This window comes from Ornithorhynchus anatinus, chromosome 9 (assembly GCF_004115215.2).
Source record: "Ornithorhynchus anatinus isolate Pmale09 chromosome 9, mOrnAna1.pri.v4, whole genome shotgun sequence".
NCBI classification, from domain to species: Eukaryota; Metazoa; Chordata; class Mammalia; order Monotremata; family Ornithorhynchidae; genus Ornithorhynchus; species Ornithorhynchus anatinus.
The window spans coordinates 32,089,188-32,233,366 of NC_041736.1; the positions used below are offsets into that span (position 1 = coordinate 32,089,188).

A 144,179-nucleotide genomic window follows, 5' to 3' on the forward strand; every position below is an offset into this window, starting at 1 on the left:
CAGTTGCATTGCAGAAGATAATTTTTCAAAAGTTCAAAGCCCTCCTGATAATCTCACCTCCTCCGGCAATCCTTCCCCAGTTAGTTTCCGGCCTTCAAGTTGAGTAAACCCAAACAGCCACCCCTAGCATTTATAAGCTTAAATATAAATTTATCCTTTATAAACAAATTTATAAACTTAAATTTCTTCTAAATAAGAAACAAACTTATTACTTCGCGTACTTAGCACATCTGCATATAGGTTTATTCAACTGACATTCAACATGAAGAGATTTTCATGTCTGTCACCCCTTTCAGAGTGTAAGCTTTGTTTAGATGCGAAATGTGTCACGTCTTGGTTTTGTACTTCCCAAGCACTTAGTAGAGTATATTGCATCAAGTGGATTCTCAATAAATTCTTCTAGAAACAGCAATTGCTTCTTCCACTCTTACTGTTCTACTAGGATTACTACGAACGTTGATTCATCGGGCCTAAATATACGAATTGCACCTGAGATCAACCCTATTTTTCTATACGATAGGCAGTCATGCGTTGTGTTAGAAATAGATTGCTATTAAATGAAAAATGAGTTTCAACAGGAAGCCATGACAGTGAAACTAATAATTAAATCATCATAGAACTTTAGGTTGCATTGTAAGTGTTTAGCTGAAAAATATGTCTTCAACTCATGGCCTGCAGCAATCACATCTGTTATATTTTAAGAACAAAAAGTTAATGAGGGGGAATCTGGAGTACTGAGCTTAATTGGCCTTATTTTGATTAAGTATATGTGCTGGGAATATTTTAATCACTTGTATAAAGTAGGAAACAGCTAACATAAGTTACCAAATTAAAAAAAACACGCTTTAGTAAGTCGGTTTAGGAAAATGGAACTGCGTTGAATAAATAGGAAAATTCAAAGCAAAAATATCATGATATGATTAAATAAAATGAACATATTTTCATTTGCCTAATTGATGATTTCCCGGCTATAAATACTAACCCAGTCAGAGATACAGATTGCTTAAATGAAAGCACAAATCAGCATAAGAGGTGGACTGTGTTTCTTTCTCCTTGCTGATTCTCTAATTCCAGAATTCTTCAATGTTTCATATAGTGGGGAACAGAAGCAGTCTTACATGGCAAGTCCATCTGTGAATATTCTGGAATTTTCCTGCTGCTTGCTGTTTTGCTATTCCATGCTGAAATTCGGAATTTGGCTTAGAGACAATTCTAGCAGAGAACCTCCATAAGCTTTTCTGACTCTTTGAATCCAGCCGAGGGTCACCAATTTACACGGTCTATGCCTGCCTTTTCCCACGTCCATCCATATCTCCCTTGGTGTTTTTCTAGCGAAACCCCACCCGCCTGCCACTGAACCCTATCCTTTGTTAAAAATCACCTCACCCAATAAGTAACATCAGCTGCCACCTATCTTCTAGACCTCAAGATGCTGTTGTTCTCCATTCTATCACTCCATAGAAATTGCAAGATCAGAGGTCCCAGGAGCTTTATGAGAGAGAGTCATTGATTTCCATAGGTCAGAGCGAAAGATCTCTGATTAATTTTATGGTAGAGGAATAGCAAATTCATGCTCTAGTAATGGAGTAGCCAGCATGTTATTGCTAATGACCCTGCCTCTAAGTTCTCTTCCTACCGTTTATTTCTTGCCATCTGTGAGACTGAGATGGGAACACATGTGGACTTTTACTTTAGAGGAGATGTGAGACATAATATTTAGTTGGTGGGAGACCTCTCGGGAGATGGCAAGTAGAAAGTGAGGAGTCCCATTAGGAGAATCCTTGAGAATTACTGAAAGAAAATTTCCTTTTCTTTGGCACTCTACTTGACTTTCAGCTTTTGCTGCTGATGTATGTCCTGCCACAAACCAGAATGATGGTTTAAGAGGATCTCAAATTCTTAGGTGATGAGGAACAAGGACCCATCAGCTGCCCCATTAGTGATTGTTAGTGGGAGTGATGCCCACCCCTTGAACATGGCTCTTGGAGCACTCAGACCTCCAGGAGCTTCTCTATGTGCCTTCTAGAGACCTGTGTCAGGGTCGCTGGCTTGTTTTCAGGATTCTTCATTAACTTTATCACCACAGGTAGGACCAATTAACAGAGGGGTTCCTGGGGTTGAAACTCATGGGCACTCTATTAAAGAACCCGTGAACACAACATGTGGTAACCCCACATCCTATTTCTCTCACCAGTGTATCCCCTCACTCAAAAGCTGCCACTAGGTATGGATGGATGGTCTACACATTTCTCCCATAAATCCCTCTCCGGCAGCAGAAATCCCTTCTTTCCTTGTAGCTCTGGACTGTTTCTGGGGACAGAAAGGAGGGGGTGTGTAATAATAATAATAATTATGGTATTTGTAAAGCCTTTAGTGTGCCAAGCACTCTTCTAAGTGCTGGGGCATAATAATGATGTTCGTTAAGCGCTTACTATGTGCCGAGCACTATTCTAAGCTCTGGGGTAGAAACAAGGTAATCAGGTTGTCCCAGGTGGGGCTCACTGTCTTAATCCCCCTTTTACAGATGAGGTAACTGAGGCACAGAGAGGTTAAGTGATTTGTCCAAAGTCACACAGCTGACACGTAGCAGAGCTGGGATTAGAACTCGTGACCACCGATTCCCAAGCCCTTGCCCTTTCGCCAAACTGCTTCTCTAGGAACTGCAGTCCTGGCCAACTCACCTCAGAAGACCTGGCTCAATTACAGTAATTTGCAAAGGGGAGAGAGTCCCTGAAACTTCTAGGAGAGAAATGGAGTCGTCCCCTCAGCACCTGTTTTCTCCTCCCCTGCCCCCAAAACGTTTGGCTGGGAGGATGCGGACATAAGCATTCATTAAATACTACTGATTGATTAATTAGGTGGAGCTGCACCAACTAAAAAACCAGAAAAGCCCCAGCTGCTGTAGCAGAATATTCTAGCTCACCCATTAGTGAATGTCAGCGGGAATGATGCCCATTGTTTGAACGTGGCTCTCAGACCACTCGTTCCTCACCGCCCCGGACACGGGGAACCAGAAGGGAGATTGGGAAATTCCTTGCCAATATGATTTCGCAGTTTGTCAGAGGTACTTCTCCTTTCTTGCCTATTTTTGCATGATAATGATAGTAATAATAATAATAACTATATTTTTGCCATTTGTTGCTTCCAGTTAATTGTATTTATTGAACACTTACTGTGTGCAGAGCCCTATACTAAGCACATGGGAGAGGAAAATATAACAGGCACATTCTCTGACCACAATAAAGCTTACAGTTGCTAATAGCTGTGCTAAGGGAGGGGTTAGATAAAAGATAATCAGGTCCATGTCCCACATGGAACTCGCAGACATTTTATCCCATTTTTTGGATGGGGAAAAATGAGGCACAAAGAAGCGACTTGTCAATGATCACACGTGGTGGAGTCGAAAGATAAATTCCCAAACCCATATCCTTTTCCTTAGGCCATGTTGCTTCCCCATAAAAATCATGCTATAAAAGTGCCTTGGAAATGACCTTTGCAGATGAATCTTTCTGGCCTGCTTGGCTGGACTTTTTGTGTGTTTACTAGGATGAGACACCACCCTACACTTGGCTAGTTTACAAATTATAACACAATCTTGAAATGTCGTTGGGAGTCACTTAATGAACATTTTGACTAAGGACAAATGTAAATGGATAGGGCTGATGCAAAGAGAAAACGTCTCATATTGCCATGCAGGAATCATTAGAGAAATGAGAACAGATACCACAGTACTTCTATTAAAACACTGAGGTCACCATTAAGAGTAACTAGAACAAATTATCTTAATAAAGGCCATAACCAGAGAGTAGACAAAAACTCTGTTGAAAGCATATAACGTCTGGTTCCCAAAGACCAAAGCAAATATTGTGGGAATTTAAGTCACTGAAGTGATCGAAAAGCCTGGGTAAGCTTTCACCCCATTCCCACTCTAAAGTTTCCAACGTGGGAAAGGAAAGAGGAGATAGAAAAATGGGAAAATGAATTAAAATGAGAAAATGGAGGAAGAATGGAAACTCCTCGCTATCAGAATTATACTCTAATAGATTAGTAAACAGCATGGCCCAGTGAAAAGATCAAATAAATGGGAGTCAGAAGACCTGAGTCTAAACCTAGATCCACAATTTGCCTGCTGTGTGATCTTGGACAAGTCACCTAACTTCCTGTGACTCATTTTCCTCATAGGAATAATGGGGATTCCACTTCTCTGGACTTTGAGCCCCATGTTGTTTAGGGACTGTAATGGAGGAGCCTGTGCTTGGAGTCAGGAGTTGTGAGTTCTAAACCCAACTCTGCCCCTTATCAGCTGTGTGACTTTGGGCAGGTCACTTCACTTCTCTGTGCCTCAGTTCCCTCATCTGTAAAATAGGGATTAAGACTGTGAACCCCATGTGGGACAACGTGATATCCCTTTATCTATCCCAGTGCTTAGAACATAGTAAGTTCTAACAATTACCATCATCATCATCATCATCTAATCTGCCTATGTGTGTGTATATGTATGTAATATGTATGTAATCTGTATCTAATATCATATTAGATATAATCCAATACTTATAATACTTGGCATATAGAAAAGACTTAGTAAATACCACAATTACTATTAATAGGACCCAAGCCCCTACTGCATGAAATGAAATTATATAGGAGCGTGTTTCTATATGTAGGGAGAACTCTTTTCAAGTATTACCTTGGCGTCTTTATTATATTTTCTAGACTGCAGAAACACCAGGAAACAATTTAGGATAGATATTAAAGAAAAATGCCTTACTCAATGCAATGCAAATTGCAGAGGTAATTTAGGGTGGCAGAATGTAATTACCCAAACTGAAACACATTGCTCAAGGGAACAAGAAACTACCCAGGGATTGGATGCTGATCCACCCCTCGGATGAGAATAGCAGTTTTGGAAAATGAGAAGAAAATGAAATTGAATGAAACAGAGGAAGCCGGAGCTGGGCCTTCTTGAGGATTTTAGGCCAGAAGAGAGGAAATGTCCACCCCGAGGTGGGGGGTTGATACTTGTTGCTTTCTTTTAGAACATTCCACCATCCACGTGGATATGCAGCCAGGCATCTAATAGGAATAGTAATATGGCATTTGCTAAGTGCTTACTATGCACTCCACTAAGCACTGGGGTAGATATAAAATATTCGGTGAGATATGGGGCTCACATCATAAGTAGGAGGGAAGACTGGGTATTGAATCTCCATTATGCACATGTAGAAACTGAGGCCCAGAGAAGTTAGGAGACTCACCCAAGGTCACACAGCATTCAAGTGGCAGAGGCAAAGTTAGAACCCACGTCCTCTGCTTTCCAGCCCCCAGCTCTTTCCACTAGGCCAAGCTCCTTCACTACCTTTTCTGCACAATCTATCCTGCCCATAATTTATAATTTATCACACCATTATCCCCAGAGAATCATTTTTAACATATTTTTATTGCCATTTATCTCATACACACACTTAATCAAAAATTACGGCATTCACCTTTAAAGAATTGTATGTCAAGTCCTTGAAACTCAGACAAGAGTGCAGAGGGAACACAACTGCTCTTTTTCCTATTATGATACTATTAGTGCCCAGAAGAGTGCATTGTGGCAATTTAATCATGGATACTCTGGCCTTTAAGATGGAATCAGGAGCCCGCCCATCCCACCAAAGGGGTCCGGTGATGAGCATTGCTTTGATATTCATAAAATATCCTGAACCTCAAAAATTATTTACTGGTGATATGTGGAAATGTGTGAACTTCGGCAGCTGGTGAATGGGTTCTGTTCAACATTCAGAGCTATAGAGATGGTGGGTCTCTACCAATTCTATTTTGTCTGAATCTCGATGCGTTTCTGTACAGTAGCCTATGACTCCCATAAAGCGGACAATCCTTCTTGCTCGGATTTTAGCCCTCGCTATCTGTCTTTTTAAAAATCTTGATTATCCTAGTAAACCATTCAGTGACACCGTCAACTCTATTTACCTGTGTTAAAGTGTTTGGGCTTTCTAAGCGTGGACAGGCATATGATATCGGACTTCTTCTGGCGAACTGTCTGTCGATCCAGAATACTTTGGCGATTCTGAAAAGTGGTTCAAAATTACACTGATTCTTAGCAACAGTTATGACTCTAGACTGTAACCTCCTTGTGGACAGGGAGTGTGTCTACCAACTCTGTTGTACTGTATTTTCCCAAGCACTTAGTACACTGTTCTGCCCACAGTAAGTGCTCAATAAATACCACTGATTGATACATGATGATTTTTTGTGGTATTTGTTAAGCACTATGTGCTTGATGCTGTACTAAGCACTGTGGTAAATACACTAATCAGGTTGGATGCAGTTCATGTACCACATGGGGCTCACAAGTCTTATCCCCATTTCATAGGTGAGGTAACTGAGGCACAGAGAAGTAAAGTGGCTTGCCTAAGGTCACACAGCAGACAAGCAATGGAGCTGGAATTAGAATTCATGTCCTTCTGACTCCCATTCCTTTGCTTTATCTTCTAGGCCATGATGTTTTATGTTTTATGCCATTTAACAGAAGTCCTTGAGAGCAGAGACCATGTCTTTGTCCTTTCTATATACTTCCAGCTCCTGATTCAGTTCTCTGCACCTATTGCATGCTTAGTAATTACTATATTCTCACAAAGACATGTTGAATGAAGGGTGAGTTGAAGAGATGCTTGGAAAGATTGAAGTCAAGTTGGACTAGAAGAGAGGCTTGTGCTGGATTTAGGTCTTGACCCATCATTTATTCACTAGTATTTATTGCTCATTTATGGGTCCGCATTACTATATAATTGCTTGGGAGAGTACGCTGTAAGTAAAAGATACATTCAGAGAACTAACACTGTAATGAGGGAGACAAGCAGGAGCAGATTTCACAGATCGAGGAAAAGTACAGTGCTCTGCACACAGTAAGAGTTTAATAAATATGATTGATTAAGATTGAATGAATGAATGCTGGGCAGGGCAGCACTCCCTGCTCCCGGAGGATGTTTTTTATATATTTCATTTAAATAGAAAGATAAACACGAGGGTACCCATTCCATCCTTTGCTGGGGCACAGTGGGAGCCCACTCAAAATGATCCACGGGTCTGGGGTACGGCAAGGAGGGGAGGGAAAATGAGGGCTTTCTCTCTCTGGCCACTGCTCTGGAGCCTGGGATGATCAGGGGGGAGCTGGACTTGCAGGAGCAGCCCCTCTGTCTACTGCAGAGGAGGCAGAATCTCTCTCGAGGATCTGTAACAGGTAGATCTGCTTTGATTTGCCCCTCTCCTCAGTCGAGTAGAGGAAAATACATCCATTCGTGCCTCCCTGGTGGACAGTCTGTGTTTGGCTTGGGTCTCTTCTTCCAAGCTTCTTGGAAATTCCCGCCTCCATCTTTCCTGGCGCCGCCCTGGCCAGAAGATCAGGCGACATAGTAATTTAAACTATAGACACATGATCAGGAATCACGATAAACTGCTCGCTCATTGGATCCTCTGGAAGGATTCTGACTTATTAGCCAGTCATAGGCAACATGTGCCAGTCCATCGACAAACCGTTCCAGAGAAGGATCATGGCTTTGCGGAAAGAGCACGGGCTTGGGAGTCAGAGGTCGGGGGTTCTAATTCCGGCTCCACCACTTGTCAGCTGTGGGACTTTGGGTAAATCACTTAGCTTCTCTGTACCTCAGTTACCTAATCTGTAAAATGGGGTTGAGTCTGTGAGCCCCTTGTATCTACCCCAGTACTTAGAACAGTGCTTGGCACACAGTGAGTGCTTAACAAATACCATAATTATTATTATCATTATAGGTAGTGAGAATAGCAAGCTCATCATAGAGGAGGAGAACAGATTGGCAAGGAGGTTGAATGGTTACAACCTTCGTGGTTATATTTTTTACGTCCTCCCATTACCCTTCAGTATCCCAAGCATTTAAAACATGAAAGATTTGCCCTTTTCAACCCAAAAGTAAATATAACTCCAGCGAACATTGCATGATGAAAGAATAACATGAGTAGCCCTGTACTGTCTTGGTACAGCTCAGTGTTACAACTTTATTTCAAATATTCTACTGCCTTAAATCCTAACGATATAAATATGCTCTTACCTGCATTTCATGTTTGTAGCATTTTGTGTGACTACAAAAGGTGGAATTAAGCCCATAGAAGCTGCTAATAAAACACAGATCATTTAAAGCAGATCTGACTGTTAGAAGTCACTTCTCGACCCGTTTTCAGTCATTTCAGGAAAGAAGACTGTAGTTCATTATTGTTCTTGAGAGTAAGGAAGAACCGAACACTCGAAGTGGTGGAAAGGTCCAGAGGCTAATCAAGGATATACTTTCAGAATATCTTCCTGTCAGAATTTGAGCATCCATTTCTAGAATGATTTTCCCAGGATTAGCTTTGTTCTTGCTTTTTTTTCCCACAGTTTTAAACTGAACTCGAAATATTGGTTTGTCATTTTTTTTACTTTCTCGCTGAACTTTAGTGATTGAAGGTGAGTCCTTAGGGTTATCATTCTTCAAATGATCATGTGATAAGCAACATATAAAATAGAGGTGGGGGAAAGACTTTTTTCCGGTTTTCAGTGGCCTCCCCGTTATTGCAGACACTTCCAGCCAAAGGAAATCCTCCTGTTGGATTGTAAACTTCTTATGGTTAGGGAACATATGATTCTTTATATGGTTCTTCCCAAAGTATGGAATAAAACTGGGAGAGGTACAGCATAGGCTAGGAGAAAGAGCATATTGTTGCCTGCTGTATGATCTTGGGCAAGTCACTTAACTTATCTAGCTTCACTTGTCTCATCTATTAAAAAAGAGGAATCAAATCCTACTTCTTCCTACTTAAACTCTGAGGCCCATATGGGAGATGGACTCTGCCTGACCTGACTACCTTTTATCTACCCTAGTGCTTAGTACAGCGTTTGGCACATAGTAGGTGCCTAACAAATGCTATAAATATAACAATGACTTAGCTGCTCTGGCCTCAGTTTTCTCATCTGTAAAATATGGATTAATCAATCAACTAATCGTATTCATTGAGTGCTTACTATGTGCAGAATATTGAACTAGGACCTTGGGAGAGTACATCGTTACAGAGTTGGTACACAGGTTTCCTGCCCGCAGTGAGCTTACGTTCCAGAAGGGCTCCAGACATATAAATGACTAAACGATGGTTATGTCCATGAGTGCTGGGAGACTGAGGGTGGGGTGACTAAAGGGTGTGAGTCCAAGTTCAAGGGTGACACAGAAGGGAGTTGGAGAAAAGAAAATGAAAGTTTAGTCAGGAAGGTCACTTGGAGCAAATTGCTTTTAATAGAGTTCTGAAAATGAGGAGAGTGATCGCTTCTAGTATATGAAGAGCAAAGATGTTCCAGGCCAGAGGCAGGATGTAAGCAAGAGGTTAGCAGTGAGATAGTTGAGATGGAGATACAGTGAGTAGGTTCATTAGAGGAGCAAAGTGTGTGGGTTGAACTGTAACAGAAGAGAAGTGAGGTGGGAGGGGGCAAGGTGATTGAGTGAGCCTATGGTAAGAAATATTTTTTTTGATGCAAAGGTGACTGGGTAACCACTGGAGGGTCTCAGGGAGTGGGGAAACATGGACTGAATGATTTTGTAGAAAAATAATCTGGCCGCAGAGTGAAGTATGGACTAGAGTGGGGAGAGACAGGAGGCAGGGAGGTCAGCAAGGAGGCTGTTAACAGTAATCAAGGTGGAATACGATAAATGCTGGGAATGGTAGCAATTTGGATAGAGAACAAAGGGCGGATTTTATCAGCGTCGGGAAGGTTGAACGGGGCAGGTTTTGGTGATGGATCGAATCGGTGGGTTGGAGAATAATGCCAAGTTTACAAGCTTGTGAATTGGGAAGGATGGTGGTGCTGTCTTCAGGGATGCAAAAGTCAAGGGGAAGACAGGGTTTGGGAGGGATGTTTTGGACATATGACATTTGAGATGTCAGCAGGACATCCAAGTAGTAATAATAATAATGTTAGTATTTGTTAAACGCTTACTATATGCAGAGCACTGTTCTAAGCACTGGGGGAGACACAGGGTGATCAGGTTGTCCCACATGGGGCTCGCAGTTTTAATCCCCATTTTACAGATGGGGTAACTGAGCGACAGAGAAGTGAAGTGACTTGCCCACAGTCACCCAGCTGACAAGCGGCAGAGCTGGGATTAGAACCCATGACCTCTGACTCCCAAGCCCGGGCTCTTTCCACTCAGCCACGCTGCTTCTCAATGATCAAGTAGAGATGAACATCCAACTCGAGATGCCCTGAAGGCAGGAGGAAATGTGAGACCATAGAGAAGGAGAGCTATCAGAGCTGGAGTTTTGGATTTAGGAGTCATCCACATAGAAGTGGTAAAAAAAAAAAAAAGGTTGGTATTTGTTAAGCGCTTACTATGTGCAGAGCACTGTTCTAAGCGCTGGGGTAGATACAGGGTAATCAGGTTGTCCCACGTGAGGCTCACAGTTAATCCCCATTTTACAGATGAGGTAACCGAGGCACAGAGAAGTGAAGTGACTTGCCCACAGTCACACAGCCGACAAGTGGCAGAGCCGGGAGTCGAACCCATGACCTCTGACTCCGAAGCCCAGGCTCTTTCCACTGAGCCACGCTGCTTCCCTAGGTAAAGCCATGGGAGAGAATGAGTTCTCCAAGGGAGTAGGTATAGATGGAGAATGGCAGGGGTTGCAGAAAGGACCTGTGATGTACTTCCATAGTTAAGGGGTGAGAGGAATACCCCTTCTCCCTCTCCCTTACACTGAGAACCCCATGAGGGACAGGGAATGTGTCTAACCTGATTACCTTGTATCTACCACAGTGCTCGGCACATAGTAAGTACTCAAAAATTACCGCAAGAATTATTTTTATTAAGTGCCTAGTTCATTTCACTCCAAATGGGTATTCAATAAATGCTGTGTCTACTATTATTAATCCTTGCACTTCCACTTGTTTACATGGTATATGTTAGGCGATTGCTATAAGTTAAGGAGGTTGGTAGATGCAAGATAATCAGGTTGGCCCACCATCCCGTGACCCACAAAGGCCTCGCAAAGTCACTTTTTACTGTTAATACTGCCTCACCCCAGTGAAATTCTGGACTCGATAATCTATCGGGCTTTCCAAGCGCTGAAAGGGACAGTGACTCTTCACGGCTCCCACAAGGTCAATTAATACCGGAGACATTTACATAGGTTTTATAGATTAGCTGAACTTCTTTCCCTCGCTCTCCCGAGAGCTGAGAAATTATGGTTAAAAACCTCTAGTGAGTGCATTTATTTGTTCACACTCACACACATAACTCAAAAGAGTTGTTAGAAACTACCTTTTCTCTTGGCTTTTAAAGGTTTATTGGAAATGTTCGATAGCTACATGTCACTTTTAGTGGAAAAATTACCGTCTGAAATACTTGTATTTCCTTCGCTCCATGGATTAAAAAAAAAAAAAAAAACTTCAGTTCAAAATGAGTGCAGATGAAATTGATTTCATTTAACAATAACCTTTGGGGTTTACTTCATATCCTCCTCAAATAACCTTTCAACTAATTACAGTGGGGATCTAAAAACAAAGCACTCTTGGAATCAAAAATGATCAAACTTTTACTAGACCCACAATTCAATATGCCCTTATGTTTCTCATCTAGTAGATTGAAAGTGCTAGAGAAGAGTAGCGAAATACAACACAAAACACTGTGATTCAAGTAAACTCAAGGAACAGAGAAGCTGGGGAAATCATTCAGCTCTATATTTACAAGTACTTTCTTCTGATTTGTCTTTGAATTAAACTGGAAAAGTGCAACACATTTTGTCTTTTTTTTTTTTTTTTTTTTACAGCTTCTTACTTTTGATATAAAAATCTCTTGAGAACAGAATCCACCTAAGTAACAATATTCCCATTTCAGCTAGCAAAAACTGAAGCAAAACATGATTGGATTTTTCCGGTGTGAGGAGTTTGAGTTTGGAGTGACTATAATGACCGAAACAAACCTACAAAGACTTCCTATTGTCGCCATATTGATGTTCCCCATAATGATATTCACCATGCATTTAGAATGTCTTTCCTGGGAAGTAGCCTGGGCTAGTGGAAAGAATACGGGCCTGGGAGACAGAGGCCATGAGTTCTAATCCCAGCTCCACCACTTACCTGCTCTGTGATCTTGGGCAAGTCACTTTTCTTCTCTGCACCTCAGTTCCCTCATCTGCAAAATGGGAATTCAATACTGGTTTTCCCTCCTACTTACTCTGTGAGCCCCATGTGGGATCTGATTAACTTAACTCTTTGAGGCCCTCCCCTTATCCTACCCTCCTCTTTCTCCCGCTGACTCAGTTTAGGGTCATTTGTGCTTGTCCAAATTCCCCATCTTCCCTGCCCCCTCCCACATTTCCCATAACCCCCTACACCTTTTCCCCAATCAGTAGCCTTTGTAAATTATTGTCAGATTGTTTTGGGATTTTTTTTTGTTCATCTCTAATATCAGTGTTCGTCTTTCACCGTCTTTTGATTCTCCCAGGCCCCCAAAACTATTATGTCACGATTGTTGTTAATTTGGCTTAGTAAAACCATATTGCTACTTTACCAGTTTATTGCTTGTCTGCCTGGTGACACTGCAGACGATTTGTGGTGTGAAATAAGCCATCAAATTTCTGCTACAGTAACATATGCAATCAGATCTTTAACATTAATTTCTCCCAGGATACCTTTTCTTTCCTTATGACTTTCACAAGCAAAGAGAGTTTGTGAGCAACCACCCATTGTTTAGAAATGATCTGAGTTGGAAATCGAAGGTAGTACAAACAGAAATTGTCGCTAATAAGCCCCGGTTAGAAAAAAACAAAACATCCCAAATATTTTCACTTTTCTTCACAGTCAAAATAATGATAATTTTCCAGACTTAGAGAGAACTTACCCTCTAACAGCCAAAACACAGCAGTACACTATCATTGCTGGTCAATTTACAGCTTGGTATGATAGTATTATTTTTTCATGATAACCTGTTGTTCCTTTTTATGTTTTATTTTTTTCGAGAATGACCGAGGGGGAACAAAGCTGATTATCTCTTACTCCTATTTGCAAAGTGCTTTAGAAATTCATACATGTTCCAACAGGCGAGCGATAGCTTCTGAATCTCATAAAGGAGAAAACTAGACCAGAGAAAATAAATGATAGTCCTCAAGGTCACCTAATTTAGTGGGAGCATCCAGATAGGACATTCAGTCACTTATCTCACAGTATGAGGATTATCCCAATTTGAATGTCACCGTGCCCAGAAGATTTCCCACAAGGCCAGGTTAAGGCGTTGAGTCTTCTGTGGTCTGTGGTTCCTCTTTCCCTTTCCACTGTACGTCAGGAGTGCCAGCTTCGACTACCGACCTAGGCAGTGCCTTGCTTCATTCATGAAAAACCATCTTAAAAATAAAAGCTTGATATGAACTTCAGCCCATGTGGAAAAATTCAACCACTTGCGATTATATGCTGCTTTAGCTTATTTTAACAATTCCTTTTTTAAAAGCAATTAGAGTAGTGGCTTGAAGACACGCTAAAACACGAAAAGGTGAAAGAAGAATTAAGTTAACCTGTAGCTGGCTAAGTTGTCCTTGTTCTCCTAATTCCTTGCACCCTCTTGTATTGTCTTAAACATTTAGCAACCTATAACGTATAAAAAAGCTTCTCCCTTGAGTCTTCTTCTGAAACAATTCTATTTTTAAGCAGGGTAGTACTTCTCGACTGTGTTTCAATTCAGTTCACTTGTGATTAGATCCTATATTATTTTCTTTATTAATTTCTCCCCAGACTCAGTAGGAAAGTGATTGAAGCTTAAAGCTCCAGAGAGAAGAAGGTAAAAAATAATATTAAGGAAAATAGTAATATTTCAGTCAGGTGAGAGAAGGTCTGTTTTTCCCTCTATAAATCAACTTCTTTAATTCCAGAATTTCTTTTTAACAGCAGCTAAAGAAATTGTTTGGATCAAGGAATGGATTGACCATCATCAAATTATTTTTTTCCCCTCAAAGCACTTTTCTATTATTGTATGGGATACAAAATACTGCTTCCAAGACTATGTTTGTTTTGATATCCAAACAGTCCCTCTATGATATGTGTAGAGAAACACATTTTGCTCTATAGGCAAGCACCATCTTTTTTCCCACTACCCAGATCATTTTTCTACAGAACCGTTTAGTCCATGTTTCCCCACTCCTCAAAAACTTCCAGTGGATTCTCATCCACCACCCCATCAAACAGAAATTCCTTATCACCGGCTTTAAAGCAATCAATCACACTGCCCCCTCCTACCTTAACTCCCCGATTTCCTATTGCAACACAGGCCATACATTTCACTCCTCCAGTGCCAACCTCAATCTTATCTACCTTGCCACCCCCTTGCCCATGACCTGTCTGTGGCCTGGAATGCCCTCCCTTGTCATATATGACAGATGTTCACTCTCCGCAGTGTCAGTGCTTTATTACAAACACATTTTCTCCAGGAGGCCTTCCCCGACTAAGCCCTCATTTTCCCCTTCCTCCACTCCCTTCCGTGTCACCCTTGCACTAGGTTTTGCACCCTTTATTTACCCCTCCCTTAGCCCTAAAAGACTTATGTAAATACCTGTAATTTAATTCATTTATATTAATAACAATTATGAATAATTATGGTATTTGTTAAGCACTTACTACGTGCCAAGCACTGTTCGGATTGCTGGGGTAGATACAAAGTGATCAGGTTGTTCCATGTGGGTCTCATAGACTCTATCCCCATTTTACAGATGAGGTAGCTGAGGCACAGAGAAATAAAACGATTTGCCCAAGTCACACAGCAGACAAATCGCGGAAGGGGGATTAGAACTCATGACCTCTGACTCCCAAGGCCGTGCTCTTGCCACTAGGCCATGCTGCTTCTCTATGTCTACATCTATATAATATTAATAACATCTGCCTTCTCCTCTAGCTGTGAGCTTGTTGTGGGCAGGGAATGTGTCTAGCGATTGTTATATTTTACTCTCCCAAGTGCTTTAGACAGTGCTCTGCACACAGTGCTCAAAAAAGATGACTGTAATTGACTGATTAATTGACTGAGCAACCGAGATGCTTGGTTGGAAGTGTATCGGCCACGGGCTCACCTGGCTGGACCGGACACACAAACCACACGACCCCCTGTATGTCACCAATTTCCCAGATGGCAGTAACTGCGGGACCTCAGTCAACCACTTGTATCTATTGATTGTTTACCGTGTACAGACCAATACATAAGGGCTTTGGAGAGAACAATATAAGGGAGTTGGTGAACACGTTCTCTGCCCACAAGAGGTTAACGGTCTAGAGGGGAAGACAGACATGAATATAAATTACTTAATATATTACAAACATTTCATTCAGTTGTATTTATTGAACGCTTACTGTGTGCAGAGCACTGTACTAAGGACTTGAAAGAGGACAGTACAACAGTAAACAGACACATTCCCTCTCCACAATGAGCTTATAATCTAGAGGAAAATGGTATTTGTGCCAGGTCTTGTACCAACCGCTAGGGCAGACATAAACTAATCAGATTGGACACTGTCCAAGTCCCGCTTGGGGCTCACAGTCTTAATCCCCATTTTACGGATGAGGTAACTAAGGCACAGAGAAGTTAAATGACTTGCTACGTAAGTTCTCTGGAACAGGGGGTATGGTGAATACTCCCCCGATTAAACTGTAAGCCCATCAGAGGGCAGGGACTGTCCCTATCTGTTACCGACTTGTACATTCCAAGCGCTTAGTACAGTGCTGTGCACATAGTAAGCGCTCAATAAATACTATTGAATGAATGAATAAAGGACACAAATTTAATTACAAGGGTGACTCAGTAATGAATGGGAGAAGAGGAATTGAGGGCTTAGCCAGAAAAGGCCTCTTGAAGGAGATGTGATTTTAACAAGGTTTTGAAGGTGAGTGGAGTGATCATCTATTAGATATGAAAGAGGAGGGAGTTCCAGACCAGAGGCGAGATGTGGGCTAGGGATTGGTGATGACATAGAGATAGAAATGCAGCGAGTAGATGGGCATCAGAGGAGTGAAGGGTGAGGGCTGGGCTGAAGTAAGAGGTCAAGTGAGGTAGGAGGAGGCAAAGTGTTTGAGTGCTTTAAAGCTGATGGTATAGCGTTTTTGTTTGAGGCCGAGGTGGGCGGGCAACCACTGGAGTGGGGAAACAGGGACTGAACAGTTTTGCAGGGGGAAAAAATGATCCAGGCAGCAGAGTCAAGTGTGGAATGAATTGGAGAGAGGCAGGGAGGTCAACAAGAAGGCTGATGCGGTATTCAGGGTGATATAGGTTAAGTGCTCGGATTAGCACAGTAGTGGTTTTGGTGTGAGGAAAGAGACAAATTAGCAAGATTGTGAAGGTTGAACTGAAAGGATTTGGTAACAGGCTATTTGGGTTCAATGAGAGACATGAATCTAAGCTAAGGCCAAGGTTACGGGAATACATTATCAACAGCCAAAACTCTTCACAATTTAATGGATTCCCTCATTGCTGCAGTCAGGACAAGCTTTGGGCCAGGGTGTCTGCTGGACTCTATCTTCTCCTGGGGGAACTGGGAGGGTGAGGTGCGGGGTGTGTACATTTGGGGACCATCCCTCCCCCATAGGGCCTGGAGTCCCGATGGAAGGGACTCCAGTTATCAAAAAGAAGTTTTCTGAGAAATTCTCACCCACACATTGATTCCTTCCTTCCTGTTAGGGCAGATTTTTGGAGACCCCACACCCGTTCTATCATTCAAATTTGTTTTTCACACCTGAACTTTCACCTTGATTAACTGCACGTTGTTCCATTCTGCTCAGAGCGGGAACTCCAAGTTGGAAGTCAGGAAGGCTTGTTCTGCTTGGACCAGTCCTTTGGCTTCCAGCTGATCCTCTTTTCCTTTCTGTAAAATAGGTCAGAGGTACCTGCCCTTGCCTCATATCCCACCAAAGTGTGAATGGGACCTTGCCAGTGAAGGCCCATAAACACCACACAAAGACATCATTCACTTGCACAGTTTTGTATCAACAAGCAATGTGGCCTAGTGGAAAGAGCCCGGGCTTGGGAGTCAGAAGGACCTGGGTTCTTACCCTGACTCCACCACTTGTCTGCTGTGTGACCTTGGGAAAATCATGTCACTTCTCTGTGCCTCAGTTTCTCATCTGTGAAGTGGGGATTAAGACTGTGAGCCTCGCGTAGGACATAAACTGTCTCCAAAGTGGTTATCTTGTATCTGCCCCAGAGCTTAGTAGAGTACCTGCACATAGTAAGGGCTTAACAAATACCATTTAAAAAAAAAAAAAGGGTGGTGGCGTTGTCAATAGCCCTCCTGCCCGAGAGAGAGAGAGGCGTGGAATCGATGAGGGCACAAAGGCTAGCTTACTTCCTTCTCATCTCACTCTGATGTCCCGTTCATGCCTATCCCGCCGTCGACCTCTGGCCCACGTCCTCCCGTTGTCCTGGAATGCCCTCTCTCCTCAGCTCCGCCAAATTAACTCTCTTCCCCTCTTCAAAGCCCTACTTCCTCCAAGAGGCCTTCCCAGACTGAGCCCCCCTTTCCCTCTGCTCCCTCTCTGCTCCCCCTCCGCCCTCTGCTCCTCCCTCTTCCCCCTTTCCCCTCCCCTCAGCTAAGCCCCCTTTCCCTCTGCTCCTCTCCCTTCTCCCCCTCCCCTCAGCACTGTGCTCATTTGTATATACTTTTATTACCCTATTTATTTTGTTAATGAGATATCCATCCCCCTGATTCTATTTATCGTGATTAAGTTGTCTTGTTTTTGTCCGTCTCCCCCGATTAGACTGTGAGCCCGTCACTGGGCAGGGATTGTCTCTATCTGTTGCCGAATTGTACATTCCAAGCGCTTAGTACAGTGCTTTGCACATAGTAGGCGCTCAATAAATACTATCGAATAAATCATTTATTGAGCACTTACCCTGTGCAGAACACTCTACTAAATGCTTGAGAGGTACAATAAAACAATAAACAGGTCACAAGGACCTTACAGTCTTGTGAAACGGGGAGGATGGTGGTGCCATCTAGTATGATGGTTACCTCATGGGGAGGAAAGGGTTTGCGGTGGAAGACGAGTTCTGTTTTGGACATATTATGACCTTCCTGCTTCATGTTGAGAACCTGCTTAATTATCCAGAATTGATAATGCCGTTACTACGTCTCAGTGAGAGTTAAGGTGTGACTAGCTTAAACACATCCCGAAATCAAATGAATCCTATTCTTCCCTCTTCTCAAAACCACCGGGAGGAATGAAGCAGACAGTCTGGAGACAGTCACCCCAAAGGAGCTGGCTTGAATCAACACTATGAATTGTCTTTCCTTTACTACCATTCTCACTGTAACATGGTTGCTCAGTGATGGAGTTTGGTTCACCTAAAGGTTAATCCAAATTTTGGCGATTAAGTGCCTGATAAGGATCTCCATTATCCCTGCGAATACTTTTTTTGACAATAAGAATTATTTTTTCCATTCCCGTGTAGAAGAGAAAAGGAGAGACAGAGATACCGTAGGTTTTAAATGTGCAGTACAGGTCAGACACAGGAAAGATAAACGAGGTGTTCCTCAATCTCCAAATCTATGATCTTGAGCAGATCTTCTGATGAAACAGCTTAAACAAAATGATGGGCCAGTATATCTTCCTGACAATTCAAATCTTAATGTAGCAGAGACCCTGCTTTTCAGAAGCCTAGGAATTGAGAGCCCAAAGGTCAGGGGAATTTGAGGAAACTTAAGTAAAAACAACAATAATAATAATAATGTTTAAGTGCTTACTATGTGCCAAACGCTGTTCTTAGTACTAGAGTATCTGCAGTGCAGTCAGATGAGACACAGTCCCTTCCCCTACATAGGCCAAACAGTGTGAAAAGAAGAACTTGAATTTAATCCCCATTTCGCAATTGAGTAAGCAGCGAGAAGTCAAGTGACTTATCCAAGATCACCCCCAAGCAGGTAGCAGAGTTGAAATTAAACCCAGATTTTCTGACTTCTAGTTCCTATATGTCCATATACAGAGCATCTTCGCTTCGTACAAAACTCTGATTTAGCGTCGAATGTGTCTGACTGATGATGGTTCAGAGATGAGGGTAACTGGCTGGGCCTATCGCCTCCAGCTATCAGAGGGGATTTACTCTGAACTCTAGACGAGAACAAGTGCTTTGAGACTCTTCATTGGAGGAAGACTACCAGAATCATCTGTCACAGTGACAATTCTTGACCTCCACCACCTCACCGCTAAGGGGAAGACAGGTCACCCTTGGATTCCCCTTCTAATCCTTGACTGAGGTCCAGTAAGTGTCATGTAAACCATGCTCCAACATTGGAAATGGGACTCCGTTTCCCCGGAGTAATGGGGATGCTGGTTTGGGGATATTTGTCAGTTTTAATAAAAACTGTGGTTTTTGTTAAGGGCTTATTGTGTGCCCAGTACTGTTCAAGCATTGGCAAAGGAATGATTAATCATGTTAGGGGTTTGTGACGGGCCATTTGCATTCTTCTGTTCCTTCCAGTTGTGTTCTTGCTGAAACACTTAGTGAAAAGAATGAGTAGGCAAGCAGGGCCGCACAACATATTGTGTAGTGAAGAGCACTTTGTATGTGCAGGACCCATTTCGGGTCCAGATGACCATGTTCCGGTCCCCACTCGGTGCTAGAGTGATATGATGCTGCAGAAAGATGTGAAGTCTTCCCTCTTTGCAGGACCCCCCAGGTAGCTATTTTTTCTGGATTCCATGGGTGATTCTATTCCATGGGTGGTTCTTCGGGCAGAAACCTTCATCACAGATCATATTGGTCCAGCAGAAAGAGCCAAAACTAGGACCCCATTCACCTGATTCCCTGAGCACTATTCTTTCCGTAAGACCCAAAGCAAGGCTTGGGAATGTGTATGAAAGGTTTCCTCCCGCATAAAAGCAGCTGGCATTAAAATACTTTTTGGAGCGATTGATGTCTTTTTCTCCTTTTACCTCTCCTCCTGCCCTATGCTGATTGCCAGAGATTTCAACATTCTCATGGATGTTTCTAATGAATCTTTAGCCACTTCCTCTTAATCCTCAATTCATCAGTTCTCCTGCTCCACCCCACCTCTCCTAAAATCCAACCTGACACACACACACTGGATCTGTAGCATCTCTCTTACTTCACCAACTCTAAAATTCCTCTCTCTGAGCTTTTAAGCTCCTTCCTCACCTGTATTCCTACAAAATGGTTCTCTCCACATGGCGATCACCGATCTTTAGACTATTCTAGCTCATGATGACCAACTAGACTCTCTTCTTAAACTGCCATCTCTTGAGGCTCAAATCCTCGTTCTCAACATTGCCCTCTCTTCTGAACTCCCCTCCCTCAGTTCCTCAATCCCTCCAATCCTGGTTCACCTCCAGAATACACACCCTCCATTCTGCACTCATGCTTCTGATGGCAAAAATCTAGGAGAAGCAGCATAGCTTGGTGGCAAGAGCAAGGGCCTCGGAGTCAGTGGCCGTGGGTTTTAATCCCAACTCCGCGCTTGTCTTCTGTGTGACCTGGGGCAAGTCACTTGACTTCTCTGTGCCTCAGTTACCTCATCTGTAAAATGGGGATGAAGACTGTGAGCCCCACGTGGGACAACCTGATTAGCTTGTGTCTACCCCAGCGCTTAGAACAGTGTGTGGCACATAGCGCTTAACAAATGCCTATTATTAGGCATCATGCTGACTTCAGATACTTGAAATTTAATCAATCAGTTTTATTTATTAAGCACTTACTATGTGCAGAACACTGTACTAAAGATTTGGGAGAGTACAACATAACAATATAAGAGAGTTGGAAGACACATTCCCTGCTCATAATGAGCTTACAGTCCAGAGGGGTAGACAGACACTCTAATATAATAATAATGGTGGTATTTGTTAAGCCTTTACTATGTGCCAAGCACTGTTCTAAGCGCTGGGGTAGATACGAGGTTATCAGGTTGTCCCATGTGGGGCTCACAGTTTTAATCTCCATTTTACAGATGAGGGAACTGAGGCACAGAGAAGTTAAGTGACTTGCCCAAAGTCACACAGCTAACAAGTGGCAGAGCTGGGATTAGAACCCATGATCTCCGACTCCCAAGCCCGGGCTCTTTCCACTGAGCCACGCTGCTTCTCTAATGTTGGTATTTGTTAAGCGCTTACTATGTGCCGAGCACTGTTTTAAGCACCGGTGTAGACACAGGGGAGTCGGGTTGTCCCACGTGGGGCTCACAGTCTTAATCCCCATTTGACAGATGAGGTAACTGAGGCACCGAGAAGTTAAGTGACTTGCCCACAGTCACACGGCTGACAAGTGGCCGAGCTGGGATTCGAACCCATGACCTCCGACTCCCAAGCCCGTGCTCTTTCCACTGAGCCACACGGCTTCTCGTCTATCACACTGCTTCTCCCCCAACAGTGACTGCCATATATATTACCCTCCCTGATGATTCCGGACCACTGAATTTCCCTGTATCCCTTCCATCCCACATCTTTCCACAGATGACTTTCCCTGGATTCTTTCATTGACAATAATACTATCAAGTGCGAACTCCAATAAAAACTCCCCGCCTTTCCTATATCCACTGTCCCCCACCTTGGCCATCCCTCAAGGGGAGGTCTCCCCCCGTTCTTAAAATCCACTCTCTCTACCTATGCCTCTAACTCCATCACTTCTCACCATTTAATAACACTTGTGTCCATTCTTCTTCCCTCTCTGATTGACCTTCTCAACTGCTCACTCTCTAACAGTTGCTTTCCCACACCTCAGGCCTTATCTCTTTCCCTCGCTACACGCTTGCATATCCTCTTGCCTTCAACACATCTCTACGTGACTGTCGTCTCGTCACCTCAAACTTTAAATGCCCAAAACAGAACTCCTTAACCTCCCACCCAAACCCTGTCCTCCCCAAGACTTTCCCTTCACTGAAGACAGTGCCACTATCCTTCCTGTCTCACAAGTCCATAACCTTGGTGTTATCCTTGACTCTTCTCTCTCATTCAACTCACATATTCAACCATTACTAAATCTTGTGGGTCCCACATACCTAACATCGCTAAAATCCACCCTTTCTTCTCCATTCAAAGTGCTACCACGTTAATATAATCACTCATCCTTCAACCTCCTTACTGACCTCCCAGCCTCCTGTCTCTGCCCACTCCAGTCCATACTTCACTCTGCTGTCCAGATGAGTTTTCTACAAAAACATTCAGGGCATGTCACCCCCCTCTTCAGAAAACTCCAGTGGTTGCCCATCCATCTCTGCGTAAAAAAAAACCCCACTCCTCACCACTGGATTTAAACCACTTAGTTACCTTGCCCCCTTCTATCTCACCTCACTACTTTCCTATTACAATCCAGCCCACACACTTCACTCATCTAATGCTAACCTTCTCACTGTGCCTCAGTCTTACCCATCACACTGCCAACACCTGGCCCACAACCTGCCTCTGACTTTGAAAGCCTCCCTCCTTAAATCTGACAGACAATTCCTCTCCCCGTCTTCAAAGCCTTATGGAAAACACATCTCCTCCGAGAGGTCTTCCCTAAGCCCCTGCTTTCCTGCTCGCCCACTCCCTTCTCTGTCACCCTGACTTGTTCCAACCATCCTGACCTGAGGCCGCACAGCAGGATATTTCTCTGGATCCCGTTGCACCCTACAGCTACACCCCCAGTAAGCTCCTCCTGAGCAGGAATTGTGTCTCCCAATTCAAATGAATTGTACTTACCCAAGAGCTCAGTACAGTGCTCAGCAAACGGTAAATACTCAATAAATACCATTTACTGAGCTATCGCCTCCCCCAACTCCCCGCCCTCTTCCCACTGTGGCCCCAACTCCTCACACAGGTTGTGTGCACCTGTTGGATCCACTTCCCCTCTTCCAATTCTCTTCTACAGTCAGGTTTATGCACTCCTCCCGCCACAAAGACTCCCCTCTCCGAGGTCTCACATTAAAATGAGATTTGATGACTGACTGGAGAATAGAAGCTGGAGAAGTCCAGAAGGAATTTCCAGATGGTGCTATAAAACAGAGGAGGAAAAACTATTCATCTGAGCACTTTAGACTGAAGAAAAAGTGTGCTCATTCACTCTTCATTATTTCCAATTCCCTGGAGACTGTCAAACTCTAGTTAAAATTGAGATTGGAAAATACATGGCCCAAACTTTACTTCCAACTCTATCCCAGGTCAAGCCATTTAACCTTTCAGTGCTTCAATTTGGGGATTGTAAAATAGAGATAGTTCTTCAAGCCCCTGCCAATTCTGAAGCTTTTAAAGAGGATTAACAAGATAACAAGCTTAAAGACCTGCTTGAACTTCATGTAGCCAAGTTCTGAATAAACCCAAGGGTTATAATTATCTTGGAAGGTGTATTAAGAATGAGGATAAAGTTTGTTTACTCATAATTTTCTCATTTCCTCTGGGCAGAGCTTGGAGTACAGATATGTATTTCCAGGCTCTTTCTGGCTTTATATCTAAAACCTATTGGCCCTCTTAGCTCGATTCATGATTCAGCGCTCTTAGAAGTACTTGCGTGAGGGCAAGTAAGCGTGATATGAGTCCAGGGAAGAAAGTATCGCTGGAAATTAGTACCGGAGATGTACACACCAGAGCCAGTTGATGCAAGGGCTGACTGTGTTGCAGTCCATAGGTCTTGGGATTAAGGGGTCCCCAGCTACTCCACCCCCTGCCCCAGACATCCCAGCCCTCTTACCCTTCCTGCTGCTTGAGACATTCTGAATAGGGTGACCAAGATGGATCCTCCGAAATGGCTGCCTCTCACGCTCCTTTTCCTCTCATAAAGGAGCAATTTTTAACTTCTCCACTGTGTCAAAGAGAGGACCAGTGATGGAAAAGAGGGGATAAAGGATTGATCGGTAGGGTGTCGAGGAAACTCTCTGAGCCCATGCAGCTCTGCCTCTCGACAACTTTCCAGTTGACCACAGCCCCAGGGTTGAGGCGACCCCATGCCTGTCTAATAGCTCAGGCCTGGCTATTAAAGGGGATGCTTATCGGATGCAGTTGAGCATCAGATGAACACCTGGAAGACTTTTGGGAAAGACCATTAAGATTTTGAGGTATGCCTAGTTAAACACTAACTTGTATGATTCATATTTTATCTTTGGTATATATCGAGAAGCAGCTTGGCCTAGTGGATAGAGCATGGGCCCGGGAGTCAGAAGGACCTGGGTTCTAATCCTGGCTCTGCCAGTTGGGTGTTCATTCAAACATATTGAGCGCTGACTGCAGAGCACTGTACTAAGCACTTGAAAAGTCCAATTTGGCAACAGATAGAGACAATCACTGCCCACACAGTCTAGAAGGGGGGAGGCAGACATCAAAACAAGTAAACAGGGATCAATATAAATAGAATTAATAATGTTGGTATTTGTTAAGCACTTACTGTGTGCCGAGCACTGTTCTAAGCACTGGGGTAGATACAGGGTAATCAGGTTGTCCCACTTGAGGCTCACAGTTAATCCCCATTTTATAGTTGAGGTAACTGAGGCACAGGGAAGTTAAGTGACTTGCCCACAGTCACACAGCTGACAAGTGGCAGAGCCAGGATTTGAACTCATGACCTCTGACTCCCAAGCCCGAGCTCTTTCCACTGAGCCACGCTATTATAGATAGGTACATACATACACAAGTGCTGTGGGGCAGGGAGAAGGGGGTAGAGCAAAGGAATCGAGTCAGAGTGACACAGGGGGGAGGAGGAGCTGAGGAAAAGGGAGCTTAGTCTGGGGAGGCCTCTTGGAGGACGTGAGCCTTCAGTAGGGCTTTGAACGGGAGGAAGTATGATTGTTTAGTGGATATGAGGAGGGAGGGCATCTCAGGCCATAGGTGGGACGTGAGCCAGGAGTCGACTGCGGGACGGGCGAGAACGAGTCAGAGAGAGAAGGTTAGCACCAGAGGAGCGGAGTGTGCGGGCTGGGATGTAGAAGACGAGAAGGGAGGTGAGGTAAGAAGGGGCAAGGTGATGGAGAGCTTTGAAGCCAACAGTAAGGAGTATTTGTTTGATATGGAGGTTGATAGGCAACCACTGGAGATTTTTGAGAAAGGAGGTGACGTGCCCAGAAAGTTTCTGTAGAAAGAGAATCCAGGCAGCAGAGTGAAGTATGGACTGTGTGACCTTGGACAATTCACCTGACATTCAACCATTAAATGGGGATTCATTTTCTCTCTTTTGCTTAGATTGTGAGCCCCATGTGGTACATGGACTGTGTATGATCTAATTAAATTGTACTTTCTCTCGCATATAGAATAGTGTTTGACACAAAGTAAGCCCTTAACAAATACCATTTCATCTCCTTCATTAATAGTGTTTTCTATACTTTTTGAGCTTTGATCACTTTCTAAACACACACATATATGTATATCAATATATATGTATATATGTATACACACATTATATATACATATATACATATATATATTTGCTCAGTATTTTATATCTTGGGAAAACAGTGATTTGCTTTACAATCTTTCCTAAGGAAAATTTTACCTAGTTTAGTACAATATAAAAGGAGAGGTGGGGAGAGAGCCTTCCCACTGGAAGATTCGAGAAAGGGCTGGGATTAGCTGAATCTGGTTATGTTAATAATAATAATAATTATAATATTTTGTTAAGCGCTTAGTATGTGCCAGGCACTGTACTAAGTGCTGGGGTAGATACAAGCAAATTTAGTTGGTCACAGTCCCTGTCCCTCATGGGGCTGACTGTTTCAATCCCCATTTTGCAGATGAGGGAACTGAGTCTCAGAGAAGTGTAGTGACTAGCCCAAGGTCACACAGCAGGCAAGTGACAGAGCCGGGTTTAGAACCCATGAACTTCTGACTCCCAGGCATAAAAGTTGCTCATGAGAAAGGGTGATACCAGGCCCCAGAGAGAACCTTCCGTTCCCCTTGGTGTTTGGAAGACAAAGCTCGCAACAACATTGTTGAGGACACAAGAGCAGAGCTACAGAAGGATTCAGGATATCTTAACAACAGCAGGGGTTCATTTTTCTTTCAAGTTACCAGCAATCCCCAAATATGTGATAAAAAAAAATCTTCCTGAGTCCAGGTCGCTCCCACCCCACATATCTCTGAGATGGGTATTCTTCTTACTCCCAGCTTCCAGGACGTAATAATAATAGTGAAGGCATTTGTTAAGCACTTACTATGTGCCAAGTGCTGTTCTAAGCGCTGGGGTAGATATAAGGTAATCAGGTTGTCCCATGAGGGACTCACAGTCTTAATTCCCATTAAGCAGATGAGGTAACTGAGGCACAGAGAAGTTAAGTGACTTGCCCAAAGTCACACAGGTGATAAGTGGTGGAGCAGGGAATAGAACCCACGAGCTCTGACTCCCAAGCCCGGGCTCTTTCCACTAAGCCACACTGCTTCTCTACACCCAACTCTCCCACAGCACAACAGGGTTCCTCCCAATTCCACCATTCTCGGATGATCCCTCAGACTAGAGAGCCTCTAGTCCAGCTGTCTGTCTGGGCACATGTGGTGAACCGAGGACTCCCCCACCCCCCTCTCATCTCCATCGCCGATCACAATGTTCCGGTGTATGACCTAATTACACAAAACTCCATATGACACCATGTTCATCAGGAATCACGTGATTGGACCCACAACTCTACACCAGCCCTGGGCCCCAGCCTCAGTTAATCCAGCCCCATTAGAGTATCTAGTCAGAATCATGTTATCGGGCACATAATGAACTATATTTGTCTACCGCTTGTATTTTGCCAAAGCGGTTTTGACATCAATTATCTTATGGTATTTTTGATAACATAATAATAATGTTGGTATTTGTTAAGTGCTTACTATGTGCGGAGCACTGTTCTAAGCGCTGGGGTAGATCCAGGGTAATCGGGTTGTCCCACGTGCGGCTCACAGTAAATCCCCATTTTACAGATGAGGTAACTGAGGCACAGAGAAGTGAAGTGACTTGCCCACAGTCACACAATTGACAAGTGGCAGAGCCGGGAGTCGAACCCATGACCTCTGACTCCCAAGCCCAGGCTCTTTCCATTGAGCCATGCTGCCTCATCCCTCTCAGATGGGATGAGACAATAATTATCGTCCCATTTCTTATACGTGCAACCTGAAATCAAGTGACTTTCCCCAAATCTCACAGCTGGTGAGTGGTAGATTTGGAATTACCCACTGCTCTCCCGTTTTTCCATCTCTGTGTCTTTTCCTTTAAACCACACTGCTGATTGACTGTGTGTTGTTGCCTTGGGGATTGTTGCCTGAAAAATAGAAAGGTACCTTTCCACCCTGGCAAAGAACAGTAATTCACCATTTTTAATGTTTTCTTATATCCTCTCCTGAAAGATTTGAAAATGACTCCTCCAAGAATTAATTTCCAGGATCTCTCACTGCATCTTATATGTGTAATGTATTTGTCCCTGCGACACACTTTTTTTTTTTTGTCAGATCTAACACATTAGTATTTTTATACAACCATTCACACCTCTTTTTGTTCATCAACAACGCTTTACAAATGTTGAAGCTCTCTAATTTCTCTCAGGTTCACATCGCAAAATGGCAGTCTGATTTCAAGCTGTTATCTCCTTGGCAGATATCCAGAATGGGTCTTATACATTTCATTTTAATGACTACTTTAGACCCCAAATAATTTATATTGATAACGGTAATATGGTAATTCATTAAAGTCTGCAGCTACCCAAGTGCTAATTAAAAGGAAAGATAGTTGAAGGATAAAGTAGGGCTTGAAAGCATATCACACAAAAGTTCCTTCCTTAATATATTTCCTGTCTATCACACTTATTACTGCAGGGTGGGCTGACAGGTTAATTATGTACTAGCAGGAGCGCTGATACAGAGGATATTGCAATCTCAAAAGCAAACACTTATAATCATTTTATCTAAACATAAGACAGACTCACCTTGATCAAGGTTTGCGTTTAGTATCGGTATTAAGGCAGACATGGCACCGTAAAATAGTCTACGTTCAAAGGCATTCCTCCGGAATCCGTAACTGCTGATCCTTTTATTTGGATGTCCGTCTTCACCTGCAGACCGTAAGCTCCTTGTGGGCAAGGAACATGCCGACCGACTCTATTGAACTGTACTCTCCCAAACACTTAGAGTGTTGGTACACAGCCCTTGATAAATCGTGTTGATTGATCGACTGGTTGACAATGCATTCGCTATAATTGTTCACAACCCAGCATTGGGAAATGGGTTTTTTTCCAGAGAATAAGTTCTCCTGATGATGTGTCCAAAATACGCTAATCTAAGTGGATTCATTAGGCCTTCCAAAGACCCCATTGACTTAATTTGCTCCAAAACCCATTTGTTTGTGTTTAGGACAGTCCATGGTACTCCTGAAAGTTTTCTCCGATTCCATATTTCCGAAGAATCGGTGTTCTTTCTATCCTGTTTTTTCAATGTCCACCTTTCAGGATCCATACAATGTCCCTGGAAAGAGTGCACAATTGAGAGTTTGTATTTTTGTGTCAACATGTCAAATCATGAAGCAGCACACTTCATGATAGAGAAGCAGCGTGGATCAGTGGAAAGAGCCCGGGCTTGGGAGTCAGAGGTCATGGGTTCGAATCCCAGCTCTGCCACTTGTCAGCTGTGTGACTGTGGGCAAGTCACTTAACTTCCCTGTGCCTCAGTTCCCTCATCTGTTAAAAAAAAAAATAGGGATTAAGTCTGTGAGCCTCACGTGGGACAACCTGATTCCCCTATGTCTACCCCAGCGCTTAGAACAGTGCTCGGCACATAGTAAGCGCTTAACAAATACCAACATTATTATTATTATTATTATTAACTATGAATCAGAAATGACTAGAGGGTACTTGATAATAATGATAATGGGGAAATAGGCCTCCTTTAGTGTTAGTAACGCCAGGACTCCTCTTCCTAGCTGAGATGGGAAGGTACACGGAGAGTGCTCTGGATACTCTAACTAAAATTGTTTTTCAGATTCCCTTTTATTGGCACATTTCAGAATACCATGCCATTCTTGCTCTTCCTTCACTACTGAAGAAATATGCACACATTCCACTCCATCTTCATTCTTTCTGGGAATCTAATCCAAGGTTAATTAAAGACATTCTAATGGTTTCCAGAGAGGGATATTGTAGGTCTACAATGACATCAAGTGGTAGAGAAGCAGCGTGACTCAGGGGAAAGAGCCCGGGCTTGGGAGTCAGAGGTCATGGGTTCGAATCCAGGCTCAGCCACTTGTCAGCTGTGTGACTTTGGGCAAGTCACTTAACTTCTCTGTGCCTCCGTTACCCCATCTGTAAAATGGGGATTAAGGCTGTTAGCCCCGTGTGGAACAACCTGATTACCTTGTATCCTCCCCAGCGCTTAGAACAGTGCTTTGCACATAGTAAGTGCTTAACAAATGCCATATTTATTATTATTACTTTCTGAAACTGCCATTACAAGATGTTGCTGCTTAGAGTACTAAGGATCTAAACCTTACCTTAATGTATGATTAATCAGAGTATTACTTGCTTAGTCGTATATTTGGATGCCCAAATCTTTTCATTCTACTGCTTCGTTTATCTTTTTTCAACATTTGCATTTTACTTTCAGTTAATGCTGAATACATATTGATTACCTACTGATTATCTAGTATTTACCCAAGTGCTTAGTACAGGACTTGGCCGAGTAAGTGCTTAATAAATAGCCTTATTTTACTGTTGTTATACAAATAACAAGTAAAAATAAATTTATTCAAAAGCTATGCTTTGAAAAGAGTCTTCCCCCGATCTGCCCAAGTGGGAAGATTCCATTTTTAACTCTAAGCAATTTCAACTAACTTGTAAAATACCTTTCTTACTGCCATCCCAGGTTGCTAGTATATATTCTGCAAGACAACACGTGGGTGGCTCATGGAACTGAATGATGAACCCACCTCATTCTAAATTGATTTTCTGAATAATTCCTGGGCCTAAATCCAAAGGGTAAAGGTCTAAGTGGGGAGGACTAGCCAACCTAATTTAGTTCTTCCTTGGTGAAAGTAGTGTAAGCCCATTGTACAATCATGATGGATTCTTTTTAATATGGTGTTATTGTCAGATTATAGCTTCAATATGCGCTGTAAGCATTAAATGCTAAAAATAATAACAGCAATTATGGATTGTTCTGACACACACAAAAAGACCGATACTTCTTAGACTCATTGCCTCCAGCCAATAAAAATGCTAAATAACTTTCCTGTAATGTACTTTCATCTGGGCTGGATACCGGGAGGTGTTAGCATTCCATCCATCATTCAAAGACTCGACAGAACTGATTGGAGAGGCAATCTTTCTTTGTCCCCCTACTAAGTGCTAGAGACAAAGAATAAATCAGAAAAATGTATCTTTTTCGTAATCTCCCTTTAGCTGCACATAGCCTATCTCCACTCCCAGCCACTGTAGGAGAATATGCCCTCGTTGGTTTGAATGAGCCATTTGGGTACAGAATTTGCTGTGCATAGAATTGAACCACAGGTCTCGGCAGAGTTGACAGAGATTTGTTCATTGCTCATTTGTTCTAGTTTATAGCATAAAATCTGAAGAGTTAAGGTTCTAGGAAGGAAGACAAGTTTTTCAAATTTACTTCCTTTCTAAGTGCAAATGAAGGCATCAACTTACATTGCTGAATTCATTATTTTTTAATATGGCTATTTCTGAATCAGCCCATAGATTCTTATGCATCTGACCTTAAATTATAAAATACTTGGAGGTGAAGACTGTATTCATTTTGCACCTCAGTTGCATTTACTGCTCAGTGAAATAAGAGCAAACGTAACGCATTAGTGCTGACTTTTCCCCAGGCCAACACAAAATGAATAGTTTTGGGAAAAAAAAAAAAATTAGAGTCTGAGTTCCAGGTGGGACGGGGATGAAGCCCAACCTGATGACCTTGTACTTACCCTAGAGCTTAATACAGAGCATGGAGGGTAGTAAGTACTTAAATACCACAGTTGCTATCTACCCCATGTGTTTTCCTCTACTGATTATGTTTTGTGGAATGATTTCTCGTGGATGGGTGATTTTGTTGATGAGGTGAGGCTGCATCTCTGGATATGATCAGTCATCTGCTGATTCAATTCCATGTAGATCTTTAGAGCTAATCTCTCAGAGCCTGCCAGAAATGAAGGAACGGGGCTTCAAGTAAGAATAAGTAGTGAAAAAAGACCTATCAATCAGCCCATCGTATTTATTGAGCACTTACAGACCACTTGGGAGAGTACAGTATCACAGAGTTGGTGGTCATGTTCACTGACCACATTGAGTTTACAGTCTAGAGAGATGAAACAGTGTTTGTCACATAGTAAGCACTTAACAAATCCCAACATTATTATTATTATTATGAAAGAAGATGAAACTCCTCGGTGACAGGAGAAAACTCTGGTTGATTGGAAGTGCTCGATTGTTCACAGACAGGAGTTGGTTGCGCTTAGTCAAATCCAGGATGATTGCCAATCTTAATGTCCTTCTACCAAAAGATATCTCCAGGAGAAGGCTTCTGGGTGTTTTCTTTTGTGATGGAATCCTCAAAGATATCGGAAATTTGGATCTGCAGAGATTAATCTGCCAGAATTCTGTAGAAATGGGTGGGCTTGTACATAGCATGGCTGTAGGTTAAAAAAAAAAAAAAAAGGGAAACTGAACAGATGTTCTGCCCCTGTGTTGACTAAGGAAAAGATCTGGGAAAGTTTCTATCGAGACTGCTTACTATTTATATGTTTATTATTGTCATTAAATTGGAACATGACCCAGGTGCGGTTTGGGATAAGTAAAAGTATTCAAAATGTGTAAAACAAACAAAACTGTAAAAATATGAAGACAAGAAATTCAGTACATCTAACAGAGTCCCAGGGGTTTTGTCAGGGCAGTATAGGCAGATTAATCTTCACTGTCACTAATTCTCAGGAGGCCCTTTTTCAGGCATGAAGAAGGCAAATTAGTCTCATCCTTTAAAGAGAAAATTCACATTCAAGCTTATTTGGAGGCACTGTCTTTGAAATCTGGTTTGTAGTGTATGGAAAAATTAAACTGTTATTTTGGAGAGCATATTCAGAGAATGTTTTATGTCTTTTACCGCTTTAGAAATCTAGCCCCATGGTTGCCTTTCGTCCACCTGGCTAACCTCCTCAGTATTATCTTTGGTTCCACTCAATCAATCGATGATTTTTATTGAGCACTTACCTCATATAGAGTACTGTGCTAAATGCTTAGAAGAGGATAACACACTCTGGAACTTTATTTTCTCATTTAGCTCAGTTGCCAAATCCTGCTCTTTTTCCCTCCGAAATATTTACCAGATCAACCTGTTCCTCTCCACCCAACCTTGCTTTAGGCCTTTTTGTTATCCCTATTAGACTAAGAGTACAGCATCAGTCATATCCCTGGTGTTCCTGCCTCTACTTTCTCCCCTGTTCAATCTATACTCCTCTGTTGAGCAGGTTGGCTTTTTAACTCATCATTGTGAGCCCATCACTTCCCCATTTAAGACCTCCTGAGGCTATTCATGGCAGTCAAGACAGTAAACTGCTTGTGGGAAGGGAACATGTCTATCAATCTTTAGCACTGTACCCTTCCAAGCACTTAATACAGTGCTCTACACACAGAACATGGTCAATAAATACCATTAATCGACTGACTGAGAGGGTATTCTGTTCTCGGCTACTCCCCAGCCCCTTCCCTATTTCCTTCCTCCCAAAGACCCCGTACCAGGCTTTCATCTCTTTGGTCCCTCATTTCTCATTTTTTCTTTCCCAGGCTCTCCCTGCTGCCTGGAACTCTCTCCCCTCTTATATCCACCAGACCAAAGTTCTCCCCCACCTTCCAAGCCCACTCCGGCTGTCATTCCCCGATCAATTTCTCACACCTCTAGTCAGCCAATCCCAATGGCAATGATTAGAACTTATGTTCACATCATTTTAGATGAATCAATTAATAATTAATTGGATTATTTAATCATTTATTTTGCCACGTTCCTCCTCGTTGCTGGTAATAGGAGCATTGTGGCAGAATAAATGATTAAACAATTCAATTCATTATTCATTAATTCATCTAAAATTATGTGAACATAAGTCCTAAACTTGCTTTCTGCTTATCCTGTATGCACACTCGCTCTGCCTGCTTGTCCTCCATCCCCCCATTAGATTGTATTTCAAGAGAAAGGACATTACATTTTACATCAATCAGTCAATCAGTCTTATTTACTGATCACTTACTGGGTGCAGAGCACGGTACTAAGAGCTTGGGAGAGTACAATATAATAATATTAGAGACACACTTCCTGCGTATAACAGTCTAGCGAGAATAATAATGTTATTTTTTAAGCTCTTTGTTCCAAGCACTGTACTGAGCCCTGGGGTAGACCCAAGATAATCAGATCCCACATGGGGCTCACAGTCTAAGTAGGAGGGAGAACAGGTATTAGATCCCTGTTTTACAGGTGAGGGAACTGAGGCCCAGAGAAGTTAGCAGACTTGCCCAAGGTCACACAGCAGACAAGCGGCGGAGCTGGGATTATAACCCAGGTCCTCTGACTCCCAGGTCTGGGACCTTTCATTCTTTCATTCGATAGTATTTATTGAGCGCTTACTATGTGCAGAGCACTGTACTAAGCGCTTGGAATGTACAAGTCGGCAACAGATAGAGACAGTCCCTGCCCTTTGACGGGCTTACAGTCTAATTCCACTAGGCCATGCTGAGGAGGAAACAGAGAGAACCATTAGAAGTGCCTCCATCTATCAGTCAATCAATGAGTTATTGAGCACTTATTGTGTGCAGAACACGAGGCTACACGATGGGGAGAGTACAGTGGAGTTGATAGACACAATCTCCGTCCTCTAGGAGCTTACAACCTTTACTGTAATAATAGCAATGCAAAGGAGTAGCATGGTCTAGTGGCAAGAACACAGACCTGAGAGTCAGAAGGTTATGGATTCTAATCCCGGCTCTACCACTTGTCTGCTGTGTGACCTCGGGCAAATCGCTTAACTTCTCTGGGCCTCGGTTCCCTTATCTATACCGTGAGGATTCAATAACAGTTTTCCCTCCTACTTAAATGGCGAGTCCTATTGTGGGACAGGGTCTGTTTATGACCGGATTATGTTCTACCTTCCCTAGTGCTTCAAAGGGTGCTTGACTCATTGTGAGCCCTTGACAAGTCGCACAACCGTGATCTGAAGCGGAGTGGCCCTGCAGGAAGACCTCAGGCCAGGGAATCAGAGGGCCTAGGTTCTAAGGCCGGCTGTATCGCGTGCCTGCTGTGTGACCTTGGGCAAGTCACTTAACTTCTCTGGGCCTCCTAATTCCTCCTACTTGGACTGTGAGCCCCAGGTGGGACAGGAACTGTGTCCACCCTGATGAACTTGTACCTATCCTACTGCTTAGAACAGTGCTTGGCACATAGTAAGTGCTTCACAAGTGCTATCGCCCTTATCGTCAATCTGCACATTGAATCAACTCAAGTACTGTTCTCTGCACACTACAGGGGTCTGGAATGGTGCCAGGCACATCGTGGGTGTGCAATAATTACTTCCAAATGGATGAATCAGTGAATCAAGCAATAATTTTGGAGATAGAGGAGTGCAGCTCCTGTGAGGAACCTCCTCGACTGAACCAAGAAGATGCACTGACTGAAGGAGAACATGTTGCTTGGGACACGTTGCTCTGAAAGTGAAGTCCGTGGTTATGAGGTAGGGCCTGGGTCAGACCGTGTCTGGCCAGCTTCTTCGCACAAACTAAAGTTGTTCTCCAGACCCACAAGGATAGAGGGTTGAGGAACTCAGCCAGCTTCTGTGAGAATCCTTAAATTGGGATTGAGCCCGGTCTGAATCTTGTTGGGGGCTTCTGTAAATCCAAGGTGCCAAAGGAAACCGAGCCTCCGTGGGCTTGCATTGTACTCTCTTATGCTGCACTCTCCCAGATGCTTAGTACGGTGCTCGGCACGTAGTGAGCACACAACGAGTACCGTTGATGATGATGACGTTGATCGGGTCTTCGCTTGCAATGCCTCGTCAAGGGGAGCCTCTGTGTTGGCTATGAATTTAGCTGTGTACGCCTTCGGCGTTTTGATACTCACCCCTTCCCCACAGCACTTATTTAAATATTCTTTTCCTTTACCATTTTCCCTACCAGTAATCTATTTAAAAGTCGGTTTCCCCCTGCAGACAGTAAACTCCTTGTGACGGGGATCACATTTACCGACTCTGTTCTATTCTACTTTCCCAAGCGCTGAGTACAGTGCTCTGCATAAAGTAAGCCCTCAATGAATATTACTGATTGATTGGTACTATATAGATGAAATCCTACTCTTTAATGCCCTGGCAGTGGCTTAGTGAAAAAAGCCCGGGTTTGGGAGTCAGGAGAACATGGGTTCTAATCCCGGCCACTCGTCTGCTATGTGACCTTGGGGAAGTCACTTAACTTTTCTGTGACTCAGTTACCTCATCTGCAAAATGGGGATTAAAAGTGTGAATTCCACATGGGACAACCTGATTACCTTGTATCTACCCCAGTGCTTAGAACAGTGCTTGGCATATAGTAAGCATTTAACAAATACCCTTATTATTATTATTATTATTATAACACATCCCACTCTCCACCTAAACCCCTTCCCAGATCACTTTTGGCCTTATCTCTAAATAGTACTGCATGGTATGATAGATCTTTTGGGGGCTCAAAACCACTTAAGCCCTTCAAAGAGAGTGACGGTTTAACAGATTCTTTAGGGACTCAGGACTCCTTACCCCTGCAAAGGGAGTCACGGTACGACAGATCCTTCCTTCTGTCAGCGAATAGAACCCTCGACATTACAGAGTGGGAGACTCTTTTCTGAAGAAAGACAGAACGTTGGTCTAATATTTTTTTCTACAAAAACATTCAGTCTATGTCTTTCCCACTCCTCAAGAACCTCCACATCAAACAGAAACTCCTAATCATTGGCTTTAAAGCATTCAATCACCTTGCCCCCTCCTACCTTCCCTCTCTGGTTTCCTATTACAATCCAGTCAAAACACTTCACTCCTCTAATTCCAACCTCCTCAATGTACCTCAGTCCCCTCTCTCTCACTGCTGACATCTCACCATGTCCTGCCTCTGGCTTGGAACTCCCTTCCCTCTCATATCAAAAGACAATCATTCTCCCCACCTTCAAAACGCTATTGAAATCACAACTCCTCCAAGACGTTTTCCCCAACTAAACCCTTATTTCTTCTCCCACTCTCGTGCATCACCCTTAGACTTGGATCTGCATCCTTGCTCTGCACACAGTAGGTGCTCAGTAAATACCATGGACTGATTAATAAACTGCGTATCTCAAGGAGGGAATCACGTCATGCCTCGGAACCTAAAACAGAATTACGAACCTTAGAGAGATGTTAACTCTAAACTCCTGCACTGAAAAAACAACTGAAAAACTCTATCATGAATGACTGCTTCATTCTGCTGCTTATCCTTTCATTCGACACGGAGCTCAGACAAATGTTTTAATAAAACAAGTACCAAAATTATGCAGATAGTGACAATGAGACAAATAGCTAGATAAAGCCAATCCATCTGCACACTGATGTCAATTATGATTACTGGAGTGAATCAATAAGTTAAAAATGTCTGTCTGAAGAGGAAATAAATCTCTTACATTTGGATGTTCGGCTCTCTATCATTTGCCTGAATTGACTCGATGTGGACATTGTCGCACAGCTATTAGAACAGCCCTAGATCTCACACGGACATGCCATTTTGGTAAATTGATTCCAATTTTTACTAACTGAAAGCTATTCGCTAATGAGAGAGTAATTTCATGGTGCCATATGGGCACATGAGTATTTTCTAATTTTGGGTGGTGAATATTATCTGTTCTTCCTTATACGAACACATTTCATTGTAATCATTTATACCGCCCCTGGCTGAAACAAACAGAACCATTTACTGAAAGGTTAAATGAGAAAAGACAATGACTGCTAGTCTAGATTGGGGAATATGCCAATTCATCTAAAGGATGGAGACCTATACGTTAGGTCTAGAATGTTATGTGACAAGTTTTGCATAATAAGAAACAGATGGCAAAGGATGATTCAGGAAGTATGTTTTAGAGAGAGGATATAAGACAAGGGCAGTTTGGCAAACATTCATTTAGATCTCCATTTTTAGAACCCATCCTTACCTTCACGTGTTATTCCAAATTAAATATACCAGCTAATTTGGGTTCTGTAATAAAGATCGAGAAACAGTGTGGCCTGGTGGAAAGAGCGTGGGGCTGGGAATCAGAGGTTCTAATCCCAGCTCTGCCACTTGTCTCCTGTGTGACCTGGGGTAAGTCACTTAATTTGTACTTCTGATTCCTCATCTGTGAAATGGGGAGTGAGTCCTCCTCCTTCCTACCTAGACTGTGAACCCCACTGAGGTTAATCTGATAACCTTGGATCTATTCTAGCCCTTAGAACGGGGCTTAGCTTATAGTAAGGGTTTAACCAATGCCATCATTTTTATCATTATTATTATTTATGACTGAGCTGGCTGGATAAGGCTAATTAAAGATTTCATTCATGGAGGGCATGGGGGGTGGGGGGAGAAACATTCAGAAGAAATGCCAAAAGCTCTTGAATATGAAGGACAGCTGTTTAAAATAGTTGCTGTCATCTCTCCCGCAACCTTCCGGCTATTGAGAGTCTGTGCTAATAGTTTGCTCCCACATCGATCAATCATTTATTGAGCATTTACTGCACGCAGAGCACTGGTTGCTGTCTGTCTCCCCCATTTAGAAGGTGAGCCCGTTATTGGGCAGGGATTGTCTCTATCTGTTGCCGAATTGTACATTCCAAGTGCTCAGTACAGTGCTCTGAACATAGTAAGTGCTCAATAAATACTACTGAATGAATGAACACTTGAGAGAATACAATATAGCAGAGTTAGAAGATAGGTTCCCTGCCTCCACCCTCACCACTGTGACTTGGAACCTACTTCACCCCTTTGATTGTATGGGGTTTTAATGTTTCATCACCCGTTTTGTGTTCGTCTCCAATCCTTTCACTCCACTTAAATTTTTCGATCGTGACTCCCATTAGGGGTAGGGATATGTTTAATTTCCACCTGTGTGTATTCTCTCAATTCTTAGTACAGTGTTCTGCACACGATAATAGCTTAATGAGGCTATTGCTATTATTACAACTACTTTAAAAAACACTATAGTATATAATACTTTGTGGGGGTCCATTTGATTCATAAATCAAACTGGACTTTTTTTAACCTTAGGCATCTTCTCAAAATTCCTTCTGTTCTTATGATTCCAGAAGACACAAACAGGCATTAATGTGAACAGTTGGTCCAAGAAAGCCTTACTTGGGTTGGAAAGTTATTAAGTGCAACTGGAATAGGCAAAGAAATCATTAAAGGGCATTTCAAAAACCTTAGTTGTATGCAAATCAACAGGGTGTGATGACAGGCACCCTAATGTGCATTAGGAATTGGCAGATGTTATTTCAGAACCAGCAGCTATTATTTTTGACAATCTGAGAAAGATGCGAGAAGTCCCTAAGGATGAGAAGACGTGCTCTTCTTTTTAAAGAGGAAAAAGAAAGACTCTTAGAGTTCCAGCCCAGTCACCTGATGAAGCAACTGGGAAGATATTAGAACAGATGATCAAAAAATCAATTGGTAGCTATTTAGAAGAAAAGAAGAAATGAGGAAACAATCAAAATGGCTAAGTGAAAGGCAAATGGTGGTGGATAATTTAATCTCTGTGGGTAGAGTGACAGGTTTTAAATTCAGGGGAGTAACAGTATATATAATTTATCTAGATTTCAGGCAGGTTTAAGATTCTGACCCATATAATGTCCTTATTGACAAGCTGGGAAAGCATGGTCACATTACTGCTAGATGGTTTCCATACAGAGGGTAGTCACTGATGGGTTAGTGTCGCACTGGGAGGAATGAATCATATAGAACTGATTCTAGGACCGATTCTAGTCAATAGCTGAATTGCTGACCAACGTAGGGTGTGCGAGCTTGTTCATCGTATTTGCAGCTGATGCAACACTGGGACTTGAATGATAGAATAAAATTCCAAGTGGTTTGGAGAAATTGGAGAAATTGTCCCACCCAAGCGGCGTGCAACCCAATCGAGGCAAGACTAAGGAAACACATTTGGGAGTAAAAACTATAGGAATACCAGAAAGGGGAGAGGCCAGTGAGGTTTAATTAAATCGTATTTGAGCGCTTACTGTGTGCAGAGCACTGTATTAAGCACAAGGAAGAGAGCAGAAAAATACATCATGGTGAAGGGGCGGGGCATGAGGGAAAGGGTCATAGGAAAGACGCTTTTTGTAGAGGGTTGAAACGTGAATTGCTAATTAAATACATAGTTAGGTCACTTGGCACCAAGGATGAATTTGTTGACTAGAAACGTATTCTGGTTCCGTTTATTCACAATGATAAGGGCAGTACTCATTGGTCTCAACGCTTGTTTCAGACATTCAACTCCCTCTTCAAACCTCTCATCCACCCTCTTCACCCAAACTCTGGCCCCTCATAACCTGGCCATGTACATTATTGAGAAAATTGAAACCATCAGACAAGATCTCCCTAAACTCTCCCCTACCACTCTTCAGTTCCTCCTTCCTCCTGCCACTTCTTCAACGCTACTGTGTTTCCCAGCAACATCTCCAGAAATCTCCCACCTCTTCTCCCAATCAACCTTCTCCACCTGTACCTCCTCCCCCAGCTTTGCACTCATCAAAATACTTGACCCCTCTCTTTTTCCATCCCTGACCACCCATCTTCAACTATTCACTCCCCATTGGCTACTAACCCACTGTTTTTCAGCATGCATATACATCCCCTCGCCTTAAAAAGTATTCCCTAGATCCCACGACTTTCTATAGTCTCCCTCTTTGAGCAGATTGTCTATGCCCTCTGCCTCAGTTTCCCCTCCTCCAATTCTCTTCTTGACCCCTTCCAATCTGGCTTCTTCTCCCTTCACTACACTCTACACCAAAACTGCCCTCTCAGTCACCAGTGATCTCCTTCTTGCCAAATCCAATGGCCACGACTCAACCTTTCAGTTGCCTTCGACACAGTGGACTTCCCCCTTCTTCCAGAACATAAACTGACTTTGGTTTCACTGATTCTGTCCACTCCTGGCTCTCCTATCTCTGGCCTCTCATTCTCTGTCTCTTCTGCAGACTCTTCCTCTTCCTCCCACACCCAAACTGTGGGAGTTTGTTCCAAGGTAAACTGGGGCATCCACCATCTCAAGATCAAAGGCTATCTTGTCAAACGCTATCTCCAGAGTACTCGAGCTAGCAAGTTGAACTCGGAAGCCTGGATAGGACACTGCTCCCCAAACCAAAACCACTAACCATCCCAGGACAGGAATACAGAAGGCCCCATTCCCAATTAAATAAGGTATTGTAAGGAGGAGGGGGAACAGAGATTGGACAAACAGAAACCAGAAGCCCAAATGGCCCAGAAAGGCAGGTGATAAATACCAGCTTCCTCTGATGTTCGAGGCAGTGGGTTGAGTGTTTCCTCTGCCCAGAGAGTGGAATGCCCGCTCTCTCTCCGCCACGTGAGGAGCCGTGGGACATGTGAATGTCCCACTGACCCTTCATGGGGCTGAAGCTAGGGCACTTTGCCACAGGAGGGTAACACATAAATTCCTCCTGAGTGGGAAGTTTTCATGGGTGGGAGCTAGGTGCTTTCCCATGTGCGAGTATCGCATAAGTGAATTCCTCCGTGTGGGAAGTGTTCTTAGGTGGGATCTAGCTACTTCATCATATGCAAGTAACTAAGTGTATTCCTCCCTAGGGGGAAGCCTTTGGTTTGAGTGTACTCAGGGCACTGTAGAATATGTACAACAAAATTGTATTTCTCCTGAAAGGGAAGATCAATTTGCCTCTGGTGAAAGAGTCCCACAGAGCTCAGTTCTTTATCCCCTTCTATCCTCCATCTATATCCACTCCTTACTCCCATCCCTTATGGTTTCCGACCCATGGTCTTATATCACCTCCTGACTCCCCTGTGTAGCTGGTTGGTTGAAGGATACGCTGCAGATTGTACTGCTTGGATTATTCGTAATTCTACTCTTTTTCATTCTTTTCAGCTTATTGAATTACTGCTGTAATTGTATGAGAGATATCACTAATGAGAGTAGACTGGAAGAGAGTTTCTGCAGCTCTCAAGAATGAGCAGGACAAAGAATCAGCCAGAGAAATAGAGATCCTATGACCTATGCAAATATATCTTTAAAGGCGGCCTCATGATCAAACCAAATGGACCTGTCCACTTATCTACTCCGTGACAGTAAGGATGAGGTCAGGTTGAGATCATGAGGAGATAAACCACCTAAGCTGGGATACTGTCCAGGTATGACAGGAAGGAAATTGAGTTCAGAACTCTCTGTCGTCATGCCAGTGAGGCATCAGAGGGGGCAATGGTGGAAACCAACTCTTCATCAGTCCTACTCCATTCTGTTTTCAGTCTCCATTCTGTATTTAATATAGCCTGTTGTTTTTTCCTCAGTCAGGCATCACCCGTACCCCTCTTTCCTGTCATCAGTTAAGAAAACTGAAGCCACACTTGATTGGGCCCACTGGATCAAATGACTAAAATCACAAAACCCAAATGGATCCTGTTGGTGGTGTGAGGGAACACCTGGCCCCCCAAGAACTAGAACTCATTACCTCTCCCAACTTTCGGGTGTGAGATTGAGCTTGCTTTTCAAGCAGCACCCTCCATCTATCCTCACCCAAACAGATCTGTATTACTATTACGATAATAAACCTCTTGTGCTGTGTTTCCTGTGACTTGCTTCCTTTTTGTGGACCTGACATTGTAAATCTCCCACCTCGATATGAAATGGAGACTGTATATTCACGTTGGAACGAATGGGAAGAAGTCCCACTGGAAGGAAAGATCAATTTCTTCCTTTGTCCAGTTTTTATTCTTTGGATCTTTGCCCTCCAAATCTTTTCCCCCTTTTCATAACTTTGAGTTGTTAATTCTTTCAGCTACCATTGTGGAGCCTAGATGAGTGTTGTGTGAGTGTGTGCTTCCCCATAAACCAAAGCGGGATTGAATTCCTCCTGCTCAAACTTCAAAGCTACAGGAACAGGTCCTGATTGTGTGACAGAATGAGGAATCAGAACCAATCCAGTCCTTCGTGAGTGAGAGGAGGGGTGATGCATGAGTTTGGACTTGGACAGGAGGGTGGGTGATCTGCATTCATAGATGAGGACCTAAATCCTTCTCAAACCCCTTTTCTCTGACTCCCTCCTTCTGACCTTCATCCTTGTCATCATCCTCTTTTCTCTGATGTTTAAATCCAACTCTCCTTTGTTTGGTCATTCTCAGTACCTTTCTCACCTGAACATTCTCGGTTTTCTTTGATTTCCTATCCATTCACACCCTTCTGCTTATATTTAATTTCCTCACTCCTGGCTTTTCTTTCAGCATGTTGCGCAGTCAGAGCTGGGCTTCATCTTCTCTTCCCATGATTAGAATCTTCCTTTCTCCGGATTCAGCATAGCAACATTAATTCTACTCCTTCATTAACCCCCTCCTCCATCCCATCCACTATTCAATCCTGGTCTTTAGTATCAACCTAGATCTCCAAGCACCTCCACCTTCTTCCACTTTCACTCTGACAACAACATTAGTTATTTTTTGGTCTCCTGACTTCCAGGCCTGCACATTTTCCATTAGGCCATGCTGCTTTCCCAGCGAACTGAGTTCATCCCTGTAGCACCTTCTTTTTCCTTGATTTTTAATCATGGTAATTATGGTAATTGTTAAGTGCTTACTTAATGTGCCAATCAGTGTTCTAGGCACTGGGGTAGATACAAGTTAAACAGATTGGACATAGTCCACGTCCCACATGAGGTTCATACTTTTAATCCCCATTTTACAGATGTTAGTTTAGACACAGAGAAGTTAAGTGACTTGCTCAAGGTCACACAGCAGACATGTGACGAAATGGGGTTGAGAACTCAGGTCCTTCTGATACTCAGGCCTGCACTTTATCCACTAAGCCATGCTGTTTCTCAGATTTTCCGGATGAGTCAGCTGAGTTCCTTCAGCTGCCTAGGAAAGGGCATTTATCAGCTTCACTGCATCAGCACGTAAAGCTCCTGCTTTTACTCCCATGGGTTTTCCCCTCAGTGCAGCCTAGAAAGACCTGGGGCAGATTTATCATTGTGCCATCCTCTAGATATCACCCCTTGGTGTTTTCATGAAAAATTTTAAATAATGACACAACTGTTGTTCATTCTAAAATGAGATTATTACATTTGAACCTTGAAATGCACAGCACAATACCTCATCTTCCTTGCAGCCAAGAAATTGATGATGTTGTCGGAGATTAACGATGATAATTCTGTGACAACACAACTTTCTCTATTGCTTTTTCCATTAACTCATATTTTATTCCGAGCTCTGCTCAACCCTCTTCTTCTGGAACTCATTATTTAAAAAGAAAGAAGTGCTCCCTTGTGTTTCCCAGCTGTCCTGTTCCTAGGGCAAGCCCTCTTCCAAGCTAACACAGTCGCACAAAGAATTCTGCCATGTTGGTTACCTTTTATAATACGTTTCGTTAGCTCATGGGGAGCAAATTGCTACTGCAAAAATAAAGAGATAAGGACCTCGTACTGATAGAAAAGTTATTTGAATTATTTCTTCTGGGAAAAAAATGACCTCCTTCCCTCTCTAGCTTCCTTTCTTCCTTTCTCCCTTTCTCTAGCCCCCTTCCCATTTTCTGCCTACTGATGGTCAGATATGATCAACTAGGAATGGGTCCCTGGCATCATTTAAATAGCATTTCACATTTTATACTCCTGAGGTGAGAAACCTGATCTCAAATTCATGAAGCATCTGTTCTCTTCATCCATTCACCCTGTAGATAATTTTCAAAGATTTTTTTTTCCTAATGAGTTTAAATTCAACCTTTTTTTTAAATTTTAGTGGAAGTTGGGGAGAGTTTATAAAGTCCTAGTCAGCAAAAAAAGTAATTTATGTGCTCTCTAGTTAATAACTTCTTATGTGCTTTAATAATTTAAACCAATTATCAATGGAATGTCTACTGTGTATACTTCAATTATTGCTTTTTATATATTTCCTCATTTCTTTCATGGGCTATGCTGCATGTCTTCAATATGTCTCTAGTGCCTATTTTTGCTGCTCCTCTCATATAATAAATGTCTTATCTATGAGACTATGACCTTGACACTGTGAAGAGACGTTCTTTAAAGGATTGCTCAATTAAAATTGAATCCCTCGGGTCCTGATTTGATTTCATTACTATTCATAAGATCAGGCAAAGCATTTGAGTCACACATTCACATGCAACACGTTCTTGGTTATAAATAGTGTCCTAAGGAAACACTCTTGTTGTTTTCTCATAGGATCCCATTGCGGGTAGTCATTTTTAGTCAACCCCATGTAAGATTGATGACGTAGATATGGGATGCTAAGAAATAGCCATCTCTTCACCCTCGAGGGGAAATATTAGTTTCCCCCAACCCATGACTTGTGCTTACAGACCTGCGGTACTTCAATCAATTAATTGTATTCACTGAGCTCTTACTGTGTGCAAAACATTATACTAAGCAGTTAGGAGAGTATACTATAACAGCTTTGGTAGACATGTTCCCTGCCTACAGTGAAAACCTACAGTCTAATAATAATGATGATGATATTTTTTGAGTGCTTCCTATGTGCCAAGCACTGTTCTCAGCACCTGGGTAGATACAAGGCAATCAGGTTGTCCCACCTGGGGCTCACAGTCTTAATCCCCATTTTACAGATGAGGTCACTGAGGCCCAGAAAAGTTAAATGACTTGCCCAAAGTCACACGGCTGATAAGCGGTGGAGTCGGGATTAGAACCCACAACCTCTGACTTCCAAGCCCGGGCTCTTTCCGCTAAGCCTCGGTGCTTCACATATTAATATAATTAAATTACAGATTTTTGCATAAGCCCTGTGGGGCTGAGGGACAGGCGATTGAAGAGTGAAAATCCAAGTGCAGGAGTGATGCAGAAGGAAGTGAGATAAGAAGAAATGAGGGTTTACTTGGGAAGGAAAGTGCCAAATCTCTGCTTTCATGAGAGTCCTGAAAGAAGTGACTGCAATGAAAGTGCCACTTTCCACAGAGGACCATTTATCAACATATTGCTTCTAAGCCGTCAGTCTTAATTATAGAGCTCATTGGGTAACTTGTCAGAGGTTGTAGCTTTTTAATCCCCGTGCATAAAAGCACTATAGAGGTAATTCTAAGTGAATAGTTTCAAAAAGTAAATTCTTGGCTGGGTGAAGGCTTTCTTATGAATTTTTGGTCAAACCTTTAGAAACAAGGAAAATAACTTTGATCATATCTGGAATCAAGTGTCAAAAACACCCAGAGCAACAGACAGAGAGATGTGAAAGCTATATGTATATTACTTTAAAAGCTTCCCTTTCCCCTGAAATACCCATTTAGTAATAACAATCCTCCTCTAAGTATGGAAGCATAGTCTCCACATAATCCTTTAAAATGAAAAAAAAAATATTGGTTTCAGATTATCCCATGTATTTTAACTCTATGGGAAGTAGTGCAGCTCAGCGAAAGAGCATGGGCTTGGGAGTCAGAGGTCGTGAGTTCTAATCCCAGCTCCCCCACTTGTCAGTAGTGTGACCTTGGGGAAGTCACTTAACTTCTCTGTGCCTCAGTGACCTCATCTGTCAAATGGGGACGAAGACTGCGAGCCTCACCTGGGACAGCCTGATTACCTTGTATCTCCCCCAGCACGAGAACAGTGCTTGGCACATAGTAAGCGTTTAATAAATACCAACATTGTTACTATTATTATGAGGGTGAATATATGTATAAATTTTCCCTCTCTGACTTTGAGCCCCATGTGGGACAAGGATTGAGTCTAGTTTGCTTATCTTGTTTCTATCTTAATAGTCTATGGAATTTTTTGGTTATACCAATCTTCACAAAGTCTTTGTTCAAGGAGAGCATTTCTTCACTCAGAGAGTGATGGTGTTGCCAACTGTGATGAGAAAGTTAGGGGGAGCAGAGAGTTTGTGAGGAAAGATGAAGATTTCAGTTTGGGACATAATGTCCTCTTAAACTGTTAAGTTCCTTTGGGACAAGGAGTGTTTCTACCAACTGCTGAAAATTGTACCCTCCCAAGTTCTCAGCATAATGCTCTGCATATGGTCAGTGCTCAATAAATGTAATTAATTGAAATACCCTTGATTGATGAGCCGGAGGCAGGAGGAGATGCGAGATTGCAGAGAAGAGAGGACAGCATGAGTGAGATAAATTTGGGAATTTAAAGAGGTGCTAGTTGAAGCTGTGGGAATGATTTTTTTAATAGTATTTATTAATTGCTTACCATGTGTCAAAGGACCTTACTAAACCCTGGGGTAGATACAAGATAGGTGGGATACAGTCCATGTCCCACATGGGGCTCCAAGTTTTAATCCCATTTTACGGTTGAGGTAACTGAGACAGAAAGAACTTAAGTGATTTGCCCAAGGTCACAAAGCAGACAAGTGGTGGAGCAGGGATTAGAATCCAGATCTTCTGACTCCTAGACTTTCCACTAGACTACACTGCTTTTCATTGTGATCAAAGTCTCCAGGTGAAAGTAGAGTGAGAAGGGGTACATTCCAAGCACTTAATACAGTGCTCTGCACATAGTAAACGCTCAATAAATACTATTGAATGAATGACTCAGAACCAAAAAAAAGAAAACCTAAAGGGACACTCATAGATAGGAGGTGGGAGGCAGAGGAAAAGATGCAAATGAGACGAACTGATCAGAGAGGTCAGAGCAAAGCCATGAGAGAACGGTGTCGAAAAAAACCCGAAAAAACAAGGTTCACAGTGTTGAAAGCAGCCATGGCGAGGAGGAGTCCATTGAGAGCTTAGAGGGATGATTGTCTCAGTGCAGTGAAGAGGGAGAAGCTGGATTGTAGAGGGTCAAAGGAGTTGGAGGAGTGGAGATGTGGGAGTTGCTTTGTTTAAATCTACCGTCATGGCTCTGGTGAACTGTGGTGATTAAGGCTGTTTTCAACTCAATCCCAAACAGTCCCATCTGTCACAAATTAATATCAAGGCAATCTAAAATTTCCCTGAGCTATCGTCTTCAGTTATAAGCATGAACTTATTGGACTTTATCCTAAATCTTTCTATTTATTTATCCATATTTCTTCCTCTCATTGCAGTTCCCAGGCAAGATGGGATGGTCAAGTGGCTGGAATGACTTAGAAGTGACGCAACCCCCAGTGTAAGTCCGTTTTTTTTTTTTTTCATTTTTTTTAAGGTGTTGACCCGAAGAGTTAATTTGCAGTCAGACTGAGGCAGAAGCATTTGGGCTCAAGTTTCAAAGAGATGCTTTAGAGGAATCTCCAGTTAAGGTTCCCAGATTTCAATGATTGAGAAACTACAAGCGAATGCTGAGTAATGTCAGTATCCAATAATTAACAATAATTATGATACTTGTTAAGCAGTTATTATGTGCCAAGGACTGTACTCACCATTGACGTAGATCAAGATAACCAAGTTGGACACAGTTTCTATCCCATGTGAAGCTCACAGTCCAAGTAGTAGGAAGTGGGATTGAGGCCAAATTTTACAGATGAGGAAACTGAGGCACAGATACATAAAGTGACTCTCCAAAGGCACAGCAGACAAGTGGCAGAGCTGGGATTAGAACTCAGGTGCCCTGACTCCCAGGTCCAAACTTGGTATCATGCCTATTCACAGTTTTGCAGTTAAGGTTATTGGTAATTGGATGTTGTGAATACAATTGTATTGATGACTTTGTAGCAGTGATGGGCAGGAGATGTGATTTTAGTAGAGCTTTGAAGACAGGGAAAGTAGTGGTTTGCTGGATTTGAAAGGGGTTTAGGTTTTAGATGGGAGGGAAGATGTATACAAAAACTGGATGGTAAGAGAGATAATACAGACATTGGTTTCTGATTGCTATCTGGAGAGATCCATTTCTGACATTGCTTCGTTCCAAGTAAGCATCATTAACACCCTTTTGAACGTGTGCGCAGAGAGACGGTCAATGTTAATGTTGAGGATTGGATAGCTCAAACCCCAAAACAGCTAGAGGCAAATTAAAAAGAGTAAAGCTAGTAAACAAATATTCCCTTTAAGTTGCAAAATTATTTTTTGACATAGGAAAATGCTCGGTTCCATCAAAAATATTCATGGATCTCATTTCATGCCCCAGAAAAGCACTTCCCTGGCTTACTATCATTTTCTTACTACCAGGAAGAGCATTTATAGTGAGGCTGAAGACAGAAGGTGCTTCAGTGATGATGACTGGTTGAGCAGTGAGATTTAATCATTTCCTACTTCACTAAAACATTCTTTGCATTCATGAATAAAGTTCGGGTCACCAGTACCACTGGGGCGGCCAATATGTGATGCCAAGCCATTTTGTTCAATAGTTCAAAGGATGAAACAATCCCGGCTGGTTTCCTGATAAACCATGCAGGCAAGATCAGTACGAACTGGAACTTATGAGAGTTCAGGGAGGAGTAAAATTAGCATGAAAGATTGGAACAACCTTAATTTGCTGAGCCAGCATATGTCGCTGAATAAATAAAAAGTGTTGGCAAAGCCCAGTTTGCTGAAAATACCTCCCTCACCTTCTCCAGCCCCTGTATTTATGAAGATTATAGAACATTTGTCAGCTGCTGGGCACATTCCATTGTAGTTTAATGTAACTCATTTATGCTCATTTTTCTCTTTTTATAATAGCGGTTCCCAGAGCAAAGGGAAGAAAAAGGGCAGATTGGTGACTGTTGAATGGGTTATAAATATCCTTTGTTTATTTGAACTTTTTCTACATATATGCTCTTCAGTTTTTTCTATTGTTACTTCTTTCATCTGCCGGAATGGAGTCATGGTCATCCTAAAAGTCAGACAACTGAACTCCCACTAGGATCAGATAAGGTGAATGGGGGGAAAAAAAAAATCCCCTCTGCTAATGTAAGCATTTTGTCCCTGGGAAATAATAGCACCCACACCCACCCCAGCCCTAGTCCTTTCAGCAAATAATTACCTCCAGCCTGTGACACTTGGAAATTCATTATTTTCAGAAACAAAAACTAAAAAAGGGATTTTGGTTTCAGTGTTGCTCAGCTGTTCTAGAAGGCAAGGAAAAGCTAACTCTCTACCAGAAAGAATTCTTCGTGTGTGTGTGTTTGTGTTTATGCATTTATATTATATCTAAAATGTAGAGAAGTTAAAAAAAACACCTCACGATTTCCAAACCAAACCGGTCACACTGTAATCACTCATTGCAGGCCCCTTTCTTAGCTTCCCCAACTCCATTTGACTTTACTGAGTGTATTGACATCTGAAGGACATTCAAATCTCTCAATGCCAGCCACAGATGGAAGTTTTCATGCAGACATGTTCAAAAAAAGAAATGAAAAGGAGCCCCAGAGAAGAAGCGATAACTGTTAAAATAACAAGATCTGTTTCAAAAATCACCAGATTTTGTTATGTCACTGTGGAGGAAAGCAATAACAGAGAGGGTGTCAAAGGCAGAAAAGGAGGAAAGGGCAGTCCGGAACATATCAGGGTGTCAGGATTGGCTTCTTTTCCCATTTTCAGCTCCATGATGTCATTTAGGCGATTCATATCTCGGGTGAATGAAGCCCCTGCATTGGTATTGGCCTAATAAACGGATTCTTGCTTTAACTAAGCTCAGAGGAAAAATACAAAACTGTGTGGTCTGCAGTTGCTTCACCCATTGCCGGGCATTTAGGCGGTGTTTTCTCATCTCTGGGAGCAGAGTGGGTATTCGAAAAACCGGTCCATGACATTAACTGTGATCACAAAGGAAGATTTCTTTTTACCTTCCGACACGGTCTGTAGATTAATATAAACGTCTCAATCCCTTGCTGAGATTAACTTTTAACCCCGAGAAGTTGCCAGCCAACCTTCAGCTCCAAAAATACACCCTCATGTTATGGATATATGCCTGCCTCCTTTATCTCAAGTAGCTTGTCCATAAGGCCACGTACAATATTATGTTGGACCAGACCAATGATCCCATGAACCCAAAATTGGGTCCCTTAAAGTAACAGTAGAACCATTTGGAGAAAATGTGTCATAATTGTCTTTCCTGACACCTACCCCAGAAGTTGGGAGTTTACTGCCTCTTATCTTCGCTCCCCCATCCTACAAAGTATAATAAAATAACATCCATGCATCCTCCTGGGACTGCTAAGTCACAATACTTAATGGTTTGGGATTTGTTTTGTTCCATTTGTTTTAGCCTTATGCATATTTTTCTTTGTATGCTTTTTTAACATTTTCATTATTTCATCTTTCCTTATGTGTTATTTGCCAGTCCCCTCTTCCCACCCTTCTATAACTAGATTTGGAGCACCATGAAAGATAGGGAATGTGCCTAATTCGCACCTGTGAACTCATATCCAGTGCTTTGCACACAGTAGGTGCTTAATAAATGCTATTACTATTACATCTCTTGTCCCTCGTAACCTAGCCACCTACTCGACTGAGAAAATTGATCCTACAGGGTGTGATCTCCCTAGAATTTCCCCAGCTGCTCTTTAGTCCCTCCATCCTCTTGCCCCTTTTTCAACTGTCCTATCTTTCCCAGTAGTATCTCAAGGGGAGATCGCCTGCCTCATCTCAAAATCCACCCCCTCCATCTGTGCATCCAACTCCATCCCTTTGCACCTTATCAAAGCATCTTTCACACTCTCTTCTTCCTCCCTGTCCATAGTTTCTTCAAATGTTTGCTCTCCAATTGTTTCTTTCCCAGTGCTTTCAAACATGCCCTCGCCCTCCCATCTTAAAAAAAACAACAACCCTCCCTAGACTCCAAGGCTCCCTCCAGTTGTCTTCCCATCTCTATCCTACCATCCTTTTCTAAACTACTTGAGCAAGTTATCTTCACCAACTGCTTCACGTTCCTCTACTCCAATTACCTTCTTGACCCCCTTCAATATGAGTTCCCTCCCCTTCGCACCACAGAAACTGCCCTCTCAAAGGACACAGATGATCTCCTTCCAACGACCTCTACTCCATCCTAATCATCCTTGACCTCTTATCTGCCTTCTCCCCTGTCAACCGCTCCCTTCTCCTGGAAGCATTATCCCACCTCTACTTTGCCAACCCTATCTTCTCCTGGTTCTCCTCCTATTCATTCATTCCGTTGTATTTACTGAGCACTTACTGCGTGCAGAGCACTGTACTAAATGCTTGGGAGAATACCATGCAACAGGAAATGGAAACAATCCCTGCCCACGATGAGCTTCTATCCCAATGGACGCTCATTCTCAGTCTCTTTCACGAGCTCCTCCTCTGCCTCCCTCTTCCTAAATTTGGGTGTCCCTCGAGGTTCAATTCTGGATCCCCTTCTATCCTCTGTCTCTACCTCATCCCTTTGGGCACTCATTTATTCCCATTATCTAACTACCACCTCTATGTAGTTGCTTCCCAAATTTCATCTCCAGCCCTGATCTCTCTCCCTCTCTGTGGCATCACATTTTCTTCTGCCTTCAGGACACCTCTACTTGGATGTCCTGCTGTTGCCTCAAACTTAAGATGTTCAAAACACAAATCCTTATCTTCCCAACCAAACCCTGGCCTCACTCTGACTTTTCCATCTCAGTAGACAGTACCACCATCCTTCCTGTCTCTCAAGCCTATAACCTCGACATAACCCTTGATTCATCTCTCTCATTCAATCCACATATTCAGTCTATCACTAAATCTAATTAGTTCCATCTTCATGACATCTCTATAATCTGCCCTTTCCCTGCCATCCAGATGGCTACCTCCATGATCCAAGCACGTATCCTATACTGTCTTGATAATAATAATAATGATGTTGGTATCTGTTAAGCGCTTACTAGGTACAGAGCACTATTCTAAGCACTGGGGGAGATACAGGGTAATCAGGTTGTCCCACGAGGGGCTCACAGTCTTCATCCCCATTTCACAGATGAGGTCACTGAGGCACAGAGAAGTTAAGTGACCTGCCCACAGTGACCCTGCTGACAAGTGGCAGAGCCGGGATTCAAACCCGAGACCTCTGTCTCCCAAGCCTGGGATCTTTCGACTGAGCCACGCTGCTTCCCTGCCTCTTTGCTGATCTCCCTGCCTCCTGTCTCTCCCCATTCCAGTACACACTTCACTCTGTTGCATGGATCATTTATCAGCAAAAATAGTAATGATGGTATTTGTTAAGTGCTCACTGGGTGCCAAGCACTGTTCTAAGCGCTGGGGTAAATACAAAGTTATCAGGTTGTCCCACGTGGTGCTCACAGTCTTCATCCCCATTTTACAGATGAAATAACTGGGGCACAGGGAAGTGTCTTGCCCAGAGTCCCAAAGCTGACAAGTGGTGGAGCTGGGATTTGAACCCATGACCTCTGACTGCCAAGCCCGGGGTCATTCCACTAGGCCACGCTGTTTGCCCTCTCCTCAAGAACCTCCAGTGGTTGCTCATCCACCTCCATATCAAACAGAAAGTTCTTACCATCGGATTTAAGTAGGCAATCACCTTGTCCTCTCTCACCTCCCCTCGCTACTCTCCCACTACAACCCAGCCCACACATTTCTCTCCTCTAATGCCAACCTTCTCACTATACCTCAGTCTCATCTGTCTTACCACCGACCTCTCACCCTCATCCAGCCCCCGGCTTGGAATGCTCTCCCTCTTCATATCCGACCGACAATTACTCTCCCCATGGTTCAGTGGAAATAGCCCGGGCTTGGGAGTCAGAGGTCGCGAATTCTAATCCCAGCTCTGCCTCTTGTCAGCTGGGTGACTGTGGGCAAGTCACTTCACTTCTCTGGGCCTCAGATACCTCATCTGTAAAATGGTGATGAAGACTGTGAGCCTCACGAGGGACAACTTGATTTCCCTGTATCTCTCCCAGCGCTTAGAACAGTGCTCTGCACATAGTAAGCGCTTAACAAATACCAATATTATTATTATTATTATCTTTGAAACCATTTTGAAGGCACATCTCCACCAAGAGGACATCCCTGACTAATCCCTCATTTCCTTTTCTCCCCCACTCTTCTGCACCACCTTGATTTGCTTCCTCCATTCACCCCCCCACCTCAGCCACATATCACTTATGTACAGATCTGTAATATTTTGTATATATTAATGTCCATCTCCCCCTTCCACACTTGAAGGTCACTGTGAGCAGTGAAATGTCTACCAACTCTGTTTTATTGGACTCTCCCAAATGCTTAGTACAGTGTTCTGCCCACAGTAAGTGCTCAATAAATACAACGGATTAATTACTACTACTATGCACTAAATAGTACTGGTAACCAGTCATCTCAGTATTTGAATGTTGTTTCCCTGGCCCTTTAAATGAAATCTGATGCTACCCTTCTTATTTCAAAATAATCACAAAAAATTAACTTATTCTGACATTTTCAATTTCCTTTCCCATTTATTCCACATTTTGGCATCATGCAAACTACCACTCGAACAGAAGTGATCTCTAATTATATTTTCTCGTTGCTGCCACCAGAAGGGACTGACTATAAAAGTTGCCTGCGTGATAAATCCTTGTAGAGTTCAATCCAAGAGGTTTCCCCAAAGCAGGTGGCTCAGGTAGGGTTCAAGCAAAAAGAAGAGGGGCCCCACACTCCATAAATAGACAGCAGTAGCGAGAGAAATCCTAAAGCTAGCAAGTAAAAGCCCGTCACTGGGCAGGGATTGTCTCTATCTGTTGCCAAATTGTATATTCCAAGCGCTTAGTACAGTGCTCTGCACATAGTTAAGTGCTCAATAAATACTATGGAATTAATGAATGAAAGCAGCCCAACCGGAGAGTTGATAGTCGATGATCGTGATAATGAACAACGAGGAGTTAGGCGATTGCAAGCCACGGAGAGACAGGATATTAGCAGTCGGAAACTGAGCCATATGGCTTGGAGTTGCTGGAAGAGGAAGGCTTGGGCAAATTGTTCTTCATCTTATACACATTTTGGATTCAACATGCTACCCAAATAGGATTTTTGAGAAAAAACTGCAGGTGTTCTGATCACTTCCAGGAAAGAGAAAACAAGCCAAAGTATCTAGTAACCTGTTCATTTTCCCCATTTCACCGGTCCATTTTTTTCTGGCACAGGAAGATTTTGCAGTCGCCAAGGAAGTGTTTAGAACAGACGTGGATAAAACCTGACTCACTGGCCCAAATTATTATATTTTAAACCTGTTGAAAGAAATGATATTAATAACAACGATACTTAAATACTTACTATGTGCTGACTGTACACTAAATGTTGAAGTAGACATAAGATAATAATGTCCGACCGTCTTTGTTCTACACTGGGCTCACACGGTGGAGAGGGAGGACAGGTATCGACTCCCTATTTTATAGATGAGAAGACTAAGGCACAGAGAAGTTGTGACTTCACTTAACTCACACAGAAGGCACGTGATAGAGCTGGCTTTAGAACCCAGATCTTGCTCTTTTTCCCAGACCACACTGTGCTGCATATCTGTCTGTAGCATCGCCAAGGCTGGTCCGAGTGCAATTAGCAATTCCTGTTTTGACTTTATTTTTTTCTGATTGAGTTGCGATAATTCTGCCCCTGGGGCAGTGGCACGTGGGGTTAAATAGGAGGTCCTTCTGGGCCTAGTGCAGCTGCTCTCCCCTTCCTCCTCTCTCCGAGCCTGCCCCACTTGAGGCTGGGAGGAGTCTGAGTGCCGCCCTCTCTGCAGCTCATCACTTCCTGTCCTTTCTGGGAAAATCGAAATCTCGACCCCATCAAGACTTTAATACTTCAGAAACTGACAAATTCTACCTGCTGTCTTCCACTTGAGGTAGCTCAGCCACCCCCAATCATGTAGTATATTTAGCAGTAACACTCTGCACACAGGTGAGATCATGCATCAGGGCCTTCTGCAAGATGGAGCCGAAGTGACCCATACTTTCAGCAGGTCCAGCTCGAACACCCTCTTCCTGCCTCCCTGTGGTTAATTGTGTTCAACTGGGAGTTCTTTTAGTAGTCAGAAAGAAGGGTGCAGGCAAACCTACCATTTTAATTTGAAGCGTGAAAAATTTCCAAATCATTTAAGTTGTTGGCTTTCCTTTATTGAGAGGGGAATATGAACAGGCAAAAATTACCAGGGGATATCTTGGCCACCAGCTTGTCAGGACTAGGACTCCAAGATAATAATAATAACAACACTTACTATGTGCCAAGCACTGTTTTAAGCTCTGGAGTAGATACAGTGTGGGACTCACAGACTTAATCCCCATTTTACAGATGAGGTAACTGAGGCACAGGGAAGTTAAATGACTTGCCCAAGGTCACATAGCTGATAAGTGGCGGAGCCGGGATTAGAACCCCCGACCTCTAATTCCCAAGCCTGTGCTCTTTCCTCTAAGTCAGGTGCAATCCCTATTTCTTTTTCAGTTCCCACAGATGATCAATTTACAAAATCCAAATATCCCAAGATCCCCTGTCCCGGGCATACAAAACTGAGACAGTGGAGGGGAAAGGGAAAGAGGAATTGGACAACATTACCACTGAACTAGGGGTAAGATACAAACATTCCCTGAATCATCACATGTTTAGATGTTGGGTTTTTTTTAATAATATTTAAGTGTTTACTCTGTACCGAACACCGTTCTAAATGCTGAGACAGATATAAATCAATCAGGTGGGAAATAGCCCCGAATCACATGTTGGCTCACAGTTTAAGGAGGAGGGAGAACGAGATTTGAATTGCTATTTTACAGTTGAGGAAACTGAGGTACAGATAAGTTAAATGACTTGCCCTAGGTCGCATAGCAGGCAAGTCGCAGACTGGGATTCAAACCCAGGTCCTCTGAATATCAGAGCCGTGCTCTTTCTATTAGGCCATGCTATTTCCTGCTTTCTGATTAAATCTTGACATTTCTGATGAAGGAAACACCCTAGTGTGTCTTCCAGCTCAGCACCCTGAGTTTCTAGTCACGCTAGTGACTTTATGATTGTTATTATTGCTGCTGGTATTACTTAAAATAAAATAACCACTTTCTATTGGAAAAAAAATTTGTTTGCAATTGAACCAGATAGAAGTAACTCCTGCAAATCAAGTGAGAAGAAAGGACTAATATGTACATTTTACAGGTGGGGAAATTGAATCTCAAGAAAGTGAAGGTCCAGACTGGACCATAGAATAAATCAGTGGCAGAGTCGAAATGGAAATCTGATTTCATGTCCCCCTAGACTAGATCATATTGTTCGGACCCAAAAACCTTTCTACATCTGCCAGATAGGGTACTTATTGGTATCCTTGATGTCCTTGGTGTTCCTTGCTCTTCCTAATTCACTCCTGCACGCGATGTTCCCGATATTTAACTCCATCTGCAAACTTCCTTTTTACGTTATTTGTTAAGGACTTACTTTGTGCCAGGCACTGTACTAAGCACTGAGGTAGATAGAAGCTAATCAGGTTGGACACAGTCCATGGCCCACATGCGGGTTGCAGTCTTAATCCCAATTTTTTTTCTTTTTACTAATGAGGATCTCCTGCCTCTACCCCCACTGTCTCTGTCCCCTAATGACATGGCTACATCTTTCATCAACAAAATAATAATAATGATAGTATCGGTTAAATGTTTACTTCATGCCAGGCACTGTGCTAAGTGTTGGGGTAGACACAAGCGAAGTGATTTGGACACAGTCCCTGAACTATGTGGGGCTCACAGCCTCAATCCCCATTTTACAGATGAGGTAACTGAGGCCCAGAGATTATTAATAATAATAATAATGTTGGTATTTGTTAAGTGCTTACTATGTGCAGAGCACTGTTCTAAGCGCTGGGGTAGACACAGGGGAATCAGGTTGTCCCACGTGGGGCTCCCAGTCTTAATCCCCATTTTACAGATGAGGTAACTGAGGCACAGAGAAGTGAAGTGACTTGCCCAAGTCACACAGCTAAGTGGCAGAGCCGAGATTCGAACCCATGATCGCTGACTCCAAAGCCCGGGCTCTTTCCACTGAGCCACGCTGCTTCAGAGAAGTGAAGTGACTTGCCCAAGATCACACAGCAAATACGTGGCAGACCCAGGATATTGAAATCATCAGGCGTGATCACTCTAAAATCTCCCCTGGTCCTCTCCCAATAGTCTTCTCCTCTCTCTACCCTCTTCGACTCTCCCTAAATTCCCTGCAGTAACTCAAGATGAAATCCCTCGCCTTCTCTCTAAATCTCCCCCCTCCACCTGTGCTTCTAATAATCCCATCCCTTCATACCTTTTTAAAACTCTGACCCCCTCCCTTTCTCCCTCCTTGACTGCCATTCAGCTGTTTGCTTGCCAACGGCTTCTTCCCCAGCGTGGCTCAGTGGAAAGAGCCTGGGCTTCAGAGTCAGAGGTCACGGGTTCGACTCCTGGCTCTGCCACTCGACAGCTGTGTGACTGTGGGCAAGTCACTTCACTTCTCTGTGCCTCAGTTACCTCATCTGTAAAATGGGGATGAAGACTGTGAGCCTCACGTGGGACAACCTGATGACCCTGTATCTACCCCAGCGCTTAGAACAGTGCTCTGCACATAGTAAGCGTGTAACAAATACCAACATTATTCCCCACTATTTTCAACCATGCTTCCTTATCTCCCATCCTAAATAAATCCTCCCTTGAACCCTCGACTCCCTCCAGGTATCTCCCCATCTCCCTCCCTACTCCATGATATAGTGGATAGAGCACGGGCCTGGGAGTCAGAAGGTCACTGGTTCTAATCTTGGTTCTGCCGCTCGGTCTGCTGTGTGACCATGGGCAAGTCACTTTACTTCTCTGGGCCTCAGTTACCTCATCTGTTAAATGGGGATTGAGACTGTGAATCCCACTTGGGACAGGGACTATGTCCAATCTGCTTTGCTTCTATCCAGAAGCAGCCTGGTTTAGTGGAAAGAGCCCGGGCTTGGGAGTCAGAAGTCTGGGGTTCTAATCCCAGCTCCTCCACTTGTCAACTGTGTGACGTTGGGCAAGTCGCTTAACTTTTCTGTGCCTCAGTTACTTCATCTGTAAAATGGGGATTAAGACCGTGAGCCCCACGTGAGACAACCTGAATACCTTATATCTACCTCAGTGCTTAGAAAAGTGCTTGGCACATAGTAAGCACGTAACAAATACCATCATCATTATTATTTTTATCCACCCCAGAGCTTAGTACAGTGCCTGGCAGATAGTAAACATTAAAAAACCCACAATTATTGTTATTAATTATTATAGCTCTCCAAACCTCTTAAGAGAGTTGTTTACACCCACTCTCTACTTACTATCCTTCAATTCTCTCCTAGATCCCTGCTAGTTTTCCTCTACAGCCCATTCCATCAATGCGGTTCTTACTGATCACACTTACTTCCTAATGTTTAATCTAAATCTTTCCCTACTTTTATTTTAGCTCATCATTACTTGTTCTGTTCTATCAATCGATCCATGCGTTTCTACAACACCTATCACCAGGATTCCTTAGTATCCGCCGACAGTGAGTAATGAGGTTAATATTGAAGGTAAAAATCCATTTCATGGATATAATGTACTATAGACCTTTCATGAAGAGTTCTCTTATGATAATGAAGAATTATGCCAGCAAGCGGAGTTTTTTTAAACGCCGTTTATTTTAACAAGTGACTCTTTGGATTTCTTCAAAGTTGACTTCAGGGAAAGCAGGATGAAAAATTTCAAAGTTTCAGGCTGAAAAGAAACGAAGAACTGAGAAAACTTCCCTGGATTTCAAGTTGAATGGCAAAAATTGCAATCTCAATTTTAGGAATAGGAAGAGTAGCGTGATTGAGTGATCCCTTGGTGCCCTGTTCTAGGTGCTTGAGAAGTACTGAAAAAAGAAATAACACCTTCCAGTCCACAAAGGCAAACTAAAAATATATATTACCAGAGTGGTCAGTAATAAGGAGGGGGTAAATCAGTTCATTAGTGCTTGATTTGGATGTAGAGATAATGTGAGTGCTGAGACTCAAAAGTTCACTGCGATTTGAAAAATCCTTACACGGGGGAGGCAGAAGGAGAAGATGGAGGCCGGGATTAGAGAGTGGGTTCACCACCTCTCCTTTCGATCAATCAATTAATTAATAATGGTATTTATTGAGCGTTTACGGTGTTTAGAGCACCGTACTAAGCACAAGAGAGAGTAAAATGCAATAGAGTTGGTAGACATGATCCCACCCATGTCTGTACAACACAACAACACTATAGACATAAACCCTGCTCTCGAGGAATTTACAATCTACTCTGCTCCCCATATAAGCCAAAGTTTTGTTTTTAAAACACTGAGCAGAAACCCTGGTAAAATCTGGATTTGGGGAGAGCCAGGGAGAAGGAATTGGGCTACAGAGGCATCTCCATTTCATTCATTCACTGAATCATATTTATTGAGCACTTACCGAGTGCAGAATACTGTACTACGCGCTTGGAAAGTACAATTCACCTATCCTGCATCTTCTATTACCAGAATCAATTCTTGGTATTTACTGAGTTTACGTTTGGCCAGTGGACAATAGGGAAATGAATTCATATATTTTTGTCTTTGCTCATTGACCAGCCTCCTCTGCCCACTGTGATAATAATAATTATTATTATGGTATTTGGCAGGTGCTTACTAATAATGTTGGTATTTGTTAAGCACCTTCTATGTGCAGAGCACTGTTCTAAGCGCTGGGGTAGCTACAGGGTAATCAGGTTGTCCCACGTGAGGCTCACAGTCTTAATCCCCATTTTACAGATGAGGGAACTGAGGCACAGAGAAGTGAAGTGACTTGCCCACAGTCACACAGCTGACAAGTGGCAGAGGCGGAATTTGAACCCATGACCTCTGACTCTCAAGCCCGTGCTCTTTTCCACCGAGCCACGCTGCTTCCCAAGCACTCTTCTAAGCACCGGGGTAGAATTAAGGGAATCAGGTTGTCCCACGTGGGCTCACACTTTTAATCCCCATTTTGCAGATGGGGGAACTGAAACCCAGAGAAGTGAAGTGACTGGCCCAAGGTCACACAGCAGACAAGGGGCGGAGCCCGGGATTAGAACCCACATCCTCTGACTCCCAAGCCCCTGCTCTTTCCACTAAGCCACGCTGCTTCTCTCTGACTTACCTGCCCTCTTCCTTCCTGACATTCCCTCTCCCGCCCCACTCTTCCTCTGTCACAGTTGTAAGCTCCTTCAGAGCAGGAATCGAGGCTACTAGCTTTTTTGTGGCGTTCTCTCCTGAGGGCTTAGAACAGTGCTGGGCAGACAGAAAGCACTTAATAAACACCCTCCAGGGAGGTCACAAAATTAACAGAAAGTAGGGAAAAATTAGCAATTCTGGTCAGAGGAGCTGCATTCAAAGGGTCCGCCAGTTGACGTCTAGATCGTCTCTGAGTAGCATTGTGACAAAACTATTATCAAAAGAAGTAATGAGGTTCATTGCGCTCTAATACTGGTTTAGGATGATGATGGTCTTTGTTAAGCGCTTACTACATGCCAAGCACCGTTCTAAGCGCTGGGGGAGATACAAGGTCATCAGGTGGTCCCACGTGGTTTATCTGAATGCGCAGTGCTGGAGTAAATTCAAGATATTTGGATCCGACACAGTCCGTGCCCCACATGAAACTCCCAGCCTAACTCCTCAAAAAGGCACTGTCTAATTTTTTTTAAAGTTTCTCCAAAGAAGGAGAGTCCTGAACTTCCCTTAGAAACCTCTTTCAGTTGGAGAATGTGGGATTTAGTGGATGGAGCAGAAGCCTGAGACTCAGAGGGACATAAGCTCTAATCCCAGCTCTACCACTTGTCTACTCTGGGACCTTAGGCAAATCGCTTCACTTCTCTGTACCTCAGTTCCCTCATCTGCAAGATGGGGATTAAGACGGTGAGCCCCATGTGGGACGTGGACTGCGTCCAATCTTATTAGCTTGGAAAGACGGGAAATAAGTCACTCGGTCAGCTGTATTTATGGAACGCTTAACTGTGCAGAGCACTGTACTAAGCGCTTGGGAGAGTGAGAAACAGCATGGCCTAGTGGAAGGAGCACGGGCCTGGGACTAAAATGGTCATGGGTTCTAACCCTGACTCTGTCACTTGTCTGCTGTGCTTGGGAAAGTCACTTCACTTCTCTGTGCCTCAGTTACCTCATTTGTAAAATGGGGATTGAAGCTGTGAGCCCAACATGGGACAAGGACTGTGTTCAACTCGATTTGCTTGTATCCACCTCAGCGCTTAGCACAGTGCCTGGCACATATTAAGCACTTAACAAATACCTTAGGAAATGCTCGGGAAGTACGTCCCTGACTAAGACCAGTTTTCCTTCTCTTCCATGCCCTTCTGCGTCACCCTCCCAACCCCACAGCACTTATGTACAAATCCATAATTTATGTTAATGCTTGTCTCCAACTCTAGACTATAAGCTTGTTATGGGCAGAGAACATGTTGCTATTGTTATATTGTACTCTCCCAAGCATTTATTACAGTGTTGTGCACACAGAGTGCTCAATAAATATGATTAATTGACTGATTGATTCCCCATTTTCCAGATGAGGAGATTGAGACGTAGAAAAGTTCAGTGACTTGTCCAGGGTCATACGGCAGACCAATTATGGAGCTGGGATTAAAATGCAGGTTTCCCGATATCCAGTGTAAACTCACGAGCTGGATATGTGTCTGTTTTTTATTATACTCTCCCAAGTGCTTCGTACAGAGCTCTGCACTTAGTAAGTGCTCAATAAATACCACTTCCCAATAGGCTGTGCCACAAAATAGAGGAAGCACAGATGAGAGCTGAACAGTTTTCTGGGAATCTCCACTAGACTGAAAACCCGTCTAGACTGTAAACTTGCTGAGAGCAGGAAACATGTCTGCTGAGTCTGATGTACTGTAATAATGATAATAATGATGGTATTTGTTAAGTGCTTACTGTGTGCAAAGCACTGCCCTAAGCGCTGGGGGATACAAGGTGATCATGTGGGGCTCACAGTCTTATCCCCATTTTCCAGTTGAGGGAACTGAGGCCCAGAGAAGTGAAGTGACTTGTCCAAAGTCACACAGCTGCCAAGTGGCAGAACTGGGATTCGAACCCATGACCTCTGACTCCCAAGCCCGGACTCTTTTCCCCACGCTGCTTCTCTCCCAAGCACCGAGTCCAGCATTATGCATCTAGCCAGTGCTCATTAAATACCACTGGTGATGAGGAAATGGAGAAAGAGAACCTGAATAGAAGAGTAATCGGAGACAGAAGCAAGGTCTTCCCTTGTGCCCTCTTTCCTCTGCTAACCTCCCCTAGGAAGAACCACTCTTCACTGTGACCAATAGTATTTTTCCACCTAGGTGTCTGTATTTCTTTGTCGTGTCCTTGTCCTTCTCTGACTCTCGGTCTCCACTGGACTGTCAGCTCTTTGGGGGCAGTAATAGTAATAATAATGAAAATGTTGGTATTTGTTAAGTGCTTACTATGTGCAGAGCCCTGTTCTAAGCTCTGGGGGAGATACAGGGTAATCAGGTTGTTCCACATGGGGCTCCCAGTCTTCATCCCCATTTTCCAGATGAGGGAACTGAGGCACAGAGAAGTGAAGTGAGTTGCCTATAGTCACATAGCTGACAAGTGGCAGAGCCAGGAGTCGAATCCATGACCTATGACTCCCAAACCCAGGCTCTTTCCACTGAGCTACACAGTAATCCTGTCTACCAATGTAATTACTCTCCCAAGGACTTCATACGGTGGCCTGCACACAGTAAGCCTTCAATAAATGAATCAATAAATACCACTGGTGGATCGACTCCACTTTAGAAAATTTGGGCAGTTTTATTCAGGAGAGAGGAAAAAAATCACGCTTTGATTCTCCATTTTTCAAAATAAATTTCTTCTTTTTCCTCAATTCCTTTGATGGAACGACTAGAGTAAATATGGCTAAATTATATATTACAAATCCTTTTGGGTAAATTAGAGCTCATCACTACCCATAAATTAATCTTTAATGACTCCCCAACAGGTTCACAGAATCAGTTGCCTTTGGGATTGAGAATGCAGTTCACATGCTAAATTCAACTAATGGTTTGATGTTTTAAGTTTGGAAGAATCCTAAGTATATCTTCCTCATAAATATTTTTCATCCACTGCAGATCAAGAGAAATTTGTTTACAATCATTCTGGATCCAATGTTCTGAGCATATTACTGAATTACATCCATGTTATGTCACTCGGTACTAGAAACTAACTATTTTTAAATTACTTCCATCTCATTTCCTAGAATCCAAATAAATACTAGGCTGACGTTTGAAACTCACTAAACTGAGTTTCTTTTATGGACCCAATATTCAGAAAATAAGAACTCATAAAATATCACAGAAGTTCAGAAAACAATCAAGCATGTTCTTCCCTCAATTATCAAGATACTGTGAGAATTACTTTGGAGGTTAAAGTGCAGTGTTATAAGGATGTTAGCCTTTATTTTACTGGGGAAAAGGAACTCGTTACATGATAAACACAAACCTTTTCCCTCCAAGGCCTATTGTCTCTATAACTTCCATTTTCAGAAGGAAACATGAACATAAACGTGCATTGAAAACATTAATAAAAGCTTGTGCCGGAGCCAGCGTTAATTCCCTGAAAATAAGCAAATTGCCATCTCTGCGATGTCTGTGGATATGGATGCCAGTCCATAGGAAATGTCGAATAAATGATAGAATAATGTCGAGTCTGGGATAGAGATTTTAAGATTGTAAATTTAATTATAAATTCTTTCACTAGCTTGATAACCCCTCCACTAGATTGGAAGCTCGTGAAGGCAGGGATCATGTCAACCAACACCATTGTACTTTCCCAAGTGCTTAGTACAATAATCTGTACAGAGGAAATGCTCTGGGTCCTTCAGTTCACAGCAAAATGATCTGAAGCCAATGAAAATGAGTAAAATATACTGAAATATTGCTACCAGGGTCTAATTGGATTTGGGGACATTAAGACTGGTGAGCTTTAGTTTGTCTTTTGTTGTTTAGGAGACTCACAGTTTAGATTGATAGACCTCAAACTGAGGTTGAATCTTCTTGTTCAAATGTCGTCAAGTCTTTTCTGACCCATAGCGACTCCATGGGCCTACCGTCTTCAGAACATCCCATTTTCTGTCGTGGCCGTTCTGGTATTTGTATCTGTAGAATTTTCTTGGTAAGGATATGGAAGTGGTTTACCACTGCCTCCTTCTGCAAAGGAAAATCCCGAGTCTCTGCCGTTGTCTTCGATCAATGTTTTGATCACTTGATCGTCAGCTTTTGACTCTTTCCCATGTCGCCGCTGTCCTGCACGGTTGAATCAACTCTGTCTGACACTTCAGCTTATTCTCTTATTCTCTCGTGGCAAACTCTCCTGCCACGATAAGGGATCAGTTTAGGAGTGTGAGGTTAAATAGGGATTATCTCTCACATCCAAACTGGTCACCTTATTGTGATCACACACCAGCATTGTGTTTGGGAGATTAGGAGGACAGCTACACACCATTGCCAGTGACATACTGGGTTTCTAATTTCAAAATGATGCATAAATCAAAGATCTTCACGGCTCATCTGCTTTACAATTAGCCAGACAAATCGAAGGCTACTCTTTGGAAGGGCAAGTCCAGTCATGAAAATAACCATCACAACCTCACAACAAATGGTTGTCTTTGGGAGGTTATACAGTGATAAGAACTGAGGTTCCTGCATTGACCTTTTCAGTCACACTGTGTTGTCGAACAATCACTCTTATTTATTGAACGCTTACCGAGTGCAGAGAACTGTACTAAACCCTTGGGAGAATACAGTAGAACAGAGTTGGTACAAAAGATGCATATATATGACTTAACGTAGTGATGTTTCGATGTACCACATAAGATAATTTGGAATCTCATTATCTTGCTACATTAAATGTTGTCCTCACGGCTTGAGATCCCAAGCCTAATTTATTCAGAGGGAAATGCATAGCCTTGAAAATACAATTCAGGTGGAAGATTAAGACCAACCAAATACACCTATTCTTCAGAAAGGTTTTAACACTGGAGATCCGACATAAAATCTAGAATCATTACAAGACTGAACATAAAATTTCAAAGCACGCAACGCTCATTTAAAACAGCAATTAACTCTGCCACTCTTGAGACCCACAGATCAAAGATGGCCCTGGGCTCTATTTCCAAACCCCAGCGCCAAAGCAGGGATCCCGTGGCATAAACCAAGTGAGGGCTACGACTCTCAAGCCCTACAAGGCTGACCCAGCGTCCTGGTCTTTAGGCCGGTCATATTCCAACTAATAATATCAATGATTAATAATAATTACTGCTGTGACATTCGTCAAGTGCTAACCATATGCCAAGTATTGTTCAGAAGGATGTGGTGGATACAAGATAATCAAGTCAGAATCCCTGTCCCATATGGAACTCACGGTCTAAGGCATGGGACTTATCAGCATCCTCGCTGTTTTCCACCTCCAGGCTACATTATCTGCTGCTGCACACATCATCTTCTCCAAGCCTAGCTTTGCACAACACCTTCCACACCTCGAAAATCTCCATCAGGTTTTACATCCCCCCCACCCCGTCTGCATAAACTGTACAGTAAGACATGACCAGTAGACCGTAAGTTCGTTGTGGGCAGGGACTGTGTCTGTTATATTGTTGTGTTGAACTCCACCAATGCTTAGTACAGTGCTCTGCACTCAGAAAGTGGTCAATAAGTACGATTGATTGATTGATTGACTGGTAGAGGCCAGAGAGGGGAAAGTGGCCCTGCGCAAAACTACTTTCCCGATCATCAGTCCCTTTGTGTGGGTTTCTGTTCCCGAAATACCAGGCCTGGGGCTCATTTGTCTTCCTCGACAGCAGACTTGATCAGCCTCATCATCATACAAGGTGTTCATTACAACTCATTTTAAAACACCCAAATAAAGCAGTAAAACAGTGCAGAGCCATATGGAGGTAAAATGTGTAATTTGCTAAATGTCTTTCTTATTGATTTCTTTTTATGGCTTTTGTGTGGCTTGGTGGAAAGAGCTTGGGCCTGGGAGGCCTGTACTCCAATCCTGACACTGCCTCTTGCCTGCTGGGTGACCTTGGGCAAGTTGTGACTTATCTGGGTTTCCATTTTCTCATCTAAATAATTGGGTTTAAACATTCCTTCTCTCTCCTACTTAGACTAAGCCTCATGTGGGACAGGGACTGTGTCCGACCTGATCATCTTGTATCCATCTCATGGCTTAGTACAGTGCGTGGTACATTGTAATCCTTTAACAAATATTATTATTCATTAATAGGAATGAGAGGAGGGGAGAAGCAAGTGAGAAGATGGGAATATGGTATCTCTTTGCTTGGGATATTTCTCTACCTGGTCCTGATTGCTTGGAGCCATCTGAATGATTGCTGAATAACGGGTAGTAAAAGAGGATTCTACTGTCTCGCTATTTTAATTATGAAGACTGTACTTGTGGAGATTTCAGGGCTGTTTTTCATCTTACCCTTAGGCCTTTCACTTTAACCCGAGCAGACAGCAAATGTGAAATGTGACGAGCAAGAAAACAAGTTAACTTAAGAACGGGTTTCATGACCAGTGAAATATCCCCAGAGATCAAAAATTTCCAATATCATCTTGCATGACTGGATCAATCACTAGAAGGACAGTGAGTTCAATGAGGTCTTCTGAGATGTTCCCTGTTTGCTCAAAAGTGGTAGCTATTTGGTTTTAGGTCCCTAATCCTCTTGAACCATAGTTATAACTAAATACTGCCATTCAAACCTCAACTTCTAGACTGTCTTGGAATGATCTGGAGGAGAAAGATTGCACTGACCTAATTTGCCAATGAAAGTAAAAGTGGACTATATTTAACCAGCAGAGGGGATAGTTCATTCAATAGTATTTATTGAGCACTTACTATGTGCAGAGCACTGTACTAAGTGCTTGGAATGTATAGATAGAGACAATCCCTGCCCTTTTTGAGATTTAGACAGGGTTAAAAATAGTGAGCCTAACTCTCTCAATGCCTTTCAAAAGGCCTGAGGATGGATTGGATCTAAATGGCACCATCATTTCTTTATTTTTTTTATTGGTTATTTCATTTATTTTAATAAGCCAATTGTAATTATTTTAATAACCCAATAATTTATTTTATTGGTTAAACATTCATCATTAAGCATTTACTGTGTGTTAGGTACTGTGCTAATCTCTGGGGTAGATAGCTAATTCATTCACTTGTATTTATTGAGTGCTTCCTGTGTGCTGAGCACTGTACTAAGCACTTGTAATTATGGTATTTGTTAAGCACTTACTATGTGCCAAGCACTGTTCTAAGAGATACAGTAGATCCAAGGTAATCAGGTTGTCCCAAGTAGGGCTGACAGTCTTCATCCCCATTTTACAGATGAGGGAACTGAGGCCCAGAGAAGTGAAGTGACTTGCCGAAGGTCACGCAGGAGACGAGTGCTGAGCCGGGATTAGAACCCAGGTCCTTCTTATTCCCAGGCCCATGTTTTCTCCACTAGCCCACAGTGCTCCTGTCGGCCATGCTGCTCCTCAGTTATTCATCTTGAAATATAGATCCAAGTCTTGACGAGAAGTCAATCACCAGCTGATTTATAAAATATTTCAATAATGATGATACACATAATATAGCACAGACTGAAGGGAGTGATGGACCTCAAGCTAGAAATCAAAGTGATTGGAACCGATCATCAAAAAATGATACCTCGCATCTACCCCAGTGCTTAGAACAGTGCCTGACGTAGTAGGCGATTAACAAATACCATTAAAAATTGAAGTTTAAAACGTAAAAGGGTAAAGGGAACAATTCTAGCTTGAGACAAAGACAACGACCATTTGTAAAAGCCACAAATAGATGAGTATAAAGAACAATTTTCTTAAATAGCTAAGAATCAAATGGAACCACAAATGAGAGATGGAAAGTAATGATTGCATGATTGTGGGAATAAACCTAGTCAAATGTGAACGCGACAATAAAGGAAACCGCAGACTTCTTGAAGAGAGACAGAAACACTAAAACATTAGAAGTGCCATTTAAAAGCAGGCATTAAGAAGGTAGGCAGAACTTTTGCCTGTTGCTACTAATCTAATCTTACAACGAAACCCAAAACAGTGAATATGTAATTCATTTAAAAGTAATTTGAAATCAATTCAGATGTGAAATGGAGTAAAGCCAATTAATTTAATCAAATCCACGAATCCACAGTTGAGAAATCTTAACCCCTAAGTATAATGATCTCTCTAAATGAGAGATCTACCTTCAGTACAGTTGCCCTTCCGTCTACAGTGCAGTCATGAATTTTGAAGACACTTAGATGCTTTTCTGTAAAAAGATAATGTCCATTCCTCTGACGTTCACCTAGAAAAATAAACGAAATTGCAATCATATCTTATGCAGGTTCACATTGAAATACTGATTGTAAAAAATCCTCATGAGCTAATATTGCCTGGGTTGAAGTGCAATGAAAAGCTTCCATTCTTGTCCAAAATATTTGAAATGATTGCATATATTCACTGCTTCTGTTTCCCCTCCACCAAGTCCCTTGCTGGCCCACTGAAATCTGGTTTTCATCGCTTTCACTCCACTGAGATTGCACATGCCAAAATTACAATAGCCACCTCATTATCTTCTCTGCTGCCTTTGAAAGCACTGACCACTCCTTTTTTCAATAGATCAATCAGTCAGTGGGATTTATTGAGTATGTACTGCGTACCGAAGTTCTGGCCCCGTTCACAATTGCAATCTCAGAGGTACTAGAAGATAATGGATAATAGTCATGTAAGATGATCGCATGCTCCATCATGCTGTATCAAATACGTCTTTGATGACGGATGCCACTCAGACACAATCTCAGTAAATACGAAATCTCAGAAGAATACGAAATATTGAATACAAAAAGATAGTGAAAAGCATAGTTTATCCAAATTATCATTTTATCTGGATGCCGTTGAATTTTAGGTTATGAATCCGGTGCTGCCCAGATTTCTCCTAGTTAAAACCGCATGAAAACGGAACAGTTAATATGACAAGAAAAAGTTGCTTCCTTTGGTGAAATCCACTTTTCATCTTGAAATAATGGCAAAAATTAGCAGAAGCCTGTCCAGCCCCACTGAACAGCCTTTTTTTTCTTTTTAAGGATGTATGATTATTAGTTTGTCACTGCCTAACTCCTCCCTCTAGACTGTAAGCTCTTTGTGGACAGGGTACATGTCTACCGACTCTGTTAGACTGTATTCTTCCAGAGTATTTAATACAATTCTCTGCAGTGAGTGCTCCATAAATACCATCGATTGATTGATATTTTTCTAGGAGAAGTAGATAAAAGCACTCTCTCAGGAGCCATGAGTCACAGGTTTCTCTCTTCTGTGCAGCGGTCTGCAAGAGTTTAACAAGAAATTACAGTCGGCGAGTGTGTTTCATTATTTCCAGGTAATAGTGCAGTCCTCACGTCGGCCTGAAACGAAGCAATGGACCAGGAATGATTTTAGACTCTATGTTTGGCATTTATTCAAGAATTATTACCAAGAGATAATGGACTGCGTTCCCTTCAATAGTATGGCTATGGCTTTTAATTAAAATGAAACTGCACTTTCTTGTGCATGGAAATAGCATTCGGGTTTCTATTTTAAGTTTCTTTGTGATTGTCTCAGAGACTTTTCAAAGCCCCACTTAGAGGGATGATACATGTAATTCTCATTGATTTCACCTGCTTAAAGACCATTTAATGATGAGTCATTTATTTGGGACTGGAAGAATCATTAGAATTAGTCATACGTGGAGATTAATTTCAGGATCAGAGAGACAGACCCCTGGTCTCTCGCCATCCCCCATACCTCCCTGCTCACCAAGGTGATGGGGATGGAAAGATGAGGGCCTGCTCACAGATCTGGCAAGCAGCGAGGTCTAGTAGAAAAAGCACGGACCTGGGACTCCAAGGACCTGGGTTCTAATCCCTGCTCCACCACTTGTGTGTTTTATTACCTTGCACGAGTCACTTCACTTCTCTGTACCTCAGTTTCCTCAACTGTAAAATGGGGATTCAATTCCTCCTATTTAGACTATGAGGCCCACGTGGAACAGGGACTGGATCTGACCTCATCAACTTGTATCTACCCCAGGGCTTAGAAAGTGCTTGACACACCAGAAGATCTTCACAAATTCCATTATTATTATTATTATTTTATCTCTCCAGTCCATGATGGAAAGATCTTTGTATTCTCTTCTCCTTCTTCCCGACAATTCCCTCTTCCCGGTGGAGTCGGCAGGACTGGATGTGGGATGTTCTTACCTTGAAGTCAGAGTTCAAAGTGCCACACACCTCTGACACGCAACACAACCCATGCAGGTATGGTGTCGATACGTGAGGAGCCACATGATATCACCATGTGGCCAAAGAGCAATTTCCAGCCTCCACCTCGAAACCTCCCGCTCTAAACCCCCTTGCCTTCTTTCCCTCATGCTCCCAAGCTCTTCTTTGCTCTTGTGATGAGAGGGGCAGGTTAAACTGAGAATCACAGCTGCATGACAAGATCTCTTTTATCATTCGCCCCATCAGAGCCATCCAACTATGATCCTGTATCTTCCACCCGCTCGCCACCATCCAGCCCTCATCCCTTATCACCTGCCCCCTCTCAGCCACGTAGCCCCGACCCATTCCCATCTATCCCTGCCAGCCAGTCCAGATGCCTTATCCTCTCTCCCTATCAGCACCAGCCTGCCCTGACCCCTAATCTTCCTCCCCCATCAGCCAGCCATAACTCCATATCTGCCATCCCCTTTCCACATCTACTAGTCCGGCTGTCTCTTTTCTGGCAGGTGATAAGAAGCCCAGGTTTGTCCAGCCCCGGGATCACACCCTGTTTATAAAGATAGTCTTTGTTAAGCCCTTACTATGTACCAAGCACTGTTCTAAGGGCTGGGGTACATACAAGGTAATCAGGTCATCCCACATGGGCCTCACCGTTCTTAATCTCCATTTTATAGATGAAGTAACATAGAAGTTAAATGACTTGCCCAAGGTCACACAGCAGATAAGTGGCAGGGCCAGGATTCCTCCTTGAGTTCCAACTGCCCAAGTGTTGTCCTTCTCCGAGGTGGAGACAGCTTTGTCTGCCACCCTGGACTGCCTTTAGACTCAGCTCCAGCCCCTGAACCCATCACCTCAACTCTGAATCAAGTGACTTCCTGCTGCCCTGTGGTCCGTCCTAGAGTCAGCCATCTTCCAGGCCACATCCAGGAGGGGAGTGAAGTGAATAGAGAGAAAATAGTGACCCCGAATCTCCCAAACCCCTAATACACAAACCCCAAACCATTTTAGAAGAATCCATTATTTCAGAGGCCAGTGGGATCTGAGATTTTACAGGAGATGAAGAAACAGAGGACCCATGTAGATAAGAAGACTTAATAGGGCAGAGGGATGAGAGATTCGAGGTCTCTGGCACACCGGCTTAATAAGGTCTCTGGCACGGGTACCCTCTTGAATTGGCAGCCATCTGGGGAGGGTAAGCCCTGCGGTTCGAGGCTCTGAAATGACCATTTGCCCGCTTACTGTCCGAAGCCACTCCGCACGTCAAGACCAACAGGAATTCAGTGAGGAACTCCAGCTTACAACTCTTCTAATTTTACACAGGGGATGTTTTTGAATCCATTTTACTCCAATTCCCGCAGGGAAAGAAAGGTTCAATCTAGTATAACTGGGTTGTCGGGGTTCAGTAGCCTATCAGAAAACTTCCAGTCAGGGTAAGTTCCTACTTTTAAAAAATGCATAGTCATGAACCCTCAAATGCACGGTAAAAATTAAACGGTGATGTTGATTTTGCCAAACTCTCGGAAAGCTTTAATTTCTCAACGTATAATTCACTGAAAAGATGCAGATTAACGAGATGGATAGCCAGGTCTGGAATTCAGCAGTCCCGTGTTGACTAAATGACTGATTCCCTGGATGAAATCAACCAATCTGTGCACTTGAATGGCTTGGACCATCACTTCCGTGTAAAATGTAGATCATTCTGCAGGTGACAGACCACCTCCCGGGGCAGCTCGGTGGATTACTGAGGGGATTCTTGTCAGCATTCTGAGCTCTGTGCAAGCCATTTTATAGCTACTTCTTGATAGATGAAATCCTCCCGCTTCTTCATGGCTAGCTCTGAAACTGGAATTCCCCAAGATTTTAAAACACAAGACTCCTCAGCAAGTTCTATCAGAGTCCCTCCACCCGTGTCACCCCCACCGGTCAACCATCTTGCAGCCCTACTACTGCTGTTTCCCATCACGCCATCCTCCAGTCTCTGCAGCAGTGACTCTGAATTGGCTAATAATTTGCCAACGGACCAAGATAATTTGAATACGACAAACCTTCAATGCCAAGTCAGTGAGGCAGCAGAAACATTCTGGAATGGTTTCCGTTGGCCAAGAATCCATCCTGGGATGGAAGGGCTGCCTCGCGTCTGTGCTCAGGCTTTGTGACTGAGCTCTGCCAACAGGGCAGGAGCATCCCAGCGGGACATATCAGCACCATTTGCTCGCTCACTTCGGTTGTGGTTGGTCCCTTTTCCAGATTAGCGAGAAGCCATCAATTTGAGGCCAGTAGGAATGTATCATCACTATTTAGAAAACAGCTAGGGAGGGCAGGGTTAGTAAGAAAGGGGAGGCAGTGTGGCCTGGGAGTCAGAGGACCTGGGTTCTAATCCCACCTCGGTCACTTGTCTACCCTGTGACCGTGAGCAAGTCAGTGCCTCAGTTTCCTCATCTGTAAAATAGGGATTAAACTGTATTCCCTCCTTCTTAGACTGGAGCCCTGTGAGGGACAGGGACTGTTTCCAGTGTGATTAGCTTGTATCCACCCCAGCACTTAGTACAGTGTTTGTCACATTGTAAGTGCTTAATAAATGCTATTAATTATAATTAGTAGGAGTTGTAGATGTTGTAACAGTATTAATAGTTGCTTTTCCTCCAAGAGGCTTTCCCTGATAAAGTCCTCTTTTCCCTGGCTTGCTCATCAACTGTGAATTTCAATCTGTGACCTTTGGACACTTCATATTCCACCCACCCCTCAGCACTTATGTCCACACTTTTAAATTATATATTATAAATGACTCATATTAATGCCTGTCTCCCCCTCTAGACTGAATGCTCATTATGGGCAGGGAAAGTGTCTGCTAATTCCATCCTATTGTAGTCGCCCAAGCGCTTCGTACAGTTCTTTGTACCTAGTAAGCCCTCAGTAAATGGGAGTGATTGTCACACAGCAGGTAAGTGGTGGGGTCGAGATTAGAACTCAGGTCCTCTAACTCCCAGGCCCTTGATGGGAGTCAGAGGCCACTAGGCCACGCTGCTTCACATTAGTGACGCTATTACTCCGTGATGTACCCTGCATTTTGTGTGACCAACACCTCGGCCTGCTGTTCCAAGTTGTCTCCCTAGTCATTTCTTCCCAGGTTTCTTGGGCTTTCTGCTCCAATTTCCCACATCTCTCTCCCTCGATGCTACTATTTTCCCTACTTCTTCTAATGGCATCAGATTTCATGATGCTTGTTGTTTTGGCATTATTTGATAAGTATGCAGATTCCATGCATAACTCCTTGAGATATATGAAGGAAAATAAGGAAATAAGAGAAAAATTCAGAGTAATTTTAAGTAAATTTGGATAGCCACCTGTCTGCTGTGTGACCTAGGGCAAGTTCCTTAACTTCTCTGGGCCTCAGTTCCCTCATCTGTAATATGGGGATTAAGACTGTGAGCCCTATGTGGAACAGGAACTGTGTCCAACCTCATTATCTGATATCTACCCCAGAACTTAAAATAGTGCTTGGCACATAGTAAGCGCTTAACAAACACCATAACTCTTATTATAAACTGTGATCCTTCAGCCCCTGTCCACAAAGACAAACCAAATTAGTCAAATAATCATCCGTCAGATTCGGGATAACTGAGATGGGAAAAGAGAACAATTCAAGCAAAATGATGTTTTCACCTTAGGGAGCTCTGCACTGGTTCCGTAGGTGGAGCTGAATAAACCGGGTTTGCCAATTTACATTTCTTAGAAAATGGTCATCTACCTGTCCTTATATAATGGGTCACAGATGGTGTTTTTATATTTAGCAGCATTAGATATTCAAAAATCAAGGCATTGGACAGAATTAACTTAGAACTCAGATCTTTTCAACCCAACAGAAACCACAACCATACTTTTAATGCTAAATTCATGGGCTATTTTGCATAGAGTGCTCTGATAATCAAGTTACTTCCAATCGCCCCATTTCATTTTTCAGCCCTTGCCACATTAAATCTTGGTTCACCTAGAATATTCTAAGGTCATTTTACATGGACATTTTTCTCCTCCAGATTTACCGCGTTATCCCCTTCCATAACAAAAACAGTAAGAACTATTTTCTTTAGGGAGGCAATATGGAATTAGATTACCTTTGCACATTTTCATACAAACTGGATTAATATGCCCCTGTCTTTATTACATTTTCAACACTTGTCATTTGTGATTAAACCAACACTATGAAGATGTATTACAGATCAGTATAAATGGGAATATTAAAATACTGTCTATGTGACGGAGGAAGCTGCCGGCAAGTTGATTTTTGCTACTCCCACGGTCAGTGTAATCTATCTGAAATATTTTGCATAATTTTGGACTGAAGAATCTTTCTGAGGCAAAAAAAAAAGTGATTGGAGATTTAAAATAGAGGAAAATGTGCTAATTAAGTTTCAGGGACATGGAGTATGACTGCTCTCTGTTGTGAAAGTCTACAAAGGGATTTTTCATAACTCAAGTTCTCAGATCTCAAACCTTAACTGATTATCAGCCTCCACTCAAATCGAGAGACCGAGGAATCAATCAGTCAATTGTACGTATTGAGCGCTTACTGTGTGCAGAACCCCCAGTAATGACAGACAAAGGAGATGCATCATTAGGATCCATATTTCTTGGCAGACATCTACTGCAAACTTCTTGTCTCTTTACTCTATTGGATTGTACCCTCCACTCTCCAAGTTCTTGGTACAGTGATTTCTACACAGGAAGCACTTAATAAATGCCATTCGTGTATTTATTGATTAATAATGTTGGTATTTGTTAAGGACTTACTATATGCAGAGCACTGTTCTAAGCGCTGGGGTAGATACAGGGTAATCAGGTCGTCCCAAGTGAGACTCACAGTTCATCCCCATTTTACAGATGAGGTAGCTGAGGCACAGAGAAGTGAAGTGACTTGCCCACAGTCACACAGCTGACAAGCGGCAGAGCCGAGCGTCGAACTCATGACCTCTGACTCCGAAGCCACCCTATTCTCCCTCACTTCTACGATGCTCCTACGCCTCAGTCACTGAGTAATTACTTTATGCAGAGCACTGTACTTAAGCACTTAGGGATTACGATGGGGGTTTGGCTCTGTACCAGTACTCTGTCCTTGGCTTCAGAACATTTGTTTCCTCTGTCTCTTTCCCTCCTTAACAAATCTTCGGTCTCTCCCTCGTGAAAAATCCCTTCTCTTCTTCCTTCAAACCTACTCGTCTCCCCTCTCCTGAAAGAGAACTCGGCTACTTTACATAGCTTCCTCCAACTATAACCTCTTCTCCCTGGTTCCATTCCTCTTCAAAAACATCATTCAGGCGATGTACACCTATAACCCTTCCTTACACCCTACTAACTTTCTCCTCGATCCACTACAGTCAGACTTTTCCCCCTCCAATCCACTGGGGCCTAAGTCTCCCAGGTAACCGATGACGTCATCACCCTCCCAAACGTCCTTAACCTTTTGATTGCCTTCCGCGCTGTTGGCCACTTCCTTCCCCATGGATTGCTAGCAGACCTTAGTTTTTCCCAAAGGAAATTCACTCACCTTTCCTTCTCTCTGTTTCCGTTCCTTCTCGGTTTCATTGGCTGCTGTTTTTTTCTGCCTCTCGGTCCCTAATTTTTGTCCACCACTTGCCCATCTTCGTATCTCTACAAAAATCATATCTCCTCAAGGAATCATTCCCCAACTAACCTCTCATCTCCCCACCCTATTCTCCCTCACTTCTATGATGCTCCTAAGCCTCAGTCATTGAGTAATTACTTTATGCAGAGCACTGTACTAAAGCACTTAGGGTAGTACAGTCAAATGATAGACATGCTCCCTGCCCTCCAGGAGCTTACAGTCTAACCGGGGAGAGAGAAATTTAAATGTATACAGGTAGGTGAAGCCACAGTGTATAAAGACAAGTATGTAACTGCCACGGGGTGGGATTGAAGGCATGAGAGAGGTAGGAGGGAGGCCGTAGGTGAGATTGTAGAATATAAGGTGTGAGGACTGCGATCATGTCTGCCATCTCTATGGTACTTTACCAGGTGCTTAATGTAATGTTCTCCGCACAGTAGGTGCTCAGTGAATACCACTGATTGATTCATTATTGCTTTACCTCTATACTCATGTCAGGAAGACACTCTGCTCACGTGGATTCACCTCCTATCTTTATGCAGATGACTTCCACTTCTACCTCGCTTTCCCGATCCAATCATTCACCTGTTCCACAAATGTGTATTTCCTTTCGCCTCTGGGACAACTCCTTTTGGATGTCCCACTGGAACCTCAAACCTAAAAACTGAATTTTTCTGGCTCCCACCCTCCTATCCACCTTTTCTCACCTTCCCATCTGTGTCCATAACATCTCCATCCTCATTAATCATGAGTAGTGGCATTTGTTGAGCACTTACTATGTGCCGGGCACTGTACTAATTACTGGGGTAGATAGAAAAGATAATCAGGTTGGACAAGACAATCAGGTTGGACACAAACATCTCCAGCCCTGATCTCTCTCCCTCTCTGCAGTCTCGCATTTCCTCTTACCCCCAAGACATCTCTATTTGGATGTTCTTCTGTCACCTCAAGCTTAACGTGTCCAAAACAGAACTTCGTACTTCCACCCAAACCCTGTCCTCCCCAAGACTTTCCCATCACTGCAGAGAGCACCACCAACCTTCCTGTCTCACAAGCCCATAACCTTGGTATTATCCGAGACTCCTCCCTGTCATTCAATCCACATAGTCTATCTATCACTAAGTCCTGTCGGTCTCACCTTCACAACATCGCAAAAATCTGCCCTATCCTCTCCATCCAAACTGCTACCCAGTTAATGCAATCACTCATCCTATTCCTCCTGTATTATTCCATCAGCCTCCTTGTTGACCTCTCAGCCTCCTGCCTCTCCCCACTCCAGTCCATGCTTCACTCTGATGCTGTCCAGATCATTTTTCTTCAAATGATGTGTCACCTCGCTCCTCAAAAAACTACGGTGGTTGCCCATCCACCTTGACATCAAAGACAAACTCCTCACCACTGGTTTCAAAAAATACTCAATCAGCTTGCCCCCTCCTATCTCACCTCGCTAGTCTTCTCCAATCCAGCCCCCATACTTTGCTCCTCTAGTGTAGGCCTTCTCAATGTACCTCGGTCTCGCCTGCCTCGCTGCCGAAGCCTGGTCCACAACCTGCCCCTGACCTGGAATGCCCTCCCTCCTCAAATCCGACAGACAATTACTTTCCCCCCCGTAAAGCATTATTAAAGGCACATCTCTTCCAAGAGGGCTTTGCAGACTAAACTCCCTTTCCTCTCCTCCCATTCCCTTCTGCATCACCCTGACTTGCTCCCTTATGTACAGCACGTATGTACATACCTGTAATTTCTTTGTATCGATGTCTGCCTCCCCCATCTAGACTGTAAGCTTGTTGTAGGCAGGGAATGTGTCCGTTTATTGTTGTATTGTACTTTCCCTAGCATTTAGCATGGTGCTCGGCACATACTAGAGCAATCAGTAAATATGATTGCGTGAATGAATGACTCACAATCTCAATCCTCATTTTGCAGATGAGGTTACTGAGGCAGAGAGAAGTAAAGTGACTTGGCCAAGGTCACACAGCGGATAAGTGGCGGAGCCGGAATTAGAACCCAGGTCCTTCTGACTCCCAGGACACAAGACATGCTGCTTCCAGTGTGTACTAGAATCCCATAATCTTGGTCTCACCCTAGATTCCTCCCTGGCTTTCAGATATCACTTTAAATGCTTAATCCTGTCAGTTACTGACGACTGCAAGCTCACTGTGGACAAGGAATGCATCTACCAGCTCTGTCGTATGGTAATCTCTCAAGTAATTAGGACACTGCTCTGTATACAATAAACCTTCAATAAGTACCACTGAGGTTTTCTCCAAGATATTTCCTGGAAAGGCCTCTTGCTCACCACCAAAGTAGCCACCTCAGTGTTTCAAGTTCCTATCAGCTCATGATTTAACTGCTAGTATCAGCCTTGTCACTGCACCCCCAGCTTCATCCTCTTCCGTGCTTCAGTCTAATTTCTGAACCATCCTGCTGTGCACAGCTTCTTGACCTTCAAAGGCTACTTATTCCTCTCAACATCAAGAAAAATATCCTTATCATTGGTTTTGTGACCCTCTGCCAGATTCCTGCAACTGTATATCTGCTCTCTTCTCCCACTACTCCCCAGCTCACACTTGTCACGCCTCCTAGGTCAATGACCTTCTAATTTTAGCTCTCTCTTTCTTCTGCTTCGAACTCCTCACTCGTGTTGTATCCCCTGACCTGAAATCCTTCACCGACTCCTGCCTTGGTGTTTAATCTTAATTTAATTTATAGCGTAACACATGATATTAAATAAGGCGGAGTTGTGATACGATTACGAGACTTTGCAGGAGGTCGCTGGAGTAAGAGCTGGAAATAATACGAGCGTGATGATCGATGGGGATGAAGTCTCCTGTTGTGGACGACGGACGAGTCTCGGTTCAGTCACCAAGTTTTAAGGAATGTGAACCTGCCTGAAAGGATTGATTCTAGGGCTGGTGATTTGTTGAGGGATGCTCACTCTCTATCATGCTGCTTGACATGTTCTCTCTGGGGCGGCAGGGACTAAAAGTGAGAAGCTGCCAGTTTGGCTAAAGGGAGTCCGCTACCCTGAGGCACGGTCAAAAGGGCCACGTCAGTACATGATAATAATAATAATAATTGTGGATTTTATTAAGCACTTGTTACATTTCAAACCGTAGTGAACACGGGATAATCAGTAGGAGGGGGAACAGATATTTAAGCCCTCATTTTCTGGATGAGGGAACTGAGGCACAGAGGGGTTAAGTGACTTGCCTGAGGTCACACAAGTGGCAGAGCTGGGATTAAAACTCAGGTCCTCTGACTCCCAGCCTCGTGTTCTATCAATTAGGTCACACCGCACTGCATTCCATCTAGAACCACTGCATCACCCAGGGCCCACCAGCAGCAGGAAATAACGACATCATTCTTAAGATTTTGCAGAAAAGCAAAATCCCGCGCTGTCACCTCCAGTAGAGCTCTCGGACCTTGGCTGCGTCCTACTAATAGTTGGCTGCCATCTTTGAGAAGCGCCCTGGAGCTTCCATCTTTGAGAGAAGCCACAAGTTGTCATTTTTTGAAGGTCCCGCAAGGCTGCCTGAACAATGCTTGAGGTGATTGGCTTACTTTTCTCACCATCTGGAGAAAGACACTAAAATAAATTGCAGATAGGATGTTGAATGCTTCAGTGCTTCGGTGATGTGGAACCGCTGAAGTGGCAGTTGGGGAAATATAAAGAGAGATGATAAATTAATCAGGGAAGGCCCCTTGGAGGAGATGGATTTCAGAAGCATTTTGAAGAAGGGAAAAGCTGTGGTCTTAACCTATAAAATGGCAGCAGGTTCCAGGCTTTTGAGAGGGTATGAGGAAGAGGTCAGCGGTGGAAAATGAGTTTGGCTTGGGAGGAAATGAAGCGTGTAATTTGTGATGCAATGGGAAAAGAGTGAAGTAGAAGGGAAAGGGCTAATGGAGTGTCTTAAAGCCAGTGATCAGGAGTTTCAAAGAGAAGCAGAGAGGAAAGGGGAACCACTGGGGATTTTTCAGGAGTGGGAAGATGTTGACTGTATGCTATCTTGGAAAAATCATCTGAGCATCAGAGAGAAGAATTGCCTGGAGAGGAGACTGATGCAATAATTAAGCCAAGATATGACAAGTGAAGTGACAATCAGTGAGGTGACCATTTGGACTGAAAGGAAGGGAAGGATTCTGGAAATTTTGTGGAGGAAGAATCATTTAGGCTGAAGGATCCTTTGGCAGATGTAGTCCATAAAACTCGCAGAAAGTAGTCAAACCCTTGTACTCATTTGCAGGCCACTCATTTTCAACTATGGACAGAAGGTGCGATTAATCCCACATTACTAGTTTCTTTTAGCCCCTCCAAGTTTAATTTAGCATCCTTTTTGTTGCCTTCATAAATATGCAGTCTCTACTCAGTTCACTCCTGGATCCGTGTTGGGTGCCTTTGTTGATTATCGACGATTCACAGCATGGATTATGAAACAAATAATTTATGTCTAGAATTTAACTGTTTACAAGTAAACCTGTCACAAGCTCTGTTCTTTTGGTGCTTGAATTAGCTCTTTGTGGGTAGGGATCAAGGTTTACCAAGTATATTTTACTCTCTCAAGTATTTAGCAATAATAATGATGATAATAATCATAGCATATTTAAGTATTTTTCATGCTTGCTGTGTATACTGTGCTAAGGTACAAGGTAATCACAGCTTAGAACCCATCTTTGTCTCACAGCATAGAAAAAGTTGGACAGCATTCCAACTGTGTAGACATAGAGCTTGGTCTGGTGCTGAGACTATGTTGCCATCAATCGATCGATTAAATAATGAGCATTTACCATATGGAGAGACCTACACTTAGTACTTGAGGGGGAGTTCAGTGCAATAAAGTAGCAGCAGTGTGGCTTAGTGGAAAGAGCACAGGTTTGGGAGTCAGAGGTTCTAATCCCGGCTCCTCCACTTGTCCGCTGTGTGACTTTGGGCAAGTCACTTAACTTCTCTGTGCCTCAGTTACTTCATCTGTAAAATGGGGATGAAAACTGTGAGCCCCACGTGGGGCAACCTGAATACCTTATATCTACCCCAGCGCTTAGAACAGTGCTTGGTACATAGTAAGCGCTTCCCAAACACCATCATTATGATTATTATAGAGTTTGATGGACTCAATCCTTGTCCACACGGAGCTTACAGTCTTAAACGGGGACAAAGATGTTAAAATGCGTAACAGGTCGGGCAACGTCAGGGATGAAAGATATGTATGTAAGCACTGCAGGGGTTGGGGTGAAAATCACTCGCTCAGCGGGGACAGATCCTACTCCATCGGCAAAACAGACGCGATTGTGGGAGGATATATGCTTCTAAGAAGGCTTTCAAGGTGGGGAGAGGGGTGGTCTGTTCAATCTGAAAGGGGAGGAAGCTCCGGATTAGAGGGAGGTTGTGGGCAATAAGTCGGCAATCAATTCCTCAATCAATCAGATTCACTGAGTGCTTATTGAATGCAGAGATGTCCATCAGATACTTGGGAGAGCACAGTAGAGCAGGTGCGAATGTTCCCTACCCAAGGAGTTTACTATCTAGTGCAGGAGACAGGAAAATCAGGTACAAGTTGGCAAAGTAACAGAGTATAAGGATACTGCCACAACTGTTGTGGGGCTGGGAGAGCAGTGATTAGCAAAGGGCATTTACTAACAATCACCCATAAAATGCTCTGTGGCCTTTCTGATTTGGTTCAGAGAATGAATTTAAACTCAAGGTTGTATAATGAGAAGCAGCGAGGCTCAGTGCAAAGGACCCGGGCTTGGGAGTCAGAGGTCATGGGTTTGAATCCCAGCTCTGCCACTCGACAGCTGTGTGACTGTGGGCAAGTCACTTCTCTGGGCCTCAGTTACCTCATCTGTAAAATGGGGATGAAGACTGTGGGACAATCTGATTACCCTGTATCTACCCCAGCGCTTAGAACAGTGCTCTGCACATAGTAAGCGCTTAATAAATACCAACATTATTATTATTATTATAGTATGACATGAAGGTGGGGAGTGAATTACGGCTAAGAATAATAACTGTGATAAATGCTTAGCGCCAGTCAAGGACTGTGCAAAACGCTGGGGTAGATTCAAGATAATCATTTAGTACTGATGCTATCATTTTCCTCAGTGAAGTAGGAAAAGCTGGCAGTAGCTTTTTTTTCTTTTAACTAAATAATAATAATAACATAATGATGGCATTCATTAAGCGCTTACTATGTGCCAAGCACTGTTCTAAGCACTGAGATAGATACAAGGAAATCGGGTTGTCCCACGGGGGGCTCACAGTCTTCATCCCCATTTTACCGAAGAGGTAACTGAGGTCCAGAGAAGTTGAGCGACTTGCCCATAGTCACACAGCTGACAAGTAGCAGAGCCGGGTTTTGAACCCATGACCTGTTTCTCCCAAGCCCGGACTCTTTCCACTGAGCCATGCTGCTTTTCTGCACAATTAAACATTTGTGTAGTTTTGGTTTATGGTATTTTTTAAGCGCTTAGAATGTGCCAGGCGCTGTAATAATTCTTGCACTGTAGATTTAATATTTAATATTATTTTTACATGTATAGTGGGAACATAGGTATGTGGAAAGCCAGTCATTCCAGTGCTTAGTAAGTGGCCGGCACATAGTAAACGCTTAGCAAATACCATTATTATTACTATTGTTACCTCATGGAACCCGTAGTTCCTGTGTAGTGTGGGGATGTGTCCAGAGTTGCCATGGACATTTGAGAGTCAGCCACGGAGCTTCTTTTATTTCTGGCATTAGTCCAGCACTGACTATGTTCCAGACCCTGTACTAAGCACTGGGGTAGTTACAAGTGAATAAGGTTGGCCATCGTCCCTGTTCCACACGGGGCTCACAGTCTCGATCCCCATTTTGGAGATGAGGTAACTGAGGCACAGAAAATTGAAATGATTTGCCCAAGATCACACGACAGACAAGTGGTTGACCCAGGATTTGAACCCCGGGCCTTCTAACTCCCAGGTCCAGGCTCTATCCGCTAAGCCATGCTGCTTTCTGTAGCCCCAAACCTGGGTTGGACCCCAAGACCTTAAGGTTCTGGTAAAATCTGTTTCTACCTTAGCTGCTTAGGTAATTAACTCTAGATTCCACTTCATCGGTGGAAATAAATCTTTTGGATGCTCAATTAATATCAATTGGTCACGGTAATCATGAGCCTGCCCAAATTTTAGGCAAATGAAAAATTAGGTTATGTCTACCTGCTGTTTTCCCCCAGAGAATAGAGTCATCGTTCCTTCCTTTCCTGATGCACCATGTCCCAGTCCCACATGGAACTCACAGTCCTTGTATGAGGGAGAACAGGCATTGAACCCCCATTTTACAGATGGGGAAACTGAGCCACAGTAAAATGATTTGCCCATGGACACACAGCAGGCAATATAGTGGATTGCTATCTGTCTCCCCCACTCTAAACTGTGAGCTCACTGAGGGCAGGGAATATGTCTGTTTACTGCTGTATCGTACAGTGTCCTGCACACAGTAAGCGCTCAGTAAATACGACTGAATGAATGAATCTCTTTCCCCGCCGTCATCTGTTTTTCCTCTTCTTTCCTCTCCTTCCTCCATGATTGAATTTGTCTCTTCAAGTTTTGAAGCTTTTCCCTTTTTCCTTTTCCTTCGGGCACTCAGTTATGCCCATCATGTTGAATTTGGACTGGGCATAAAATGGGCTATCATTTAATATTTTGCCGTCAATAGTGGCTTCACAGATGCTATTATGGCAATTTCATCGGGCATTGTGTCTGAAAAGTGACAAATCTATTATCGCAAATACAGGATCTGGTTTGGACAGCTACATCATGGCCTCAAGGTAAAGGTCAGAGTTGGCTAGAAGCTATTTTACCCCAAAACATATTTTGGGAGGTTTAAAGAGAAATATTCTAGTTGACTCTGAAGAGTCTGGATGCTGATCTAATCATATGTGAATACTCCCCTTAAGCACCACCGAGATAGTTGAAATTACTTGGAATGCTCATCTTGGTAACTTTCATCTGAGATTTTACTGGTGTAGAATTCTTCTGTAAGGAGAAGCGCTGTTTTAGAAATTCTTTTCCTGTTTTTCTGATATTGTAAGAGTGTTTCCATACCATATTGAGTCTGGCATTTGTCGGATTCCGTATTTTGTGGGACAGAGTTTTTGTTTGTTTTCTCCTTCAGAAAAGATTGGCCTGCAAAAGGTGTCGCCTGAATCCTCTTTGGGTCCCAGTAATGACCTTAAAGTCTCCTTGTCCCCTCCTACCTCATCTCACCACTCTCTTACTACAACCTGGAACACAAACTTCACTTCTCTAATACCAATCTTTTCACAGTGCCTCCATCTCACTTATCTCGCCACCAAACCCTAACCCACAACCTGCCTCTGGGCTGGACCTCCCTCCCCCTTCATATCCCACAGACAATTACCCCCACCCCTGTTCAAAGTCTTATTGAGGGCCCATCTCCTCCGAGAGGCCTTCCCAAACTAAGCCCCCTCTTTACTCTTCTCCCACTCCCTTCTGTGTCACCCTGACTTGCTCCCTTTGTTCTTCCCCCCTCCCAACATTTATATAAATATCTTTAATATTTGTAATGATGTTGGTCTCTCCCCCTCTAGACTGTAAGCTGGATGTGGGCAGGATATGTGACTACCTTTTATTGCACTCTCCCAAGCGCTTAGTACAGTGCTCTGCACACAGTAAGCACTCAAATACAAATGAGTGAATGAATGAATGAATGAATGAATGAATGAATGAATGAATGAATAGTAGAAAGAGCACAGGTCTAGGAGTCAGAGGACTTGATTTCTAGTCAGGTGGATCCCCTGACAATAGATTGCTGTGTGACCTTGGACAAGTCATTTAATGTATCTGTGCCTTAGTTCTCCTGTTGCCCCTCTTATTTATACTGTGAGCCCCCATGCAGACCAAAGTAGTGTCTTCAACCTAATCAACTTGTCTCTACCTCTGAAAAAAAAAAAGAAGCAGTGTGGCTCAGTGGAAAGAGCCCGGGCTTGGGAGTCAGAGGTCATGGGTTCGAATCCCAGCTCGGCCACTTGTCAGCTGTGTGACTGTGGGCAAGTCACTTCACTTCTCCGTGACTCAGTTACTTCATCTGTAAAATGGGGATGAAGACTGTGAGCCTCATGTGGGACAATCTGATGACCCTGTATCTCTCCCAGGGCTTAGAACAGTGGTCTGCAAATAGTAAGCACTTAACAAATACCATCATTATTATTAGCATAGAATGTGTTTGACACATACTAAGCCCTTAACATGTCACGTGTATGTGCCCGGCTCTTTGGCTCTTTCATTGGGTTGTACTCAAAAAGTTGCACTTTGTCAGAAGACTGTTCCCTAACTCTACCCAAAATGCATAACCAACACCCCTATTGACTGTACGGTGACTATTAAATGGTCCTTGTAAAATTAAACCCAAAGGTCCAGATTTGGTTAGCATGGGATTCAGATAGTAGAGGACAAAAACTGTGTTTCTTTGTTTGATTCTATCCTAAAAATAGAATGCCATTAACTTTTCATCTTCAGTAATGTCTCCTGAATGCCTACCAAGCTCAAAGCAATGTTGTAAGAGATTGGGAACGCATAATGAAAGCAAATGACACAATCCCTGTCTTTAAGAAGCTTACAGTCTTGAAATGGAAAAACAGTATTACAAGGATGTGGCTTTAAAATGAGACTTCAAACCTCAATCTGGAAAGTCTAAGAAGCCAACTACATTAGAACAGTTCAAACACTGGAATTTTAATATAGGCAAAAAGTGGATTGGAATACTCTGACTCTGTCATTTATTTCTATCCCAGACATTTCTGCCACAGTTTTATTTCATCTACGCCTGTTTGAACTATTCAAGATTTCTCCTAGCACTGTCAGTTTTCCAGATGAATAATAAATTTAATTTTGCACACTAATGTTTCAGGAGCCTGTGTATTACTTTTATTCTCATTCTGTAGAAACAAGGATGATAGAGGGCAAAATCTATTTTGTTTTGCAGAGTGTATGGCAAATAGAAGTAGCTTATTCATTCTCTTTTTTTTTATTCATGTGATGCATGAAAAATAGCATTAAATGTATTTCAATGTGTCACCTAGAATTCTGGGCAGCTAGCATTAATGAATATGCTTTGCTCTTCTGCGAGGGAGTGTTTCATTTCTTCATGACAAGATCATTTGACAAGCGGACCCTGCATTGGCAATATTGTATCATATTTTTGTCGGCGAGTAAATTATGTTGACAGCCTCATAAACATAAATTGGCGGGCATAGTGTCCCAGAGCAACGCTTGTTAAAATACACTAATGGGATATAATAAATAAATCTTTCTGGAGGATTAATAACATAGTACAGTCCCATTACATTGAGCAAGAAAGCCTGAAGTATATTAATGTCTAAGGTGACCAAATATTGTATATATTTCTCAAAATGTGTTTCATTTAATATCAAATTTATGTCCAGTGATTAGTCGTTTAGCCTAGTTAGCTATTGTACATCATCCAATAAATACAGATTGTGAATATTCTTTGAGGATCCCTGAGTCTTTCTGACTCAGAAAGAGTGGGTACATGGAGGTTTTTTCACCCTTTGTTTTGCATTTACTGAAACCACATTTCATCCCTTGGTGACCTGAGCCTTTCCCAGCAGGGATCTACTTGGCAGGCCTGAAATTACACATCGTTCAATCATTAGATTAGATTTGTCTCTGGATCCCGCTTCCTCCAGCCCCACTTTGAAGGCACGCACTGTTTTATTTCTTTATTTCGGATCTATCCATGTACTGATTTATTTATTCATTTGTTGGTTCCAAGTCTCCTCTTCCCCCAAGCTCGAGGCCTTATATGTAAACCGTGTGAATGAGAAACATGTCTCTAAGGACATGACTATGGGGAAAGGGCTTAGCAGGTGGGAAGGATCGGAGAGAAAAGCTGGTAGGCCGTAAAAAGTGTAAAGTGAAATGTCCTGTGATGGGGTAAGGATTCAGTGGACTGGCAGCAGACCAAGGTTGCAGTGAGAAATTTCAAGACTGTGTGGGAACACAACAAAACTGAACTGGAAGAGATAGCGGAAATGCTGTCTATGACGACAGAACGTGTCCTCCTTGATTGAGGTATATACTGTGCCCTGTTGTACCAAAGGGCTCAATTTGATCTTGGTCTTCTCTGGTTCTTGCCTTTTGCTGTTTCTTTTCTTTTACTTTGCTTATTGTCTCTTTTTCATTTTTTTACCATTTTTTGGCAACAGTGACTTTACAGCACATTGAGATTGAGGAAAGAACTAAATTTTGTTCCATGCAATCATAAATAAAGACAGCCTTGCCTTTATTCATTTTTTTGAACTGATTCTTCCTCTTCAGTTCTTTGAGGGGGATTGGCAAGAGTGACAACTGGATTGTTCTTCTTCCATGTAAAGTGTGTATGTATTGAGCATATCTTATGCACAGGGTTCTATACTAAGGATTTGGGAGAATTAGAAGAGAGTTGGTAGCTCTAACCTTTTCCTTGAGTTTACAGTCTAGCAGAAAAGGTACACGGCGGTGAAGGAGAATAGGGGAGAGCGTTGTTCAGATCTTCTCTCCTCCCCTCTCCCCACGTTCTGCTATTACTGCCAGGAAGCCTGCACCATCCCACCCCTACCCTGGCCCCAGCAACCTGGATTCACAGCCCCAGATGGAGGCATCCACAAGCCATGGCTGGGATGGGAATGGCCGGAGCAGCCCCTGGAACCCTAAGCTCACTTCCTCCAGATCTCTGACGATCAATCGCCAGTAGTGATGGATCGCGCACTGGGTGCAGAGCATTGTACTAAATTCTTGGGGAGTACAGTAAAAGTCAGACACTTGCTCCCTGCCCTCAAGTGTTTACAATCTATGGGGTAGGGAGACCTGGCATTTCTCCCGGTTCCCTTCATGGACCAGCCTCCAGTCAGATGGCAGTGGAGATAAAAGGCCCTCCCTCTTCCCTTCACCCCCATTCTGACTGCTCAGTGGTGTGGACCTGGCTCCAGGAAGAAGCCAGATTAAGTTTGCCCCAGAGGCCGGTGGGGTGGAGAGAGCTGGTGGATGACGTTCTCTCTCCACCTGAAGGATGGGAATAGTCTCTCCACCGTGCAAGAATGGTGGTAGATTGGTGTGGGTTGCGGGTGGCATGTCTATGTCCAGCCCATTCTCTGGCACCGAGGCCTCATGACCCCCTTCCCTTTCTCTATGTGGGGCAGGATCTCTCACTCAGATCCAGCCTCTGGCCTGGAATGCTCTCCCTCTTCATATTTGACAATTTCTCTCCCCACCTATAAAGCCTTACTGAAGGCACATCTTTTCCAAGAGGCCTTCCCTGATTAAGTTCCTCTTCTCCTCAGTTCCTCTTCTCTCACTCCCTTCTGCATCACCCTTGCTCCCCTTTTCCTTTCCTCCCTCAGCCGTACAGCGGCTATGTGCATATCTGTAATTTATATTCTTGTCTAGCCCCTCTTCTGGACTGTAAGCCCACTGTGGGCAGGGAACATCACGATGATGGTATTTGTTAAGCATTTACTATGTGCCAAGCACTGTTTTAAGTGCTGGGGTAGTTACAAGGTTATCAGGTTATATGCCATTCCTGTCTCACATAGGGCTCACACTTTCAATCCCCATTTTACAGATGAGGTAACTGAGGCCCAGAGACGTTAAGTGACTTGCCCGAGGACACACAGCGGACAAGCGACCGGTTTTTCTGTCTCCCAGACCCATGCTCTTTCCACTAGGCCACACTGCTTCTACTTATTGTTAATTATACTCTTCCAAGAGCCTAGTACAGGGCTTTGCACATAGTAAGAGCTCAGTAAATGCTCTTGATTGACTGAATGGGTGGAAGCAGGAGATCAGTGGTGAACGTACTCCAGCTGCATTTTGGGGGAAGAGGAAGGAGATTTTTGGCATATGTAATGAAATGTAATAATGTCATAGGTCACAAAAGTGTTCTTCCAAAGCTGAATCTCCCTGGAATCTGAAGGACTGTAATCCTGCTCTCTTTGTGCCTTGGAAGATTTGGCCCTAGAATTTTCAAAAAGAGTTTTTGAATTGTTTGGGGTTTGATTACTAATGATAGGAAAATAAATTTCCTATATATTAAATGTTCCTCTCAGTAAAGACACTCAGATGCAATTCCAGCTGAAAGTTAGGTAGGGATCCAGTTTATGCTTGCGGTTCAAAGCATTTGACTATTTAGTCTGGGTCGCGTCACCTGTTGCTCTGAGGGGTCAGAGAATTACAAGGGTGTCACTCCCGATTTGGATTCAAGCGCTTGTCTGCATGTCTTAAATGATTGAACGTGTCAGCTCGGTTCTGATCTCAGGACATCAAACACTGCTCTTTTGTTTGTGGGGCCAGATTCACCGGCGAGGCCCCGCTATGTGACTTAAATCAAAGGCGAATTTTCCCATTTCCATTTGCCCATTCCTGCACTTTCAATATAAATCCCGTGTGCAGCAATTTATCAAAGGCCAAATTCTCATCCTCCATAACTCGCCTGGGAAATCTGAGCAGCAAGGAGAACCGAGAAATTGGAGACGTTTCCCATTTCGAGTAAGCAGAACATTTGCCTAACTCTTAACCGATAGCATTAAATAGGATTTCCATTGACTCGTGACCCTTCCCTTTAAACCGACCGCTCCTCTGATGGAGGTTGAGTCCACCTTAGCCATTCACTCTGAATGGATGAGAAGAGAGCAGAACCATTCGTCCAGAGGCCTTGGTCAGCCAGGGAACTCCTTTCTCCTCCTATCCCCTTGGTCATCCCCCTGGATTCATGCTGCCTCTAGCCCTATAGAAACTGAAAACCTGAGGCAATTTAAATCTTGTAACTGGAAGAAAATTGGAAATGTTTCCCATACTGTGAGCACGGAGCTTCTTCATTTCAAGCTTTTGCATATATCTTCTGGCGATCATCAATATTGAATGGGGACAGAAGCAAATTCGGTTAACACTATAAGGAATAGAATATTGTTATTGCTCCTGCCCCAATTTAAGATTTAGAGCGTGCGGTCCTATTTCACAGGGGAGGGGGAGCAAATGGGGATGGGGGAAAGGGATAGGAGTTGTGGTCAGGGAAAAGGGATCAAAAGAATACTGCCAAGATGCTGCCACTTTGCCCATAGAAGTGTCCCGGGCCTAGGTCTCTCGGCCAGGGCTGTGACCTAGTGGATAGAGAATGGGCCAGGGAGTCAGAAGGAGCTGGGTTCTAATCCCGGCTCTGCCAAGTCTGCTGGGTGACCTTGAACAAGTCACTTAGCTTCTCTGTGCCTCAGTTTCCTCATCTTTAAAATGGAGATAAAGAGTGCGAGCCCCATGTGGGACAGGGACCGTGTCCAACCGGATTAATTTACATCTACTCCAGCACTTAGAACAGTGCTTGGCATATAGTAAGTGCTTTACAAGTACCACAATTATTAAGTTTGTGTGTCTTTTCCTGATGCCCTTCTTAATTCGTACCTGCTGGGATCCTTAAATAAGAAATAGTCAATCTTCTGTCTTCTCCTTCCCAGGCCTCCAGGAATAAGAATTTGGGGAGGACTGGAATCCCTTCATGATCTTTCCTAGGTAGGAGGGGCGGAGGAAGATGGTGAGGAGGGAACGGAAGAGAGAGGAGAGAGGGAACCCTTGAGTTCAGACCCAAGCAGGGCAAATTGCCAATCTGGAGTACACAGATACATGAGGAGCTTTCTTCACCAGCTGTTCATTTTCAGGTTTTCCATGAAGGGAGACATGAAAAAGTATCTTCAAGACTGTCGTTTAAGAGATGTGACTGAATTTGTCGGCTCCAAAGACAGAACTCAGGCAAAACAAGCAGGGAGAAAGGGTCTCTGGAGTGGCTGAAGACTTTGGGAAACGGGACTCATCTACCAAAGAAGCAGGTAAAGGGGTCCCCAAGGTGTGGATCCCCATGTGGGACATGGACTGGGTCCAACGTGATTAACTTGTATCTACCCCAGCCTATGGAACAGTGCCTGGCACATAGTAAAAGCTTAACAAATTCTGTGGAAAAAAAATTCATACTGAGAGGTAATATATAGTACAGAGTACTCGTACAGTGCCTGGTACATAATAAGCACTTAACAGATACCATTAAAAAACAAAGCAAAACTAAAAGAAAATGTACAGCCACAAGTGGACTGTAGAAGCAGCAGGAATTAATTTAAGCTCCATCACATATTACTTCCTTAGATCGGAGGCTACACGTTCTATTAGCCATCATGCCAAATGAGTGCTGAGGCAGGTGGAGTGACATTTATTCATTTATTTGCATATTTGCATTTCTTTCCACCTGCATGTTAAGTGCAAATGCTAGATTGTTCTGGGATCGAGAAATTGCTTGAAATTGCATGTCAGAACTTGTTCTTTTCATGAGAGAGAAAGTATATATTTTCAACATAAAAGTAACCTTGCTCGCTTTATCCCTCAGCCTAAAACTTCCTACCCTTCCAAATCTGGCAGACCCTAGGTCTCTCCGTGTTCAAATCCCTTCTAAAATCCCATCTATTCCAACAAGCCTTTCCAGATTAAGTCTAGCAACACACCACTCATCTCTAGCACTTTTGCATTTATTCCTACAAATCCTCATTCCTCGTATATATCTGCTTATTCTATTCCACAGTTTTTCTGATTACTCTGTCTCCCCAGCTAAGGTGAAAGCTCCCCTGTGGGCAGGAAACAAGTTTTTTTTTTGAAATTCTACTTTCCCAAGCTCTTCACACATTGTCAAGCACCTAGTGGATACTCACTAAATTCTATTTCCACTACTACTATTACTAGAAGATGCTGTTTTGGGGGATCTTCCAAAAGAGAAACCTTGAGTGTGGGAGGTAGGGAAAGATGGGGAGGCTGTGTAGAGCATAGCGGTGGAAGTCTCTGTGTCTTTATCTTGCTCCGTGGCTCCAGGTCCTCTCCCTGGAATGATCCTTACTGGTTCATCCTTCAAGGTGAGAAGGGACAGTGGGAAAGAAAACAAACAAAGGAGAGAACAGGGCTAGAGTCCTCTAGACTCTAAGCTTCTTTTGGGCAGGGAACATGTCTATTAACTCTGTTGTACTCTCCCAAGCACTTAGTAATAATAATGTTGGTATTTGTTAAGCGCCTACTATGGGCAGAGCCCTGTTCTAAGCGCTGGAGTAGATACAGGGTAATCAGGTTGTCCCACCTGAGGCTCACAGTCTTAATCCCCATTTGACAGATGAGGGAACTGAGGTCCAGAGAAGTGAAGTGACTTGCCCGGAGTCACACAGCTGACAAGTGGCGGAGAGGAATTCGAACCCGTGACCTCTGACTCCCAAGCCCGGGCTCATTCCACTGAGCCACGCTGCCCTCTGCACACACCAAGTGCTCAATAAATACCATTGATTGATTAAGGGTTGAGTTGCTGACCTTTAGTGCTTATTTTTCACTCTAAATAAAAAGGGATTGATGCTTTCGTGGTACCTAGCCAGAGTCTAAGAAACGAAGCATATGAAGAGCTGCCCTGGCTGAAGGATTATCTGTGAATTTCAGTGAGGAAAATTAGCCAACAAGGAAAGCTTTTCATATACCAGATTAATTTATTCTTTCGAATGGAATTAGTCCAGATTCTGAAAATGAGTCTAAAAAAATACATTAGAAATTAAAGCCTCCACAGATTTGAAATCGGCAAATTGAACTCAGCTCTCGTTGTTTGGTTTTTTTTCTTTTTAATGGATAGCAATAAGCATTTTTAATTGTTGCTTCCTTGGGATTCTAATAGCGCTTTCCCCGATTATAGCCATCACGGAACATTTTGTTTCAAAATGTACATTACTTGCGAGTTTCTTCCTTTTGAAAACGACACTTGATGTGAGGCAAAGTAGTGTAAGGTAATCATGGACATAAAGGTCTGTGAAAGGAGCAAAAACGTGATCAATAGGAGTCTTTTGTTGTCGGTAAACATTGTCAGGAACCGATCAGCATCGGTGCTTTAAGCCAGAGAAAGCTAATAACGATGAGTGGCATATGCTTCCCACAAACTGATCCCACAAAAGAAGAGCTGTAAACAAGAGTGGAACAAAAAGAATACAATTTTATTAATAATATCCTGCTGATTTATGTGTACAGCATGTGCTGATAATAACCTCATTTATCACAAGAGCCGTCATGAATACTAATTTGGGGTTACTGAGTCAAAGCAAAAACAACTGAACCGGTGGTGATGTTTCTTACACTGCGTCGGCCTGGCATACACGTGATCTACATTATACTTAATCTCTTGGGGAAAAAAAGAAAATCATTTTCAGCTGCCCGATGGATGGCCTAAAATCAAATTAGAGTAGATTTTGCGTGGGAACCTAAGAAACCGACTGCTGCCGTTGAATTTATGAGGTCAGATTCCTAAAATTCTCATGACAGAAAAAACCCATAGTCAAGTTTTCTTTTCAGTCTGTTAACTGAAGATTCAAGTAACCATCATCATCATTAATAGTATTCATAGAGAAGTAATGAGTGCTGAGCACTGAATTAGGTATCTGGGAGTATGCGATAGTACAAAGAAGCTAATAATTTCATGGAAGAGTCCAAAGAATCCAATTTCTGTAAACTAGAATGTTGTTTTCCCTTTCCTCTTCCTCAAAATTCTACTAAACATTTAACTTTTTCAGAAGATGAATTCTATTAGATGCAAGTTTTCCCATTAATGTCAATAATCAATTAATCAATTCATTAATTGTAATTAATTGAGCACATACTCTTAGCAGAACACTGTATTAAGAACTTGGGGGAAAGTTGTTGTTAGAGTTGTTAGAAGATCTGTGTGGCCTGGTGGAAAGAGGATGGGCCCGGGAGGCAGAGGACCTAGATTCTAATCCCGGCTCTGCCAGCTGCCTGCTATGTGATCTTGGGCAAGTCACTAAACTGCTCTGTGCCTCAGTTTCCTCATCTGTAAAATATGGAATTAATGCCTGCTCTCCCTCCTACTTAGAATGTGATCCTCCATGTGGGTTAAGGACTGGTTCCAACCTGATTAACTCGTATCTACCCCAGCGCTTAGAACAGTGCTTGACATTGTAAGCCTTTAACAAATATATTATTATTATAAACATGATCCCTGCCCACAAGGATCTTACAGTTTAAAGGGATAAACACAGATGACAAAACAAAATGCAGGTAGTGATAACAGTTAAAGAATAAAGATATATTGCATAAGTCCTGTGGGGCTGGGTTGGTTATCAAACCATCATGGCCTGGTGAATAGACCTCGGGGCTGGGAGTCAGAAGGACTTGGGTTCCAATCCCGGCTCCACCACTTGTCTGCTGTGTGACCTCGGGCAAGTTGCTTAACTGCTCTGAGCCTCAGTTACCTCACCTGTAAAATGGGGAGTGAGTGTGAGGTCCATGTAGGATGCCGACTATGTCCAACCTGCTTTGCTTATATCTACCTCACAGTTTAGTACGGTGCCTGGCACATATTTAGTGCTAAACAAATACCATTAAAAAGGAATCAATGCCTTAAGGGTTTCACAGCCAAATGCCTCAGCAACATAGAGGGAAGGGCAGAAAATAAAAATGAGGACTTAGTTTCGGAAGGACTCTTGGAGAAAATGTGATTTTCGGAGGGTTTTGAAGGTGGGGAGAGAAGTAGTCTGTTGGATATGAAGGGGGAGGGAGTTCAAGACCTGAGAGAGGATGTGGGCAAGGGGTCTGTGGTTAGATATGCTTAATCAAGATACAGAGAGTAAGTCAGATGTGATGTTTTTCTGTTCAGGTTTGTCCTCCCTCCAAGGTAGATTGTGAACCTTAACACTGAGGATTGTATCTTGTTCATTTTAGGTAACACCCCCAAGCACTTAGTTAAATACTCCGAGGAGAGGGGGAACTCTGACAAGATGGTTAACTGTGAGATTAAATGAAATAAAAGCTATTTATTCGCTCTTTTTATATATCTGATCATTTCAAACTTTATATATAGGAATCACAGGCAATAAAGAACTTCAGCTGGGAATTACATTTCAAGAATTAATCAGATGGATAATGTTATGTAGAAAAAAATAAATCATGTTTTTTCTGAGGCAATATTTTCTCTTGAGTTAAGAAAGCAAAGTATTAACAGAAATACACTCTAGGGAGTGATCGTTGAGCTTTGAAGAGAATGCTATGATCCCTTATGGTCCATAAAATGATTTCATAATAGGTACCATTGAATGCTGGAAGTTAAATGGTCACCTGCACTGGTCACTATGATGCACCTGTGAAGCAAAGAATGTCAGCCCAAACCCCTTTATAAAAGATGACATAAAGTATCTTTGCACCTTGCTTTTTTGTTTACAGAAGAGGTGCCAGGTCAATGGAATTCTAGGTTCAGAGAACACTTGGTTTCAATTATCTATCCTATTAGGTCCTTCCTAAAGCCAACTTCTCCTGTCTCAGACATCTCTTTCTCCTGCTCTCCATCACGACTAGATTCAGGGGAGACAAGACTTTACCAGTTAGAAAACTACTTAATTAATCCATGAGAGGTATTTTTTGAGCACTTATTATGTACAGAGCACTATGCTATGAGCTTTTGAAACTATAATACAATAGAGCTGATATGGTACACAACCCCTGCCCACAAGAACTTCACGGTCTATAAGTCAATCAGTCAACCTTATTTATTGATCACTGACTTTGTGCAGGTCACTGTACTAAGTGCTGGGAGAGTAGGACACAAGGATAGAATGGACATATTTCCTGCCCACAGTGAGCTTATAGTCTAGAGGGAGAGACAGATATTAAATAAATAAATTACCGATGTCTACATAAGTGCAGTGGAGATGGGGAGACAACAGTCTTGAATAAATAAAGGTAGCAGGACAGTGCAGAAGGGAGTGGGAAAAGAGGAAATCAAGCCGTAGTCTGGGAAACCTCTTGGAAAAGATGTGTCTTCAGTAAGGCTTTCATGGGGAGGGTAAACTGTCCGTCGGGTGTGAAATGGGTGGGCATTCCAGGCCAGAGATAGGATATAGGTGAGAGGTTGGCAGTGAGATAGAGGAGATTAAGGTACAGTGAATAGGTTGCATTAAAGGAAGAAAATGTACAGGATGGGTTGCAGTAGGAGAGGAGGGAGGTGAGGTAGGAGGGGGCAAGGTGATTTCTTTAAAGCCAATGGGAAAGATATTCTGTTTGATGTGGAGGTGGATGGATAACCACTGGAAGTTCTTAAGGAGTGAGGAAATGTGGACCGAAAGTTTTTGTAGAAAAGTGATCTGAGCAGCAGAATGAAGTATGGACTGGAATAGGGAGAGAAAGAAGGCAGGGAGGTCAGCAAGGAAGCTAATGTGGTTGTCAAGGCAGGTTATGGTAATAATAATAATAATTATGGTATTAAGTGCTTACTATGTGCTAAGCACTATTCTAAACACTGGGGTAGATACAAGTTAATCAGTTTGTCCCTTGTGGGGCTCACAGTCTTAATCCTCATTTTACAGATGAGGTAACTGAGGCACAGAGAAGTTAAATCACTTGTCCAAGGCCACACAGCAGACAAGTGGCAGAGTTGGGATTAGAACCCATGACCTCTGATTCCCAAGCCCATGCTCTTGCCACTAGGCCAAACTGCTTCTCTTAAGTGCTTGGATCAGTGTGGAGGCAGTTTGGGTGTAGAAGAAAGGGTAGGTTTTAGTGATGCCGTGAGAGAAGAACCAACAGGATATGGTGACATATTGACCATGTGGATTGAGCGAAAGCGGTGAGTAGAGAATAATTCCAAGCTTTTTTAGATAGGTAGGATAGTGGTGTCTCTACTAAAATGGTAAAGGCACAGGAAAGACATGGTTTGAATGGGAAGATGAGTAGGCTTTTTTTTTTTAGGACATGTTAATTTCAGGTATCAGTGGGTCATCTGGGTGGAACTGCCCTGAAGGCAGGAGGACATACGAGTCTGCCAAGAAAAAGAGAACTCAGAGCTGGAGTGGTAAATTTGGGAATCATCAGAGATTGATAGTTGAACCATGGAAGTGAATAGATTCTCCAAGGGAGAGGGGATAGATGGAGAATAGAAGGGGTCCCAGAAATGAGCCTTGAGGCACTCCCACTGTCTGAGGTGGGGAGGCAGAGGAGGAGCCCGGGAAAGAGATTGAGAGGAGTGATCAGAAATGGAGGAGGAGAAGCAGAAGAGGACAAAATGAGCAAAGCCAAGGTTAGATGATGCTTCAAGGAGAAGGGGATGGTCCACATGTAGAGAGCAGTTGAGAGGTCAAGGCGGATTATGATGGAGTAGAGGCCATCGGATTTAGCAAGAAGCAGATCACTGATGACCTTAGGGAAGGCAGTTTCTATGGAGTCAGTGAAATGGAAATCAAGTTGGAATGGTCGAGGAGAGAATTGAGTAGAGAAAGTGAAGGCAGCAGGTGAGATTTTAGGGAGATAACACCCGACAGCTTCAATTTTTTCAATAAATTTTGTGGTCAGGTCATTAGAGGGAAGAATGAGGGGAGTGGGGTGACATGGTATTGGAAGAGGGGTTTAATCATTCAATCAATGGTATTTATTAAATGCTTACTATGTGTAGAACACTACACTAAGCACTTGGAAGAGTACAATACAACAGAATTAGCAGACGGGCTCCCTTCCCATAATAAGCTTGCAACCTAGAGGGGTAGACAGACATTAATATGAATAATTTATAATATATAACTTTAATATAGGTACACAAGTGTTGTGGGGTTGGGGGTGGGGTGAATATCCAGTCTCCAAAGGTCACAGATCCCAGAGCACAGACAATGCAGAAGGGAAAGCAAGCCGGGGAAAAGAGTGCCCGATCGGGGGAGGTTCTTGGAGGAGATGTGTTTTGTGGATGGAGAGAGTGGTGGGCTGGCATATATGGAGGTGGAGAGAGTTCCAGGCAAGGGGGAGGATGTGGAAAAGGAGTCAGAGGTGAGACAGATGAGTCCGGGCACAGTGAGGAAGCTGAAGCTAGGCCCAGACACCAACAATACTGATCTCGTTAGCCTCTCTGGGAAGACGGCTGAATTATAATAATTACAGTCTTTGCTGAGTGCTTACTTTGTGCCAGGCACTGTACTAAGTGCTGGGATGGATACAAGCAAATTGGGATGGACACGGTCCCTACTTCACACGGGGGATCATGGTCTTGGTGTGCGGGTAGGGCTGTAGTAGTAGATTAGTGAGATGGGGTAGGATGGGACAAGCTGATTGAATGCTTTAAAGCCCACGGTAGGGAGTTTCTGTTGGATGAGGAGATGGTTGGACAACTGGAGGTTCTTAAGGAATGGCGAAATGTGGAGTGAACATTTCTAAAGAAAAATGATCTGGGCGGCGGAGTGAAGTATGGACTGGAAGTGGGGAAAGATAGGAAGCCGGGAGGTTAGCGAGGAGGCTGACGCAGAAGTGAAGGCGGGAAAGGATAACTTTTTGGATCGGCGTGATAGCAGTTTGGATGGACAGGAAAGGGTGGATTTTAGCAGTGTGGTGGACCTGACAGGATTTGGTGACGGATTGAATTTGTGGGTGCAATGAGAGAGATTAGTAGAGGACAATGTTAAGGTTATGGGCTTGTTAGATAGGGAGTACGGTGTTGTCTACAGCGATGGGAAAAACAGAGGGACGACAAGGTTTAGGTGGGACAATAAGGAGTTCAGTTTGGGGCATGTTTAATTTGAGGTGTGGGTGGGACACCCAAGTAATAATAACTGTGGTATATGCTAAGCGCTTACTATGTGCCAGATACTGTACTAAGCGTTGGAGTAGATACAAGCTAATCAGAAGTAGATAAGTCAACAAGGTAGGAGGAAATGTGGAAATGCGGGAAGGAGAGAGGTCAGGGCTGGAGATGGAGATTTGGGAATCGTCTGCAAAGAGATGGTAATTGAAGCCACGGGAGCAAATGAGCTCTCCAAGGGAGTAGATGCAGAGGGAGAGTAGAAGGGGAGCTAGGACGGAGCCTTAAGGGACCCCTACTGTCAGAGGGTGAGAGGCCGAGGAGGATCCTGCAAAAAGAGACTGAGGAGGAGCCCATCAGAGAGCTAGGAGGAGAACCAAGAAAGTACAGTGTCATTGAATCCAAGGTTAGATAAAGTTCCAAGGAGAAGCGGGTGGTCTACAGTTTCAAAGGCGGCCGAGTGATCTAGGAGGATTAGGATGAAGTAGAGGCTGTCAGCTTTGGTGAGGAGGGCATTGGTCACCTTAGAGGGCAGTTTCTTTGGAGTTTAGGGGGCGGAAACCAGATTGGAGGGGATGTAGGAGAGAATTGGAGGTTAGGAAGTGGAGGCAGCAGGTTAAACAGCTCTCTCAAGAAGTTTGGAGAGAAATGGTAGGAGGGAGAGGGGGCGATAACTGGAGGGAGCTGTGGGGTCAAGGGAGATTATTTTAGGATTGGCATTACATAATCATGTTTGAAACCAGTTGGGAAGAAGCCACTGGAGAATGAACAGTTGAAGATGATAGTCAAGGAGGGCAAAAGGTAGGGGGTGAGTACTTTGTCCATGAAGGGATGGGGTCAGAAGCACGGACGGCGGGGGTAGATTTATAAAGGAGGTGAGAGAGTTCAACTTGAGTTACTGCAAGGATTATAGGGAGAGTTGAAGAGGGTGGAGGAGGAGTGGGGATTGGAAAGGATCAGGGGAGATTTTAGGGAGATCATGCCTGATGGTTTCAATTTTCAAGTGTCTGGAACAGCTGCACTGGGTATGGGAGCCAATAAGCATGGAGAATCATTTTTGTCAGGTGGAAGAGGGAGCAGAATTTAAGTAGTTGAGAATGACTTGGAGACAGATGTCAACCAGGTGTCTGGATTTCCACCAGCATTGTTCCATAGCTCAAGAATAGGAGCAGAGGAAGCAATACTGCAGATGTGAGTCAGGACTGTGGGTTAGTGGTATGAGACCAGCTGAAGGATCAAGTGTGGGGGAGTTGAGTTCAGTGGAGAGAGTAGAGAGTGTGGAGGGCATTGATTTGTGGCACTAAGAGAAGGTAGTTTGTGCCTGGAGACCAAATAAGCCATTATAACTTTAAGAAATTGGAGGGGGTCAAAAGGTTCTCCAAACATAGGACATAAGCAAAATAAAAAAGTGGGGCATAGTTCATTTATTTTAAGTCCACTGACTGATTTCATCATATGAATTCAATCTCATTTGAAATTCAAGATTATTACACAAAATGAATTCAAACTAACTACTTCAATCTCTTGCCACCAATTTAGATCCAGCCCAAGGCAGAACGTCAGGCGAGTATTATTCTGAAATTTACCCCTGGAGTATTGTTGTGGGGGAAACTGTGGGATAGATAGAGAAGCTGTATTGTCGTCATTTTGAATCCTTTTTTTTATTTATTTGCAAAAGGAAATGGACAACCATTATCAGTTTCAATACCGGTGACACCGAGTCAGCACAGACTCTGTGAGAAACACTGTCAAAATCCCTGGGAAGATACACAGCCCCTGGCTCCAAAGTGGCTCACACTATCACTGGAAGGAGAAGGGCAACCGCACAGAGAAAAATGGCAGGCTAAATTCATCATTCAGATCCTCAACAGTAACATGCACCAGGCCAGTGATTCACTCCTTGGGCTCCACTCTGCTCCAGAGTTTCACAGTCTTTCCACCATTCACATATTTGGATGCTAGTCTCAGAAGCAGAGAGGCTTAATGGAAATCAAGCAAACGCTATTTTTTTAAATAGTATTTAAGTGTTTACTATGTGCTAGGCACAGTACAAAGTGCTGGAGTAGATACAAGTTAATCAGCTTGGACACGCAGACAAATGGCAGAGCCAGTGTTAGAATCCAGGTCCTCCTGCCTCCCAGGTTTATCTACTAGGCTACTCTTGAGTGCTCACAGTGTTTAGAGGGTATATGTAATAAGCACTCGGGAGAGAATGATGCGTTAGAGTTGATAGATAAGTTCACTGCCCACAAGGACCTTACGTGGGCTTGTGAAGCAGAAAGCCCGAGTTTTAACTGTCTCTTGACTATTGTGTGACCTTGGACATGTCACTTAAATGATCTGGGCCTCAGTTTCCTCAACTGTATCAGTTATATGCTCATCTTCCCACCCCAAGTGGGACGGGTACTGTGTCCAATCTGTTTATATTGTATTTGGCCCAGAGCTCAGAACAGTGCTTGGCAATCTATCAGTGGTATTTATTGAGTGCTTACTCTATGCGGACCACTGTACTGAGCACTTGGAGGAGTATGATGCAACTGGTTTTGTTGTATCCCTGCCTACAAGGAGCTTGCAGTCTAGAGAGACAGACAAACATTACTGATACGTCCATAAGTGCTGGGGGACCGAGGGTGGGGCGAATATCATTTGATTACAGCATACAGATCCAACTGTAAAAGTGATGTCAAAGGGAAAGAGGAAGACAGTATTTGCTAAACAAATTCCATAATGATTTTTATTATCATTATTTTCATCATCCGCTACGACAGGCAGGGAGGTAAGGAGCAATCCCTGAACTCGGGTCACCGGACCCTGACAACCAGATCTCATCTCAGGCATTCTGGCTGGAGGGTGCGAACATATTCAAGGAACCTCAGAAAAAGAAATCCTTAGTGCTGTCACCGGAAGACAGTCTAAACTTTACTCTGCCGGCAATAACTCTGCTTTTATCTTTTGTAATCTGGCTGACTCACATCTGCCACTGCCCACAGCCGTTGAGGCTCTCTCGAAGTTCCTCCAGGCCCTATCCCCGACTCATTCCGCAGAATAGCTGGCAGCCGGAACCCAGTCGGCTCAGCCCGTCCTTGGTGAAGATTAACTCAACCGCCAGCTCGAGAGCTGATTTCTCACAAAACAGCTCTGCCCAGATTTTAGGACTAAGGGACTCTCTGTCCTTCGTGATTGTGAATTAATAACATCTAGGAGAAAAAACTTGGTCAATTGGCCGGACTGATCTCAGTGAGAGTAAAGAACTATCTAGACATTCTGTCAGAAAGACCCCCCTGTCTTCCTGGGAAGGAGAAAACCGTGATTGAGAGGTAAAAGGATTTTCTCAGAAAGACCTAGACTCAGCGAAAGATGGAAAAACTCACACTAGAAACTTCCCTCTACCATCCCTAGAACAACTTTTACATGCTGCCATTTAGATCCATTTTTTATTTCCCTCTCTGTAATTTATTTTTCCTTTCTGTAATTGATAAATTATCCATCTCCCCCTGAGACTGTAAGCTTCTCGTGGGCAGGGATCACACCTATTAAGTTTAGTATTTTCCCAAGAACTTAAGGTACAGTGCTCCGAACTCAATAAGCACTCAATAAATCCCATTGATTGATTAGGTATATAGTTCCTGTTTCCTCCCTCACCATCAAGAAACCACGCCTCTTGGGAGCTGATGGCTTTGGCCTGGCCTTGATCACCGAACGTCTAGGCAGCAAGCACAAGGAGAAGCAGAATAGCTTAGTGGAAAGTTCAGGGCCTGGGAGTCAGTAGGACCTGGGTTTTAATCCTGGCACCTCCTCTTTGCTGCTTGACCTTGGGATAACATCTAACATCTCTGGCCTCAGTTACACCACCTGTAAAATGGGGATTAAGATTCTGAGCCCTATGTGGGATATGGTCTGTGATCAACCTGATTCGCTTGTACCTACCCCAGTGCTCGGTACAGTTCCTGGCACATAGTAAGTGCTTAACAAATGCTATAAAAAAGGAGAGCATTTACACCTCTCTTGGATTATATCACTAAAACAATCAAAACTATTTATTGACCTTGAAGAGAGAACTTGGGAGAATAAAATACGATAGATTTGGAAGACATTTAATCGTATTTATTGAGCACTTACTCTGTACAGAGCACTGCATTAAGCACTTGGGAAAGTATAATACAGCAATAAAGAGAGACAGTCCCCGTCCACAGCGAGTTTCTAGCTTATAGACATAATAATAATAATGATGTTGGCATTTGTTAAGCGCTTACTATGTGCAGAGCACTGTTCTAAGCGCTGGGGTAGACACAGGGGAATCAGGTTGTCCCACGTGGGGCTCACAGTCTTGATCCCCATTTTACAGATGAGGTAACTGAGGCACAGAGAAGTTAAGTGACTTGCCCACGGTCACACAGCTGACAAGTAGCAGAGCCGGGATTCGAACTCATGACCTCTGACTCCAAAGCCCGTGCTCTTTCCACTGAGCCATGCTGCTTCTCTAGACAAGACATGACCCCTTCCCTCAAGGAGTTTACAATCTAACCACGGAGAAAGATACTAAAATATATTGCAGTTTGGGGGAATCAAGAGAGTTTAAAGATATGTATTTATATATTCTGTAGTGGAGGGGGTGTCATGAGGACTCAAGTGCAGAGGTGACACCAAATGACTTTTATTCATTTATTCACTGCCCATTTCAATCCAATTTATTGGGAAACTGGTTTAGCAGCCTTTCTGTTTTCCCGCCTGCAAATCCTAAGGATGGTCGATAGATAATGGGGAGAGCAGGACCAGGAATCCAGGTAGTCTTTGCTTCATCCTCTCCCACAACCCCAAGGCCTGTGAAGTTGCTTGCTGCCCTTTGCTTGGTCTCTGGCACAGGACGTTTTTCATGGCCACTTAGAGGTTGCACCTTGCAGACAAATCTGATCAGCTTCACTGGTGGCTCACAGCCTGGATCACACTGATTCTCAGTCAGGATTTGAATCTGGGTCCTTCTGACTCCCGGGCTTCTGCTCAATGCACTAGGCCACGCTGTTTCTCAATCAGTGCCAATACTACTAGTGATTGATTTATTGAGCGCTTCATGTGTGCAAATAATAATGATGATGGTATTTGTTAAGCGCTTACTATGCGCCAAGCACTGTTCTAAGCGCTGGGGTAGATACAAAGTTATCAGCTTGTCCCATGTCGCTCACAGCCTTAATCCCCATTTTATAGGTGAGGTAACTGAGGCACAGAGAAATTGATTACCTAGCAATTCTACCCATGAGTGTCAATTTTTTATGACGGTATTTAAATGTTTGGTATGTGCCAGGCACTGTTCTAAGCACTGTGGTAGATTCAAGGTGATTAGGTTGGACACAGTCCCTGTCTCACACGAGGCTAACAGTCTTAGGGGAAGGAGGATTTAATCCCCATTTTATAAGGTACAGAGATGTTAAGTGATGTGCCCAAGGGCTGTAAGCCCGTCAATGGGCAGGGACTGTCTCCATCTGTTGCCGATTTGTCCATTCCAAGCGCTTAATACAGTGCTCTGCACATAGTAAGCGCTCAATAAATACTATTGAATGAATAGTGGTGGGTCGGAAATTAGAACCCAGGTCCTGTTTCCCAAGCACCAGATCATTCCACTAGGCCATACTGCTTTCTCACAAATCATACTTCATCCTTCAGGAGGGCTTTAATGAAGAGGAAAAAAAAAAGCCCTGCGGCAGCAAAATAAATGCATGGTGATCATCATAGGACCATACATGTATAGCATTTGCACGATCACTTGATTCCCAGTAGAAAGTAGCCACATCTCTTAATCGTGAAAAGAAGAAAAGCGAGAAACGTGAAGTGTCCACAGATTACGTTCAACAGGTAAATAACAACACCTTGGATTTACACAGTCCCTTTCTAAAATGTCGATAGAAGACATTGGAATCGTAGTGGGACTCTCTTCCAGATAGTTACCGCAGAGCCCGTTAATAGATATTATCGATCTTATCTCCGAGCTACCTCTGTAACCTCTCTTCATACTATTCTTCGAATGGTGACACTGAAGAAGAGATTTGACAGAGGTGAGAGCTCGAATCAATTAAAGATTAGAACTCAGCTGGGTCATTATACCATTCGGGGGAAGTTGAGAGGGGAGACGATTAATGCAAACCAATTAGTACTTGATTCCCCTTTCCTAGTGCCTACAGGGAATGTTTTTCTCATTAGCTTTTCCCAACTATTCCCAGTACTACAACTGAAAACAAAAATGGATCTCTGATCCTTCTCCTCCTTCTCCTCCAAAGCTTTATTTGCACGTTGCTCATTTGGAATATAGCCGGTTTACAATATTGAAATGTTTAAATACAAAGCTTTATACAAATAACAGGACATGTGCAGCCTGGCATGACGGCAGTTTTAAAATAGTTTGCATTCCGCTTCTGGTCTCAACTCACTTCAAAATGCAAGTCATATTTTACTTCAGTATATCTCTCCTAGGAATTTAGGAAGTGCTGTTATTGAATCAACTGATGGTATTTATTGAACACTGACTACGTGCAGAACATTGTGCTAAGTGTTTGCGAGAGTACAATATAAGAGTTGGGAGATACATTTTTTGTTTTGTATTTGTTAAGTACTTACTATGTGCCAGGCACTGTGCTAAACTCTGGGGTAGATACAAGCCAATCAGGTTGGACGTAGTCCATTGTCTCACATGGGGCTTACAGTTTTAATCCCCATTTTACAGATGAAGAGACTGAGGCACAGAGAGTGAAGTGACTTGCCCAAGGCCTCCCAGCAGACGAGTGTTGAAGTCAGGATTTGAATCTGGGTCCTTTGGAGAAGCAGCATGGCTCAGTGGAAAGAGCCCGGGCTTTGGAGTCAAAGGTCATGGGTTCGAATCCCGGCTCTGCCCCTTGTCAGCTGTGTGACTCTGGGCAAGTCACTTAACTTCTCTGTGCCTCAGTTACCTCATCTGTAAAATGGGGATTAAGACTGTGAGCCCCACGTGGGACAACCCGATTCCCCTGTGTCTACCCCAGCGCTTAGAACAGTGCTCTGCACATAGTAAGCGCTTAACAAATACCAAAATTATTATTATTATTATTCTGACTCCCAGGCTTGTGCTCTGTCCACTAGGCCACGCTGCTTCTCAATCAGTGCCAATAGTACTAGTGATTGATTTATTAAGCACTTCATGTGTGCAATAATAATAATGATGGTTTTTGTTAAGCGCTTACTATGTGCCAAGCACTGTTCTAAGCGCTGGGGTAGATACAAAAGTATCACCTTGTCCCATGTCACTCACAGTCTAAATCCCCTTTTATAGGTGAGGTAACTGAGGCACAGAGAAATTGAGTGATTAGCCCAAAGTCACATTGGGGACAAGTGGCAGATTAGAACCCAAGACCTCTGACTCCCAAGCCTGGCCTCTTTCCACCGAGCCACGCTGCTTTGTTTCTTGCCTAGTGTTGAAAACATCAGTAGAGTGTCTCAGAGGACTTTAATCTCGGGGAACACCTTACCTACTGATTGAGTCCTACTTTTGCTGATATGTTGAACTATTTTCACACAAAGATATCTCACCTGCCAATGTAATTTAATATTCTACTAATTCAAATAATGTATTTCACTGTTCGGTGTAAACCGTTCTACTCTGGCGGTAACTGGTAGGAAGAGTCCATTGGGGAAAAGCACTGTGTCCAAAGAGGATAGTTGGGAGACAAATTGATCTTTGAAGATGTTTCCCAATTTCAGGTAAAGGCTCTACTTTGACGATGCGACTGAATTTATTAAATAAATATTTCTTAGATCCTGTACAGCATTTGCTTGCTGAAACCCTTCAAGTGAGGGTGGAGCCCATTCTTTCTTTATAAAATCAGGAAGTGGGAAACCCAGCATTTCGGAGTTTGGCGAAATGTGAAAAGCACTATCCCAGACTTAGCCTTATCGCTTCTCAAGCATTTGCTCCTCTTGCACGGTCTTCTCTTGGGAGGAACCGCTTGGCAAACTGCGATGATACGAGTGGCGATCCAGAAATGATGTCGGGGAAGCGAGGTCCTTGAGCTGCTGCCTGTCCTATACTCCTGGGATGTTTCTATGCGTGTGAATTAGTTGCGTGTCTGCACGAGAGTGCGATCGCTTGCATTTTGTAACCTTTCCTCATCAGCCCTTCTTCATTTACAATAATCTCCTTTGTGGCCCTCTGAATGACTCTCAGTTCCGGAAACTAGATTTTTTTTCTCACGTACCCGTCAAGTTCTTGCAGTTCCGTGGAATCGTGTGCGATATATTTTGCATTCCGCCTCGGGTGCTTGGATCAACCACTTGTTCACAGGTGCGTTCGTTTATAACTGAATTAATCCTCTGAAGGATGTGTTCTTGAGCTGTTATTATTTGAAGTTTGTTGACACTCCCTCTGGACTTGAACTCTCTCTTTGCATGGAAATTGGACCCTTTCCCCTAACTTGGGCTATGATTTCTAGATGTGCAGTGTCATGCAGTGAACTGACAGTTCTATTGTAGCCACCTATCTCTCTGACTGGGAATGTTCTGAGGATTAATGAGATGAATGGTAGATAGAAGCTTGGTTCGTTTCATAAGAAAGGCAAGAGAAATCTTAAAACAACGATGACAGCGGAAGAAGCACGGAAATCAAGACTGTAGTTTTGTCTTCAGAAAAACACTGCCGGTGTCGAAACCAACAGAAATGATAAAAAACAGCAGTGTGGCTCAGTGGAAAGAGCACGGACTTGGGAGTCAGAGGTCATGGGTTCAAATCCCGGCTCTGCCACTTGTCAGCTGTGTGACTGTGGGCAAGTCACTTCACTCCTCTGTGCCTCAGTTACCTCATCTGTAAAATGGGGATTAAGACTGTGGGCCTCATGTGGGACAAACTGGTTACCCTGTATCTACCCCAGCCCTTAGAACAGTGCTCTGCACATAGTGAGCGCTTAACAAATACCAACATTATTATTATTATTCTATTTGGCAGGAAGCAGAATCGTGTAGAGGGTAGAGCATGGACCTGGGAGTCAGAAGGTCATGTGTTCTAATCCCAGCTGTGTGACCTTGGGCAAGTCACTTCACTTCTCTTTGCCTCAGTTACCTCATCTGGAAAATGGGTATTGAGACTGTCCCATGTGGGACAGGGACTGTGTCCAAACCTATTAACTTGTATCCACCCCAGAGTTTTGAACATTCCCTGGCACATAGTGAATGCTTAAAAAATAGCATCATTACTGTTACAAAAACTCTCAGGACTCTTGATTGAAGATATTACAGATAACAGCTAATCAACTCTTTGCGATTTGTTGTTTCAACCATTTGACAAATATTTTTCCAAAAGATTTTTGCAAAATATCCTAATAAGATTACATGAATCCCATTTTTCTCTATTTACTGTGATAGAATAATACAAGCCAAGCAGCTTCAGAGTCAGCATCATCTCCTTCCCAAATCTGACTGTGACTTTTCCAGCCTCATTACACAACCCCAGAGCTTAGAACAGTGCTCAGCACAGAGTAAGCGCTTACCAAATGCCATCATCATTATTACTATTAACGCCGTTTTTCAATCCACCCTGTTCTTCTCCAGTTCCTGAATCTCTTGCCACCTTCCTATGTTTCTGATATTTGTAGACTCAACTTGAAAAAAATCCTTGTTCCTTGAAAGGTCCTTCTCGGTTCCCTTTTGGCTACCAAGTTCCCAGCAAGACTTGACATTCTTGATGTCTATCTTGTTCACCTCACCTTAGTGGAATTTTCCATGAGGATCCATCAGGGTTCGCTGGACCTGGTTTCTCAGGTTTCCTTGCCTTTCTCTCAGAAATTTCCCTAGACTGCTCCCTCGCAGGCCTTTCTACCCACTTCAGTGGAAATGTTTGGGTAGACGGATGAATGGATGGGTGGGTGGGTGCATGGAAGGACGGTGGAGGAGACGGGTAACTGGATGGCAGGGCTCTGCACGCAGAAAGCGCTCGATTAATTCCACGGATCGATTGATGGATTCCGCATTTTCTCAGCCACTACTTCCCTAGCCCTTAAGTGAGGAGGTTGGGTCTTGGTGGACCTCACTGCCATTGCTGCTGCCATCCCAGGTGATCTGCAGTCAGCAGATCTCACCCCCTCGTGGGGCTAAAGTCAAACAGGGGGGAGAACGGGTAACTGTGGCAATTGAAGTGCTTGCGAATAGTGATAGTGATAATATTCATTAAGCATCTACTGTGTGCAGAGCACTGCACTCAGCAGTGGGAGATCATAGGGATAATAATAATAGTGATCAACTGTGGTAACTGCTTAGTATTTGTTAATTACCACCCGTGCTTCATTGGGCCGCAATGGAGGGAAAAGCAGAATCCACTCCCCCTTCTTCTCCATCACCACTGCGATCCTCTCTCTCCACATCCAGACTTCCAAGAGTAGGTGAGGCCAGTGGTGGAAGGAGGAACCTTGGAGATGGAGGAGCTTCAAGGGAAGAGGTTGGGCTACGTTTTCAACACTCACTTTGAAAGAGGTTGAAGATCTGAACTTGAAAAGCCCCTAAGACTGTTAAAGATTTTCCTCTGAACAGAACTGCACCCTAAGCGCTTAGGTCCTTCCCCTCCGAACACCACTTATGCAACCTGTCCTTGTTTGACCACCATCCTGGGGGATAAGAATAATTTTACACTTATTTTAAGAAAATCCTACCAAGGAAATCCTAGGCACTACTAACATAAGAAATGAACAAATCTACACTTGAGTGTTACGATGGCAGATGTGGTGCTATGGCCGGGAAGGAATTTCGCACTGTGGGCATATTGGATGGTTTTAGGATATTCTGACCCCTGGCCAAGGATCAAAAACCTTTCAGTGTCAGAGCCACAATGACGGTCACAGCCATAGTCACTGAGACGTTCTTTGGGCGCCCGTTAAAATAAAAGCTTCTGGTCTACTTTCCCAGGTCTTTAGTACAGCGCAAACCCACTGGGGGGCTCAAAAAATATTATTACTACTATCTTTGCTTTATGACTTCTACTGTGCCTGGTATTTAATGATTGTACTAAAAAGGAAAATGGATATACAAATATTTACAAATAGGATAATCAGTATGAGTAAATTGACTGAAATATATATATATATTTCCAACTATATATATATAGTTTGTCCCCAGTGCCCAACTGGTCTGAACCTACTCATCTACCAGGTTTCATAATAATAATAATAATTATGGTATTTGTTAAGTGCTTACTATGTGCCTAGCACTGTTCTAAGCACTAGGGTAGATACAAGGTAATCAGGTTGTCCCACGTGGAGCTCACAGTCTTAATCCCCATTTACAGATGAGGTAATTGAGGCAGAGAGGTGAAGTGGCTTGCCCAAGGTCATACAGTAGACATTGGCGGAGCTGAGATTAGAACCCATGTCCTCCGACTCCCAAGCCCGTGTTCTTTCCATTAAGCCATGCTCCTTCTAATGGGGATGCCCACAACGTGGCTTTCAGGGGAATTGAATGTGGCAGGAAATATATCTAATAAAAATAATAATGGCAACTGTGAAGCACGTACTATTTGGCTGGAACCGTATTAAGCGCTGGGGTGGATACAAGCAAATCTAGTTAGACACAGTCCTTGTCCCATGTGAAAATCACAGTCTCAACCCCCATTTTACAGATGAGATTACAGCTACAGAGAAGTGAGGGGACTTGCCCAAGGTCGGACAGGAGACGAATGGTGGAGTCAGGATTAGAATTCTTGGCTTTCTGACTCCCAGGCCCGTGCTCTATCCACTAGGCCTCATTATCTACCAACTCTGTTATATCGTACTCTCCCAAGGGCGTAGTACAGTGCTACGCACAGAGTAAGTGCTCAATTAATACCCTGATTGATTGATAGAATGACTGATTGGAGTCAGACTTCAGAGCACGTGAGCATCCACTTATCCATTGGAGTGAGAGAAATTATGCCAGTCAAATTGAGCTGAGGAACGGTTAGAGGGCCTAGTCTTGAAGAAAGCCACTGTAAGGGACTCCGGAACCTGGGTGGTTTTATTGCCACTCCTCTTTCCTCCTGGGATAATAATGTTGGTATTTGTTAAGCGCTTACTATGTGCAGGGCACTGTTCTAAGCGCTGGGGTAGATACAGGGTCATCAGGTTGTCCCACGTGAGGCTCACAGTCTTCATCCCCATTTTACAGATGAAGGAACTGAGGGCCACAGAAGTGAAGTGACTGGCCCACAGTCGCACGGCTGCCAAGTGGCAGAATCGGGATTTGAACCCATGACCTCTGACTCCCAAGCCCGTGCTCTTTCCACTGAGCCACGCTGGATCTAAGCAAACATCACCCCTGGCTATACTCTCCCTTCCTGACCCGAGTAGAGAGGACTTTCTGATTCACAGGGAAAAGGAAAATGGCTAACTTTATCCGCATTATACAGATGAGGAAGGTTAGGCACAGAGAAATTAAGTGGTTTATCCAAGGTCACACAGCAGGCAAATGGGGGAGCCAGGTTAGAGCCCGGGTCTCCTGTCTCCTTGGGCCCTGCTCTTTCCATTAGGTCACGCCGCTTCCCAACTTTATCGAGGGTCAGTTGCTTACATTATTGAAAAGGTCAGAGAATGGAAAATGTAATACTGCTACAGAGCATCTGGGATTCAATCCACCTTCCCATTTGCTTCCATTTAACTAGGAGAGATAATCCCAAACTGGCTATCTAGCAAGGCTAGCCCTAAAGTCAACGATCCTTCTTCAAATCAGGTAGAGCGGTCAAGTAAGGAGGGATGGAAAGAGCCTGGGCTTCGGAGTCAGAGGTCATGGGTTCGACTCCCGGCTCGGCCACTTGGCAGCTGTGTGACTGTGGGCGAGTCACTTCACTTCTCTGTGCCTCAGTAACCTCATCTGTAAAATGGGGATGGACTGTGAGCCTCACGTGGGACAACCTGATGACCCTGTATCTACCCCAGCGCTTAGAACAGTGCTCTGCACATAGTAAGCGCTTAACAAATACCAACATTGTTATGATTATGATTATTATTATTATTAATCTGTGGGAATTCTGAAGTTTGGCTTCCCCGTTTCAGTATCCCATCATTATTTAACTTCTATAGTTGAAAAATGCAGTAATGTATTTACATCCTTCATCACCAACAGGCAAAAAAGCTATAGATAATTTGTCCAGGGCAGAGAGTCTTTTAAACATTCTTTTATTTAAAAAAAGCAACCCTATTTACATCATCCATTTCCATAGCTAATCAATTTTAAGCCGTTCAAAATACTTTTGATCAATTACATATTTAGATTTTTCATAAACATGGTGATTTCATTTCTTATAGAAACTATTAAAAACACATTTGGGAAGAATTTTCCTCATCATATCTCCCAGCGCATTCTTAATGGTTGCCAGGATTGCTGATTTTATGAGGATCTTGTAGACATTTTCATATTCATGCGATAAATATGCAGGTATTGTTTAAAGAACCCATTTCCAACACACTCACATCCACACTTTCTCATATAATTGGGAAACTCGGTATTCATATCCATGCATCTACATAAATAGATACGCTAATGGGGAACAGGGTCCCCAAAGGCTCTGCCAATTGGCTCTCGAGGGGCTCCTGAAGCAATGTTCAGACAACAAATTGTTCAGACAACACAGATAGCATGATTAAAATAAAACCTGAAATTAAAAATAGCTTCTGTGTCATCTTCAAAGTATTGTGTATTTTGCTTTAGGAAACAGATTTATTTTAAACACCCCCTGAAAAAAGAAGGAAAAAAAAAAGAAACCAAAGAAACAGGCTTGATATGCCTCTGGAAATAGGAAATTAGACAAATTTACAACGGGACAGGCGGAAGACAATACCACGGTCTTTAATATGACCCAGATTTTGAGGAAGTTAATAAATAACCTTCTCTACAAATAGTTCCTTTGATTCAGATGGGGAAAATCATGTCTCTAAATGGTAGAGAGTAGAAATCCACGGTGCCAATCTCCAAACTTCACCCTGTATTTAAATTTATGTTTTCGGCTCTCCGCGATGAAAGGTTCAAAATGTTTAAACGCATGCAAGCCCCCGAGCTTCCTATCAACCCTGCATCCAGCTGCATTTTTAAAGATATTCAGTTCATTAAGAAGTCAATGGACTAGGACAGAAAGAAACAATACCCTAAGTTAAATCTAGACTTTCGGGGAATCGTTCCATGCCCTCGCTTTCTCGGATGCATCCGTAATGTCGGTGGAATAATGCTCATATGCCTAACAATTGGAACTGCCATTGAAATGCTTTTACATCGTGTCATCAAAAATGAAGAGTTCTAAAAAGACTGAAAGTCCCTGGGCATAGACATCTGGTGTTTAGATTATCGTACGTTCGGGGTGGGCAGGAGGGGAAATAAAAATGGAACTTTTTTGGAGAGAGTTGTAATCCAGTTAACGTGCGTAGTTTGTCCAAATACTCTTTGGATCATTTGAGAGAGTCATAGGAAGAGGTAAATTAGCGGGAGGAGCATGGGGCTTGGTTCAGGAGAACTGGGTTCTCATCCCGGCTCTGCCAGTTACCTGCTGTATGACCTCGGGCAAGTCACTTGCACTCTCCGGGCCTCAGTTAACTCATCTGTAAAATGGGGATTAAATCCTCCTCCCTTCGACTTCAACCGTGACCCCCATGTGGGATGGGGACTGTGTCCAACCTGATAGTCTTACACTCACTGCAGTGTTTAGTACGGTGTTTGACACATACTAAGTGCTTAGAGAAGCAGCGTGGCACAGTGGAAAGAGCCTGGGCTTGGGAGCCAGAGGTCATGGGTTCGAATCCCGGCTCGGCCACTTGGCAGCTGTGTGACTGTGGGCAAGTCACTTCACTTCTCTGGGCCTCAGTTACCTCATTTGTAAAATGGGGATTAACTGTGAGCCTCACGTGGAACGACCTGATTACCCTGTATCTACCCCAGCGCTTAGTACAGTGCTCTGCACATAGTAAGCGCTTAACAAATTATTATTTTATAATAATTATTATAGTTAATTATTACTATTAACAAATGCCCGAATAATTTATTCGGTCATATTTATTGAGCTCATACTGCGTACTAAGCGATTGGAAAGTACAATTCGGCAACAGATAGCGACAATCCCTACTCAACAACGGCTCACACAGTAGAAGAATAATAAATAATAATAATGTTGGTATTTGTTAAGCGCTTATTATGTGTAGAGCACTGTTCTAAGCGCTGGGGTAGATACAGGGTAATCAGGTTGTCCCAGTGAGGCTCACAGTCTTAATCCCCATTTTACAGATGAGGTAACTGAGGCACAGAGAAGTGAAGTCACTTGCCCACAGTCACACAGCTGACAAGTGGCAGAGCCGGGCCTCTTGACATTCACTGACCAGTCTTCTTCGCCAAACACAGACAGACACAGGGATTCACTTACCCATCGCCCATGGGGCAGCCTGAGGTAACAGAGAAGGTCATTTGCAGGGTGTGATAGGAATTCCAGTCTCCCAATTCCCTTTCAATAATACGGTAATTATTTCTAACAATAACGGTCATTGCAAAATTCATCTGATCTGAAATCTAATTCACACGCTCGTCCCCGGCTCTCTTTCCAAAAAGGTTTCCAGATCTCGATTCGTACATTTGGCCAGAAGCAATGTACCAATGGAAGCATATGATAACTACGATAAATAATTGAAGTAAATATGGTTTGATTTCATTTAGATAGTTTTGAACAGATGTTCAGGCTTCTGTGTTCCTGGAAGATTGTGCAGCTATTCCCCCAACTTTCATATATGTACGTGAATACTATTTTGAAAGCTAGATTTCAGAAATCTCATTTCAGCAGGTAAGGGTGGGTGAATTCCGGAAATATGCTTAGATTCGTAGAGCGTATAGACGGCTTAGTTCTCAAAATGCTTAGTTATTTTTAGAGGCCTCTCCCAAGTTGGAGTTTGCATTTGACTGAGGACTGTGGGAGAATTTAGCCCTCCAAGGCTGCCTAATTTCTAAGCATTTAGGCTCCGGCAACAGATATAAAAATGCAGTTCGTGGTAAACGTAACAAAACATTTTGGCTCGTACAACCGCCTAAATATTATCTTAATGCATTTTAACTGGGGCACATGGGAATTTCCCCAAATTGATTATAAACAAAGCATAGTAGGTAAACGTCCCTAAAGAGCAGAGGATAACAAATCACTTTGAAACTAAACTAGATAAAACCATCAAAGCCTCGGCAAGAGATGAGATGAATCTTCCTCAACTTTGGAGTTGACTGTTTTAGGTAAGTTCTTCTGCTACTCAGCCCAAAGGCAACCGAATGTCTACAAATATTATTGAAGCCAAATGTGTCCTGCAGAGCACGGCTTAGGGAAAACAGTAACACATATCTTTCATTGTCTGGGTTCCCCTTCTAGACTGCGAGCCCGTTGTTTGATAGGGATTGTCTCTATCTCTTGCCAAATTTTACTTTCCAAGCGATTAGTACAGTCCTCTGCATCCAGTAAGTGCTCAGTAATATGACTGAATGAATTGCAAATTCAGTGAGGATGAACCTGAGTTAGTGTCAACATGTAAATTTTGCCTTGAGAGTCCAACCTTATATATGTCTTCTGATTGACCCAATGGGTCTACTTAGTAGCTGCTGATATTGTAAATAAAAAAATAAATGGTGGTATTTGTTAAGCGCTTACTATATGCAAAGCACTGTTGGGAGATACAAGGTGATCAGGTTGTCCCATGTAGGGCTCACAGTTTTCATCCCCATTTTACAGATGAGGTAACTGAGACACAGAGAAGTTAAGTGACTTGGCCAAAGTCACACAGCTGGCAAGCGGCAGAGCTGGGATTAGAACCCACGACCTCTGACTCCCAAACCCGGGCTCTTTCCACTGAGCCACGCTGCTTCTCTAGTGTAAGGCTTCTTGGCTGTGCTCTGCACTCTGCGTCTCTCCAAGATGCAGTCTGCCACCCAGGAGGAGATGCTGACATCAGGTACACGAGGAAAGTCAGAGGCTGGTCTGGTCCTGCTTGACTTAGAAAATTCTGCCGCACAGCATAATCCCAGCCTCTTAGTACTATTTTTGGATTGCCTTAGGCATAGTCAGGTCAAAGTCAGAATTTACCTTAGGAAAATTCCTTTGTGAAATCATGTTTTCTCCATGGCGTTAGTCCTCTGTCTATCTTCTCTGCATTGGAAAACCGACGTCCTATTCTGAATATAACGTGTTCTCTAGCATTTTTTAATACTTTGTGATATATTGCGTGCTTTAGAGACAGTCAGTCAAAAAGAGGTGGCTTGCAATGTGATTTTGACTAATGGTAATTGTAAGGACACATTTTTGGCTCTTCTGAATTGTAGTGCTTCATTCTTTTCTGGAAAAATCCATGCAGAATCTTGCAAGGCCTTCTACCCATTTAGCTCCCAAAGTTTTAGAGCATTTATGCACAGGTGAAACTAGATTCAGAGGAGCCAAACAAAATGAAAACCTCTGAACAGTCGGTGTGCAAAGACCCGTACACTTAATGGATCCTCGCATGATGTGTGGTTTCATCACGTCATCTGCAGACAACAAAGGGTGATGAGGTCTCTGTCTTGGGCTGCCCTTTCATAATAACAGTTGTTGCCACCGGAGAGGGAGGAAAGGGGATAGGGAAGGGCAAAGGATAGCGAGGGGAAAATAAAGAGGAAAGTTTGAGTAGAAAAAGGGAGGGGATACAGTAAGGGAGGATGGGTGGGTTAGAATGGGGTGAGAGAAATAGGGGAGGGGGAAGAGGAAGGAAAAGAAAAATGAGGGAGGAAGGGGAAGGAGAAAGTCAGCTGGGGGGGCGGGGGGAGGAAGAGAGAAGAATAGGGAAGGAGAAGAGGCAAGGGAGGGAAAGGGAAGAGAAAAGGGAGGGAAGGAGAAGAGAGTGCCAGGTTGGCAACCTTGAGGATTTGAGAGAGAAGACGAGGCCTGGATTCACACCCCTCTGACTGACCACCTGTCTCCATTTAAGTTGGCACCAGGATTCCTCCCCTCTTCCCCCACCATGAAGGAATTCTTATCCTTTGCCCTAGCTACAGGGGGACTATTCCCCACCACAGACTCACCAGATTGTTGGACCTAGAAGAGGAGGGGACAGAGAGTTGCGGGGCAGTTATCCTCCTGGCTCCTGCCCACCACTCTCCTCCCTCCCTCCATCCCCACCCCTTTCCTTCCCTTCCAGCTCTGATGAACATCTGGTCTGGGATGGGAAAATGAGGCAGGGGGTTTTGTGTCGAACCTTTTCCCAGCTTCAGCTCCTCTTCCTTCTCCTTGTCCTGCATGACCTTACTATTTTAGCACTAAATTATGTAAGTCATCTGTAAGATAATCCGCGGTGCATCTGTCCTCCCTCCTCTCTGGAAGAGGGACAATTTCTCCACCCACATTATAATAATAATAATGATGGTTTTTGTTAAGCGCTTACTATATGCCAAGCACTGTTCTAAGCGCTGGGGTAGATACAAGGTCATCAGGTCGTCCCACGTGGGGCTCACAGTCTTAATCCCCATTTTACAGATGAAGTAACTGAGGCACAGAGAAGTTACGCATCTTGCCCAAGGTCACACAGCAGACAAGGGGCGGAGTCGGGATTAGAACCCACGTCCCCTGACTTCCAAGCCCATACTCTTTCCGTTAGGCCATGCTGTTTCTCAAAGTGGGCAAGGGGTGTGGGGCAGGAAACCAAGAAGAGGTCCGGCTCATCCTACCATCCACTGAGGGCAGACCCACAACGTTCTGTCCCCCTTGGCATCTTTCCAGCTCAATAGGGCAGGGCCACCTAGCTACTTCTTACCCCGCTTCCCTGGACTGCTTTTGACAGTTACTCCTTTTTGGTCGCGTTCGCCGGCTCCTCTCCCTTCTCCCACATCTTAACTCAGGGCGTCCTTTGAGGCTCGGTTCTGGTCCCCCTTCTATTCTCCATCTAGTCCCACTTCCCTGGAAACGTATGCGCTTCTGTGACTTCAACTGTCATCTCTACGTAGGTGATGATTCTCACATCTCCTTCTCCAGCCCCAACCTCTCTCCTTCTGCATAGTCTGGCATTTCCTCCCGCCTTCAGTGCATCTCTACTTGGATGTCCTGCTGGCACCTCACATTTAACGTGTCTAAAACAGAATTCCGCATCTTCCTATCCAGATCGTGTCCTCTCCCTGACTTTCCTATCACTGGTGGACAACCGGGCGTTTGGGAAAAGAGTTAAAAGGCTGTAATCACTGGTGGGAGCAATGGATATGGGAATGAATAAAGATGGAGAGATAGTTATTCATTCTTTCGATCATATTTATCCAGCACTTACTGTGTGCAGAGCACTGTATTAAGCGCTTGGAAAGTACAGTTTGGCAACAGATAGAGACAATTCCTACTCAACAATGGGCTCATAGTCTAGAAGGGGAGAGACAGACAACGAAACAAGTAGACAGACATCAGTAGCATCAATATAAATAAACAGAATGATAGATATATACACACCATTAATAAAATAAATAGAATAATAAATACGTACATACACGAGTGCTGTGGGGCAGGGAGCGGGGTAGAGCAGAGGGAGTGAGTCAGGGTGATGGGGAGGAGGAGAAGAGGAAAAGCGGGGCTCAAGTATTCTTGTTGGGCAGAGGAGAGGGCTGATTTAAAGCAGGTGAGAATCAATTTGACAGAGATGAGGTATCCTCGTTCCTCTTTCTCTACGACCCAGCCTTCACACTGCACTGCTCTAACATCAACATATCTACTGTAATTTGATCTTGTCTCTGTCACCCTTGACCCCTGGCTCCTGGCCCCCTTCCTCCCTAGAACTTACTTCCCCTTCATAGCCAACAGACCATCACTATTCCCATCTTTAGAATCCCTCCAAAATTAAACCTACTCCAGGAAGCTTTTCCTGAATAACTCTCATCTCTCTCTACTCCATTCTCTCTTTTGCACCCCTTGGTCAGACCTTCTAACACTTGGATCTTCACCCCTCCACACCCAGAACACCTAAGGACAGAGAAGCAACGTGGCTCAGTGGAAAGAGCCCGGGCTTGGGAGTCAGAGGTCAGGGCTTCAAATCCCGACTCTGCCACTTATCAGCTGAGTGACTGTGGGCAAGTCACTTCACTTCTCTGTGCCTCAGTGACCTCATCTGTAAAATGGGGATTAACTGTGAGCCTCTCGTGGGACAACCTGATTACCCTGTATCTACCGCAGTGCTTAGAACAGTGTTCTGTACATAATAAGCGCTTAATGAATACCAACATTTTTATTGTTATAGACTTAATTTCCATTCCCCTACATGTTATTTCTTGTTGTCTGCCTCCCCCACTAGATTGTAAGTTCCTCTTGGGCAGGGATCATGTCTAGAACTCTACTATATTGCCCCAAGAGGTTAGCACACTGCTGTATATACAATAAGTGATTAATGAATAGCGTCGGTTAATCTACCTCAAGGAACATGGTTCCTGATCCCCAAACTAGAATTTCCCTAAATTTATCTCAGGAAGTAATTCAAGGTGCATCATAGTGCATATTTTCAAGCAGTGATTCCTCTTTAAGTAGCAAATGTCCTGCTATTCGAGATTTACTGCTCCCTCAACCTGACAGCACTTTTGTACATTTCCTAACACTCCTCCATTTCCCCTAGCTGTAATTTATTTTAATGTCTGCCTCGCCATTTAGAGACTGTAAGTGGCAATCATGTCTACAAATGATATTGTATTGTGCTCTCCCAAGTGCTTTAGTACAGGGCTCTGCATCCAGTAAGCACTCGGTAAATACCACTGATTGATTGATGGATTTAATAAGCTCCCAATAAATATCGTTGATTGATTCGAATGATTTCCCAGTTTGTTTCTTGAAGCCTAGAATCACGTTTCCTTTTTGGTTTATTGATGGATTTTAGACGCCATGAAGTTTCATACGAATTTCATATCTCTCTTCAAGTTAGCTCAACGAGTAAACACTGCTGCTTATTTAATTTTAAACTAAATCTAAAGTTTGGATCGTTGTTAAGTCTCAGCACAGCCAATACTTGAATGCATTATTAATTATGTGGAACGTCTCTTTGAACAGAACCAGTTAGAGCGGGAGATTTGAGACGAATTAAAGATTGCAGAAGGCCTGGAATCTTTAATTTTCTAAAGCCATTCTGTGCTAATAAAATCTATACATAAACCATAGTTCATAGCTGCAGATATAATTTTCTGATCAAACGAGGCTTTACCTTTTCACATCCTACCTCATATTGCCTGAATCAATGGTGACCTGTTGTGATCTAATGGGAGAGGATACTGTAAGAACCATTTTTTCCTCTGAAGGAGGTGCAAGCAGATCCCAATTGATTTTGGCCTGGAAAATTGCCAAATAATAATAATGATGATATTTGTTAAGCGCTTACTATGTGCAAAGCACTATTGAAAGCGCTAGGGTTGATACAGGGTAATCGGGTTGTCCCACATGGGGCTCACACTTTTTCCCCATTTACAGATGAAGTAACTGAGGTACAGAGAAGTTAAGTGGCTTGCCAGGGTCACACAGCAGACAAGTGGCAGAGGTGGGATTAGAACCCACATCCTCTGACTCCCAAGCCCGTGCTCTTTTCCCAAATGAGAAAGTATGGCCTATCATCCTTGTTCCTGGCTAAAAAAGAGGAATATATCTGTTTCAGGGCTGTCTGTCATAAGTTTCCTGAGCACTAATTTTACTTAGGGAGGAAAAAATAAGAACACTATTCCACCACCGCAGAGTCTTCAGTGCAACAGTATATTTATCCTGGCCCCCAAAACAACATTAAAAGAACATTAAACTTATGATGCAAACAATGAAAGCAAGAAATTGCAGTTAGAGGCTAAGGTTGCCGTATGTTCTCTGGCACTTTGGAACATTGCAAAGGTAGTTAAAGAGCACCCTGTTGTGACGAGGTACGGGGTGACATATGATAACTCTTCTCTTTAACTTGCAATTCCCTTTGTTGTGGGTTTATGCTCAGATCTTCTTTTGGTTTAATTGGAGTTATTTTCTGCCTGGAGTTTGAAACGAAGCACATAGTTTAAGGTGAAATGCGTGTTACGATAACTTAAAGTTGACGTTGGGAGGTTTCACCTTAATGAAGCAGATTCCGTGTCCGAATAAATATTTGATTTTCCTTTGAAATCTCGTCATAGTGTAGGTTGACTACTGTGTCAGCGTCTTCACTGTTTTCCCTGACTCCGGCCTCTTCCCACACCCGTCCGAACTATGATCTGCTGTTGCGCAGCTAATTTTCTTGAAGCATCAGAGACACATCTCTCCAATCAACCAACCAATCATTGCTATTTATTGAGTGTAATATCATAGAGTTGGTAGATGCTTTCGCTTCCCGTGAGCCTAGGATCCACTCCTTACAACCTCCCAATTCCCTCCACCTCGAGGAAAAATACTTGCAACTGATTCCAAGGTTGACTGACTGACTCCAGCTGAAAGCTTCTACACCATATATCCACATATTTCATTTTGCTCTCTTTTACACTTTCTTCAGTTTCTTCATTCCTCCCCAAGCTAATATTGTAATTGTATCCGGCTCTCTGCTCTCTCACCTCCGTTCTACTCATCCACACTCCTCATCCGGCTTGGAATTCCCTCCTCCTCTGTATCCACCAGATCAGCTTCCTCCATATTTAAAACCCTCTTAAAATCCCACTTCCTCCAACAGGCCTCCTCAGCTACTTGTCATATATCCCGTTGAAGGTGCTAAACAGCAGTTTTCAGCACTTGTGTTTTTGATATCTTCATCCTCAGCCCTTGTCGATACGCACACTGTACAATGTAGAGTACAGACGCAGCGTGATGTAGTCAATGAAGCACAGGAATGGGAATAGGAAGGGCACGGTTTCTAAATCTGGTTTTACCGCTTGCCTGCTGTGTGACTTTGGGCAAGTCACTTAACTTCTCTGTGCCTCTTTTACCTCATCTGTAAAATGGGGATCGAGACTGTGAGCCCCATGTGAGACAGGGACTTGGTCCAATCTGATCTGCTTGTATCCACCCTAGGATTTACTACAGTGTCAAGCACGTAGTAAGCTCTTAACAGATACCATTATTATTATTGTTATTACAATCGGTTATTTTTTCTGATTATTCTATTTATAAATAGTCTTATGTCTGTCTGCCCCATTAGAGTTGAATTTTATTTTTGGGTAGGGCAGGTCCCTCTTGCTTAATAATAAAAATAATATGGTAATTGTTAAGCTCTTACTATGTGCCAAGCACTGTTCTAAGCACGGGGGGAGATACAAGATAATCAGGTTGTCCCACGTGGGGCTCATAGCCTTAATCCCCATTTTCCAGATGAGGTAACTGAGGCACAGCTACGTTAAGTGACTTCCCAAGGTCACAGCAGACAAATGACAGAGCCAGGATTAGAACCCACGTCCTCTGACTCCCAAGCCCCTGCTCTTACCACTAAGGTACGCTGCTTCTTGCTTCTATTGCCCTTTTTCATGTTTTTAGTGCAATGCACCGCAATTCAAAAGAGATGCACAAACGTGTGCCTTTTGGAGGGGAAAATGGAGCAAGAGGTGAAAGGAGAAGGTAGAATTTTCCAGATTGGTCTGCCACAGTGATCTTATTTATACGATGAAAAGGTTCATTCAATAGTGTTACCAACTGCCAAGTTGAATGATCCAAACTAGGTAATTTTATCAGTCTCCAAGGGCTTTATCTGTGCTCTCTTCTGTACTAGATCATGTCAATCATTTTCCAGGATTTATGAAAGGTTTATACAGTGATCTAACTTGAGGGAACTGGGGTCTAGGCCAGAACAGAAAAGGGCAGGGTTGTGTCATGAGTAGTTGGTTATGACTGATCCATTTAAGAGATGTGCAGGCCAAGAGGACAGAGGCCCATTAACGCTAATTTGCATTCTTCTCTTATTTTTCCCCATTTCTTCTGCCGAGCTAAATTCTTCCTGGCGATCTTCCAATTTCCTTAGCTTCCAATATTACGAACTGTCTCAGTGCACTCTCACCTTGGATAAAGTAATTAACGTCATGCTCCACAAATCACAGGGTGTGTGCCACGTTCATTCGATGGCATTAAAAACACATGAAGACACCCCGGTGCACGCTGTTGGTTCTAAGACCTCAAAGAGAGAGAGAGAGAGCTTGTTGTTGTCTCATGCTTTCGGGTTGTGTCCGATCCATAGTGACGCCAGGGACACATCTGTCTCAGAACGCCCCCCCCACCTCCATCTGCAATCGTTCTGGTAGCAAAGCCATAGATTTTTCTTGGTAAAAATGTGGAAACGTTTTACCACTGCCTCCTTCTACGCAGTAAACCCGAGTCTCCGCCCTCGACTCTCTCCCATGTCGCTGCTGTCCAGCGCAGGTGAGTTTTGACCTGTAGCAGATGGCCTTCCACTCGCTAGCCACTGCCCAAGCTAGGAATGGAACGGATAGGCCTCTGCTTGACCCTCCCTCCCGCAGTTGAGACTGGTAGAGTCCCGGAAACAATCCAGGTGCGACCCTGAGAGGGTAGAGAGAGAGCAGTTCAGGGCAAATCCCATCATGACCACCAAACTAAAGTATATAGCCAACTTGTAGTAAGAAAACGTCAACATAAACCCGATTCGCGTAGATGGGCCAGAATATTGTTTGCGCAGTTCCTGAAAAGGTAACAGCACTATGTAGAAGCATTCAATATTCCTGAGTTGTCCCTATTTAGGAACGCAAAACATACGTCAGTTGAGAAGGAAGCTTAAGAAATATATCACCTAAACAACTTACTTTATTTTAGGATTCCCAAAGGACTTCGGGGGTGAGTTTAACTTTGAAGTACAGTAATAAAAACATAATCAGAGAACTTCCAAATCTGGAGAAAATAGCAAATTTGGACAGGGTTGTAAGATGCGCCAGAGAGAAGAACAGTAATTGTCCAATAAGGAGAATCAGGCTCCATGCTCATGAATCAACAGAATTACATCAGTACACTGAATAAGATAAGACTTCCTCATGAAAAGTTGTTCAGATTATTATATGCAAGAGAGATGAACTCTTCCTTGAATTAGGGTTCACAGGCATAGACTCAATCAGACAGATCCTCGTCTCGCACTTTCTCAGTCTACTTGGAGGCGTCGATGAGGATCAAATGACCTTTCAGTTACCTCTAGAACAGAAGGACTAAGCCGTAATCTGCAGTACATATGATTCCTCCGTGGCTAGTACCAATAGGAAGAAAGAAGATTGTAACAGGATCAATAGAGTCAGCTCAGCGGTGCCACTATCTGACTAACTCGTATTCACGTATATTTCCATAAATATGGTAGGGATGATGCTAAAACCTTGAGAAAAAAAATGATGGCACTATACTGAATTGTACAGCTAAACACCAGTTTCCTGGTCTCATGTATTAATGTGATGGATGTTATTTTGTAATTACCAATGAGTATTTTTGTTCACCATATAAAGGAAAGACACCTTGAATGCATTACAGTGTTACCCAAAAGTGAGATCTGAAAGATATTATTATTTTCTTTACCTGGTGTGATGAGGAAAGAAATTACATTCCCTGATAGAGCCAGTGAATCAAAGTGGCACTCAAACCTGGCAGATAAATTTAATGTTCAACTCATGAACAATGAAGACTCATCTAAGACGCTTTGTGTCAACCTGAAAGCATCGCTATTAGTACAAGAATCTTCTAGCGGAAAGACATGGGATTGGAAGAGAGGAGTTTCAAGTCCTAGTCTTGGCTTCATCACTTACCTCCTGAGACCTTGGAAAAATCACTTAACCTTTCTGTACCTCAGTTTCTTCATCTGTAAAATGGAGATAAGATAGCAGATCGGCATGAATGAATGAATAGTGGAAAGAGCATTGGCTTAGGAGTCAGAGGTCATGGGTTCTAATCCCGGCTCTGCCACTTGTCAGTTGTGTGACTTTGGGCAAGTCACTTCCCCTCTCTGTGCCTCAGTTACCTCATCTGTAAAATGAGGATTAAGATTATGAGCCTCACCTGGGACAGCTTCATTACCTTATATCTCCCCCAGCACTTAGAACAGTGGGTGGCACATAGTAAGCGCTTAACAAATACCATCATTATTATTATTATTATTATTATTATACCTATACTCCCACCCTCTCAGACTATGTACTCCATGAAGGACAAAAGATAGCATCTTATCTATCTGATTATAATAATAACGATGGCATTTGCTAAGCATTTACTATGTGCCAAGCACCATTCTAAACGCTGGGGTAGATACAAGGTAATCAGGTTGTCCCATGTGGGGCTCACAGCGTTCACATCTCCATTTTATGGATGAGGTAACCGAGGCACAGAGAAGTGAAATGACTTGCCCAGAATCACACAGCTGATAAGTGGCAGAGCAGAGATTAGAACCCACAACCTCGAACTCCCAAGCCCGGGCTCTTTCCACTAAGACGCGCTGCTTCTCTGTCTGTAATATTCATTCAAGGGTATTTATTGAGCGCATACTATGTGCAGAGCACTGGACTAAATCTGCATCTGCCATTGTTTAACGCAGTGCTTGACATATGGTAAGTTCTTAGTACATACCTTCATTGTTAAATGTCATCATTATTGCCATCGTAACCCCCAAAATGGTAGTTACTCTGAAATACTCTACACTGAGATTCTTTCTTTGCCTGGAGTGAAGGTGAGCTACTTTGACAGATTAATGGTGATGTGGTGGTGAATGTGGATATGTCGCATATACTCTTCGGCTCTAGCTCTCAGATTCCTGAATAGTTTGCTGTAGCTGAATGATACATTGCTTAGATGTGGAGCTGGAAAGACAGATGCTGGGAAGGCAGTATCCATCATTTTGGGATCACTACCACAGTCCTAATAGCAGATGAACAAGTCATAGAAAAGAAAATTTCCCTTGGTACTAGATTGCAATGGATTGCTAAATTGATTGAAAATTCTATCTCAACATGAGGCTTTATATTGTAGAGTTTGAAATTGGTCAGAATATTTCCTCGAATGGCCTTTTACTCTGGAAGGTCCACATCTTGCTTTTCAGTGAGATTGCAGGTGACTTTTTGAATGTTTTGCTTTATTCTCAAAACGTACTCAGATGTTTCCTTGGAGGAACACATAGACCACAATTAACCTCATCTTCAAAGCTCGTCTGATATCACATCTCCTCAGTAAGCCATTCACAGTTAAGTTCTCTCCCCCATTGGTTAAATTTCCTAACTGCCATTCTAGTTCTTCGGCACCAGTTAGGCACTTGTCTTCTCACAAATATTCTTACACCTTCTGTATACCTCAACTTACGTACCCTACTATTAAAGCACTGAATTTTATACGTATCTTCTTCTCCATTCTCTTATCCAAAATCATTTCAGTGTTTGTCTCCTCCACTGGACTGCATATTCCTTGTCATGTCATTCATTCATTCAATCGTATTTATTGAGCGCTTACTGTGTGGAGAGCACTGTACTGAGTGCTTGGAAAGTACAATTCAGCAATAAAGACAGACAATCCCTGCCCACACCAGGCTTATAGTCTAGAAGTGGGGGAGATAGACATCAGAACAAGTAAACAGGCATCAATATGAATAAATAGAATTATAGATATGTACATATATATATTCACACAAGAGCTGTGGGGCGGGGAGGGGGGGTTGAGCAAAGGGAGCGTGTCGAGGTGATGTGGAGGGGAGAGTTGAGAAAAATGGGGGCTTAGTCTGGGATGACGTCTTCGAAGGCCTTCAGTCGGGCATTGAAGGGGGAAAGTGTGATCGTTTGGAGGATTTGAAGAGGGAGGGCATTCCAGGCCAGATGTAGGACTTGGGCCAGGGGTCGACGGTGGGACAGGCAAGAAGGAGTAAGCCGATCATCCTAATGGAAAGTTCTATAGGATGGTATTTTCAAGGCTGTGCTTTCTGTGCTATCGTGGAGTGATTCCTTGACAGAAGACCTCATGGTTGGGAGGCAAATAGGTCCTTTTCAAATGATAACTAAAACGATAGACTACAGAGAAAATCACCAAACTAGTCCTCACCCTATTGTCCTGTCAAATATAATAGGAGGGTTCTTATCATACTGGGTTCAAATTCTATCCCCACATCTCCCTTTTGGTGAGATTTTCTTAATGGCTTACTGACAACATCCTCTTTACTTGCCTACCACGTTGTCATCGTATAATAGGAAAGGAGAAAATGTTATTCAGGCAAATATCTCTGTACAGTTGGAAATTAACACATTACGGAGCACCAGCCTTGTGTCAAAGTGATACAAAACAACCACAAAGAAGACAAAATTCCTGACCAAAAATAATTAAGAAAGGATTGAACTCAAGAGGTTAAATTTCTCCTCTAGTTCTTCATTGATTTGCCAATCATTCTTTGTGGATTTGGGGGAAAAAAAAATAAATGGGTAGCATGCCTAAATACACCTAGTAAAAGCACTTTCCTAAGACACTGATTACCATAGTGACCTTCGACACCACAGATCGCAACCGAGAGTGCTCAGTTCAGTTCTGTGTATCTGAGTAGATTGGGCCAAAACATGTCCTCTAATGTAAAGCAGTTTGCGGTAACTTGTTACGATTTCAAATATCTGGGGATAGGAAGTCATGATACCCCTGCATTGCAGGAAATCATTTTCCCTGCTTCTCATGAAGAAGTCTAGTAAATTATTATTGCGAGGAGAGATAGTCACTCATCTGTGCAGGGTCCAACCTCGCAAAGAATAAATGACAACGTAAGTTATTCAGTCAAAGCACAAAGGATAATGAGGGAAAGTTTAATATTCCTTTAGCAGTGTCAATTCAGTCACATTCAATATGTTTCATTGGCTTACTGATCTACTACTAAACGTAGCTTTCTCTATACATGTACAGGTGTGAATTATGAGTAGTAGGTTGAAAAAAGAATCTAATGAGAATCAATTTCTCTGGCTGGGTGACTGACACTATGTTTAATTTCTCAGGTGCATTTGGATGTGACCATCTAGGCTCTGCGAACCGATTTGCATTTAGATTCTCAAAGTAGCTTTGCCGTTGAAAGTATGTGGTGGCTCAAAATGCAATCAATTTAGTTGTCTTCGTTAGCCAAACATAAAGAAAATTCTTCAGATCTGGGTGGAAATCCACCTGAACGCCGATATTTCTGAATCTGCCTCTGCAGAATTGGGGCATTTTGAAATATGAAAATCTGCAATGAAATACATGGTTTATTTGTACTGATTAGAGAAGGAAGGGTTTTTTTAAAAATTTTTGTTTGTTTTACATTTACCACACATGGCTCAGTGGAAAAAGCACGGGCTTTGGAGTCAGAGGTCATGGGTGCGAATCCCGGCTCTGCCACTTGTCAGCTGTGTGATTGTGGGCAAGTCACTTAACTTCTCTGTGCCTCAGTTACCTCATCTGTAAAATGGGGATTAAGACTGTGAGCCCCACGTGGGACAACCTGATTCTCCTGTGTCTACCCCAGCACTTAGAACAGCGCTCTGCACATAGTAAGCGCTTAACAGATACCAACATTGTTATTATTATAATTATAACTTTCCTAAGAAGGCCACTTTGAAGAAATTGACCAAAATAGTCTATTGAAGAAAAAGAAAATATAGTCAAAACATACATTTGCTCAGCAGGTAGATTTTCCCTAAGTCTCCAAGTTTTAATGTTAATGTTTGAGAACATATTTTTCACTTTTTAGCCTCTATAATAAGCAACCAGTCAAAGAAGATGCCACTCTCTAAGTTAATGAGGTAAGGGAGAAAAAATGTTCACTTGGTTGATTTTTCTAGACATTAGCCAAGTTCAAATGTGGAGACAAAAGGGGGCATGGATGACTGGCTATGTAGCAACCTACTTTTTTAATAAAGAAAGTAAATATCACATTGGTGAACTAGAGGAATAACATTCACCCTTTTCAAATCATGCTACTGATAAACTGGAAAACAAACCTCAATGGGGCTTTGAACTTGTCATAAGTGATAGGATCTATATTCCTGGTGAGTTTCTTTTCTATCGGAAGTGAGCACAGAATGGGCTTCATATGGGTCTCACAGGAGAAAGACAAGGTTCTAGATGTGAAAGACTAGTTGATTCTCTGGCCCCGTTTACTTCTGACTCCATACTTTTGAACTAAGAATGATAAGGCCTGTTAGAAGACTTGGGTAAATATGATCAATACAGCTAATGATTTCTTAAATGGAGATTCGCTATCTTTTGGTTCTAGTTAAATTGAAAATTGAAATTCACAACTTAGCAAAGGAATTGCTGAGAAACAGATACAGTGTAATTTCACTCAGATTTTGAATTTAAAATTAATAAAAACTGCATCCGATTTGTCATTTTTCTGAGGAAACCATTTATTAGAGTAGAAAGCCAAGGGCTGGTAAACCATGCCAGAAAAGGTGAAGATTATATGGACCAAAACTCAGTATTCAGATTCAACCTTTGTGATCCAGGCCTTGTGGAAATAGCATGGGATTGGATGTCAAGGTGCCCAGGATCCTGTCCAGGCTCCTCCACTTGTTTGCTTACAAGGACCTGGACAGGATCACACTTTCCCCATCTGTAAAATGGGGTTAAGATACACTATGAGACCTCTGTGGAACAGGGATTATGTCCAATTTCATAAACGGATTTATCCCAGCATTTAGCAGGCAGTAAGCACTTAATAAGTGCTATAATTATCATTATACTACCTTGTCGGTCTTGGGAATGCCAGCATGATGTCAGGGTCCCTTCTCTACCTAACAAGTCCATGGGCTGCCGCCAGCCAAATTTTCTAAATGCGTCTGGGGCAGGCTCACAATCAGGCAAATCTACTGCAAGTAGATGTAACCCTTCTCTTGGGCCCTAACCCCCTGCGCCTCCACTCTTCTTAAATACAGGGGGTCAAATTCAATCTCTCACCAATTCCTGTCAGTTCAACATTTACATCGCAAAAATCCACCCTCTCCTTTCCATCCCAACTGCTAGTATGCTGAGGCAAGCACTTCACCTATCCCATCTTGACTATGGCATGAGTCCCTTCGCTAACCTCCCCGCTTCCCACCTCAGTCCTGACTTTACTCCACAGCTCAGATCATTTCTAAAACAAAGTTCATCAGTATCTTCCCAATCCTTAAGAATCTCTAGTGGTTGCCCATTCCCCTGAGTCGGTGAGAAGCTCCTTACCATCGGCTTTGTCTCTCCCATCCCTACATCGATTCGCTGATCTATTACAATCCAAATGGCACACTTTGCTCCTCTAATGTCCACCTACCCGCTGTACCTCAAACTCACCTGTCTTGCTACTGACCACTTGCCCAGGTCCTCCCCTCCCTATACCCCCTTCATATACAATAGATGGCCATTCTCCCCAACTTCAAAGCCTTACTAAAATCACAGCTCCTCTAAAGGTCTTCCCTAAGTCTTCATTTCTGCTACTCTCTCTCCCCTTTCTGCAAAAGGTCTGGGGAAAATATGCAAATAACTCTCCGGCCTCCACAACTCCAAACCCCCTGATTTAGGAATATAACCTCCAGGGCACTGGGCTGCTTATTCTATAGAGAATTTTCCACTTTACAAAGAGGGAAAGTGTCAATCCATGGCACATTACTCTGGAGCTCTGTCCTGATTCTGGCACAGTGAACATATGCCCGGTCTTTGCATGATGATGTTTCATTCTAGAAAGAAATGTGTCTGTTGTATAGCTCTTGGTTAAGAATGGATATATTGGGGATTCTAGAATCCAGAAGGAAAGGAAAGGGCAGGGCCATTGATTTAAATGACTGTATCCTGTGTGATCTAATTGAGAGTCAATTGCAAAATGTACTCTGACATGACTAGATACATTCCCTGCTGAAGAGTTTGGCCTTTTCCCTGACCCTCTTGGAACAGAGCAGAATCTTTCTGTGGAATGCTTTCTTATTCTTACTTAAAATTTGACAGGTCAAAAGTTTCTGAAAAGGTCACCAAAGCCCCCTAGTCCCTGCATAATTTCCTGAGTCATCATACCTCCACTAGATTTCTAAGCATAAACCCAAGAGGTTGGTGAAGGAAAAGAAAAAAAAATAAGACTCCTAGCAGGCTAGAGGAAAGAAAAGAAAATCTGAATCCAAAATAATGAGAGTCTCAGGATATAGACTGAGCCCAAATTCTTTAGGTTGGGTATGGAGTGGTTGACCTTGTCATTAAGACCCAGCCTTGGGAATCCTACTTTCACTGGATGAGTTGGAGTTGAACAGACCAGCAACTCCGAACCCTATAGAAAACAAGTTTCTTTATTTGTCCACCCATGTTCACAATATCTGAGAAGCAGAAACATACACAAAAGAACACCATCACTAATACACTGGGTCATTCAAGCCGATGGTAGTCATCTCATCTATCGGGAAGACACTTATTAAAACACGGCCCAGTGGCCGGGCTCACCTAGTTATCCACTATGCTAACACTCAGAGTAAAACTCATGACAATCAGGCCCAAGCCACCGGGCTTGCCTAGGTCCAACCACAATTCTGGTAAAACAAGCAAAAGCCACCGGGCTTACTTAGGTCCAACTGAGCTGATCACAGAAACAAAGTCAACAATGAGGACCAGGCCCCTAAGGAACACACCTATAGGTCAGTTACGCGTGCTCCAGCCCAAGCGGGAGACCGACCTCTATTCTAAGTCACCAGCAGGGGATAATCCCATTCTTTGTGGGTTCCTCATGGTGTTCTTAGTACTGGTCATCATAAAGTGGTCTTCCCACACTCTGAGTAGGGCCAAGTGTCAGCACACCCATCTGGCTACAAAGAGCTGTCTCCCAGGCACTGATTATTATAAAGTATCTGGCCCACCTAGGCTCTCCACTCAGGTGGCCTGCTCAGAGGCACGTTCTTAGCTGATAATAATAATGTTGGTATTTGTTAAGCGCTTACTTTGTGCAGAGTGCACTGTTCTAAGCACTGGGGTAGATACGGGGTCATCAGGTTGTCCCACGTGAGGCTCACAGTCTTAATCCCCGTTTATAGATGAGGGAACTGAGGCACAGAGAAGTTAAGTGACTTGCCCACAGTCACACAGCTGACAGGGGGCAGAGCCGGGATCAGGGCAAGCGTGAGGACCCTCTCTCATCCTCAGCAATACCAGCTGAAGTTTATTCCCTCGATATGCTGACAGCTCCTGCGGTGAAGTATCACTTTGCATTTTCTGGGAAATTTGCATTTCATTCATGCAGTCGTATTAATTGAGCGCTCACTGTGTGCAGAGTACAGTACTAAATGCTTGCAAGGTACAGTTCGGCAACAGATAGAGACAATCCCTACCCATCAGTGGGCTCACAGTCTAGAAGGGGAAGACAGACAACAAAACAAAACAAGTAGACGGGCATCAATACCATCAAAATAGATAAATAGAATTATAGACATATACAAATCATTAATAAAATAGAGTAATACATATGTACAAATATATTCAAGTGCTGTGGGAAGAGGAAGGGGGTAGAGCGGAGAGAGGGAGTAGGGGCAATGGGGAGGGGAAGAGGAGCAGAAGGAAAGGGAGGGCTCAGTCTGGGAAGGCCTCCTGGAGGAGGTGAGCTTTCAGTAGGGCTTTGAAGAGGGGAAGAGAGTAAATCTGGCGGATATGAGGAGGGAGTGCTTTCCAGGTCAGAGGTAGGACATGAGCCAGAGGATGACAGTGGGACAGGCGAGGAAGAGGCACAGTGAGAAGGTTAGCGGCAGAGGAGCGGAGTGTGGGGGCTGGGCTGGAGAAGGAGGGAAGGTAGGTGAGGTAGGAGGGGGCAAGGTGATGGACAGCTTTGATGCCAATCGTGAAGAGTTGGTGCTCCATGTGAAGGTTGATAGGCAACCACTGGAGATTTTTGAGGAGGGGAGTGACATGCCCAGAGCGTTTCTGTAGAAGATAACCCAGGCAGCAGAATCAAGTACAGACTGAAGCGGGGAGAGACAGGAGGATGGGAGAGCAGAGAGGAGGCTGATGCAATAATCCAGTCAGGATGTTATGAGAGATTGTACCAGCGAGGGAGCAGTTTGGATGGAGAGGAAAGGGCGGATCTCATATGCTAGCAGAAATACCCCTCTACTCCCTCTGCCATCCCCCCTTTACGTCTCCGCAGCTAAAGCCTCATTTTCCCCTTTTCCCTCTGCTCCTCCACCTCTCCCTTCCCATCCCCACAGCACTGTACTTGTCCGCTCAACTGTATATATTTTCGTTACCCTATTTATTTTGTTAATGAATTGTACATCGCCTTGATTCTATTTAGTTGCCATTGTTTTTACGAGATGTTCTTCCCCTTGACGCTGTTTAGTGCCATTGTTCTCGTCTGTCCGTCTCCCCCGATTAGACTGTAAGCCCGTCAAACGGCAGGGACTGTCTCTATCTGTTGCCGACTTGTTCATCCCAAGCTCTTAGTACAGTGCTCTGCACATAGTAAGCGCTCAATAAATACTATTGAATGAATGAAATACACCCCCATCTCCTTGGCCCCTCTGCTCGCTATCAGAGTTACCAGTCGAGGGTGGTCCCACCGATCTGCTGACCACACCGGTGGTCATGATGTAGTCACCTCGGACCGATAACCACTCGGATGACAAAATGGAGTTGGTCCGGTCGTTCCCAGCCCATCCCACTTGTTCTTTTAGTTTAGTGAGTAGAGATTTATCTACTGCCCTGAAGAGTCATTAGGAGTTTCTGGGCTTTCTCTCCAGGTGTAACAGGTTTGGTAATTACCATTTTAAGGTGAGCGCAGCAATGTTTGTGCTGATTCTGCCATTTTGAAATAGATAACACACCGCCCCAGAACTCCTATCTTAGTCTGGTCTTTGGCTCGATTCACACATCCATTGTGGATTCATACATCCATAGAATTGCTTTGTAGCCCTATTCAACTTGCTGCAAGCCATGGCCTCACTAGTGATTTGATTGACTAGCCAATCACTCCTCAAGGAAATTCTTATCCGCCTAGACTGGGATTGTGGAACCGCCAGGATAACTTTGAAACAAAGCCAGTTGCTCCACTTTAATTGCATCTTTACAGAAGCTGAAATATTCTTTTTACGGCTGCACTCACAGGGAAAAAAAAAAATCCCAAAATAACAGCATGGCAATTACAAAGGTCAAGAGACCTTCTCTCATCAAGCCTTTTTGTGTTACTTAAATACTTTTTGAAATACAGCGCACACCAAAATCTCCACTTTACTGGTGGAGAAACCCCCAGCTACCCATAAAGGTGTTTTAATGAGCTTCTGTATTAGTACAATTCTCCTTCAAAGAAATAGTTGGAAATTCTGATGGTCCCCAGGTACGGCTGATTTCACGAGTGCTATGAAGTAACCAACTGTAAGCATTTTCTTAAGGAAAGATTCATTTTAAAAAGAGAGAATGAGGAACCCATGCACTTACACCAGTTTTTATATTAGCAATGTTCCCCAGCCGGTAATATGGAAACTTTGACTCTGGAGGCCAAAAAAGAATCTGGAGTGGAAGCACAACAACTCAATCATCAGTAAAAGCTCAACAACAGGAGGGCAAATATTTGGACTGGGGAAAAACAAGGGGAGGAAGGAGGTTTTTCAAGTGTTGTGCTCTGCCTGTCACTACCAAAGAGTCCCCTCGGGACCATCTCTACAATATTACTGAGACATGTTACCCTTCATTTTCACATCAAACCCTGAGCTAGGAAAGGCTGTTTACAGGACCATTTCTTGAAGAAAAATGAGCACTGAGTGTTTGTGTGTGTAAGTAATGGTATGTCCAGGGAGAGATCAAGGAGCCTTAGAATGAGAGCGAAGGATTTGATATTGGGGGAGAAGGCAAGAATGGATCAGCCCTTCCCTCTGCCATAATCCTATTATCTATTCTCACCCGAACAGTCTTCAGAGAGCGATCGATAACTTAATTGTATTTACTGATCGCTTACTGTGTGCAGAGTCCTGCAGTAAGTGCTTGGGAGAGTACAATATAAAAGACTTGGTAGACATGTTCCCTGCCTAACAGGAGTTTACACTCTGTAGGAGGAGCTTACAGCAGGTGGGGTTGATGGAGGGAAGAGAGATGGGGAATGGATAGGAAATGGGACTAATTTTCAGGACTTGATTTGAAAAAAGTCAAAGATCCAACTTAGGAGGCACCTAAGGCTGTGGGCTAAAGCTCAAAAATGACGCAACTACATTTGAAGAAGAGAAAGCTCTATGGATGCACATACAAAATGACTTTATGACAGAAGACGTTCCCGAAAAGGGTCTGTCCGTGGAGTCGCTATGGGTCGGGAATGACTCGTAGGCATTTGGAGAAGACTGTGGGAGTCTAGCCTTTGAGCGAACTGGATCTTCCTCAGACAGGAACGGGCTGAGCAAGAAGGAGATTATCGGTGACCTTTGAGAGGTCCATGGAGTTAAGGGAGTGGAAGCAAGATTAAGGGGGTCAAGGAACGAATCGGAAGAGATGAAGTAGAAACAGCAGGTGTCGACTACTTACTCAAGGATTTGGGAGAGCAACGTTAGGAGGGAGATGGGGTGATAACTGGAGGGAATCATGGTGTCAGGGACAGGAAAAGGGAGGGACTGGAGAGGAGCAGGGTTGATTACAGGGAGATCATGCCTGATGGTTTAAATTATATGTGCATATATTTTATTGCAGTATATAGATATATAGTATCTATGTATGTGTACTATATATGTGTGTATACATATATATATATATATATTTGTGTGTGTGTGTGTGTGTGTGTGTATGTGTCTTGACTCCACTCCCCTGGAGAACCTATATATGTATGTGTGTGTGGCTTAGCGGAAAGAGCCTGGGCTTGGGAGTCAGAGGACGTGGGTTTAATCCCGGCTCCGTCACTTGTCTGCTCTGTGACCTTGGACAAGCCACTTAACTTCTCTGTGCCTCAGTTACCTCATCTGCAAAATGGAGATTAAGACTGTGAGCCCCACGTGGGACAAGCTGATTACCTTGTATCTTTCCTAGTGCTTCGAATAGTGCTTGACACATAGTAAGCGCTTAACAAATACCAAAATTATCATAATGAAAGTGCTCAATGAAAACCATTAATTGGTTAATTATAAACTCCTATCTGTATCATGGCTTATGTGCTTCTACAGGTCAGTCGTCAGTGCGAAAGAAGTACGATAGAATCAGTGCCTTTCAATTATGCTCCCAGACGGCTGTCGCTGTAAAAAGGAATAAGGGGAGCAAAATTTTAAACGTACAGAAGATGAGGCATGATCTTGAATACTTGAGAGACAGATATATCAGAAACATCCAGGATTTGCGAATACAGCAGTAAGATATGAGATAACTGTTTTGCAACACTGGTCTCACACATTTTGCAACACAACGGGGCAGAAACATAAACAGCACCGAGCACTGCACACAGCCAAAGCTAGAGAGCAGTAAGTGACCATCTTTATACGTACGCTGTGTGGAAGCACTGGAAAGTTATGCATCGATTTTATCAGCAGTACCTGTGCACTTCAATTTCTTCTCCCAAAGGTTTATTGTGTATATCTGCTTGTATTAAGAAAGCTCCACTTAGTAGGAACTGAAACTATTTCAAGAATATTAATAAAATGTACTGAGCCCTATTTTCCCACTGTGTAAGAAATGTGACAGGGATCCAAAAAAGACAAGAAAACAGGCAATAAGAAATTCACAAGGAATAGATTCAATAGTCTGTAGTGTGTGTGTGATTTCCGGCTCTCTGCAGATCCCTTCTGAGTGAATGTCCTACCTGCCTGGGCTTAAAACTGTGGGGCTGGAAAAGCACGTTACCAAGGTGGGCTCTGCCACTCATGCCAATGATCAATCAATCCATCAAGGCTATTAATCTAATTCTCCTGTTTTCCTTCCTACCATTTCTACAAAATTATTAAGAAGTTTTCCCCTTCATTTTCACATCAAGCTCTGAAGTAGGATTAGCTGTTTTTTTCGTACCATTTGTTGAAGAAAAACCACCACCAAACCAGTGAATGTGTGTATGTATGTGTTTAATGGTACGTCCAAGGAAAGACTGTAAGCTCCATGTGGGACAGGAACTTAGTACGGTGTTTAGTGCTTTGTAAGTGCTTAACAAATATCAAAATTAAATGATTTATTCATTAATTTATGGAGTGTTTACTGTGTGCAGAGGACTCCAATTTGCACTTGTGTGCAGTGAACGGCGTACAGTACAAGTGTACCATGCAATTTAGTTGGTAGACACTTCGCCCATCCACTAGGAGCTTACAGTCTAGAGGAGGAAACAGACATTAAAATAAATTACACATCAGGAAAATGGTACCTAAGTGCTGGAAGCCTGGGGGTGGGATGAATATCAAGTGCTCAAGGGGTGTATATCCAAGTGTCTAGGCAAAGTAGAAAGGTATTAAAATAGAGGAAATGAGAGTTCAATCAGGGAAGGCCTCTTGGAGGTGATCAATCAATCGAAGGTATTTACTGAGCACTTACTGAATTCAGAGCACTGTTTTGAGTACAATACAATAGAGTTGGTAGATATGTTCCCTACCCACAAGGAGCTTACGGTAAGGTTTTGATGGAGGGGAGAGTGCTGATCTTTTGCATATGAAGGGGAAAGGAGTTCCAGGCCAGAGGATGATGTGAGCAAGGAGTCAGTGATAAAACAGACAAGATTGAGGTACAATGAGTAGTTTGGCATAAGAGACACAAAGAGTGTGAGTTGGTTTGTAGTAGGAGAGCAGTGAATTGAAGTAGGAAGGGGTGGGCTGATTGCCTTGTGGTCAGTGGTAAGGAGTTTCTCTTTGATGCCTAAGTGGTCGGGCAACGACTGGTGGTTCCTGAGGAGTGGGGAGATATGTATGGAACTGGGATTTTAGAAAAATGATTCAGGCAGCAGAGCGAGGTCAGGACTGGGGTGGGAAGAGAAAGGATAGAAGGGAGATCAGTGAGAAGAGAGATGCAGTAGTCAAGGTGGGATAGGATTTAAGTTCTTGATCACTGCTGTAGCAGTTTCATTGGAGAGGAAAGAGCAGAATCTGGAGATGTTGGGGAGGTGCAACCTACAGGATTTGGTAATAGTCTGAATGTGGTGACAGTTGAATGAGAGAGATGAACGAGGATAATGTTAAGGTCCAGGCTTGTTAGACAGGGAGGATGGTGGCGTTGTCTAAAGTGATGGGAAAATCTGGGAGAGAAGAGGATTGGGTGGGAAGGTAACGAGGTCTGTTTTGGATATGGTAAATTTGAAGTGCTGGCGTGACAACCAAGTAGAGACATTCTGAAGGAGGAAGGACATGTGATGAAAACCCCTACGTTCGTCAGAGACCAGGGTTGGGTCTGTGGTAAATGCATTTCATTTGAAAAGAGGTTTGGGTGGGATGATAAGTTCTGTTTTGGATATGGTAAATTTGAGATGCTGGCATGGCAACTAAGTAGAGACATTCTGAATGCCTAAGGATATGTGATGAAAACCCCTAGGTTGGCCAGAGAGCAGGGTTGGGTCTGTTGTAGATGCATTTCATTTGAAAAGCGTCTTTGCAATGAAAAAAATCCATTTCTGACTAAACATCACATCAGGTCAGTTAGTATTTGCAGGAGTTGCCTAACAAATACCTCGGTTTTTATTGTTAGAGTTTGTGGTATGTTAACTCACTACTGAACATTCCTTTAGCTTCTGCCATTTCTGCAATGGGTAAATTAAATCCCTTTGCCTATTCTTGCTTTAGACTACGTCTTTTATCAATAATTAAATTGGGAGGAATTTAGGCAAAAACCCAGGTTGTCATATATTCAAAAATCAAAGCCATTATTATCCTCAACTAATTGTTCTCAAAGAGCTCACAGGGATAAGAAAACAAAAAGGACCTCAGTTCAAAATCCCTGAGCAGATTTTTTGCCTTTCTTGAAGTTAGGCAGAATGGACAGAGTAACACAAATATCAGAGTGAGGAGACTTGTCAGAATAGGTACGAGAGTTTTGGGGATTTGGGTCGGTTTGAAATGTTTATATTTCTGAAATAATATGTTCCTAAAATTCCAAATGAAGCAAAATATAATTTAAAGAATAAGCATTTAATATCATTCTTAGCATATGACTAGGATATATAACTAGAGATACTTAATGGGTCATAGAGGCCTGTCAGGATCTATTGCTTTTTAGGGTTCCCTGAAATTCCCTCTTTTAGGAGGGGACTTAAACATCTATGTGGAAGCCCCAGATGACTTCCCCCTTCAGCCGCTCCCTTACTCTCACACCTCAACTTTGCTGACCTCCGGCTCCATCCCACCTCATTAACACCAACTTGGACACATGCTTGTTGTCATTATCTCTAATCCCTGCACAATCTTTAACCTCCCCAACCCTAAATCCCACCTTCTACCTGCAACTCCTCATCTGCTTTCTGCTCATCTGCCCAGCCCCTTCCCACGAAACTATCCTTTCCCCCTAAAGAGATCTCCCATATTTTGACCTCCTCCATTTATCCCAGGCCATAATTCCCCATTTGGTTTCCCTAACCACCCTCCCATCTCGGAGCATAACAAATCCATGCCCCCAACTCTACTCTCTCCACTAAACTCAACTTGTTCATTCCCCTGTCCTACCTTCAATCGCATGCCATCAAACCACAGGCCTGGATCACCTCCATAGCACACTTTCTCTATTCTTGTGTTCATGCTGCAGAGCCAACCTGGCATAAATCCAGGCATCCAGGCTGACCCTGTCCATCTCAGACTCATCTTCCTCCTCCTTTCTTCACCACCTCCTCCGCTACTGAGTCTCATGCCCATTGTCCACACAAATTATTTCTGATTTGCAGCTAGCTCCCTCTTTGAACCCCCAGTGCCCCTTTTACTCCCATTTCTTACCCTGATGATCTTGCCAACTACTTCATGGATAAAATTGAAACTCTCAGGTATAATTTCTCCCCAAATCTCTCCCATTGCCTTCCCACTCTCTGGCTCATCTTGCTTCCCCATCCACTCCCTCATCCTTCCCAGTCTTTTCTCAAAGGGAGGTCTCCTGCATCCTTTTGAAATCTACTCTCTCCACTTGCCCATCTAACCCATTCTATCACAACTCATTTAAACACTTAGGCCTACCATTTTGTCCCTCCCTGACCACCGCATTTAACTCCTCATTCCTCAGTGACTGAATTCCCACTGCTTTCAAACACATTCACTTATCTCCTTTGCTAAAAAGACTTCCTTTCTTGTGCTCACCTCACTCTCAAGTTATCACCCAAATCACATCACAACATCTCTAGCCCTCTTTCCTCTCCAAACAAACTACCGCTACTTCGGTTTAAACACTTATCGTATCTCTCCTGGACTACTGCGTCAGCTTCTTTGCTGACCTTCTTTCCTGTGATTTTTTTCTCCTCCAGTACGAGCTTCACTCTGCTGCCTAGATTATTTTTCTAAATTCAAGACTCTATTCACATCACCCCACTCTGCAAAAGCCTCCAATGCTTACCCATCCATCTTTGCCTCAAAAAAGAAGCTCCTCACCAAAGGGTTTAATCAGTTTTCTCACCCCAGCTATCCTTGCTTCTCTCTTCCTGCCACCCAGTACCACCCCCACACATGTTTTGCTCCTCTAATAGTCACTGAGCCTTTCACTCATCTCTCTAGCCATTAACCCTTTGCTCATGCCCTCCGTCTTACCTGAAGTTCCTTCCCCTTTTATGGCTGACAGACCACCACTCTCCCCTTCTTCAAAGCTTCAAACTAATATCACGTTACTCTCAGGAAGCCTTTTCTAACTAATCTCTCCTCTCCCTACCTATTCTCCCATCTTACTGTATGACCTATGAACTTGAATCTGCCATGGAGGTATTCATTCCCCATCATATGGATGGACTTAGATACTCTGTTTCCTCTCTTGCCTGAAATTTATTGTAATTTCTGTCTTCCCCCAATTGATTGTAAGTTCTTTGAGATGAGGGATCATATCTATTTATATTAATAATAATGTTGGTATTTCTTAAGCGCTTACTATGTGCAGAGCACTGTTCTAAGTGCTGGGGTAGATAGAGGGTCATCAGGTTGTCCCACGTGAGGCTCACAGTCTTCATCCCCATTTTACAGATGAGGTAACTGAGGCCCAGAGAAGTTAAGTACCTTGCCCACAGTCACACAGCTGACAAGTGGCAGAGCCGGGATTCAAGCCCGTGACCTCTGACTCCCAAGCCCGGGTTCTTTCCATCGAGCCACGTTGTCACTGTACCTCAATCTCATCTGCACCCCAGCTCAAACTCTTCACTACTTCTCAAGCTAATCTGTCTGCTCCTTCCTCATTTCTCCCACCTTGCACCTCAATCAAATGCCCTCCCCACTGCATGGATCCCTCTCTCCTTCCAAATCTGACAGACCACAGCTCTCCCCATCTTCAAGTTCCTGTACAGATCACTTTTTCTCCAGAAGGCCTAATCTCCAGATTTTTTAATTTGACTATGGGACCTCGATTTGCAGTAAAACACATATCCAGCTTCTAGAGCTGCTCCATGAGCATCATCTACCAAGAATACTTCATTTTACGGCAAAACAAGGCCACCAACGATTAAGTTCAAAAATGCAGTCGACTTGACCGCATGGTTGTAATGCTCAGAGTCACACAGTGTGGATCTGGGAATAGACTCAAGGGAAAGAATGAATGACATCAGGTTAATGGAGAAGTTGTTCTGTGTGGGATCAACCGGGGCCACAGACAAGCCCAGCGGGAAGAATAAGTGGTTTAAAGGCTTGAGAAGTAGCAAAGTCTAGTGGAAAGAACACTGGCCTGAGAGTCAGAGCACCTGGTTTCTAATCGCTGCTCTCCCACTTACCTGCTTGTGACCTTGAGGTAATCCTTTTTCTTCCTACAGTTCTCTAGACTGTAAGCTAAACTCATCTCTAGACTTTCAGCTCTACTCTAGAATATAAGCTCATTGTGGGCAGGGAATTTGTTTATTGTTATATTGTGTTCTCCCAAGCACCAAGTACAGTTCTCTGCACTCAATAAATACCACTGATTGATTCTCTCTCTTATCTATCCCATCCCTTAGTATAAAGCCTGGCACATGTAAATCTTTAACAGATACCACAATTATTATTATAGTAAAGCAAACAACTTGTAGGAAGTCCACACTGCACCAGTTGGACCAGTCTGGTAGGTGACAAGCGTGGAAAGAGGATACCGAGGTGAATTCTAGCACCTCCTCTCATTTTATTTGTAAACAGACATCTATCTGGGAAGTTTTGGCATTCACCTCTTTGGAGGCAGGAAGCGAGACCCAGTGAACGCCAAGGTCCTATCCAGATTTTGGTCGATCATTAATTACCTCAAGCCCTCTCAATTATGGAATCCACGATGGCCAAATCTAGGGAGAAGATGATTAGAAAAGATTGAAGACGAGTAGACAAATAAGATACCTTCTTCTAGGGACAGAACTCAGACAGGAATGAAGCAAACAACCATAATGAAGAGCTTGGAAATAAGTAACAGTATAACCTTTCCTTCTGCAGAATCCACATTAGAGACTGTTTTTATAGGTCTCTCCAACGCATAACACTTCATCGAGGGAGAATATGACAGCAAGCTTGCATCAGCAACATTACGCAGTGGGGTTTCAACGTGGTGAAATGAAGACTAACTTTTCTAGTCGAAGCTACGGGGGGAATTTAGGTTGACAGAAAGTAATTACCTGAGTAATGGAGCAGCATAAAGTGGCTATAAATTTATACATCAGGAATTAGCTAGTTTCTTCTAGTAGCTTTTTCTTCCTTCCACCTCCACCTGAAATTTGACATACTTCCATGAAATCTTTTTCCCTCCCCCTTTTCAAGATGAAAGGATTTTATCAAACCATTTTTTTTTTGTATGTGACTTGTGTGACTTACATGCACTTAACATATATATATATATATTTTTTTAACCTAACACCCTCCTTTCTCCAAACTGCATTAAACGACTATTTTAAATGATTGTGATATTTCTTCAGAGTCAATTCTATTTACAACCAGGTCCGGATTCATACCAAAGCCGTGACATTCAAGGTCACAACTCCTGAGAGATAGAAGTCATTTTTTTCTGCTGCCTCTACTCGTTTCTTTCTATAAACCTCCTTCATTTATCTTTCAGACTTGTCAGCTGCTCCTTCTTGCTCAGCACAGAGGAAGAATACCGTGGTCTTTTTGGAATCCTTTCGTCTCTATTCTCCTCAGAGATCTCTCAAACTTCACATGGCTGATAATATCTTTCTCGGGCTTGCGGACACGAAGGGATCTTTAGTGAAACAGCCAGAAGCAAATGTCAACACTTTGCTTTTATCCAGAGTTCCTTCACAGCTTGCTGGCTCTGGGCTGATGTTAAAAGCTATAGAAGGGAATAATGATGAGCCCCATTGATAGAACATGTCTCTTCCAGATGGATACCAAAGCACTTTCCCGATTGATTCCTAAACTGTAAGTGTGGAACCTTTCACTCATCATGCCAATAAAAATACTCTGGGAATGATGCACAGTTCAAGGCAGCCCAAAATTGGGGAAAGGTAAGATGGAGGTGTTAGCTTATCTGGATAAAATAGTGGTAAAACCGTGTAAAAGCTATGTACAGCAAAGAGAGAGGATGGATCCTGGATGAATATTTGGATTGAAATAGCTGTGTCGTTTTCAGTGGATGGAAATGAAATTATCTGGGTGACCGTGGGTCACTGGAATCTCAACTCTGTGTTTAACCATTCAGTGAAACTAGATCCTTTCTTCTCGAGGAATGCCATGTATTCAGTTCCATGAGGGTTCACCTCATTAACTAATGGGAGTGAAACCAGATGAAGACAAATGACATATTGCAAAAAGTGTCCCGGAACTCATTTCTATATATTAATAATTTTTTTCCTAATAATTGATAAATCTGATAATCTTCGCCAAAGGCAAATTTTGTATCTACCTATAGCACTGGATTGGGCTCAGTGTTGGTGTGTAGACACTCTGCAAGGATACTCAGATAAATATCCTTGTCTGGCTGAAAGAAGATTGGGGAGTACCACATTCAATGATATTTATTAAGTGCTGACCATGTGCAGAGGCTACACAATATCTGCCCCTCAAAGAGCTGACAGTACAGCAGGAGAAATAGGCAAAAAATGAATTACAAATATGGGAAGTAGCCGAGCAGCAGGGTATAGGATTTAATTGTTATTGGATTGGGGGTGGACTGGGTCTTAAATTGAGTCTGGTACCGACTCAATTGCTTAGGTGATGGAGAGGGGAGACAGGAGAGGGTAGAGAGATGAGAGGTTAGTCAGGGAAGGCTTCCTGGAGGAGATGTGATTTTAGCAGGGCTTTGAAGATGAGGAGAGTGGTGGTCAGTCGGATATGAAGTGGAAGTTTCAGGCAGGAGGGGCGACATAGGTAACGGGTGGAGGGTGAGAAAGATGATATCGAGGCCCATCACGTATTTTTATCCTGGTACTTTCTGGTGCATAACAATTCTCTCGCTGCAGCTGCTGCTCATGCGACTTAAGTTCACACAGCTGGCAGGGCACGTGCCCCAGCCCTTCGAAAAGTGACCTCCTCCTTACTCCTTCACAAAGCCTCCTGCTCCTGTGCCATCCAGCAACAGGGCAGAAAACGACTGTGAAGCCTGAGGCAGGGATGGAATCTCTGCCCGTGCTCTTCCTTCTGCAACTGTACAATTTCCCTAAACATTCCACTCACAGAAAGCACTTCCGAATCCCCTCAGAGTTTCCTAGCTCGAAAATCTCTTGGCCTTCGATGCCAGATTGCTTTACTCCACTGAAAGAGAATTTTCTCTTCCTAACTGCTCTGCAGGAAAGGCGCACCACG

The 144,179-nt window shown here is 43.3% G+C and overlaps 1 long non-coding RNA gene across 1 annotated transcript; it reads left to right on the plus strand.

Moving 5' to 3' along the window:
- Positions 1–2,971: 2,971 nt before the first annotated feature.
- LOC114814162 lies at positions 2,972–90,756 on the plus strand. The gene is made up of 3 exons (XR_003761904.2): positions 2,972–3,064; positions 47,185–47,246; positions 90,595–90,756. It is a non-coding gene; the product is annotated as an uncharacterized LOC114814162 (long non-coding RNA).
- The last annotated feature ends 53,423 nt before the right edge of the window (positions 90,757–144,179 follow it).